Here is a 107,795-nt window from a genome sequence, read left to right on the forward strand (position 1 = left end):
CTTAATTTAATGATTTTGAAGAGAAAATCTATTACAAGTCTTCTCTTGGTATTAAATCTTAAACCACAGCTACTTTTTCTAGAGACTTCGACAAGCTAACCCCTCATTGGTTGCAAAAATAGATTGAGCCCCTTTACGTCACATATTTCCTCGTAATGAATGCTAGGTAGGTTTGTATGAAAATACGTGCCAATTGAATTCCATGTTCCACAATCATCTTTCTAGATCACAACAGTCCAGTTTTTTGACTGACACTCTTCACCATGAGCCTTCTCAAAATATTTAATAACATAAGGAATACTATGAAATGTGTAATTAAACATACGCATGTTCACACTCTAGTTGTTCTGGCTGGAATGTCCAACAAATGATGAAAACAAAGTAATGCCAACATTTCATTTCAAGTCTCTATTTTTCCAACTGTGTCCCATTACCGTTACCTCAAAACAGACTGCATGACCGATATTTTGTCAAGCGCAGAATGTATTGGAACGTATGTTTCTGTACGTACGCCAACAGCTATAGGGGTAATCTATTTGTGGAAATTTCCCCCTTTATCTCGGCACTATCCAATTCTGAAATTCAAAGCTTAAGTTTCATATTGAACGTATTACGACAGTTGGCTGAAAGTAGTAACTACACATTGACTGCAGTCACAAATTCACAGAATCATAGAAACCTCTAATTTGTGTAGCTTGTTTTATGATTAATTGTGTTGCGTTGGTGGGTGATAAAGCTTGTACATGCCTTTCACTCCCTATGAAAATGGTTCCAAAGAAGTTTTGATTTAATAGGGTCACAACTGTACAGGATTATACTGTAATATTATACTGGCTTATCTCCCTTTTGCATGTATAGGCAACACCAATTTACATCCTAAAGAGTAAAATCTGTCCGAAATAGTGTGCGAGGAGTTGTGCGTCATCATTCACACAAAAGGGAGTACAAACATATGCACTTTATGATAGGTCGTTGTAAAACAACAACACCCGTCTTGATAAGTACTTGGACCATTACAAGAATGGTGAAAAACTTTTAATAAAATTTTCATACAAACATTGGACTCCATAAGAAATGAATCACACACGTATCCGTTCTAACGACAGACCCTTTCTGAGTTGAAATCATTGGAGTCTGATCTCAGCACGTGAACTCATATTTCTCCACCTTCGTGGAAGCAATGGCCTTTTGTAACAATGGGGACGATGATCTTGTGTAGCAACTGTCAGATAAGCAGATCATCACCCACTTTTGTCGTGCTATCTACCAGTACCCTGAAGAAATCTGATACCCATCAGACCAATTCCTCCCCAATGGACTCGCTTGGCGCGCATCTCCGGCAACGCTGACGAAATGCACCAAGTAATGAAATTAAATTATAAATAGGCTGTTTTTTGTTTTACTAGTTCAGTGAATAGTGATCTGAAAATAAACATTGTGCAAGCTGTATGATTCGCTAACAGCGGTTATTTGATTCACACATTGCTGAATATGCCAAAAAAATATATAAAAAATACAGCTATAACGATAGAACAACTAGAATTCTGTAAATGAACATTTTAGCAAAATGCTATGAAATATACAACATTTTAACAGCCACTTTTTCCTGTGCATGAATACATTATAAAAAGTGTAAACTAGCTGTCATCTGCATACAGCCAATTGGAAAAAGGGATATCAAAGTTTCCTCGTAATCTGGGGCAAATTAACCCTTTACATAATTGATAAATTAGTCGTAATTACAGCAACAATCGGAAAATTATGAAAATGTAAACAAAATGTAACCCCATAGTGGATGAAATTCTTAAAATGATTATAAGTGGACGATCATTTTTAATAGAACAATGTTGTGTGCCAATATTTACACATGCCGAAATTAAGTGGTAACATCGTCCTGTTAGCTTTTATCTCTAGCTTATACACAACGAATACTTTTTATGCATGTTCTCATTATAATGATTAATGAAAATTAAATAGGCTTATATACAAAGGGAAGACTTTTCACATAGACGGGGATGGGATCGGGGCGGGGCGGATAAGAGGGTGGTGACACTATTGCGTATATATCTGAGACGAAATATAAAGTGATATGCCAGCTCAGTATCAAATTGTAAATATCTGTTGATAACAGCTAATAAAATCTTTTTTTGATAAAAGACAAAGAGATTATTTGTAGTGCGATTATTATCAGGAAATAATGCTTTCTTTGAGAGAGAGAGAGAAAGACAGAGAGAGATTGTCAGGGTGCCAATATCAAGTAATATCAATGGTTATACCTTTTTAAAAAAATATTCCGCCTATGCTTCTAAATTTCGATTAATTCGGTTACAGTTCATTCATAAACCATCATTCTACGGTAGGGTGATGCACTTATTACTGACCAAACTAAAGCCTGTGAAATATTTTATGGGTACAACATTAACAATACAAGAACCAAATCAACTCGTAGACTACTCACTTTATCATACAGGCTGTTCATAGCAATCAAACACCTAAAAAAGACCCACTTCTCAAACCGAAACAATTTTCAAAATTATTAAAGACCTTGATACTAAAAATTCTACAAGCGTTAAGAACATATACCCTAGAATTTTCAGCTAACCAGTTTAAAAATCTGAAATTAGAATTCTTTTTAATACGTACATTGACAAAAGAAAATCTCCAGATCGTCTTAAAGAAGCGCAGAAAACCTCAACTTAAGGAAACATCTGATTTTGTGGATAAAGACAACAAAATGTTCATCTTATTTATAAAAGAAAATGGTATGGATGTCTAGTCACATTACAGAAACTCGTCGAGGACTAAAAGGGAGCCATGCCAGTGCCTCCAAAGTTGGTGCAATACAAACGAACCTGTCCAAGACCGTCAACAGTCTTCTGCACAACCTCATAATTGATAAAATGAAAGCCTATAACACTATTCAGAAATCGATCAAATGTTTGCATAATCGAAAATAATGCGTCAAATTGGGACCTTCATATAGTAAATGGAATATAGCCTCCAACGGAGTACCACAATGATCTATACTAGGACCACTCGTATTTAATATTGATTTTATCAAAGACATTTTAAATTTCACAAAACAAAGATCATTGTAAAATTGCGCTGATGATAACACATAAAGATTACAATACTTTAAGACCTGTTGTAGTAAGTGAAAGCATAATAATGATTGCCTGGTTTGCAAAAGCATCGTGTGTAAGGCAAAATCTTTGTTTTAGGTTTTATTTTGTTTAATTGCCAAATTGCAGGAATATCACGGGATTAAACATTAAAAGTGCAGGTGTTTAATTGACTATTGAAACGTCGTCATATATTATTAGTTTACTAGAATCAGTTTTTCATGCATCTAGCCGTAGTGAGTTTGTTTGACTCGCACTAGAAAGAGACGATTTTGTTCCGAATGCCTCTCTTGTGTTCCATCACTGCAAGAATGTGTGTGCGTTTGTATGTGTGTTTGTATGTGTGTGCTGTGTGTGCTGTGTGTGCTGGAATTTTAACTTAGCTTTAACAGTTTGACTGATATCGCTATGAAATCTGCAGTAAAGGCAGCTTATGCTGACGTCATGCACTGGAACATCATACTGCAACCATTTGGCATCATGTCACACCCAGCCACAATATCCTAACACCAGGTCGACGAGTCCTAACTCTAAATCTTAATTCTGAGCCCTAAGCGATGCAGCTGCTAGTTACATTTTTAAGGCTTTGATATGGCTCATCCGGTAGTTGTACTCCACATCCGAGGCGGACATTCTAACCACTTAATTCACCGAAACGGTCGTCACTGCAAGCAAAGAATTTCTTGCCTTTTCGTACTACGTTCTTAGCAATTTCATCCCAGTTATGCACTAAAGCCATTGTAGAAAAACGATTGCAGTCAATACATTGAGTGCGATCCAGCTATCCATGTGTAAATGTTTCTTCAGGTGGCATTTTACCACTACATTTGTATGGTTGTGGAAGTGGTGGCATCCTATCAAAGGGAGGTAACCGACTGTGTGGAACGTGATATTTGAGCCTCTAAAATCATTGTAAAGTGTCATGATTTATACTGCAAAATGTATTTCTCTGGAAACAAACGCTGCAATGTTAAATGATTTTAGTCCTCAGTTCTCATAACCAAATATCTAAGACGATAAACACCGATTAATCGTCTTTCCAAATCTAGAAGTGAATTTAGATACAGTCTTCCAGACGAAATATTTTTATGATATAATGCTACAATCATTTTATGATGAATTGTTTCTCTGTTTTTCGCATATCGTAGTCTAGTTGATGATCGACCTCCTTTTTATGCCACGGATCGAGCAACTAATAAAATTTGAAATTAATGGATGGAATGAATGGAGATCTGTGCAAAGATATAGAATAGAACAAGACAATCCCCGTATACAGAATATAATAATTTAATTAATTAGATAAACAAAATAGAATTGTACAAGATAAATTGTATGATGCACCTCTGCCAGAAAATAGTTAACTAAGTTCTAAAATGCAATTATCAGATATGTATGTACATATATACGACAAATTGCATTGCGAAATCTAAAGAGCATTAATTGTCCGGCATGTCTGTATAACCTAATCCCTTTTTGATGGTCACTCTCTAGAATCAACCTAGTACAGCTTCGGTGTCTATCAGGTTTCGTAGGACATGTCGGTCGGATTTTAACTAAGAAAGTACATTTTGAGGAAATTCAAGATGCATTAATGTAAGTATGTTATTACCATTCTTATAACCAGCTAAAGAAAACATACTTATAACCTGTCACTTGCATCTCGCAGCTGAAAGGACCCGAACTATGACCCTTATCATATAGTGTGTCTTCTATCGCTAGCCTAACATTGTATCAAAATAGTTACACGGGGAAAATTGAAAAGCAGCTGTTGTGTGGACACCCACCGAAGAAAAAAAAATTTCGTCGTCGTGGATTATTGGCTTTGAGGCTCCAGGCTTTCTACCAAAACCTTCAGTTGCATTATTTCTTGAATTTAGTATTTTGACAGACTTGTAAAATGGTACGTTTCTGATAGTCCTTGGCCTCAATATGCTTTTCTATGATATATTTTTAGACCCTAGAGTGCACTCGTCATAGTTTTAACCATTCTGTTTGCAAAAAAGATATGAATGTTCTCCTAAAGAGCTGTTAAAATGATCACAATGGTATTTTTCAGTTACTGCGTCTCTCACGTTTGTTGACATTGCGAATATCACGTTCATTCGTTTGCCTCTTTGAAAGTTTCGTTTCTGACACAGTGAACTCGTCCCCATCGTTACCTTGATCATCTATCTTTTAAAATGGATGAAACAGCTGCTTAACTTCATTCACAAACAACTTTAATCAACCAAGACCTAAAGGGTCTATTACACGCGTGTACATGGTTGGTTTACAAAGTAGTTCCTAATGCACTATCCTACCTTCAGGCACACGTGTGGTGAACGTGGTAGCAATATGAAGATGTTCAGTATCGTAAAATGCTGCACGATTCCGACAATGTAAAGTTAACTGAGACAAAGAATGAATAATTATAATGCATGGCAACGCCTGACAATGTTGCTAATACAACTGTCGAATTTTATCTACTGCTAACGATGAAAATGACAAGAGATTCGAAGACACGGAAAACGATGCAATGAAAATGGAAAAAGTTATTTTTCTTATTCTTGCAATTATTTTATTTTATTTTCTCTATGGGGAGGAAATGGATATTTTAGACGTATGTAGAGCTGGTGCTGCAAACAGTGAACTTGACCTTAAAGTACGATCTCTGCGATCGGAACCTCGTTTGGCCACTCGCGTGAAGTAGAGAAATAACCTCCAAAGTAATTGAATAAATGTGCATCAGTTTGATATGTTTGGTGTTTCGACTCCCACAGAATACACCACATATGTTACAATAGCAAAACCCGATATTGATCCGATTGCAACTTTGTATCCAACTGCCTCCATATCGGGCCTGGGAACAAACGTAGTACCGAATGCAGTTCTCACCGGCAGCGAGTTGCATTCGATGTTTCTTTCTCTACTTAACGAAAAAGGCAGAGAATATTCTCATTGACGGTTCCTGGTGTTCCCGATGGGAAAGTCGCTCGTCTATTCCCGTTAGGTCGTGAAATAACCTCGGAAGTATATGTGGGAAGTAGATGTAGATTACACATCAATTGTGTGTGTTTGCATATTCGTCTCTGGCGGAGTGCACCACATATGTTATGACAGTAAAGACCGAGAATGTTCCGATTGTGACTTTTGTCTCTTTCCGCAGCCCTATTGTTCCATGAGAATGAACATGTTAACTAGTTCAAAATAAAGTTCTCAATGGTGACAAATTTCTTTCTCGATGTGAAACGCCACGGTTGTTCGATTATAACGTTCCTTTCCATCGAGACTGATGCCCTGCTCAATTAACAATTTATTGGTCTGGAACTTATATGGATACTGTAGACATGATCAAAACAAAAACAAAAATATAAACAATATGCTCTGATGCGTCCTTAACGCATCATAACGTCCTTGGATATTCTCTATAAATTAATACTCAAACAATGTATGGCTAAAAAGTGATACGACCCCATCCAACGATTCCAAAGACACTGGTGCTTTAAACAAGTAGCTTAGATCGGTAGAACACGCAGCCAAAATATTGATGGCATTGACATACCTAATAACCTTCGGATCATATGCACTATATAATTTACCAACGCAAGAAGCTAAGCGCGTATTTACAGCGTCAGCCCGATAAAGATCGTTTTAACGTTAGCAGACATCCATTCACTAGGTGCAGGTCCGATACAGTCCGGTTTAATGTTAACTGAGCTCCATTCGCTTGTGCAGATCCAATGCTTTCCGTATTCATGTTTACCGAGATCTATTTGCTAGGTGCTGGCACGATATGGACAGTTGTTAAAATAAAAAATATCATAGCCGATTGTCAATCTGTCAAAAAACTAACTTTAATTTCTGATTGACTTTGATCTGGAACCGTGAAATTAAGATGGATCACAATTTGTATTTAATATTATCATTACAATTCGTTTAGATATGCGAAAATAAAACTTCAAATTTATTTTTTTACAGATCTGGAGTTAGTCACCATTATATTCCAAAACATTCAATACAGTTTTTAAAAGGACTACAAGACAATACTCCTTTCGCTGTTTGTCTCTTGAATCATGAGTAAGGCTCAGGTGCAAACAAAGTTGTGCGTGTGAATTTAATGTAGTAATACTGTATGTAGCAGACAATATAAAGAATATGGAAATCATGTTTTAACTAATTCATAAAATGAAATGCATTCGTATGGACGATTTTGAAATCGATGTTTCAGATAGATCCCATTGTGATGATAACAACATAATGAAAACTTCCATGCAAACCTTGTTGTATACTTATCCTTGAAATATGTTTGAACCTGACACGTTGTCATACGTACCAAGCTTAATATAAAAGGGTATAATCAAAGAGGAAATATTTTGTGTGCTGAATTATGGAAAAGATAAAGCTTTGAGAAAAGGTTGAAATCAGCTTAGAATTGCTTTCTCGATATATACATGTCTTTATTCAGGTTTTTACACCCAAAGTCAAGTTAAATGTTGAAAGAAGTCATTATATAATTGTATTTGAAATTATAGGCAATAAAACAGCTGAAGAATTTCGACTAGCTAGACTTTAAAATGATTGTCATCGCTTATAACGTTTACCAAAACCTTTTGAGCCACTGAAAGCACAACTGTTTAGTATCTTTTTCATATGGCTATATCGTCTCAAGTGCTCGGGTCCTTGGGTGGTACGCCTGTCAAGGGAATTAGACCATCCCGTTCCATTCGGCCAGAACTTAATAAGTAAATAAATGTTGAAATAATAATAATAATAATAATAATAATAATAATAATAATAATAACTTTGTTTTCTGAGAATTAATACATTTGTTTCTGAATCAAAGAATCTTACATGTTATCCTTAATTTTACAATATTATACTATTTTCAAAACTAAGGCTCAGGCCTCCGTTGGGTTTGAGGAAAGCGGTGTGGAGATCATTGTAGGGCGTTATCCAGTTGGCAAATAAAATATCGGAAAAATTAAGAAATTCCAAACAATACAAAGGATAAATAATGTCAGGTCATACACTAAAATATATCTTTGGAGATATTTAAGATTATGTTACAAATTGTAAAGGAATCCAAGCATTATGTGACCAGGTGCCTAGTTTTATATCAGACCCTGCTACAAATCGTATTGTTCATTTCTCCAAACTCAATAAAGGTCAATAAAGATATGTTTGTTATGATGCCGATGATACGAATATACAATATATTTTATTATTATTTTCATTAAAGGATCACTATTTTCAAAACTTCAAGAACTATTTATTGCCATGAACTAACTTGAACAATACTTATACAGAATCATTTTGCCCTCCGGCAAGACCTTATTCGTAGCTTTATCCTTTTGCGTCAGTTATTGCTTATATAGTGGATATGTAAATGCATCAGATACCAAAAGTATTATTTTAAAATATTCTACGATTGTGACTTTAGCTGGAATATTATTGCGACCGTAATCTCAATACGTATATGGCTTTTACAGAAAATGCTACTACACTTTGTCTATGCTAAGCATTATCTTTGAAATCCATATTACACGAATTAGGAATTTCCCTATGCTCTTGAAAATGAGGCTGATGCTTTTGCCTTTAGCTCTGAGTTCAGTAGTCCGATACTAGTATATATATATATATATATATATATATATATATATATATATATATATATATATATATATATATATATATATAAAGAGAGAGAGAGAGAGAGAGGGAGGGAGGAGGAGGAGGAAAAGGTTATCGTGTTGCACCACTAGATCGCGAGAAAGTTTTGGGCGGTTTTAGGTCCTGTACTGCTCAAGGTAATACATTTTCTACATCGTTTTCTAATAGATGAATCGGGTGTCCTGGTCAATCAAGAAATCATCCACTAGCGTAACTGTAATGTTTTCCACTGTAAAATGCTAAAGGTTATGCTTACCGTTTGTTTCTTAAAGCATGTTGGTTTTTCTTTCTTCTTTGTAGAGATACTATCAACAGAACAAATCCAATCAAGATTAGGACTCCGGTCCCGATACATATTCCAATTACCATTGTAACATTCTCTGTAAGTAATGAAAAAGAAATATCTTAAATACTGTTCAGATTTATGCACTTCTGAGCGAAAATGTTTCAGAAAATAGTTATTTAACTGAATTTGATAATCAAATTCAATGACTCGACAATGAATTTCTCCAACTGCTTGATGTCTTTTGCAAGTTAAGATAATAACAACATGGCTTGCACAATCAATATAATTAATAAATACTTTATAGAAAATGTTCCAAAATCAAATTTTAATGAAATAATTAAATAACGTCTATGGATATTTATTTACTAGCCTCTGAAGATCTTTTCATAAGCATCCATATTTCTGTTTGTAATGAATGCTTAACGTCAGTCAACATTAACTTGAACGTTTCACTGCAGTGGTATTTCAGCTGCAAACGTTTTAACCTGGCCAAACCATACCATTACATCTCAAAATAGATCAGATCCCAGATTCATGAAACTGAGACAATAAAAACGAACTCAGTCTAAAAATTAAACATTGCTGATCATCTAAAACTTTTCTCAGAATGAGGCTTGACTCATGAAAATCATGTGATTATTTATCTATTTTTGTATCACTGCATTATAACACGAACGATATTGAAAGCTCTATGTATTTCCTTTATGAATATATGAGTTTGTTTTCAGAGACTAAATACAGTGCTGAATAATTTTGTGGAAACAAATAGTGAACCTTTGCTGATAGATAAGCTCAATTTCTCAACCTGTAACTGCTTCTATACTAAAAGACCCAGCGGAAATTCATGACAAAGTTTAAAACAGAAACAAAGATCAATACCCAATCTTCTGTTTGAATGCAAAACGTCAACCTTTTGAACAAGATTTAATTAGGAACTTTGTAAACTTGTAATATGTATGTGTCTAAATGATTACGTATAAGCCTCAAATGTCATGTAGCCTACCTGACGTGTTTTTTTTCCTGCAATACAAAGATAAAGATGTATATATATATATGTATATATATATATATATATATATATATATATATATATATATATATATATATATATATATATATATATATATATATATATATATATATATATGAATACAAGTTGATAATTATTTATCATTGTACATCTATCTTTAGGTGAAGATTAAAAAATATTTGTTTTAAACATTTTTAAAGTATGCAAAGTGCATTACATAAGAATAGGATTTGGAACCATGTGTTGACAGCACTTATAATAATCCCTCTCCAAAACAGACAGACACTACATTCATAAAATGGCACACTGAATAGTAATTTTATCTTTGAGTCTTTGCCTTGCCAATAATACGCGATACCAACATGCATAAATAATACTTGAAATTATGTCCACATGTATATACAGTTGCGTAAATTCTCCATTTGTGTTTTTTACTTGTCTGTGTTTAGTAATTACGTTTGATAAGAACCAATAAGGTGCTGAGACTATAGTTAGAAAAGTGTGTGTGTGTGTGTGTGTGATAATTCTAAATGTATGATTTGGTGATTCTTAAATGTATTATTCACAACAAGTATAGACTTGGCTAAAAGATTTATGGAGGTTTTAAATAATTAATATGCATCGCCACGAAAATAAAAGTTAATATAGATCCATTTCTAAGCGACTTTGCTATGGTCTATATAATGTTAGTTTTTATATTTTTAAATACTGTTGCAACGTATAATCGTAATTACTAATTAGACATATACCAGACTTTAGTAAATCACATACAGTGACCTACCTACAACTTGGGTAATCATCTTGTACTTCACATGTGTATGAATCAGGGCAACCGCCATCCAAAGCATTGTAGATCGAACACATTTCCTGCTCTTTATTACCTTCAGCTGAAACTAATAAAATAACACATAGCATCAGTATTTTGATTCATGTCACCATTAATAGCTTTGGAAATGAAGATCTCTGAGTTTAGGATAAGTATTTTGTTTGGGCGTTAAACAGGTCTCTGCGTTAAATTCGCGTTTAAAAAAAACTAAAGATTTATGTTATTTTTTCTTTCTTACAAAGATCACTAAATATACTTTTTCGTTGAAAACTAACAGTGTCTCTTGAGAAACGTTGAAACAAATATTGGCATATTATTTACCGATCGCCACGAATATGGCTCCTTGAGTCATGTTATTATACTTGTATATGACCATTGCACGATACGTTTTCCGTTTTAGAGAGAAAGTTGATAATATCCCCGTTGCAATGAAAACTTAAACTGTAAAAATTACATTATCACTAAGATTAAAGGCAGGATGGAAATTGACAAAAAGCGGTAATAAATGACTCAATGGATCAATCTGATTAGTAAAGCAATACTGGCAGACATTTTGCTCCATCTTTGTATTGTATTTTGAAAAGAAAGCATTTTGAAAACCCTTGATGTATCTCTCTCTCTCTCTCTCTCTCTCTCTCTCTCTCTCATTTGATATAAAAAGAACTGATGTAAGTTTATATCATAACACTGCTTCCAGCTGGCGGTGAAGTCAAATCGGATTTACTATTACATATCGAGAGCTAATTGTAACTATACCGCAACGTCCTTCGCCACTGGTAATATTTTCTTACGCAAATGCATGACCTATTCAGGAGGAGGAAGACTCGGCCTTATTCTACTGCTTCCTGTGCTATGAAAGACAAAGACTGTGCTTCTGTATTGAAAAATAAAACGCTACAATCGTTACAAAAATAAAATAATATTCGACCAACATTTGTCTTTGATTTGTTTATAACATAAATTACTCAGTGCTCAGATTCGAACTCTTAAAACTTGGCAAAATTACAAGGATAATGGCAGAACCTTCCACCACTTTCAAATGATGTTGCGTTGAGAATACCCAGATGTGCTACATCTAGAATTGGAATGAAGAGTAATAAGGGGTCTTGTGTTTCAAATGTTCACGAGTAGCTTACCCAAGGTACCACCAACGTTGACCTCCTTTGCAGTCGCCTTTATTCCATCGATGATAACAGATTGTCCTATAATAAATTGTGTCACAGCATTTGTGAAGTGTTGCTTCGTTTCCTCTGTGTTCTTGAAGATTACGTCATGTTCCACAATTAAACTTCCTCTCCTAGATGGATAAATATAAAATCGAAGCTAACAAAATGGTGTATGCTTTGAGAGTTTGGTGTTATAACATAGTTAATGACTTTAGCTACAGTAAGACATTTACATTTTGCGAGGACTAGTTTTCTCAAAAGGTCTAACTCGGACATTCTGTAAATGGAGTATTTCAGCGTTATTTAATTTTAGCACATTATAGACATAAAACGTTATAGGAGTGATAAAGGGAAAATACAGGGGGTGAAGTTTTATTATGATAGTTGAGATCATAACGACGATAAATCAATAAATAACTGGCGCCTAAGACGGCGGATTGTTTGGAAAAAAAATGTCTGTTTTCGCTCCTGTCCCACTCACAAAGAAACAATCAAAAAATCAAATAACATTAATTGGCATTACAAACAAAACCGAAAAATTATATCTTAAGTACTCATTCAATGTGGTAATGTATTAAAAAATATAAATGCTTCCCGGTTGTGCTCTAGTTTCTCTCGCTAAAAAGCCATCCACCACAAGTTGAAAAATGATATTGTTCTATACAAATGCCTGAGCCTGATTTTACATTTTTTTTAGGAAAACTAGTAGAATAGATATAACGAAAATTACAGAAATTCTTTAAAGTCTGAGCTAGCTTACCGAGCACAGTTATTTTTTACTTCTCAATGTTTTAGCCATAATTCAACGTAGAAACGACTAAAACAACTTAAAACGAGGATGACTCATGGGTCAAACGATTTGTTCATGCAGCTGTAATGTTTAACTACGTCACTCGGGTGCAGTTTTTAAATGATGGCTACTAAAATGCAATCGTGGTTACAAACATTTGGAACTGTTTGCCTTGGTAGTCCTCGGTGTTTCATATAATTTATATTTTGATCTTTTCATCACAATTGTAATCTAAGGAACATTTAACCAAATGTAATTTTCTTCATCAGTAGTGCTAATAGAGAAAACATAGCAGATGTATTTTTGTTCTAACATACTGCCAGAAGGTTCTGATGGATCCGAAAGAGGCTAGGTTCTCACTAAAAGTTTGAAAACTGATTTATAAGCTACATCGCCTGAGGAAGTCACTAACGGAATTGTAATGCTTATCATGGACACACAAATGCGTTTACAAGTCTCAAGAGCCTGTAGTTTAATAGCCACTACATCAAGATTTAGTGACAACCTATTTTGGTTTTTTATCTTAAAATATGGCCCCGGGGTTAAGTGACAGGATCAAAATCCAATTAAAACAATAGTGTTATCAAAGACCTTTGATGATTTGACGTTCAGAAAAGTTGGAAAACTTAATCCAAATCTAAAATCCATCTAAAGTCCCTTGCCAATTTTGACATCCGGGTTTAAGTTTATACGTTTTTGAGTTTACAACGAATGTGACGGACGCAAAGATGAACGGACACAAAGATAATACTAATAAAATTTCTTTAATAATACTAATTATTTGTATTAGTATTGCTATTGCTGCTAATGTCTAAATCATTGTTTTAATATGCACCATTTACATATATACGACGTTGGGGTTATTGGGGTTTGTTGATTTTGACTGGGGTAATATTTTAAGTTTCTCAATAAACGCAAATGTGACGAATGACAATCTGTTGCTGTGATTGTGTACAGGCTAGGTATTCCAGCGATATGTGAAGAGACTAAAAAATAAAAGTACGTGCTACCTACATTAAAATATTTTGCTGATGGAACACGTTGATTTGAGGATAGAAAGGAGGAAAAATTGTATTGTAAGGATTAAATGGTCATGGTTGGGGAGGGGTTCGATTGTCGTAGTGTAAATTGTACTTTCGGACTTTATTTATTTTGAAAGTGATTAAGTAAAGTGTTCACTTCAATAAATACCCAATCATGATCATGTATTCCTGTAATAAGTTTCTAAATTTCGTATAATATCAAGCTCCTGGCTGTCTCGAAGTCTACATTGATATTAGGAATAATGTCTTATGCATACCTTATTGACCTAATTGTAACTGTTACTGGGCTTTTGAGAAGGTACGCTTGATAATGCGCCTCCAGCTAAAATAATAATAATAATAATAATAATAATAATCAGAACACGGTAATATAGTAAAGGCAACAAAACACTACAAATAATTTTTTAACAAAACGACAGAACACGGAAAATACTGACAAAAATAACACTCAAAATCTAACAAACACAGGAAATAATGACAATAACAAATTACAAAAAAAAAAAAAAAAAAAAAAACACGGAGAATAATGACAAGACAATACCAATAAAAAAGCGCAGACAATAATGATAGCGATAATGCAGACAATAATGATAATGATAACGCCAAATCTATATAAGCAGATATAATAATTATACAACAGCACCAACAAGCAAAACATGGAAAATAATGACAAAAACAATACCAAAACGACTAGACACCGAAAATAATCACAAGAACAACACCTAAAAGCAAACCAAAGTGACATAAACAAGGAATAGAATGACAAAACACCCCCGACACGAAAAAACACAGAAATTAATGACAAAAGCTATGCTGAAACGACAAAAGAAACAGCTATGTCAATACAGTGAAGATAATTACAATTGTTTGGTGTGTGACAAGACTAAAACCTCATTTATTATCCTAGATCTGACACAATTCAATGATTACTCGTTTTAACAAAAGCTTTTAGATTAATCACTAATAAAAGAACGAACATTTCGAAACATAAATATCGTGTCAGATTAATAATGTCATGAACTAGGTTATGTCGTAAACATGACGCCAGTATTTTAATAAATCTCTTTGAAAGATTAAAAACAATTTCAGAAAAGATTTCCATGAAAGATGATTAAAATAAAAATGTGATAATGAGCTTTATAGCTGAGACAGCTCAAATATATTTCGCCTTTCTAAAATCACATATTTTTGAATCACTGATGTCGTAAAATGGAAGATGAAAGAATTGTTTCAGACACACATACTATTGACCACATTTTACATGCAAATAAGCACACTCAAGTTCAGAACAAAATAAAAGTTGTCCGAATCTGCAATAAACCAAGAAAGAAACAAAAATTATTTGTGCACAAATGCACTCATTTCAATAACAGTTTAGCAGAACGATGCAACAGATACATCGAGATATATCGTGCTCTTCGAGTAATAAAATTGTTACTGGTCTGGTGCTCTCATAATCTCTTTGACAAATAACTATACATGATAGTACATTTTTATACTTACGGCTTCCTTCACGGTAACTGAATAGTGTTGATACATCTCCCCAACGTTTAGATCAATTGAAGTTGACAGCTCTATGTTCAATGTAATGGTACAGGCAATACGTAAAAGGCCATCTAGAAGCAAGAAATGACATATTTAAACATTGTTATGTAGACAACCTCGCAGAATATCATTTGATCTTCATAACGTCATTCCTCAAAATATTAAAGCCAGTTACAGTGGGAATGCAGTTAGAATGCAATCCAAAAATCTAATAAGAAAGCCAGCTAAGCAAACTGGCCAAGATTGATTCAGAATACGATTACAAAGCATATACTGTCCTTAATACGAATAAACAACAAATAAAGAAAACAAAAGCGACAACTTCCATTTGAAAAATTTGAGCTTGTATCAATTGTGATATAATCTATGTCTGACAATACAGTTTGCTTTATAATAAATGCATCATATGACTACTGCGTTATTTGTGTGTGTGTTAGAGTGTGTGCGTGTTTGTGTCTGTGATTTCGATTCTTAATATAGGTTTAAAACGTTTCAGTCATATCGATATGATGTCTGCAGTGTGTCAGTTTAACGTGATGTCTAGCACTGGGGCATTATTCTGGAGACATGTAGCATTACGTACACCCAGTCATATTATCCAGACTCCAGGCCTATCAGCCATAACATTATCTCTCGATGCTGAGTGCCAAGCGAGACAGCTGCTAGTACCATTTTTAAGTATTTTGTATGAATCGACTGGGGTTAAAACCCTCCGACTTACCGCAATCGCTTTAGCCACATGAGCGGTCTCTTATTTTATCTTAATATATCAGCATTTTGATTTTATATATGCAACACGAGTAGTATCTATACGTGATATTAATTCATAAAACGGAATGGTGCAACGACCTATGCATCGGAATTTATTACAAAGTCATTTCCATCAGACATTCTGATTTCTTTTGGTGACATAAAAATATTGTTCGTCATGAGATAAACACATTCTTTTATTTGTGCTCATTGTCAAATAGTTTCAATCATTTCTTCGTCAAGTCTGGCAAAAGATATAATTTATTCGCCAAGTTTCATAAATTTCATTTGAAATGACTGTTGAAAGATCTTTCAATTCTGAGGCAAAACTCGTGCAATTTGTAATATCACCCTTTGAAAAAATAATACTTACAATTTTTTTAAATAGCATATTTTTGCATTTCATTCACAAGAATATACCCATAAGGCATATAATGATGTCAGTATATGTGTTCAGACAGGTACACAAACATACATTTGCAGCTATGAATATTTGACTATGCTTACTGTTGGTAGTGACCGATGGTGTCATTGTCGATGTGGATGTTTGAGAAGACGTCGCTTCTGATGACGTAACGAGATGATCTGATGATAATGTTGTTTTTGTAAAGGTCAACTGTTTTGTGGATGCCGTCATCATCCCAGTAGTTTCAGTTGTAATTTGTTTTGTGCCATTTTCGCTAACGGCTGTCGTGGAAATGGTTGAAATACCTAATATAAGAATAAGTTGTCCATGTAATTTGTATCTCTTGCCTTATATTGTTGAAAAATATTGTGTTAGATTAGAAAAGCACAGCCCTAGACAAAGTCTTTTTTTCGAAACTTTTACTTCAGTATGTGTCATCAATACTGCTTTTGTTCTGAAACACAAGGGCTCCGCAGAAATTTCACATGTTTAACTGGACGTTATAGAATAATTTTCGTGGGAACACAGTCACATTAGTGGTTATGAATTTAAATGAAAAAATGATTAAATTATATTAAAATTAGTTTTGTGAAGGAGTGCATCTTTAAATGTAGATAGATGATGATGTATACTATGTATACTGACAATTATGGATAACATATATGATTATATGACACTTAATAGTGTGTACGAATGATTACTGTTATCAGTTGTTACGTCTATATAATCCATAATAATGATAAAAAGTTCTACTCAAGTCCAAAATAATAGAATGTTCCGACTGCTTGTCAGATCCTCGAATGTATTGATCTACTTACAGTTCTGATGTATCACAATGACATTGTCCATAACTCCTTTGAATAAATTCACAATAGTCCCAGAATAACATTTGAGTCAAAGGGGCACTTTGCAAAGCCAATAAATAATCCAAATAGACGTATCCTCTCAAAGTTTATGTAAACACAGCATTAAGTATATCCGCAGACAAAAGAACATATTATAGAAAAATCCGAAATAGGAATGAATCCGAATTAGGAATGAATTAATTGTTCAGTCGTCTCCTTATAAATACCTGCAAGAGTATATTACGACAATATGTCGCAATATACATTGCGTGACAGATATTACTACTCAATCTCATATTTTAAAATACATATTCAAGTGACATATGGCGCAGTACTCAACAACCTGAAGTTAACTAGCCAACCATAAATAACTCCATGCTCGAAAATTTGTTTATTATTAGAAACAAATCTCTTAAATTATGTAATATAGATAATGGCTTGATAAACCTTGACGATTGTGATGTATGAACCTTGGCCTTGCTTTCAAGAGGAACCGAAACATGATTACTTTCTACGGTTGCTGGAGTTAAAGAAGATGCCTGAGGATTGAACAGTGTTATTATCTTTGTTACTGTAACACATGAAGCTGTAGACGTCCATAACATTGCAGCCAACTTACCTGTAGTTGATGTTAATATTTTCTTCAAAGGCTCAGTTGAAATCTCTGTGGCTATAATCAATTTCTACTGAAACATATTTCTATTAATTTTCACAAAATACACTGTTATATTGCCACATTGGGAAGAGAATATATGATGATAAATGAGACAATTAGCTGGCTGACTATTCTACAGAAGAGGCGGCTACCATCTCCCCAGGCAACACAGAAATCGAAAATTATATGAAAACCGCTAATTCATTTAATTCAGTATTTGTATCGACCTTGACGCAAGATTATAAAGGCAATAATATCACAAGGTGATATAATGGAAATAAAAAGAACACTGCGAAATCTGCAATAGTGCAATTAAATCTGTCCAGACTGATCTCCATACGAATTACTTAGACCTATTATTCACACATTGTTCGAGATAACTCAGAGTTCTAGAAACTACTTTTTCAAAGCTAAAAGTTGTCTTTATAAATTATGCTTTCAGACGTTAGAACTTCCAGTCAGCAAAAAAGACAACAATTTCTTGTTGTTTTCGTATGATATCAATATAATACTATCGCAAGAATATCAAATATTTTTGTCGGTTTTTCTTTTGATGCGAGGTTATTCACTTCTTATCAAGCGGACACGACACTGTTGTCATAAAAATATTAATATCTATACTCTGTATCTAGGTAACAGCACTTGACTCGAGACTCTCTTCGCGAAATATTGACAATGCGTAAAATTTAAAACTATTAAATAGTTCCTTTTTAGACAGAAACAGATATAGTACGTTTTTTTGATATAATTATTTAAATGTTTATGAAAGGTTTTAAGATCTATTGAGAAAGGTGGGAAATAATCATACCTTCTGAATATTGTGTTTGTTGAACGTGCTAAACTATAATGCAAAAATGAAGGGTTTACATGAATTTGAAAGGAAAAAAGTGGGTGAGAAAAGTAATCTAATCGAATTTGCATCGGTAAAAAAATTAAAGTGGAAGAGCGACATATCTTATCTTCCAGCCGGAAGAGCCTCATGCGAGACAAATAATGTTTCTACCTCGACTGCGATTTCCTGGTCTCTGCGCGAACACCAACACAAATTATATTTATCTGAATTACCTTCTTCGCATGACACGCCTGTCCAACCATTTAAACACGTGCATGTACCATCAATTTTATCACAGCTATGTGTGTTCCACATCACGCAGGTACATTCATCACCGCAGTCTCTTCCGTAATGTTTACTATCACATTCTGAAAAAAATATCATATCATGTTCTGATGTGTTAAATTCGTTTAGAGAATGATCGACTTTATTCCTACGTATGTATGTCAAAAGTTTCAATTAATTATTATTAAGCTAAAACAGCGATTAAGCAGAAGTTTGAATTGCAGAGTACCAAAGTACCTAAAGAACCAAATCAAACGAGCAAATAAATGCAAACAGCGAAGTTCTTGTAAGATAAAATAAAAGGGTTTACAGATTGTCTCCTTTTATGGATTGATGCATTTGTCTCTGTACAACATGGTCTGGGTACAATATCTCGTCTATACATGCAGATAAGACAACGAAATTATCATTCATTGTTCTACGTTAATAAAGGCTGGTCTGATGAAGCATCATCAGGTTTCCAGTCCTTGTGTTTATTTCACTAACAGAAAAAGAAACAATTCCTGAAAACAAAAAGTGGATCGGTGATGTAAGTAACTAGTATGCTCATGACTATATCTAATTTGCCTATATGACTCCACGGGAAGTGTTGATAGATATGAAAGTAACCCAAATATATGCCTAAAGAATGGAACAAGTAATGATTGTTTAATATATCAATAATTACCTTGGCATTCGCCAGAAGCTGTTTGAAAGAATCCTGTATGACAATCGCAGGTATAGGATCCTAAATTGTTGTTGCAAGTGGAATTCAAATGACACGACAGTGGCTTCAAACATTCATTTATATCCGATTCACAAACGACCCCTTCCCAACCAGGAAAACAAAGACATTCGCCAGTATTTTTTTGACACTTTTCAGTGTTAGATACATTACACGAGCAGTTGTTATGGCAACCATCGCCGTATTGACCTTCAGGACACTCTGGAATTGCGAATACAATTTAGTATCAACATAACATTCATGATTTTTTTTTTAAAGTAAGCTAAACGCACTGTCATAAATATTTCTTCTTCATTTTACCAGTCTTCTAGATGCATTTAATTTTGTTTAGATTTGTTTATTTTTTACTTTCTCCATTATATTAATTTCATTCTGTCATTAACGGGGAATGATTTATACAACCATCGGGTAACACTCAAATTTTCAAAGTCAATACAATATTGAAAAATGTAGCTCCAAAACTATAAATGATTGAAGACATTTATAGTTTAAAAGTTAGTTTCTTTATTTTTCTTTCAATCCTTTAATAGAACATAGACATCATAATATCACGCTTGAGGGTTTTCGAGATGGGGTGAGGTGAGGCTGGGGCTGGGTAAGCTACTATTTGTGATTCAACCGTATCAATACAAATTTTACAAATATAGCATAAAGTTTTACAAAATTAAATTCAATACCCAAATTAAGATACGAAAATTACGATGTTGTATTTCCTAACAGTGCGTTGAGACACTTTGGATTTTCGTAAAGAAAAGTATGAGGAGCAGTATTTTCTTTTCTAGTTCATTGGACACAGCAACGCAAATGTTATCATATTTGCAGCTTAAATTACCTACTTCGTTTCAGACCAAATGTTTAAAACAAATTAGATACTTTTAGTTACATTCAGTGAAGCTGACCTAAAACTTGATGGAATAATACCTAATAACTCAACTTTGTTTGCGTGTGTGTGCTTCTGGCCTTCTCAGAATGTTTTGTATGGTGTCTTATGAAAGTCCTGAAGACCTGAATTGCTTTATAAATTATTTTCTTTTTGTGTTGTATCTGTTTCTGCTATTGTTTGATTTTATAATTAATAACTCCGTCAGGCACAGCAGAAGACAGCAAGGTTCTCGTCTTTTCAAAATTAGTTCGCAACGCGTGGACACCATACATGAGATGACCTGACTAAGGCAACCGGACTGAGATAAGAAAAGAAAGGTTACAAAACAGCTAGATTTCTGTTTCGTATTGGTGAGAAAATGAGTATATCATACAAAGTTAAGACCATCTGTTGTACCGAATTGAATATTGCAACTCAGTTGAATCCATTCATGGAGCCTGACTAATGTTGCAAAGAACTATTTCTATTAGTTTTATCCCTACGTCACATTAATGGCGTCATTATGAAGTCCGTCCGTGAAAGATCGTTCTCAATCAGTACATTTAGTTTTGCTGTTTGCAGACGATTTCTTTAAAGATAATTGACTTCAACGTGTCTTTATATCCTGAATATTTCACAAATAAAAGCTTGTATTACAATCTCTTTACACGAAGATATAAGGAGTTGTACCACATACAAACAGAGGTTGATTACCATACCAATGCATGTTTTTGCATCATTTGCTATCTTTCTCCCCGGACCACAACTACATATGTAATCCCCCGGACGATTTGTACATAATTCATTGCACGGATTGCTTGTGCACTCGTCAAAATCTGAAAAAGCATAAAATAAGATTTGATTAAACTACTTATCATAAAGAGATAAAGCTCTGATAGTGACGTAAATATTCAAAGATGGTAACGCATTATCAAACTGTTTTACGTTAATTGGATATTTGATGCGTTAGAAAATACGTGCGTGTCGAACCAACTCTTTTCCTTACCAACTGTTTGTTACCATATAACTAACTGTACTTATTCTTACAAGTATGGATTGGGGCATAAATATATAATTAGATCCAGAAAATCATTTCCTACCTTCACACGTTCCATTCTTGGCAAAGACGTAACCCTTATCGCAGTAACACTCTGCACTACCATTCTTTTCGACACAAAATGCTCCCTTGTTTTTGCATACTAAATCGTCTTGCGTTTGGCATAGAAAAGCAGCTGTAACGGAAGAAATAAATCGCATAAGTACTTCATTTAAAATGACCGCACACACACACACACACACACACACACACACACAACAACAACAACAACAACAAAAAACCAAAAACAATTACAAATGCAAAAGGTGAACCACGTTAAGAAAAGGTAGAATTTATTAAAAATGTAGGTCAAACCTGCTCTGGACATTGCTGATATCGGCAACGTTAATTTTCTCTTTTGTCATTCCAACTACTAAGTGATTCATAGTAACTGTGCAAAGCAGAAATGTTGTGTCATATGGATGCCGATAAATAGTCTTGAGAATTATAATTAGCTATATGAAAATACTATCGGACCACATTTAATGTCTTTGGGCTGAAAATAAATCAATGCACACTGCCAATTTTGTGCGATATATTTTTCTGGTTAAGAATATCCACAAAGCAATACATTTAAAAACAATGAATGCATGTATAATGTTACAAGAAGAAGATTGCTATAAGAATCCCAATAATTGTTTTATCACATTTGTATGTGTGTGTCTGTCACTTCTTGGTTTCACACGGTTGCTTTCTTGACGTCCTTCCCATCTTACATACGTATGTATGTATGTTTTGGTGTGTGTCTGTATTCATGTAGTTAGTTTTCTTGACAACATATTAGTACTTACGAATACATGTCCTTTTGTCAGTAATGTTCAGCTTAAATCCCTCTTCGCATGCACATCTGTAACCCCCAGGCGTGTTTTCGCAAAAATGATTGCAGTCGTTCTGACCAGCACATTCGTCGATATCTATTGTAGATAGATACATATATCTATAGACTGACAAAGGAAAAGCACTGGAGATAAAATTATTAAATTAACTTTTTGTTTTAGAAATTTTAGATACATGTTTGATTGGGTTACTTTTTAGGAAAACTATATACCCCGGGTATCTTGCTGTCTATTTATCTCTGATTTTCTTTTCAAAAATTGGTTCTCCGGGGGCCCCGAGTGGCCGAGTGGTCTAAAGCGCTATCCGTTATGGATCACTGCCATCTCACCTCTGTCTGCGTGGGTTCGAGTCTCGGATTCGGCCAATGTAGGTATGTGAGAAAGCTTGTCAGTATCTTCTCGTAGGTCGGTGGTTCTTTCCGGTTTTTGTCCGGGTTCTTCCTCCACCATTAATACTGGCCGCCATGTATAGTCTTTCGTGTGCTTAAATATGGCGTTAAACCCTACAACAACATCAACAACTAGTTATCCTATCATCACGAATCCACCCAGACTATTATAGTTTAACGTTTTTAGATAGAACATGTTTATTTTCAACAGTGAACGGTTTTAAATGCTCCTATGAGTCAAAAATAATAAAGTAGCTCAAATACGTATATGTAGTAATAACCGTGGTCCTATCACTGTAGAAAATGTTGATGACTTGACCTGGATCTCACAAACATAACCTAAGTATGGAATTAAAAATCAGGTGATCTGACTGCCCCTAAATTGAAACCGAACTTACACTTTATAAATCAAATTGCTTAAGACAATACGTATCATTAAGTGCCTTCTATGATGGTAACTTGTATACCAAAATGAACACTTATAATGATGTAGGTTCTCTATTTTTGATCCAGACAGTAAAGAAACTTAAATATAGTGCACATGATTAAACAGTAAAACTAGTCATACCACGACAGTTGATTCCATCTTGCAGGAACCCCTGTTCACACCCACACTGATAAGAGCCTTCTTTGTTGACACATATCTGAACACAATCATTCCAGAGGGGATCCATGCACTCGTTAATGTCTGCAATATAAATGAGTTCATTTAAAGTTGAATGACAACGAAATCCTTTCAAGAATCGTCCGATTTGTTAGAGTATTTAAGTCTGACCTAAAACTGTCCACTTTGTTGGTTGTCTGGATTGTTGGTTGGTACACATATGCATATAAAAACATAACAGGTTGTATTGTACCGTGGTCATTAGAGTATGGTGAATTGCCAAGAGACACACCAAAGCATTCAATACGGGCTTGTCTGGATAAAACTGGAACCCGATCCTACGGGGCTCTTAAAAATGACCGGACTTTCAAAAGAAAGTTACAAGCAAAGTTTTATCCCTTGAGCGCAGATATGGTGATAATAGTGAATTTAATACAAGCAATATTTTCATTGATGAGTATTATATTGCATTATATATGAGCCATAAGAGGGTTTGGCCTACGCATTATATGGCTCTATTTTGCTTTTACATTTTCAAGGAGCAATACAGTACCTTCACAACCATTGCTTGAGTTTGAAAAACCAGAGGCACAAGTACAGATAAAGGACCCATTCGTGTTTACGCACACAGTATTTTCTCCAGGGCATGGGCTTGGTATGGCAGTGCACTCGTTCTTATCCAATGTACACTTTTCTCCACCCCAGCCATCACTACAAACGCAGCCTTTGATTGGATCACATCTATCCGCCCCAATCCCGCAGTCACATGGAATAAAACAGTTAGGTCCATAATGATACTGGTCACATTCTAGAATAAAATATAGGAAACATGTACAACTCATGACTAAAAGCAGTTCCTCACATAAAATGTTGTCTTTGTTCTCTGGGATAGAGAAAAAGACTCTTAGCATGATAAATATATTTAAAAGTAGATTAGTATTTTGAAATTTAAGATTTGTTTTAAACACTTTGCGTGTAATGATGTTTAGTAAGGAATACTATTTTCAACGACAAATTCTCATTATTTAAGCACATTATTTTTGCAAAACACTAATATATAAGATCTTTTTGTATTTCTTTCTTTACAATGATTTTAATACGTACCAGTGCATGTCCTTCCATCATTTTCCAATCTAAATCCAATACTACACGAACATGTGTAATCGCCGTCGGTATTTAAACAGGTACTCCTTTGGGAGCAATGATTTAAACTGATGTCGACACATTCGTTCATGTCTGCAATGGAAAGAATGTCTTAATTATAATTATTTAACTTACTTTACTCCTACGTATATCAAACATATTTCTTTAAAGTTGCGCATAATAAAATCTAAATTGCTGATTTAGAATTATAATCGTTTATATTAGATACTGTATAATTTGTGCCAATTTCAGAAGCTATCGCTAGGCCAAATGAACAAATATATATACTATCGAGCGTAGCTGACAAAAACTCTTTCTAATTTGTTCTTTCATTTCGTATATTGATACGAAATCAAAGATACAAAGATAAATTAAATAGATCTTGAAATGGATAAAATAATTTGAAGTAATGAGGTTTCTTTTCATGGTACTTCTCATAATGTAATGGTTAGTCTTTGCACTTTTTCAAATTTGAACGCAAATGAGAAACGCAAACTTTAAAAAGAAACCACAAGCGTAAGTAATTGAAGAAAAAAACATACCCATGCATGTCTGTTTGTCTTCCAGTAATTCAAAACCCTGGTTACATGAGCATTTGCTTGATTTCTCCGCCCTGTTTACTATGCATATCTGCGAACAGTTCAAATTGGCAAAAGTGGAACAAGGATCTTCAACTGGAATATAAAACAGTACAGATTGTCGACCTATTATCATTTATGCAAACCACAAGCTACGTATTTCTACTACTCTAACAAAATAACTTTAAAAAACATTAATTAATAATTTAAAATGTTAATGTAAAATTATAAAACGAAACGTTTCATAGCTTATAATGTTATTGTTATAATCAGTACATACATTATTTTTTCAATACAATTTTACAGACCCAAATGCCCATCGACGGAAATGTTGACAATAAAAGTAAACACGCAGATTGTAAGATTAGATTTACATCTACATCATGTTTCTATGCATGTATGAGTAGCACTGTTGAGTTGTCTGGTCTTGGCTGTTCTTCGCAACAGCAGACGTTTGTTTGTTTTAAAAGAAACAATTTGCCCTCTGAGCTACAAGTAGGGTTTTGTAACTGATAATATTTTTGTTTTCCTTCATAGAATCTGTATATCGAAGACATAAAACAATAATTTGCACTTTTGTGGATATGATTTGCTCAGTCTTTTGACAGGGTGTGGAGTGTCTGCTTGTGGAGAATGTTGATTAGCACTGCTATAAATAGGAAAATACTCCGGTGATAACACTGGTCAACAGTGAAATCATTACTGACTTGAAAAGGCCCTAATCTGTAGTATTTTGGTGTGCCGAACACGAATATAACCGTGAAAAATTTGTATTGGCTCTCGTTTTGAAGATATTCATATACCTCATTTTCTATGTTTCACTGTGTAAATTTCTCCAGTAGGACTGCAGCAACATCCGGAATAATGATGTAACATTGCATAATACCATCATGCTCACATCATCCACAGTTGATTGCATCATTTTCTGATGTAATGCAATACTAATGCCATGCGGCTGCTGAAGTAAGTTGACGTCAGCAGTGTACTATACATGTGTAGGCCTATTATACTAATGCCAGGCGGCTGCTGAAGCTGACGTAAGCAGTGTACTATATAAAGCCCAATCAGATAGGTTCAGCATTTAAAATATTTTAGACGTTGTGCGAGACAGTTCAAGCTACTGTTACATAAAACTTATTATTTTATCCATTTACGTACAATAAAGAACAGTAATGCCTCGAAAGTGTGTTAATACCGCGGACAATTTTTGCTATATTTGTGGGGAAGTGACATTTGCCAACCAGAAGAAAAGTATCAATTCTCAAGTGAAGAAGGCATATCATCTTTACTTCGGATGCAAGGTTGGTGACCAAGACAAGCCTTGGGCTCCGCATATATGCTGTGCTACATGTACAACACAGCTTTCACAGTGGTTGAATTGCAAAAGGTCATCAATGCCGTTTGCAGTCCCAATGGTGTGGAGAGAGCCAAGCAACCACCTAAATGACTGTTACTTCTGCTTGGTTCCTCCTCTTTCCGGCGGAATAACGAAGCGAAAGAAGTCGAGAATAGTCTACCCAAACATTCCGTCTGCATTGAGACCAGTTCCACATGGTGCGGGACTTCCTATTCCAGAACCTCCAGCAGAATATTCTCTTGATTCATCTGACGAAGACAAAGGTGAGTCGACCTGTTCTTCTCCTGGTCCATCAGCATGCAGTGATCCAGATTTTCACTGTGGTGCATCATCAACCCCACACAGAATAACACAGGAAGAACTAAATGACCTGATTCGTGATTTGGACTTATCAAAGAACAAGGCAGAATTGCTAGGATCAAGACTCCAACAATGGAATCTTCTAGAAGAAGATGTCACAATTACTGCATATCGAAAGCGCCACCAGCAATTGGAGCCTTTCTTCAAAAAGGAAAGTAATCTGATATTCTGTTCCGATATTGAGGGCCTCATGAATGCTTTAAAAATCACTCATGACCCACAAGAATGGAGACTATTTGTGGACTCTTCGAAACTGAGTCTCAAGGCTGTGCTTTTGCACAATGGAAACATTCTTCCATCTATTCCAGTAGCGTATGCTGTCCACATGAAAGAGACATACGATAACTTAAGGCAGCTACTGAATTCCATTGAGTATAACAAGTACAGCTGGCACCTCTGTGGTGATTCGAAGGTAGTTGCCCTTTTAATGGGACTGCAGCAAGGATATACAAAATACATGTGTTTCTTATGCGAGTGGGATAGCCGAGCAAGGGAAATGCACTACATGAGGAAGGAATGGACTCACAGGCAGAATGTAGCCATTGGAGAGAAGAATATCCAACACCCAGCTCTGGTTGAGGCTCAGAAAATCTTGCTACCACCCCTTCACATCAAACTAGGTTTGATGAAGAACTTCGTGAAAGCCATTGACTGGACTTTGCCAGCATTCCGATACCTGCATGAAAAATTCCCTCGACTCAGCGAAGCAAAGATTAAAGAGGGAGTTTTTGTGGGTCCTCAGATTCGAGAGCTTTTCAAAGATGACCGGTTCAACAACTTGCTGGAAGGTGACGCGAAACAAGCATGGAATGCTTTTCGCCCAGTTTCTACAAACTTCCTCGGAAATGTTAGGGCAGAAAACTATAAGGAACTAGTAGAAGACATGTTGATGAAGTATAAGAAACTTGGCTGCAATATGTCTCTGAAGATTCACTTCCTTCATTCCCATTTGGATTTCTTTCCTAGCAACTGTGGTATTGTTAGTGATGAACACGGCGAACGTTTTCATCAAGATATCGCAACAATGGAACAAAGATACCAGGGAAAATGGTCCACTACAATGCTGGCTGACTACTGCTGGACACTCCTCAGAGATGCTCCCGAACAGCTGTACAAGAGACAGGCGAAGAAATCTAAGATGTAGTCAATGACTTGATTTTTTATAGGTAGGCTATTACAGTTGACCTTTTACTATTGGAATGCATTTCGTTATGTAAACATTAATTTCTTGCAGATTACAAAAAAACTAGAGCCAATTTTGCAATTTGACTGTCATATTCGTGTTCAGCACATACAAATTGATAAGAATTGACTAATTTTATTTCAGTAACATGACTTTTGTAAAAATTTGTTGTCCAGTGTAATGAAAGTATGTACAGATGTAAAGTTCTGTGTCTTCCAAGATCGAAAGAAATCAGGGCTTTTGACTTACAATCATTGTGTTAGACAGGCGAAAATCTTTCTCGTGTAGTATTTGCCCTGTAACTAAATCACACAGAAAATCTATTTCTGAACCTTAGGCGTAATGCCATTACAACTGAGGTACTAGATGGAGATAAATAAAGATATTTACAACTATTTATTTAACACTATATAGACGATACCGTTGTCTTTTCGAATAATTAAAGAGATTTGCAAAATAATCCTGACATATTCTTTGATTGCTGCCGAAACTTAAACTTATCGTTAACAGAAGCAAATTAAAAAATATAAATTTTGGGAAATCTGGAAATAGATAAAATGTGAAGTTCAGTTTAGGAATTTCAGAATATGAAATTGTCAAAAAAATAAATACGTAAGATTGATTCCAACGATGAATGGTAGATATTTATTGGGAATTAAAACTATAATTAGTCAAAGCAGGAATATCGTGTACCTATTTATGGATAGAATAGTGAATATAATTTGGCCTCCTGACTGTCAACTGTAACTTTTGACATAAGAATAGTTCCAATTCTTACATAGATAAATGAGATATAGGCTTTTGAAAAAATAGACGTTACGGAACGATTTCATTTAGACCTTTTAAAAAATATGCTACAAGTATTTTTTAAAATCCATCCCACACCCCACGTATATTCGTTATGGCGAGCTTCTTAGAACTCCTCTACTTTCATACATAACAAAGTATAATGGTTGGCTATTGGGTAAATTTCAGCTTATAACATGTATCTGAGGCTATTACAGTATTATGAAAATGATTCAGGGAGAAGCAAATGTATAGCGAGCATATATTTAAGTTTGAACGTCTTCGTTTTCCATTCGAATATTAACTGTGAATGTGCATTCAAGCTGAGTTAGGCTGCAATTACAGTGAATAACATTATATAGTCCATGGCTGATGTACACGCATTCCAAGTGGAATATAAGTTACCTCATATGTTGCATATTGCAATGTGATTTTAATGCATAATTCATCAGTGTCATTGTCAACTGAACTTGTTTGCAATGGGGTAAGAAATGACAGTCAAAATGACTCTGTACATTTAAAAGAAATGCAAAGTCAATAATCTTTCATCAACTCTGTAAGTACGATAAAGTGAAAAGACTTTTAATTTTCTTTATGGTATAATTAGCCAAACAAATCCAAACCTGATTAAAACATCAGTTTCAAATACTTTTCTTGAATCGTTTCGGTATTTTGGGTAAAAACGGATTGTTGAGGGGACCATAATTTCACAATATTATTCAGGTATACCCCTTACAAAATACAAATATAAGGTACGTATCACTGTCATATTTACAATGTATTTGATTGTCCTACTGACAAATCACAATATTCGCATGGACATTGAAACTGAAGGCACCTGTCTGCTACAAATCCATTTCTCAAATCTTCAAATTCACTTTCATTTGCAATTTCTTGCATCTTTCATGAACGCTGCTTACATCTCACTGCAGTAGCTCACAATCATATATCTGCCGGATAAATTTATTCATCCTTTCGTCATCAGCAAAAAAAGACACTAAATGGAGGTTATCCAAATATAATTAAATAAAAGCAATTTGGGTTCCAAAAATGACCCCTGAGACCCCCAAGACATGACGTCACACCATCCTAAACATTGACAATTTCCGGCAACTCTTAAATATGTCACGTAAATATGATTAACATCAGGTTAGACTGTTACCAGTAAATGCAGAAGATAGTAATCTTTGTCAATGTATTTTGTGAGACAAGGAACGAAATGCTTTGAAAATAAATCAGTATAAGATGCATCAGCTTATGACTAACTCTCAATTTTCTTTTAGATAAAATCAGTCAGCACGCTAAATTGGTTACTATAGTAACGCCTTGGCATTAATCCATTTTGTTCTACATATATTATCGTGTTTAAAAAAATCAAAATGATTATCTAAAATATTTTCCAACATTTTATAATGATTGGTAAGATTGGAACCGGTTTGTAATTTGAAACCAAATTTCTTTCAGAAGAATTCAGACTTTTAAAAGTTTCTTTTACCTGGATAACTAAATTGCCAGTACGTGTTCATAGAAGAATTTTAGTGAGATTATCAAAGCAAAGGAAAGGGTCAATTGATGGAATGCAGTCTTGTAAATCTGGTAAATAATATACAGGGTTGGAGTTCAAGATGCATTTAAATAACATATTGAGCATGTTTACAATATCTAAAAACGTTGGTTGAAATAGAAGCTCCATTTGCAACTGGTAAAAGGATTGAATCATCCTTATTTATATCAAAACTCCAAATCCATTTAGGTTTTTCTAGCGTGAAAAATATGTTAAACAAAATGTAGCAATCCTTCCTAGATGTAACACAAGCTTAACGTAAAAGACAACAAATTAGAAATACCTCTTCATGTTTCCTCATTTATGATACTATCCAGACAAAACTCTAGTTTCATGTTTCTTGTAAAAAGAATCCAAGCTACTTTCCAATAATGCATGTATGCAAAAAACAGATTTTCACCACACATTTCGTCACTATTTGATAGTAACTAAATAAACATTTAAGTTGTCGTAGAGATTGATAGCGACCAATACAACTTGCCTGGTTCACAAGTTTTTCTGTCCATTTTAAGGGCATACCCATAATAGCAACTGCATGTAAACTTGCCCGGTGTGTTTTCGCACGTGTGTTGACAGCCTGACTGACCATTAACACATTCATCTATATCTGAAAAATAAATATGACTACAACTTTACATCTGGCTGCCAGCTTGTAAATAATACATTTTTTTCTTTCTTTATGGTATCTTCATGTATTAAGATAGTTTTGGAAGGAAGAACGTTGTGCAAGGGAGGTTTCTGCCAGGATGCAATCTCCACTACGACCATTATGATTATATTTAATCGACTATTGAAAGGTAATCGTCTTGTTTCATCTGAATTGGACGATTTAATTACGTCTATTTCCTACTGCTATCCCAAAGCACTGGCAAATACCGTTCTTTCTGACGCGGTTAAATTCAAATTGGACTCAAGCCCAACAATCGTTTATCTTCAAGGAATTTAACCTCACAATATCGTAACGAAATACTAAGTACATATTTATGGAACATGTTTAAATATTCTGTAATTTACTGATAAAAGACCAAGACTAAAATTATGCATAAAATGTAAAGTCTTAATTAAATTCATTAAACTTCATTAAAATGATGAACGATGATTGTTTCAGATCACTTCCCCTTCTTCAGACTAATTTTGAATCTATATTAAACACTAAACACACACACACACAGAGACATATATATATATATATATATATATATATATATATATATATATATATATATATATATATATATATATATATATATATATATATATTTAAGGAACTATAAAGTTGTGCCCCCAATGTATGTAGTACATTGCAATATCAATCAACTATATGCTCATTTGACTACTAGAGAAGCGTATACTCGCATAATTAAACTTAGATAGACTGTACCTCTACACCTTGTGATGTTGCTGGGCTCAACTATGAAACCGGGATCGCACGTGCAATAAAATCCTCCGATTGTGTTAATACAGAGCTGTTCGCATACATTCAGCACCGGATCCATACATTCATCAACGTCTTGTAAAATGAATATAATAAAATTGCAATTCAGTAATATTATTTAGTTTAAAACATAGTTGCAATAAATATTATAGTAGTATTAGCATTACATGTACAGTGCTAATATTATAGTCGCAGCAGTGGTGGTTATGGTGGTAAAAGAAGAAATGTTAGTACTAGTAATACTAGCATTACTACTATAACAGTAGCAGCAATAGAAGTAGTAGTAACGATATTATCATTAATAATGCGGTAGTAGTAGTAGTAGTAAAGTAGTACTAGTAGCCGTAATAGTGTCAGTAGTAATATTGGCATTATTAACAATATGAATAGAATCGCAGTTAGTTCTAGAATTAAATAAATATTATAGTGGGGGGGGGGAGATTAAATATACACTGTCGAATTCACTATGTAAGGTAAGTACATTCGTATAAGGAAACTATTAACATGTCTCATTTTCTTTAAGTTTTAGCTCCTCGTATATAATGTTCTTGATACAATTATAGCATGTATACCAATCTTGAAACAGCTATAGCATTATAATACTCTCAATATAGTAATAACACATCACATAATTTTGATAAAATTATAGCATGTATAACAATCTTGAAACAGCTATAGCATTATAATACTCTCAATATAGTTATAACACATAACATAATTTTGATACAATTATAGCATGTATAACAGTCTTGAAACAGCTATAGCATTATAATACTCTCAATATAGTTATAACACATCACATAATTTTGATACAATTATAACATGTATAATACTCTTAATACGGTTATAACGTGTACAATAAATTTTACACAGTCATAATATTATAATACTCTTGATATTATGATATTCATGGTAGAGTTATAACGTGTATAACATTCTTGATACAGTTGTAACATGTACAATACTATTGATATTATAATATTCATGGTAGAGTTATAACGTGTATAACATTTTTGATACAGTTGTAACATGTACAATACTATTGATATTATAATATTCATGGTAGAGTTATAACGTGTATAACATTTTTGATACAGTTGTAACATGTACAATACTATTGATATTATAATATTCATGGTGTATAACATTTTTGATACAGTTGTAACATGTACAATACTATTGATATTATAATATTCATGATAGAGTTGTAACGTGTATAACATTTTTGATACAGTTGTAACATGTACAATACTCTTGATATTATAATATTCATGGTAGAGTTGTAACGTGTATAACATTTTTGATACAGTTGTAACATGTACAATACTATTGATATTATAATATTCATGGTAGAGTTATAACGTGTATAACATTTTTGATACAGTTGTAACATGTACAATACTCTTGATATTATAATATTCATGGTAGAGTTATAACGTGTATAACATTTTTGATACAGTTGTAACATGTACAATACTATTGATATTATAATATTCATGGTAGAGTTATAACGTGTATAACATTTTTGATACAGTTGTAACATGTACAATACTATTGATATTATAATATTCATGGTAGAGTTATAACGTGTATAACATTTTTGATACAGTTTTAACATGTACAATACTATTGATATTACAATATTCAAGGTGTATAACATTTTTGATACAGTTGTAACATGTACAATACTATTGATATTATAATATTCATGATAGAGTTGTAACGTGTATAACATTTTTGATACAGTTGTAACATGTACAATACTCTTGATATTATAATATTCATGGTAGAGTTGTAACGTGTATAACATTTTTGATACAGTTGTAACATGTACAATACTCTTGATATTATAATATTCATGGTAGAGTTGTAACGTGTATAACATTTTTGATACAGTTGTAACATGTACAATACTATTGATATTATAATATTCATGATAGAGTTATCACGTGTATAACATTTTTGATACAGTTGTAACATGTACAATACTATTGATATTATAATATTCATGATAGAGTTATAACGTGTATAACATTTTTGATACAGTTGTAACATGTACAATACTCTTGATATTATAATATTCATGGTAGAGTTGTAACGTTTAGAATTATAACGTGTATAACATTCTTGTTACAGTTATAACAGGTACAATACTCTTGATAGTATAGCAAGTATACTAATCTTGATACAATTACAGCATTAGAATAGTCTTGATACAGTACTGATTTAGCTCACAGAACATTTTGAGGATTCCATTTTAAATTTAAGGAATTCCTCAAATGTTTTAATGCGAAATGTTTGTATCTGTTTAATTTTAAAACTTATAATTAAGTGTTATACGTATGTCATTTATAGCGTGTGTTGGCATTTGCCAGTGATCATGTTTTGTGCATATTTAACTTGTATTCTAATGTGACGTATTTAGGCTCGAATAAGCAGTCACACAAGAAAGAGTGAAAACAACAAGCTTTAAAAAAAATTACCAAATTATTTATTTCCCTGGAAAAATACTGTAAAAATGAAACAATAAGAACTTACGGTTTTAAGAATCAAACCCAAAAATAATCCAAGAATAATCCACGAATACAATTTTAGAAGTCCTAATAATGAAATGTTTTAATGAATTCAAATTCGAATCCCGACGAAGAATCAAAGATGGAAGGCGATGACGTATGCTGTATCCTGCATATTGTGGTTGTATAAGTTCCTTGTACAAATGCAAGAAATAACACTCCGGTGTTGGAAATCCGAATAAAAGTTTTAATAAATGTCTTTGTTCAAGAATTCTGTAAGAGCTCACATATATTTCCAGGAACAAAACAATTAATTCTTTTGAATGCAAATAATTTGAATAGATATAAAAATAACTCCAAACTAACACAACAAAATAAGCACCCTTACGTCCCAGTGTTCAGAAGCCCGACTGAGATATCTCTCTTCTCTCTCTAAGCGTCACTATTAAAGCTAAGCAATTAGCAATTTCAGAAATGCTTGAAATGAGACATAGAGGATCACGTGATCATGTTTACATGTAGCTCCAGTATGCCCTTGATAAAAACCAACCATTTTATTCCCAGAAGAAAATTTTAAAAAGTTATTTACTTCACTAAAAGCTATTTACAAGTCGAAGGTCACGCATCCAACACAGCCTCGATCTCAGCCTTATTATTCCCACGATAAAAATAAGTATAAAAAAACAGAACTTGTTCAGGTGACTGTTACTAATTTTGAATTAAGGTCGGGAACTAGGTCAGCTTTATATGTTTACAAATGAATCAGTCAAGGTCAAACTATTTTCTGAAGAAGAAAATCCAAATCACGTAAACAAGATTATATTATAATAGCATGTAAATTTTTTAATCTGAAAAACAAACAATAAAATTTAAATAAATATGAATTAAATCAGATATAAGTAACAGTATTTTGTGCCCGACCTTTATCCATAACTGAGGGTATGTGTTGCTCCTACCTGACTATGTTTTGTTATCTTCTAAACAATATGTTACATCGCTGTTACTAGGCAATGATTTCAGATTACATTGTAGTGGTATTATTATTTGGAGGTAAAAATTATTACCTGAGATTGAATTCAGGACATTAGTATTCCTTAAGAAACTATGATCCACCTGCTCTTTCAGAGGTAGCTTGCTAACATTTAAGGAAACAGACTTGAACTTTGTTTAATTTGTTTTATTGCAACCCCTATTAGGATGAAAGAGAATTTTCATAAAAATGATTATTGCGACATTTGTAAGGTGCAGAGGTATACAAATTTCTTTGCATCAGAATTACTCATTCCTATCTTAACAACTGTCTTTAGAGGAATCTGTGTTCAGTTTTCATTTGAGAGGATTTATTTGACTTTGGATTAAATTAATGTTTTGGAAATCATTGTCAATTCATTCGAGGACATTTTCAATACTATCATTGTTATACTTCAAGACCGTTGGCACATTAGCTCATTCGATGTTATTGGCATATCAGCACATTCAAGACTGTAATTCATTTGAAGCAGCGTTGGAATTCATTCAGAACACTCTATACTTTTATGCTTGTGGTAGAACTTCTAGGACTATTTGGGATATAATTCACAATGCTGTAAGTTCCTCTTAAATTTCACTTTGTATTCTAAGGAATTACATTATTTGTTTAATATTAGCAAACTTGCTGGTTTTCGCTCTTTTTCTGTTACTTAGTTTAAAATCATATAGTCATAATATTATATATCCTTTCTAACATCCCTACCTCCGAGATAAATAATGTTATTTGTAAAGTATTATTAGCATAATAATATAATATATAATGTTTTGGAGATATTTGAGAAATGTTTTGAAGGCATCTTAAAATTGTCTTCCTAGATTTTAATATTTTATATTTTTTATATTTTAGTGGGTTGGTAACTATCGATCTTTTATTTTTGTTTAAGTCTAACCTTATCTCTAAGGATATTTTCTGAATTTGTGGAACTTCTCAACCTTATTGGACGCAAAAAGATCTTTGAAACTAACAAAAGTATAAATATTGTCTGAATTATTATAAGCAAATAAAATCTCAATTTGTGAGAAATTAGTAAAACCGAGGTCAAGATCTTAAGTTCCAGTATGTTTTATGTCGAAAGTAATTATTTAACGGTAATACGAGTTCTTCTGGTTATAAAGATATGATATGGCTAAGTTAGGCGTTTATTATTATTAGTATTATTGGTAGTAGTAGTAGTAGTAGTAGCTGTAGCATTTATATTCTCTTTAATTTAAAGTTCCTTGCTTGGCAATTTTATTGAAATTTGTCAGATAGAATTAAACATTTGTGATGTTTCTAATACCTCAGTCTTTGGTTATTATTTGATTTACATTTTCTGACCTCGTCAGATTTAATTACTATTAAACGCTAGACACATATAGTTGGCATTGCGAACAAGCCTGACTACATATTTAATTGCATGCTTTACTACGGTTCAAGCTCACCTATGCATGTGTTGTTTTCATTTACAGAGAATCCATCGACACAGTGGCATGCGTACGAACCGTTAGTATTCACGCATGTTTTGTAGGTATCTCCGCAGATGTTTGGATCACTGCATTCATCGACGTCATCTTCGCATGTCTGACCTGTCCAGCCCTTTCTACAGATGCAGCCCCTTACAGGATCACAGCGGTCAGCTCCACGGCCACATTCACATACCTGACTGCAGTTTTCGCCATACGTTAACGGATCGCATGCTAAATTGGATGAGTAATTAAAAATTAAAATTCTATTATCATTTTGTGTTTAATTGTTATGAGAAAGTTTAAACGATTCACTATAGGATTGAAGTAATTACAATTTAACCTCGGGAGGGGTGGGTGGGATGGAGATAGGTATATAACAATATCATGACAAACTAAAGAACAAAAATATAAATGTATGACTTGAAAGAAAAGCCCAGCTTCAATACGTCCATACAAATGTTAAAATGGTCGATGTCTTATATACATTAAAAGCCATTCCAATTCTTCGGTTGATAAATCTATGTTTTTCTTAGTTTAAACGGGACTAGATAGAACGTTTTTACAGATACATCTATGTTTTCCAGTAAGCTACGTATAGTCTGTACTCTTACGGAACGTTCACAAAAATTCTACACTGATTCATAAATGCAGCTAAATACATATGGCATGTAATTTTTTTCCTTGTAACATTATGTTTCAGACAATTCAAACATTTCATACCTGTATTTTAAAAATAATATAATAAAATGTTTCACATGATATTATGGGATGCTTCAAGACTCTGGTAGAAACTTTACTCCGCATTGCTTACATTTGCATGCTATTTTATCCCCGTCTAGCTGAAACCCTGGATAGCATGTACATTGGAAGCTGCCGAACGTGTTAGTGCATCTCTGCTGACACGAATTTTGTGAGCATTCGTCGTCATCTGTAAGTGTAACGTTAGGGTTAGACGAGATGATCAGCATACGTCTAAGAGGAACACAACTACAGAGTTTACAAGCATGTACATTGAATGTCGCTACTAGCCTACCACTATATAAGAACATAGTGTTATAACATTCAGCGACTCTGAATGAAATGACAAGGTACAGCACATAAGCCATCCCTGTATTAAAAGGCGACCCTCGAAGCAATTTATTTAATGTATCTGGGTTTGGAAAGAGACTGTAACCTATATACACTCTGTCGCTACTGTGTAAGGTACACATACAATACTGTCAATCGGAACCAGTAAAAATATTTTACACGTGAACATCTGGTTCATAAGTCACAAAACTCTCTGAGCGCAAAATTTAAACCAGACCTTAAAAAGCGCTATGTTTAATTTACCTCGATTACGCAAGTTGTTTTATTTTTGTTTTCAAATCAGACGTAAAACTGCAAAATTAAAGCTAAATCTCTCAGGTTTATGTCATGGTTTAAATTTTGCAGACCATTCGATAACTCAGAAGACTGTCGACAATAAACTCGACTTTAGAGAACTTAAAGATAACAAATAGGCTAATTCTAGAGCTTGATTCAGTTTTCTCACCGCATAGTTTTATAACTACTTGAACTTCACAGACAAGGCAGAGGACCAGTTAAGTTACTTAAAACAATTCCGTACATCAAATAGATGTTATTAAATTTAGAACATACGTTGAATTTTATGATTCATAGTAAATATGAATTCATATTCCAAGTAATAAACACAGTTATATGTATCTAAAAGGAAAAGTTGTCAAGTGTCATTTTTTTGGCAACTGTATCACCTTCACAAGACCGTCTATCCGGAGATAAGTGAAATCCGACTTTACAGAAACAGGTTGCATTGCCGTTTTCACCTACAGTACAACCAGCAGTAAAACTGCAGTTCATACGAGAGCATGCATCCACAGGAACACCTGAACAAAGGAAATATTCGAATACTATTAAGTATGTTAATGTTTTCTTATACTAGTTTCGCCACTACTTATATTCGATAAAACGCTGTAACTCGCATGCAAAGTTTTAACAAATGACAAAATAATAGCGTCCCCTACGAACTGGTATCTTTTCAGGAAGGATTTGTAATTTGGGAATATATTTTGTGCTTAAATCACCTTGATACTCTCTGTATCTTCTTCGAATCTAGATTTATTATTTTTTCTTATTATTATGACACTCGAAATTGATAAGCCCCAGCCACTTCGCCCACAAACAAACGTGCTTCTAAACATATGTACACATACAAAATCTTGATTTACATCTCGTATGATTGTAGAAAAATAATGATTAGATGCATAAAGGGTATGGCAAAATTCACTTTAGGTAAATATCTTACGAGTGTCTTTTGAATGAATATATATATATATATATATATATATATATATATATATATATATATATATATATATATATATATATATATATATATATATTGGAGAAAGAATATTAGTATAGTATGTAAGCGTTTCAGTAATATACCACGAGATGTATACATTTGAAACGAGACTTGCCGAGTTTAATTTTGATGAAAAATTTATAGAATCATTGATACAGCGTACATACAGTACGTTTTATTTTATTTATGTCACATACAAAATACATATGTTTGCCCTTTGAACGGAGCTAAGATTTACTACATGCAACTGTGTATTGATCGAGTGAATGAACTCCTCACATTCCAGAGTGTGTCCGCTACAAAATGTAGTTCTATGCCTTTTGTGGCTATTCACAATCACCTTTGCATATTGATAATTTGATTGTTTTCCTTTTTTAGTTTCTATGTTTCTTCATATTGATTAAATCAATATAATACATACTTATGATTTAATTATGAAAGATGGTTTTAATGATAAAAGTAGAGCACTACAAATATATGGTTAGCTACGCCATTCAGATGAACGGTGGCATTCACGCACCGGCGCATGGACATTTTTTTGGAATAGTGGTAATAAAAATATTTTTATATATTTACAATTGTTCTAAGTCATTATTCTGCTTTAGTAACAGTACCACCGAACTTATATTTCTCTCTCTCTCTCTCTCTCTCTCTCTCTCTCTCTCTCTCTCTCTCTCTCTCTCTCGTCGATTTGACTTTACAATTGTCTCATCTATTGGTCGGTTTGACTTAACTTTTACCGTCATTCGTAAGTCCAGAGACAACGTGGGAAGAGAAATGAAAATTCTCTACCCTCGTCATTTCTCTAGATTTTAGCCTGTATCTTGCTACGTCGGTCAAGAGAGAGAGAGAGAGAGAGAGAGAGAGAGAGAGAGAGGGAGAGAGACCTTTGGACATTTTCATACTCAGTTAATAATAACTGATTTATAGAACATTATGGTTTATTTAAGAAACAACAACAAAAAATCATTAATTACCGAGAAATTTACCCTGTAATGTCGACATGGTTTGCAACATTGTATCAGTGATTACTTAAACACTGTAGATAAATCACAAGGAAACTGCCCACATACTATTATGGCAAACCGCATTCTCGTAAGTTATTTGGTGTAATTTCAATTTTAAGGTTTTAATCCAGCCTTAATTCCTTTTCTCTCTCACTGCGTAATTTGTCCGTTATGTATAAGAGGGGAGGGGGGACACAAAGCAGAAAGAATTGTGATGAAAATGTGTCCCATATTAAATTCATCTAGAAAACGGGGATTATTAATATTTCTATCGTTTATTTCATACGTCACTAATGATTAATCTGTGGAAATGTATCATTGATCTAGAATCAACTGCAGGCGGTCGCAAGAATGTTTATATATCCGGATCACAATTTGATATACCAATAGTATTGATATATCAAATTGATTTATTACAACTCTTTAAATGCGATGTTATGTTTAATGTATGTGGTATAAATATATAATTGTGTGTGTGTGTGTGTGTGTGCTGATATACTATTATATGTCTCTAATTTACAAGTGGATCAATATTAAGATATTATCTGAGCTTGCTTTCTCTGTGCTCAGCATTGTTATCTATATTTGATTTAATTTATATTTGATTTGATTTAATTGTTTCTTTTGTTAGTTTGGTTTTTGGTTTATTCCATTACATGCCATTGTAATGTAATTTTTGTTACTGGATTTGATATTTTCCAGAAATTTAGTTCAGTTTTTCGAAAAGCTAATATTAGAACTTTGTATCTAAAGATGACCGAGTTCCTGACTTTAATTCATGATATTAAGTAAACAACTTTTTTCTTTATTTTAAATTCTTTCTTAGTCTGGGATTCATAGAGTGAAATAGAGGCTGTACCATGAGTACGTGACTTTAGACATGTAAATAGCTTCTACGTCATTCTAGAAACATGTAGCAATTATTTCGAAATTCTGGTTTTACAGGAAGATTTTACGCAGTAGCCAGATTTAATAGTGTTGTTTTGTGAAATCATTTCAGTTGGGCTTTAGACAATTAAACGTCAAGGTGTCTTTGTGACTGGTTTGAGTTAAATTTTAATTTTTCTTCAAACTATTTGGATTCGAAGAGATTATTTTCCCCTGGAAATACATGTGCTAGGAATTAATTCTTGGACAAAGATAGCTATTGAAGTTTACAGAATTCAAACACAGGAATATTATTTTCTGTGGTTCAGCAAAGAACTGTTGACACTTCAGTACTATACTGACTACAGTATGCGTTATCACCTTCCATTTTAGATTTTCTTTGAGACTCGAACTCAAATTCATTAGAAAAATGTATTACTAGGACTTCTAATTTTTAATTGAATAATGTCCAGCTTTTGCGAGCAGAGAGAGCACGTAACGGAATTCTTAAAAGTGAATAAGCGCAGATGTCGAAATTATTAGTATGTTTAAGTCTAAACCCCGCGCAAAGATAATGTATGATAATACAATGAATGACTTTAAAATATATTCAGTTGCATGTAGTTACTATTGCGCTATCTTACCTTTAATGCATTGTTTGGTAGAATTATCATATTGATAACCGGAGAAGCATCTGCAAGAATATCCCCCATTTGTGTTGGTACAAATTTGTTCGCAGTCACTCTTTGATTCTTCACATTCATCGATATCTGAATAAAACAAATAAAGAAAATAAAAAAAAATTCTGAGGAAGTTTGTAAACCGAGAAATCAATTTCCCTTTCAAAATACATCCAAAGCAGAAATACTAGCAATGTTCATCAGCTAATCCAGGTATGTGCAACTCGGTGCTGGCTGGATAAGTTATTTATAAAACCACACCCTTTTGAAGTTTGAAGTTTGCACGTGCCTGATTTAATCGGATATGTGAGAAAGCTTGCTGGTAGCTTCTCGTGGGTCGGAGGTTCTTTCTGGGGTTTTCCCGGGTTCTTCCTCCACCATTAATACTGGCCGCCATGTATAGCCTATCTTGTGCTAAAAAATGGCGTTAAACCCTATAACAACAGTAACAACAACAGCCTGATTTAATACCACACTTTATGGTCTAGTCGTAACTAATTCAACAAATTCAGCACTATAAGTTAACATATTTTCATGGACATACATTGTATAGTTTTGCTAAATTTAAAATTCATCGGTACTCAAACTCGTGAGTTGGAGAATTGGTCCTCCTTTTTCCAAAGAAGGATGATAGTTTGCTATGTCCTCATTTTAGAGAAACCACGAAATCCACAACAATTGGTACCCGATCACAATTAGCGAATTAAGAGTGATAAGTGATTTTGGAAAACAAATTTAATGCTAATAATGTCTGTTTCCAATTTTATTTGAAAATACGTTTTTGTTTGTTTGTTTTGGTGGTTTTTTGTGGGTTTAAAAAAAAAAGCTGTGTTTGTCCTAATTGTTTCATGCTCTTATTTTCTACTCGTTCAAATATATTATAAACATATTTCATCCTATAACTATATGTTACTTCCAAGTATGTGTTTCTCAGAAATTCTATCTTTCATTCCCTTTCGCTGATTCCTTTTATACGTATTGCCTCAAGGAAACCACGTCTATAATTGTAATATTCCTCTCAATTAACTGCATCGCACCTTCCTTTCTTCGCCTTGGAAACGTCTTATGAAATGTAATTACATATTTACACAAGGACAATACATACCGTAATGTCTGCAAGCATTTATTTAGATTTCGAAAGGAAATTCCAATGGATTAAAGTTACTTTCGAAATTTCCTAGCAACATTTGAAAACAGAAAACTACTTAATATCGTTCTCCTTATATGATTAATTACTAAGTACTTTAATTATGTCAATTACTTAAAAACATTTGCGCACGAAATTCAAACACTTCAATATCTGAAATAATATACATGGTGCACATTAAACAAGTCTGAACCGGCCTGATCGTATAGTAATAACAAGTTAAATGCATCAGACTATTTAAATCTATTTTTTCAAAACTCTTTATCCGATTTCTTGCACATTGACATGGGATCTGAATTCAAATAAGTATTAGTCAATGTATCTAATTAAGACCAAAATTGCCACAGAAAACGCGATGAGAAACTGAATTTAAAATCACATGATTTAGTATAAATCAAAGGGAACAATTTCTATCTTATTCCAAAAATAAGTAATGCTGGAGAAACATATACAAATGACATTCATTAACTAATATGCTGACAAGATAACGACTGTTATCAAGAAACTATGGCTTATTATCCCACACAAAAAATCCAGGTGGACTCACCTTTGCACGTCTTGCCGTCTCCGTTCAAACGGAAGGTCGACATACAAGAACATGAAAAACTACCTTCAGTGTTTAGACAGATCTGTGCACATCCATCTCTCGCTTCCAAACACTCGTCTACATCTAAAATAAGAATTGTTATGCTCTCTCTTGAAAACACATTAAATTTCATCATGAACAAATTATGCAGTACGGCTCTAAAGTGCTATGAACAAATTACACGGCATGTCATCAGATAACAAGAGCCATGATGCCTAGACAATTTTCTTTAAGTTTCGAATGTAAATGTTTGTTCTTCATAATCCGCTAAGTAAATATCGCAAATCGCATTACGTAAAATATGTATTTATCAATTATAATAGACACCTATTTTCAAGCCAATATCTAGATTATATGCTAAAAATTAGGTCCGGAATGGTTTGTTAAAATCAACCGTATCATAACAAATATTATATAACAATTCGATGATCTAGGCTATTTATGTATGATAGTTGATAAATTCCCTTACCCACACATTTTCCATCATCGTTGCTTCGGTATCCAACTGGACAACTGGAACAATTGTAGCCCACACCAAGCAGCTTGTGCAGAGAAGGAGGATTATCCGTGCAGTTTCTCAAAGATGAACATGGAGACGAGGCACAACCGTCCAGGTCTTCTTCACAATTAGGGCCTGAGGTGGTACACATGTAACAATAAGTGTCATCGATCTATAACAATTAGGGCCTGAGGTGGTATACATGTAACAATAAGTGTCATCGATCTATAACAATTAGGGCCTGAGGTGGTATACATGTAACAATAAGTGTCATCGATCTATAACAATTAGGGCCTGAGGTGGTATACATGTAACAATAAGTGTCATCGATCTATAATTTCATAGAAAGGTAATATATTTACGTTTTAATACGTGCTTTTGTTCCAGAAAGCAAACGAGTTTTAAACAAACCCGATCAATCGATGAAGCACGCCCATATCAAATTTGTGTGCAAAAGAAATTAAAATATGTTGTCATTACGTATCACCAATGCATATATTATGACCACACGAAAAAAAACAAGAATCAGAACAATTCGTGATTATTGTTTTGAAAAGGTCTTATTATATGTGTTTTTCTGTGTAAACTGCAAGAAAACCATACTGCCTCGTGTTTAAAAGCAAGATAACCCTGAACGTATTCATGCAGTAAATGCAATTTATTATTTAACCAAACACTTCATTTGGGGAGATAACTGGTAATAATACTGTGTCTTATGAGGAACTTTTTTTAATCCTGTGAATAGTCATATTTTTCTAAGTTTTATTTCAAGTTATTGGGTATCCGGTTTCAATACGAATTTTATTTCACTACTATTATTATGTGTGCTTCACCTGACCAATACATGTTGCAGACGCATCTTGCGTATTTAAATTTAGCCGTTGTTCGGTTGTCGATACTGTATGAGGTGTAATCGCAGTCGCCGCTATTGTTGCATCCAGAACAAAACACGATTGTTGGTTCAATTTGATTCGATAGTACGCCTTTGTCGTCCTCTGCAATGATGCTAAAAAGGGTGAAATAATTAGGACTTGCAGACAAAAGAATGATGCTCCATCCTCAGACTCAGAATAATAAGTAATTGGTAAAAACATGCAGATAAAAGTACAGCAAAATTACAACGCACAACTTTCTGCCCACATTACTACTTTGCTTTTTATTGCGCATAAACTATCATCCAAGGCAATATAAGATACTTCAGGAAAAAAGCTTTTTTATCATCTTGTGGGTTTTTTTAATAGGTCGAAAAATTTTTTTGAACTTCCTAGAAGCTGATTAAATCGGTGTGAAAGATATACCTTATTTCTATGGTGGAATCGGAAGTTGTCGAAAATGTTACAACTGCTTCACAATGATCATTTAACTGAAGTGTGGCTCCAACGTTGTTTTTAATAAAACGATACCCAATGATCCCATCATCTACGCCCTCTACAGAAAAGCTTACGACTGTGTTCATATGTACTTCTACAACATTTGGTCCTTCTATGTGCGGAATCACATTTTCTGCAAGTACATGTAGAAGTTGAGTTTAGTGCTTATGTAATAGACATGCAACAATCCACTAATTTGATCGCTGATTTGAGAAACATTTCAACGTACAGACAAAAAGGACATCCGATGTCTTTTAGTAGCTTTCAAAGAACAACAAAAATCCTTTTCATGATACTGAATGATATTAAATCAAAGTTCCCATAAAGGAATAACAGTTTTTTTAAAAAGAGTTTAGTTAATACTAGACCTGCATTGCCCACATATATCAGGATAATCTATATATAGATGTTGAAAAAGAATAGTAATTACAAGTTTATAAACAGAGGAGTTTATAACTTGTTCGCTAAAACATAATATGTAAATATGATAGACAGATTTCTTTTTAAAAACGTACTCTTAGTAACAAATCTTGACAAACCTATTTGAAGCCGTGTCTCTTGTGTTTCAGCTGATATGCGATGAGTTTCTTTCGCAACATCATCGTTTCCGGTAAACACGAGGTCAAATATACATTCCTGATTTTGTTCCCCACATACAAGAGTTGCATTTCGTACCTCTTTTGGGTCAGCTTCGTCAAGAAATTTGGGGATATAGTCTGGATGAGCAAAATCTGTGTGAGTTTTTCCAGTTGGATAGCGAAATATTGTATTTGTTCCATCGACAGCCCCTGGAAAAAGAGTGTTTGTCTCTAAAAATGTCGTTATGGATGATTTTGTTAATTTACGTTCATTCTATACTATGAAAGGCGCTTCAAACGGCCGAAATTTTATGACTGCTGGACCATGTTTCTTATCAAACAGGAATGAAATTTCGATCGAGCCACTGCTTTATTCAACTTGCAGTCCTGCGAAGATCTGACGCGCTACGTCACAAATTCATTCATTCATTCAGTTAACTATCTATAGAAATCGATACAATGTAAATTCGAGAAAATTGTTCAGTTTTAATTTTCGAACGAAATGATCTTTGACTAATATTTCAAATCGTATGAGACCACCACCTTTTGCTCTTTGGGTTGTACGTAGAATGGAGCTATTAAGGCCTCTTTCAAATTCTCCATTATCTCCGTTAACATTCAAGTATCAATGCTTTTAAGGTCCCCTAAACCGCCCAGCAATGACAAACTATATATGGAGTCATAAACTACGTGTTCTCTGGTTAGGAAAAATTATATACCAAGCACATGCTCTCTGTACGTGTAAATTAAGATCTTCATTCGTTAGAGTTACACATAACATCGAATAATTTGGATAATGAGGCAAATATTATCAAATATTTGATGATTCTTTTCATAATACTGAGTAACGTATAGTGCCGCATTCATTCATTTTAGGTGAAGGTAATGAAATAAAAGTGGGGAAAATAAACTCTTTTACTAAGGATTTGTTTTGGAAATTCTCCGTATATACATAGAGGGCCAAAGTAATGCATGTTGTAACCTAGTTGTAGCTAGTATCTTAAAATATCCTAATCATGTCAATTATATATGCATCAATCCGTTTCGGAAACGATTCAATTTGGAATACGTAAAACATGGCTTACAGCTCTGACCAAACTGGAAAATCTCTCTTTCCCGTATGTTGTCATTTAGCATTGTTCCATTGGAACAGATAAACTCATTGGTACGGCTGCCATCGAAGTTCCCTAGAAGTCCCCTAGTTTGTCCTTGAAATAGTGTCGGGATAACGACGGATACAGTGAGCATTTTAACTCCCATAGAGACTGACATGGAGATGCCTATGAAAAGAGATATATAATTACAAGACTAATATTACGAGGATTACTTCAAAACAAAATACTCTGTCGTCAGCTACAAAGATATACCTGTTAACCAGGAAAATTCAGCACAGAATAAGGGGTTAAAACATTTTTGTTAACAATATATCGCAAAGATTTTGCATTATTATAAAACAAGGCCATAAAAGCTTTTTAACCCTATTTTAATTTTTTTTCCACCACTACTTATTACAAAAAGTATTTATTGCCAGATCAAGTTATATTGAACAAGTTATTATTATTATTATTATTATTATTATTATTATTATTATTCCAATATTTGTTCGGTTCCTCTGGATCATACTCGCACATGATGTGAAGTATATTCGTGTTTTGAAAGGTCCAAGTGCAGCTAAAAACGTTTGGAAAACATCTCTAGTTTGGAGCTAAGCTATGTCCGCACCAATCCCAAATCTGAAAGCATCGATGGATTTAGCGTTGACTAGGCTGGATTTCAGTGAGTTCCATAAGCAGATTTCTGATAGGAAGAAGTAGTCTTTATTTGCGTTAAACTCTGGTGAAGTGGACGTGATATCTGCATGAATATCTTCTAGTGCAAGCTGTTGGATGGATATATTGCTGCGGGGATGTCAACTAGCTGGTGTAAAATCCGATACATTATAACAGCTTTTGCTTGTTATCGTCGGACTTGACGCTCTTCCCATCCCAATGCGGATAATCGTCAATAGTAAACCGTGCCGCCGTACGTTGTACTGCTTCAAATTTAGTAATGTTTGATTTTGGTATACGCTTACTCTAAAAACGGATGTACCAAGGATTTGTTGCACATTGACTTTACTTGTTCGGAGCCTGTGGACATATTGCTCCGAATGAAGACTGTGGTGTTGTTAGCATTCTTTGCAACAGAGACAATGTGGCTGTTCCATGATTAGGTGCTATCGATGGTGACTCCAAAGAATTTGACCTAGTATTCTTGACCATGGATGGAATATATGGCTGCGACGGTCCATCTCTTATTTTCTAATTCTGATGACCTCTCACTTGTAAGGATTGAACCCAATTGGCCATTCGTTTTCCCATAAAGCTTGGAATAGGAACGTTTGGTCTGTAAATATTGAAGATGTTATGTCTTTCAAGAATCCTGACGAAATCTGGTCAGGAAATGTTGCTTTATGTGGGATAAAGTCTTGGCAGATTTTAGGTACCCTTTTTCATGATTTTGGATGGCAAGAGATTCAAGGAAAGCATTGTTAAAATCGTACATAAGTTACAATAATATGACCGAAACTGAGAAAAAAATATAAACCCTGCTCAATATCCGAGATGTCAATGAATTAGGATTTCAAATGGAACTTTTCTGTAATTCTAATGAAATTTTAATTTCGTGGTTGCCGACTGACCAACTACATACATAGTCTAAGTTAGTCAAGGAATAAAACTTCTAACAATACGGATGAAGTGTTTGTTTTAATAAAGTTCCTATTTACAAATCATATCTGGTTGACATACAAACTCTAGATTAATTACAATGTGCAAACATATGTAAAGACGGATTGATGGACTTTGGTTTGTTTTCTTTTCCCTTCACCTAAATGACAAGAATAGGGATTATTTTCATATATATATAAAATTAATTGCAAAACAAGCACTATAAATCAAATCAAAGTTATGAAATGTTATACCTGAAGCAAATACTGCGATGAACGCCTTCTTTTCATTGTCTCGGAAGAAAGATACGTTTTCGGTATCAACGCTAAAAGATGTTTCGTTTGCGAAGGAGATAGTATAGTCATCAAAATTGTTACTTGATCCGGTCTTCGCAAAAACTGAAAAACCTGTAACATAAAATACAGCAATATGTTACAAATGATGTTTTGACTTTTATAATTAAAGCAGCAGTTCTGAGAATGAATGAGAATGGAGAAAGTTTGGTAAATATTTCGATTAAGAAAAAAGAAACAATCTTTTCTTTGTTGTACTTTCTTATATAAAAGTTATCTCCCTTATGGCACAATTAAGTGTCATCGCTTACGATGCTGTCATGATCTTCAAGAGGTGGGACGTTTCTGGCTTACCCCAGTGGCAGTGTTACGCTGCTTTTTATTCATTCAATAATCGGTTGTCAGTGCAAAATGCTTCAACCTCCATTACAGTCTGTCCTGAATTATATCTATTTACTCCAGGTCTTCTTTTGCTTTCATCTCTGATTCAACATCGCAACCTACATTTGGGTCTTTCAATTTTTCCTTTCTCCAGCTGGAGCTAGTCTCTTTAGGAATGATTGCTGTTTATCGTCAATCCCATTTTGTCCACACATCCAACGCTAATTTGTGATTGTTACATTTAGGTTATTCATTCCAGTTCTCTCGCAGACCCCTTTGGTTTACACTTTATGTGGTCACCTCGCCGTCTTGATCTTACGTAGGCATTTTCCATTAAAATCCTTCAACTTTAAATATTATACAGAGGTGTTGTTCTTTCATTCTACAAAGATAATTTGCATGATTTCCAGACGATGTATATATTACCAAATGAAGCGGAAGCGTTTCTTATTCTGATTTTTACCCTGTTCATGATGCCTTCATTTTTCAAAAAATAGGGCTAACAAGGTAACCGATGTAGTTTCCGTTCGATGCGATTTTCCTATTGTTGCTTTAATTGATGACCATTAGTTTAGTTTCTTTTCTTTTCTAGTAAGTTCAACTGCAACTTCTTCTAAGCTTAGGTTACTGGTTTTCATTTGCAAATATATTCTTGTGCGCATAAAGTTAGACGGATATCTTTGGCATAATCGTATGGTTTTACTCACTTGCGTCCATTGCATCATTCATAATTTCAGTTTTAACTCCTCACTAACAAAAAGGGATTCCGTTGGCATATAATCGTCTCATGACCGTGATGTTTTGTAATCATTTTGCCAGTTTCCTATTAATCCTGAGATTATCAATTTGATTCTGGTTATTTTCAAAGGATGAAGTCTATGGTACTTAGTAATATATTTGTCTTTTAATGTTATCCATCTTAGTTACTGATTATCTTCAAATGTCTGCTAACAATTTTCAATTCCCGATCCTCGTCCCAACTGATTTTTACCAATAACAGGCTCATCTACAATGTTGTCCTGTGCTGCAATTGCATTCAGGTCAAGAGATCGCGGTTTTGAAACCTTAGAATTTTTTTTGTTTAGTTCTGTTTTGAACTTTAATTGGAAGCAGAATGTTAATTTTGAGTACTACGCTTTATTTTCCTTCTCTTCTTCTTAATTTGAATACTGTTACTGTCAAAACAACCAAATCGATGAGCTTTTCACATTTAGCAGAATGACCTTGACATATATTTATGTTTTGGTGATCTTTGATATTTGCTTTTTGAACGAAGAGCCAGTCTTAAGCCTTCGACGACGGAGTTCAAATGCTGAGTAACTACCAGCGTCTTGCATCCCTGTGTTTATACGTATGCATCAAGCTATGTTTAAATTCACGTATTTTCAAGAGGGAAATTGAACAACATTCTTCATTTTCACAATAACGTCTTGAATCCTTAAGTTTACCTATGTACAGTATAAAGTTTTTTTCTTTGTATTATCGTTAAGCACACACATTTCGTTATTCGAACTATCAGAACAGAACATACAATTCTAAATACGACTGGTTAAAACTTTTCCCTTTCATTGTAGGGGATATGCTGCAATAACTATACAAAGCAAATTTAACCTGTTTTTGAGCTGTTCAGTTCCACCTGCACTTGAGCACCCCGGTCATCCTTGGCGGAGAATGCTGAAAATATCGTGGCATCGCTCACGTTGCCATCTGCCTTTTCGGCTCGAGATGTTCTCGCCTGAAGAATGAATGAAGTATTATCCGAGTCCAGGTCAAGAAGAATGTACTCTCCATAGCCGTTGAAGGTGTATGTACGTCCATCTAGTGTCTGAATATGCGGATCTCCCCAGAAATTTCCTGGAAGTGAAGGTTTATCTTTGTCAAATGTACGAAACAGTTTGAAATGTTCCCTTGTTTGTATTTGCACTTCACTCACACTTTTCTAGTGGTAAATGAATCACAAATATGTTCTTGGTTTCTACTGTATTATACTGCATTTTCTTCGATAGTGTAATTTTATTTGAAATTTTGAAATTATTTTATGCAAACGTTATTAACTCAAGTCACATGTTTCCACAAAGTACTTTGACATTTTCTCTATACGTCTGTCTATCTGTCTCTCTCTTTCCGTTTTATATGTGTTGTATTCAAAGATTGTTTTTTTTATTGAGACACCATTTATCATAGTTACAAAACATTGGTTCTCTTGAATACAATAAAACGTGGCAGACTACCCATGTTAAAAGTTCTACGTCATGTTCTGACCAAGAATAGTTATACATTTCTCATCGGAAAATAAAATTATAACGTTTTAAAATTCAAACGTTTATATTCATTCTGATCATTTCACTTCTTCCGACACCAACCCCAAGAGGAATCGGCTTAACAGCAATTTAAGATTCTGAGAGAAAATTTTAAAACTCAGCGTGTTTCGCACTACAAACTCTTTAAATGTTCTACACAATGAAAATATTAAAAAATGCTCTATTTCCTGATTATCTTACGTACGAATGTTCTCACGAGAGAGAGAGAATAAGTGGTCCGTTCGGAATAACCAAATGTAATATTTTTTCGATAAACAAGAATTAGCGCAGAATGCGGGCAAGATTAGAATGTATCCGCCTTTACCAAATTGCAGAGGGAAAGTTGTATAGCAGCTTCCTATGGGTCTTAACGCATGATACAGGTTGCAGAGGTCGCTTTTGTCGCAGCAGTTCTCCCTCATTTCCAAATCATCTCTGACATGCCAGTTTTGAAAAAACCATGGATTATAGCGGACGTAGCCCCCTGCATAAGGTCCTGATGACACGAAGTGTTGACCTATGGAATCGCTGTAGCAACATGTCTGAAATTGACAGCCATGTACATTTATTTGTAATTATTATCTGAATAAATTGTTTTGAAATATTTTCTCAACATTAATAATACAAACGTCCAACTTTGGAATTTCTAATGACAATTTAAGACTGCAAACCATACAAATTCCAAATCTGCTTCTTGTAATATAATCTGAACAGACAGTTGTCATACACTTTGGCCAATAAATAAAAGTATGTTCCTTAAAAATTCATATAATAACATTTTTTTAGTTCTTGCGAGGGCAATAAGGCATTTTCCTTCTTCAGGTACTCTTAATTGGCAATAGGTGTTTGTGTAACGTGTTCATTTATTTTTAATAATATTTATGCTAAGCAATTGATTCCAGCTAACTTCAATATTTTCTTCCTATTCAATTAATTCTTAAATAAATAACCACTGATATATAACATGTTTCTTTCGGTAGATAAAGCATCACACTAATAAATATATTTCTTTATGTTTACATTTTATTACAGGCAAAAAGAAAACGATGTACCTTTCCAGCACCTAATGGTCTAAACCACCAAGATGGACGCATGTAACTGCACTGAGCATCACCTTGCCTTAAACGTAGGTTTGTAAATCTGAGATCTCTTCGAAGAAAGTCCATAGTGCATGGGCAGTCGGGCATCTGGGACATGGATTCGTTGTATAATGCCTTCCCTGGGTTGTTTCTTGAGTACCATTTGATACAGTTGTGTCTGGGTAAATTATCTTCATTTGGACGATTGGTAAGTTCATAGAAAATTGTTCCTTTTCCGCCTTAATAAAGAAAATACCCTTAGGCAATGATAACAAGCAAATGACAACATTCGCTGAGCCACTTGCAATGATGCGGTTCTTTTACAAGCATCATTATACGCACAGAATATCCTATACTTTCTTGTCGTTTTATCATTTTACTTGTACAAGAAAATTACTATTATGATGCTAAGTAAAATACAATTTTAACCTTAATCTTTTTACAACATACAAAATAAAATACGTTTTGTTTCCGTTTGTGTTTCTTCGTTTGCACGATGTTTTGCACGAACGTTTCCGACATTAGTTTTGAAAATATTGCAATATAAATTGAGGGAAATACACCCTTTCTGCTGTTGGAATCTACACACATAAAAATATATAAGTTTAGATTTGAATACCACATGTTGAAGTTACAATGAATACGTCTAATGAAGCACAAATGTATTAGTGTAATAGAGCATGATGAACGTAATGAACATGACTGTTAATAATAATCACTCTGAATTCAATCGGTTTTGTTGGTGTCAAGTTTTGCATTATTGCAACAAAAACATAATTTTATCGGAATCTATATAATCTGGATTAGGAACCGGCTCTGTCGTTGATTCTTAAAATTCTTGTTTGAAGCAGCCACAAAATTAACGAAAACTGGTGCCCCACGAAGAATAGGTAATTCACTGTACCATATAAAAATGTTGCTCACCATTTTTTCGTAAAAGGTTTGCAATATTCCATGCAGAAGGTGTCGATGAGTAGAAGTGCTGGGTGGTCTGTCCAGATCTCATCATATAACCAATAATGACATTGTTAACGCGAAGATTCATTTCATGTTCAAAGTATATGTAGAAAACATACGTATCCAAGCCATCAGAAACAAGAACCATTTGAAATGACATGGTCTGCAACAAGAAGGAAAACGTGTTTATCGTTGTAAACTGTAACACACATCATTCGCTATTTCTAAACGAGAGTTAGAAAGTTGGTATTTCATTAAAAGATCGCAAGGAAAAGTGTTATGATATGAAAGTAATTTAAGATAGAGGTTTAATTACGCCTCGGTTGCTATCAATAATTCTTACCATCTTAGATGAAAAGAAACCAAAATTACTGGCGTGGTTAAATATATAAATGATATTGCAAGATTTTGTCACATTTCTCATCATAAACAATGTCATCTTTTTCTATAATATGTTTTATTATGTTAATCATAACCTATTCATGTTCACACTCATTACTGTATATCCCACTTTCTTAAATAGTGCAATGCAATTGAAATATCATTCCCAGAATGATTTAATATTTGTATACATTTAAACGAAGTTTATTGAGACAAAGGACAATTGTTAAGGATTTGGCGATCCAAAGAGTAATCAATTGGCAGTACCTTCTAGAAGTTTTCTGAATTATATCTCACGACTACACAAAATAAAGGATGCGTCATACCTCATTGAAACGGTTCTGGGCTGGAAACGGTGCAACTTTATGCCAGGTGACTAGCAGTAGGAATTGGGCCTCGAAGTACCTTGTGTTCGTCTTCATATCTCGAACATATGACTCAGCCTTGATAACATTTGGTCGTATTCGGAAGTCATCGTCTTTTGTAGCGTCATTTACTTGGTAGTAAACAACGCCGTCATTCCTTAGTTCAATGTCTGTGTAGTATGGCATGAGTACATCGAATTCTGGGGACATTGACATAAAACCCTTCAGGATATTTGAAGTAATGTATGGTCTTTCAATGGTGACTAGACCATTGCTGCAAACCTGTAACGATGAGGAAGAATTATTTGACGGATAATATAATCCAAACTCACAATATGGTTATGCAAATTGGGAATAAAAATGATCAAGAATAGCACATCAAAGAAATGTTTCAAACTTTCGAACTTTGGGCAAAAGTAAATGAATATATTTTCATGGTGTTAAAGTAAATATAAAGTATCACTAATACTGAGAGAAGTAAATAACTCGCTTGTCCACCGTGAAGAAACTAAGGTAAACAGCTATAAGACTGGCTTTGTTCATGACAGCTGCTGTCAATTAATAGATCTCCGTCTCAAAAAAAAGGTATTGAGAAAATATCAAACCGATTTTCGTATGAAATGGAAATGACCAATGTCGACCATTAATGGAGTAATATTCTTCTTTCTTCTTTCTCAGCATATACACACAAACTTCAAAACTTCAAACGAAAAATTTAAACGACACAAGTTTATCCAAAAGCAACAGATCACGAGCTCATCTGTTAGCGAACAATGCAGGGACAATATTATCGTATCGTATGACCCTCCTCTGTAATTACTGGTTATGAACAGATATTTTTCAGATACTGCACACGTAAACAAATGATTTCAGAACGTTCTGAAAAACGAAGATATAATGTCCAAGGATTTCAATAAAACTTGAAAGTTATTAGGTGAATGTTTATTAAATAAATGTTGTGCTTATCGGCGTCAGATAAATAGAATGTTACATTCGTGCTCGTTTCAAATACAATTTATGAAAGTTAATTAATTACTTTGTGCACTGTTCATGTCAAGCCATGGTAAGCTTAAAAAGAGTGAACTTGTTGTAAGTACTGTTGAGACAGGCTCAAAATGCAACAATCTTCCGTATCTTATTTTCTTCTAGCGAAAGAGAATTAAAAATTTCATCAACCCTCAACCCTAAAACTTGATAATAACAATGGTTTTGACGATAAATTAAAAACCAGAGAAATTGCAATGTCTCGTATGTAAATCTGCTGAAGAATACCGTCATAAATAAGATCATTTTTCTTTTAAGGCTTTACTTTGAATAGTTTTAATATATCAACGTTAATGTGCATATACTTACAAAGATTTCTCTATGAAGCGTCTTAAATAGCGGGAACATAAAGTTGTTTGTAACCTGGGAACACCCATCGTCAACATCTCTTAATAGTTTGTCACCATTGTCGGGCCCAAATAAAAACGTTTCTTCTGAAATAATAGGAAAAAATTTGAAAATAATATCTTTCGGACCGCTTTGCTATTTTTATAGTGGGAGGGGAATGGTGCGTTGTTGTTATTTCGTTATTACTGTGGATTTGCGTGGGGATTATTTAATCTCTATTGTTACCTGTGTACCTATTTACCTATATACATCATAACGTCGTATAGACTACGTTTTCAGATGACAAGAGTTACACTTATTTCAGTATCATTCACTTCCAAAATCTAAATGCTATTTTGTCTTGTAAGTTTACAAATGAAAGGACACAGCAACAAAAACGCATCAAACATAACATTATGTCCGTCTTTAATCAACGATTTTGTTTAATTTTATTGTTTATTTTTAATTTTATTGCCATCATTCATTATATACATGTGACATGTTCGTTTACTTCGGTAAGATAATGTACGTATAATTTACCATGCTAAACTTTCCTTCACGTCTGCAGTTTGCTAACTAATATTTTAAGTTGATTGGTGATCAATATTAACACATTTTACCAACAAAGTAATTCTATATAGTTAACGTTTTGTTCTGAATACGTCTGAGCTTGAAGCATCAACTAATACTGTCAGAAACGTAATGCTTTAAAGGTGGATTTGCATGTAATTGCCCTGGACAGAACTATTATAACATTGAATGTCTTACCGCTTATAGTGTCCAGTGTTTCGTGTGACAGTGGATAGAATAGAACCCCTTTAATCCCTGAAAAATGAAGAAGAAAAAAGTCGCTTAAACAAATATCATTGAATGGGGTTTACAATTAAATTAAACAATATAATTTTTCTCTCGTTTAATTTCACGAAAAATTAAGATTTTCCATAAATGCACACATACATATATTGGTATATGTATGCATTACTAAACACACACACACACACATACACACACATACATATATTCGCATATGTATACATTACTAAACACACACACATACATATATTCACATATGTATGCATTGTTAAACACACACACACATACATATATTGGCATATGCATGCATTACTAAACACATAGACATACATATAATGGCATATGTATGCATTACTAAACACAGACATGCATATATTGGCATATGTATGCATTACTAAATACAGACATACATATATTGGCATATGTATGCATAACTAAACACACACATACATATATTGGCATATGTATGCATTACTAAGCACACACACATACATATATTGGCATATGTATGCATTACTAAACACACACACACACACATGTAAATCTCACTGCTCAAACCGTTCGCGTATGTTTATGGTGTATTTATATACATGCATATTATCTGAGTTGTTGGCATTTTGAAAAGGTCAGATTTCAAAACAATTACGTTTTTGAAGGTGATGAATACGTGTAGTCTGTCTTCAAAGTCGTAGTTTGACCCTACGTTTGTCAAAATGTATGGGGGAAAAACCCCAGTAAACACTAAAATTGACTGTCATGACTGCAATCATAGAGGGAAAGTAGAACATTATAACTGTTTATTTATATTTTAGCATTCCTACTCTTGAGTTATTTACTAGTTTTGTACCTTCAGCTAATAATTAGATGATTAATATTGGGAAAGTAATAATCGGACCTTACCAAAGTATCCCTATAAAGAGTCTAAACCAACGTGTTCGGGCACATAAATAATTGCAATGCGATTTATATGGATTGTTTGTGAATAGATTGATTTTTACACGAGTTTATATGTCTTCAATTAAAAGAATTATTGTGTCATTATGATTTACTCAAGCAGACTATTTTTATCTCATTATTGAGCGTGATAATGAAGTTTGTCATCATCGGATGCAGCAGTCTTCTCAGCATCATGAAAAAATTATATCACCATCAAAGCAATTTCTTAATCATCTAAACGTCAAATGATAATGCTATATATAACATCATCAACACATTGAGAGAGAGAGAGAGAGAGAGAGAGAGAGAGAGGCGATGTCCAGATCTTATTCGCCACAGCTGAAGACATGAAGTATTTGAATAATGCCGTGTATCGGATGGAAAACCCTCACATGCAGCGATTATTTTTTTAATAACTGCTTGATCAAATTCTCTGAGTAAAACGAGCTTCTGTTAATGGTTCTCTTCACAAACATGTCATCTGATGTAAACGTATCGTATCAATATGAATGTATCTACACGTATCAATATCAATGTATCTACACGTATCGATATTAATGTATCTACACGTATCGATAGTAATGTATCTACACGTATCGATATTAATGTATCTACGCGTATCGATAGTAATGTATCTACACGGATATTACCTAAAGGATAAATAATAAGTCACAACATGTACATACAAACAGACAGACAAAGTGACAGATAGTAGATTCGAGAGGTCACTCGAAAATGGTCTAAAGGAAATCGAGTTAGAGCAGAAAGTCAATTTCATTGCATTTTTTTAAAAATTAACCATGATTTCAAAAAGATCTACCAACTTAAACAGCAAGAATAACAGAGAGGAGGAGGGAACGAATAGAGAAAGATTAAAGTAGGTGCTAAACAAGTAGAAAATAGCATCATGCCAATAGAATATGAAAAAGGTATGTATTTTACTATTAGTTAATAGTCAACTAAACATAAAATTCACCGAATCCTGCCATCTGACATCCCATTGAGAGAGAGAGAGAGAGAGACAGACAGAGACAGAGAGAGAGAGAGACAGAGAAGAGAGAGTCCACTACAGCACAAAATATAAAGAAGGGTCAGATTTGACGTTCTAGTGACTCCACCCGACCCAATCTCTCCGTGACATAGCTATTTTGCCCCATATTATTCATTCATTTTAGCAATGAATCTAATTCAAATTTTCGAAACATTATCAATCAGTTATCAAACGTTCCCTGTTAATTGCTGTTCAAAAATTGGGGCTGTTAAACAACGCTCCGAGTCCGATGGCTTCGTGTACTATAAAGATACGTTTACCGAACAAAATTTGAGATAATAAATTTTCATTTGTCAATTTATCAAGCTTCCGGTCTTAATTGCTTGGTGGGTTACAAATTGAACTATTAAATTCTATGTTCTATGACATTTGGCTTCGTGTAATACAAATGACACCTAAAAACACAGATAATAAATATACTAGACTCTTTTGAAATGTTTTTTCTTTCTTCTTAAAATATATGATCAATAAAAAGACTAATTATTTTAATTTGCTATAAGGTTATTACTATTGTACCAAAGCTTGGTGTGTCTTTGGGTGAAGACAATTATTAAGAAACACATATATTGTCCTTTTCATCGCGATTCCGGCAAGATTTTGACAAGAATGTCCGTGCTAAACATAAACATTAGATAAACTCATACTGAAAATGAAACTGGATGTCAGAGGTAGTCAGCTGCTTGAATTGGAATATATTTACATATGAAACCAATGTTGCAAAACCAAAACCAAGTTTATTGGTGCCATCATCCAATGTTGTTTATATTGTGCAGATTTCCAGTAGAATACTAGTGGGGAGAGGCGGGCGCCAAACGTCAAACCCCTTTGTGTCTTCATCGCCTCCCCGGGCGCCATTTACCCTTAGTACGCCACCGCACAGTTTCTCCAGAGATGTCACAAACTTGCGCTTGCATACATTGCTGTTTACAACAAATCGTTTGCCAGTTCTACGTAGAGGTCCCATTTTTTATACAACTAAATTGCCTAATCTAGTGAATAAATGATTGTGAAGTCTTCTTCGCGCACGTGAAATGTTTAAGACGTTAAAATTATCGATTGTAACGTCTAGCCTTCGGGTCTACTTGACTTGTCCAAACTGCTGGACAATTGCTTTTTCCTTCCTTACACTTATGAGGCTGAAAATCAGACCTGTATGCTCAAATTATCTGAAAAAAAATCTCAAGCTCGAAGTCAAAGTCTCACAAATTTGACTCTCTGTAATATACGCCTGAACGTGTATTACCTCCCCTGGGATTAATTATGCTACTGCCACAATGCTGTAGATTGGAGAAAAAAAATCCCACATGGAGTAGATCTAGATTAAATTTGCTGCTACTTTTTTTCAAGCCTTGCCAAAGGAATCATCAAACGTTTGACCAATCCCAAGTAAGGTTACTTTTATAACAGCAGTTTTGGTTGGCTGATCATTAAATTCAAACTTAGGTTAAAAAGATGTATGATTTTCAGGCCTGAATCTATCATGTTCGGAGTTGGCTACTCGTCATACGGGAACCAAATATGTATCTTAAAAATATCAAATAAAACATTCAAAGGACGAGATTCATTACCTTTGGTTTCGACGTATTGATCGATTTTTAAAGCGTTCTTCATGAAGGAGAGAGGATGTTGATTATATTCTTTGGATTGGAAAATATAGCCGATAAACACATCATATGTCCCATTAAATCTCATTTTGCCAGGAAAATATTTGTATACTGCATAGGTGTGAACTCCATCTGATACTAGCACCAACTGGAAGCTGGTCGTCTGAATACAGAGGTAATTATCAATTATTTGCAATAAATAACAGCAAGAACGTACATTTATTTAAAGAAGCAACTAACTATAAAACAAAATTGCATACAAAAGTGAGCATGATCGTATATGCTGCCATAATTATTTGAAATTGAACTAAAAGCGTTCATGCAAGTTATTTCTCTGCATCTCACAAAGACACAGTGATCACATTCAAGAGGGCTCTCAAAACTCACTTATTTTCGACCGCAAGAACAAACTTAAAGACTTAATAATGTTTCCTACCTTAAATATTCTCAGCATGCTTTTTTTACATAATGTTTTCTAATTTCATGGTGTTTGTTTTTGTAATCATATCATTATCTGTTTTTTATCTTATAGGTGTTGTCTCATGTTGTAAAGCGCTTAGAGCTTCTAAAGATCAGCGCTATACAAAGTCCTCATTACTATTATTTACACACGATCTAAGTCATTATCATTAATCTTCCTTTAATAAACATTACTACCGACCATAGACTTTTTTTTTAATGCTATACTCTAACTTACAGTCTTTATGATATTTTTGTAACCACATTGCAAGAATTTCCCCTACAGTGAAAAATCGTAATGAACAGCCAACGATATTTATACGCACTGGCAACGATACAAATGGCGGAAGCAGAAGCCGCAAAAATATTCGTCAATCGATTTCGTTGTTTTCTTTATATAATGACTATGCTACTGATAATGGAATAACTGTAACACGAACTATCTAGAGATATAACATGTAGCAATTACATTCCGTAATAATGTATTATTTGAAGTTTTATATTTTCTGAGAATATTTTAACAACAGTTGCCAGCTTCAATACTTGCCATGAAAGAGCATATTCCAAGAAGTTCTCAAAATTTGGATTAATTGGGTTTCTTTTGGCTATTATTTCAATACAACGCATAGCACAACGACAGTGCTCCAACGCGGATACGACGAATCGGTAATTATTCAAACTGTTTGACGCGCTGTTGTGTTTGACATTTGATTTTTAGGTACAAATGAATTATTTTGTCAAGCAATGTATTATTAAAGGTATATCTAATGTGAAAGGATTAAGCAGACGTTATTTCGAAAATGCGAATCATGTGACGTACGGCCCAAAACCCTGAAGCTACGTTCCAACATAGATGTATATATTTGGACAGGGATGCTGTACTATTAAAAGCGAAATATGTAAATGTGCTTTTGAAAGTACAACATCAGAAAAAAGCATATGCATGTAGAATGGAACCTAGCTTGTGTATTTGGGGCTTGCGCCTGCCATGCTATTTCTTATTCTCGCACGCATATACATGTAGAATGGATGCTAGCTTTTATATTTGAGGCTTGCGCCTGGCATGATATTTCTTATACTCGCACTATCACCAACTTAATCAACCTTATTTAAACACGCTTTTGAAAAGCATGTTGTGTTTATGGGCCAAACCTAAACGGGGAGCATGACAGTATATTTCATTTGTGATGTTATTTTATTATCATTTTCTGAGAGAGAGAGAGAGAGAGAGAGAGGCATCTTACCCTGTTCGAAATCCATCCACCTGCATCTCCATAGTGCTGGCCCTTGTCCCACGTAACGATTAGCAAAGTCTGAATGGTGAATAACGACTTCCCTGTCAATCGCCTTATCAAATCTTCTGCTGTTTTGACATTGTTCACGTTCCTATCGGTTCCAATTTGGCCATTGGTGTATACATGGTAATAAGCAGCACCGGTTCCGTATCTAAAGTCTATATCTGCATGATACGGTGCTAGTAAGGACAGCCCCTCCCTTGCTGTTAAAACCGATGGGGTATAAGCCGTATAACTGCCACTGAATGAAACTACCCCGTTTGTACAAACCTATTATGACAGTTAAAAGATAAACAGCATGTGATTAGCAACAACATAGCAAAAGAAAATATATATTAACGGCAAATAGTGCTGCGCTAAAACTCTTGTCTTGTTTGGATCGCAAACAATATATTCGCTCTTAATAAAATAAGCTCCAAATATTGAACTCTTTCAAATATTTCAAATAGTCGAATAGAACTATGTCCGAGGATAATGATAATTTGTACAGTTGTATAACCATTACTTACGTAAATATCCTTGTAACTGGTTCCAAATATCGGTATTGGCGTAATTGAAAGAAATATACAGTAATCGTCATAACTGCCAATCACCAAGTCTCCGTATTGTGTGCCATATTCAAAATTATATTCTGAAATAAAAAGGAACAAATGTCAAAGCATTAAACGAAGCTTGTGTCTAAAGTTTATTGATAATTTCGCTTTAAAATCAATCGATGTTTCCTAATATCATGCAATGTGCATGCGTTTGTCGAAGACTGAATGTATTTAAATAAAAGTAATTTGCTCCATCAATCTATAATCCGAGAATTAAAACAAATATCATAGTTCCACATATATTTCAAGATATAATTTTTACTATTAGATATTTTTGACATATTTCAAAATGTGTTACATTATAGTTTGCAAACATGGTAGGTGCATTGTTCCATTCTGGAAGAATTAATAGTAAACGAAGACTATTAATATAAACAGTAACTAATTTTTATTCACGCATTCGCTAAAGTTTATGTCCACAAAGGAGCGGAGCACAGAGAGCAACAATAAGATTTCAGTAACCTAATTTTGATATTCAAACTAAAATTTCTAAATTTACGTAATAGTATGATTATACGAGTACACAAAATCTGAAATGCCTCATTATCTCTTCATCTGACCAACTGGACATTGTATGACCCAAATAAGTATAACTGTTGACTTATGAAAAAGAATGACCGTTGACAATTACAGAGGGAGGAGATGTTAATTTCAAAGAAGATGACTGAAAAACCATGCATGCCAAATTTTGTATAGTATATATGATATCATTAACACATGCGTAATATTCACATATCTTAAATAATTTTCTTAATCTTGGGATATAAGGGGTTATCAATGGCATATCATTAGTAAAACTAAAATTGTTAAGAAGGAACTCATTTTGTGTCAATATCCCCGCGTAATACTGAAACAATCTGCGTTAAATCATCTATTTATTTATTATATATGCTCATATTTACCCCTGTTAACTTTACATTTTCAGAATCTTTCAGTATTTTACGATACTGAACACCTTCATATTGCACGCAAGTGTACGTCACGTGTGCCTACAATTGTTTCGTCCCTTAGGAACTACTTTGTGTTGTAAACAAAAAATGGAAGCAGACGGCAGCACCTTTGATTTCATGTACTTGTCTGTGGATGAAGTAAACCAACTGTTTGAGCCATTTTCAAATGCATCAATCGACGTTGCAAAATATAAGAAAATAAAAAGATTTTTAACGCATATGCATCGTGCTAAAAACGCACAGAAGTAGATAATCAGAATTTAACTGGATTGACAGAAAAACTAAATCCCACCACTCCTGACCAACTGTGAACTTTATTCAATGGCGTAGGCATTCATAATATGACTTTAAATTTCAATTTTAGATAGTGCAAAATAGGATTTCTTTTTAAATGAGTGACTGAGTGCGGGATAAGCTATGACGTTCAAAGGTTGCTGTGAATTGCTATGTGCGCATGAATACTGTTATTGTGTATTGATCAATCTACGGCTGTGAATTTAGTATGGAATAAAGCATAAATTCAATTACGTTGTCTCTTGTAACGTATTTTATTATTAAGCCTTAGGTATTAAGGAAATGAGCATATAATTAAAAGGTTACTGCATTTGTATGGGAAAATATGAACTCATTTTATTAATGAAAAATACAGAAGGTTTTAGAAAAATTTGTTCATAGTTACCCATGCAATTGCAGAACCCTATGAATTTTAAATAACAAAGGCATAATAATCCCCTTCTCCATGCCTCACCCTGTTGGTTAAATGAAAGGAATCGGATACTGCACTTCCCCAAGGCAAAACAGCTTGCCATTCCAGTTAACTAGGATATGAACAATGTCGACGCGTATTTGATTGCAGAGCAACTGTTTAAATAGTATCCAATAGTTGAAGCTATCAATGCTTCACAAGCCGTCAACAAAAGATGCAAACGAAGGGTAGCCATGCTCTAGGTAGTAGTTTACAGTTTCTTTAAGGGCATAGAGTCATAAGACTGTCGGATACCAAAATGATTATCAGAAACTGTGATTTCACATCGCAAAGATTTAAAATCTAGATTATCATGAAATCGTCTAGAGAAAAAAAGTAATCCGATTCCAATTTTGTATAATTTGTAGTTGCTCAAGAGGATCATGCTGAATAGAGTGGACGCGATAACAGTATTTAGTCCTGAAATTTAGTCTTACCATCTGACTCGAATAATCCCATGTATATGTGTGTGTATGCATGTATGTGTGTGTGAGTGTGTGATTTGGATTTTTAACGTAGCTCTTACAAATTTTCAGTCATATCGCTACTATGTCTGCAGTGTGGCAGTTTATACTGATGTCTAGTACAGGGGCATCATGCCGCAAGGTGTGGCATCATGCCAAACTCAGTCACATTATTCTGACACCAGGCCGACCAGTCCTAACACTAATTTCTTAATGCTGAACGCCTAGCCGGAATGTTGATATTACCATTTTTATAAGTCTGGGGTATAACTCTCTGCTGGGATTCAAACCAGCGAACTCCAGCATCTGACAGTCTAATAACTTATGCCAGAGGAGTGGTCGAAGTATTCCGAAATTCTCAAGAACAATATAAAATGTGTCATATCTAGCAAAAGAACTGAAACTTTGTGCAATGTTTGAAAATGGTGATACCTCCAGTAATAAGCTGCCTGGTAGTAGTGGCAACGACCAGTGGAGACACACTATTACTTCCTTGAGTGCTACGAGAAGGCGCTTGCATAGTGGTTTGTCCTTGAAGAGGTGCTGATGACGTACTGCTGGCGATTTGTGTAGATACAGACCGTGGAATCATGGTGCTTGCGGAAGCAGTGCTAGTAGGAGCGATTGTTGTATTATCTCTATCAACAATGTCTGCTGAACGCGTTGTTCTGTATGATGAATTCGCCTGGTTCATGCAACTGGATTGATGACCGTCGATACCAAGGATGCATGCTCGCTGACATGTCGCTGTGGTAGGTTTTACTGCAAAACAAAGTTTGTCCCAAGCGGGAGGCGAATAATCATTATTGAATTTTTCATAGGAGTTTGTCGCCTAAAGTCCAAAAGAATGAAATCAATCTTTTGTGCTGATTTTAATTTCCTAAACCTAAACGTAAACTAGCGTTGAATAAACTCAGACTCGACGATAATTCGTTTAGTAATGATTCTTATTTTGCGACCTGAAGATAATAGTGCTCGACAAACCCAACTGACAGTATACTTTAGTGTTATTTTAATGCAAGCAATTTTATGTCATATCCGATCTGCAGTTCTCTAATTTTACCCATTGGATTTAATTTTTGGTTGCAAAATAGAGGCGATAAACCTGGAATAATTAATTATGGATTTTTTTTCCTCTGAGATAAAAGGCAAATTCTCGTGCTTAAAATGTAAGACAATGACAGTTATTCGTCATTGACATGCTTGTAGAATGTGCCCGAATTGGCAAGTTACACCACCAGCACGTATATTTTTCTCACATAAAACACGTGACTAGCAATCTCCTTTCTTCTATCCGTGACCCGAATTTTCAGTCTTTCATTGCTATACAGACGGAAACAGAACAGCCTAACACCCAAAATTCATAGACTGTTTTGTTCTAATGAAACTTTAAAACATCTTTTTAATTTAGAAAAAAATACTATAAAATAAAAACAACACAAGAACTTTATAACACTCTAGATTTTACTCAAAATTTATGATTCAAATTCATTTCTTACAATGAAAAATAATCAATTGATTAAAATAGAGCAAAATATGTTAAAAATAAATTAGCCACTCCTACTTAAACCAACGCTGAATAAACTCAGACTCGACGATAATTCGTTTAGCAATCATACTTGTTTTTGTCAAGAGGTTGACATAAAAAGCTAAACGTCATTTATATAACCAACCAACAAGTGGACTGACAAACAGATAAATACATAGATAAATATATATGTGCATAAATACCTGCCAGTGCTACAAACACTGCATAAGTGATGCCAAATATTGTTGTTAGACTCATCATAATCTTAGTGTCTTCTTTCTGTAATATTAAATTTTGTATGTAATAATCATACTTCATTTTCTTATTGATATTTTTTTAAACAACAATATGGCATGGCAAAGAAATGTTTCGAATTTTCGGAAGCACAAACGACTCATTCAGAATAAATTTAATGGGTCGAAAATTGTAGATGATGGGGAAAGGAATGGGTTTTTTTTCTGAGAAAGGTCTAGTCCTGCTTTCATAAAACACGCTTAAACTCTCCCCCCAAACGGAACATCTGTTCCTTGAGATTTTGCTTTCTTGAGAAATTTGTTCACGTGGCTATCGTAAAACTCGGCTATCTTGTGTCTGCTTATCTAAATTTGTGAATTTTTTAACCATTCCATCTGTCAACACTTCTTTGGTTGTAATTAACATATCTGGATATCGAGAGGGGAGAGGACATTACAAACACATGATACAGATTTCATCTGGTAAGAGCATACATTTTATATGCCGTAAGTTATCAGAAAATTGGAATTCTCTTAAAAGTGCCCCAGAGTAACAACTGTATTAAAAATGTCTCTAAAAATGAGAAGAATGAATATAAAATAAGTCAATGATTGTTGGAGTTGATGGCACGAAAAAGTAGAAAACGAAGAGGAAGAATAAAAAAGACTATGTTAGCGGAGAAGAAGAGAATGAGTCAGGAAAGAATGAGGAATGAATAGAGAGATGGTTCTAGATAACCAAGGAAGCTTAGTAGAAGTTGTGCTAAAAGTGATGGGGTTGTGCAATGCTGAATAATTCGCCTAGATTACCCGTTAGTGTTTGATTATTGAGACATACTAATATGATGGCATTCGATTGCATTTTCTTTCGTAAATATTTCCCCGGACCCTAATCTTTCCCGTATTAACTTTGATGGTTCATCAGAGAACACCTTTCTAAACACTGTGCCACGAATTTGTTTTCTGCGAAAGAACCAAATAGTTTTCATGGAACAAAATAAAGCAGAAAGCACATTCTCTCTCTCTCTCTCTCTCTCTCTCGTTGCGTACGGTATCTCTTCGCTTGACACTAATTTGAAATTCTGTTTGTTAAAAAAAGATTTGGCTTTAGCTGATACAAAATTTGGTCTGATATTCAGAATATTCGATATGTGATCATGAAAGTGAGTAGTCTGTTTGGATTCAGGAGAGAGAAGAATGTCCTAGGCATTTGTTTTTGTATCTTCGATCGTGTTTTCCTCTCTATTAATTACCTTCAAATGCAAGAATTGCAGGCATTTTATTTAACAATTTACACGTACAAAAGAAACATTGTTTTAAAAATAAATCAATTTTTTCGTCACTGAATTGGTCAGCATTCATATGATACTAGGAAGCAATACGGCTCACAATAACATTATGATGAAGTCAATTTTTAGTGGGGGTGATTACATTGAAGGGTTTTACTACCATAGTATGATCATTTTAATTAGTATTTCTTAGAAGGAGGGAAAACTCCTCGTTGTTTACCTTTCAAAGAGTATGTAAGGTTTTTGTGTAAGCGGAACAGCGGACAGGAATAACAGGGTGGGAGTGAGTAGGAAGATGAGGATTTCGAGAAAAGGGCAGCGAAACGTAAGTAAATAGACGCAACGACGTTATCAAGGAAACCTCGAATCAAAGTGGAAACTATTAATCGATAACGAACACTCCACTTCCAGTTACAGCTTGTTTATTCAGGGTTTTTTAAGGTAACCATGTAAATTTCACGTAAATTTTAAGTACACTGGTATTACGAACAAATGAAGACGGGAATCTGAAGTGCCCATTTGTGTGAGGAACTTGTATAAATGTGTCATTTTGAAATTCTCCTTTCCCCTCCCTCTGTCTGTATATATATATATATGTATATATATATATATATATATATATATATATATATATATATATATATATATATATATATATATATATATACGCAATTTGATTTACATTTCGCAAAACAGACTGCATATTGTATCATAAAGCTGAATATACACAGTAATATACATGTGTTATTATACTTTATAAGATGAATTCTCATTTACAGCCATCAATACCACTTCATCAGCCTCGTCTAGCTGATTGAAAATGTTGTCAGCAGAGTTAAATCTTGACACTTTGGATCCAGCACTGTCATATAGACACTTATATTTTAAATCTCAGGAATTATTTTGGTGAGACTAACTTCATTTCGAAATATTTGGAGAGAACACGCCGAAGCAGACGACAACACTGTATTGTCCTCGTCATGGATATCAAAATTTAGACTGTGTGACGGCAGGCTCAAATCAAAAGCCTCAAATCTGAGTTGAGATTTTAGCACGTAAAAGCCGATAGAAGCAAATCTAAAAAGCTGAGGCGGTATCTGAGTATAAAAAAATCAGACATTCGAGAATGACTTTGAGAACGCTTTATAAAAGTGGGACCTCAAAAGGCAGAACATTCGGAAGTTGTGACTGTTTGGACTGAAAATAAAATAGATGATAATACTTTCAGGGGCATATTAAAAATCAAAGTAATAGAACTGTTATAATGAAGAGTCCTTTGGAATAGTGGCACAATACTGGTGAAAACACCATGCGAATAGAATGATTCTTTCAGTAGAAACAATAATAAGAAAATTTTAAGTTGGTCATCAAGCCACCTATAGTTGATGTACAAATCAACTCCATTTTCACGTTGAACACACCTAATTATCATAAAGGAGTTGTTTTTTTAGGAATATTGCCATGCCAATATGGCTATCTGTTCCAGAGGACTAACAAGATTTTCAAGATGGTGGCGATGGAAATAAATAACCAAAACCTTAACACAGATTTTCTAAGACTATTACTTTGACCCCAAAGTCAAAGGAGAAAATCTAGAGTCGCAGAATGCGTTTTCTTGTCTTCATAGTCAGTTATCACAAGAATGAGGAAAAGCAAACAAGTGGTTTAGAAAATATAAGCAGATTATAAAAGTTGAACCAAACCCTAAATCATATTTTAAAACACTGTGACCTTAACCCAAGTTCAAAGGAACAAGCATATATGTCATCGAACGAATTATCTAACTTTCATAATAATTCATCTCATATATGAACAAAAATCCATCGAGGGGATTAAGAAATATGAGCCAATGAGAAATCTTCAACCAAAACCTAAACTTTTCTATGAAAGTAACCTTGACCCCGTCATCAAAGGGATGGCAGCTCGTGCCACAGAACACGTTTATTTTCTTAGCTTCATAATGATTAATGCCAAGTATGACGGGATTTTATAAGGAGGTGAAGTAAATATTGCAAATGGAGAACTTTACACAAAGTTGTAGAGCAAATTTGCCCACTGAGATTAGCTTCAAGATGAATGGTGCGAGAAAAGATTTTGTAGAATGCATCGTCTTAGCTTCATGACGATTCAAGCGAATTGCGATGCGATCAAAGGGTTTAAGCAATATATGGAAATAAACAACTTTAACCGAAATCTTAACAAACCATTAGAGACCACGTCGCTGTCAGACTAGCTTATTCTGACTTCCACTAACGTGGACTTGATGAAAATGACTTCAGTAAAAACGTACATATGCATTAAATTTTCAATATTTTGAACAATTCCCTCGCGCTGTAACACTTGGATATTATGAAGAATAACAACATCTAAAAGGCATTTATCTAATAACTTAGTCACTTCACACAGTATAAATTCAATTGTACGTACCAATACATCCTTATTCATGCCGTTACATACTGAAGTGATTTTACACTACGACAGGTTTGAAACTAGACAATTATCTACCAGTCTAGGAAGATAACGGTCAGGTCCCCAATCTGTCTCTCTGTTTCATTGTATACAACTGTTACCAGCCCACGCTGGGAGATAAAAGGTCATGTCCTGCACGTACTACCTTTTTGTTGTGGTGTTCTTGTTCTGCATCGGTCTAAAGTTTTTTTTTTTTAGTTTACAGGTATAATAAATTAGGTCCCGCATTGTTTCCTTTTTCGTTGCTCAAATATTTATTTAGGCCAATGTATATTTACATTCTAGTCATTATAATCAACTCTTCACGGCAGGTCGAAACATGGACCACCTATCTAACATTGTAGCATAATCATGCCATTATTATTATCCCCCGTAATATTTTAAGAGATAAATACAGTGAAAATATATATATATATATATATATATATATATATATATATATATATATATATATATATATATATATATATATATGTATGTATATGTATATATATATATATATATATATATATATATATATATATATATATATATATATATGTATATATATATATCACCTCAAAAGAAATTCACTTTTATGCTAGTACATACTGACAAGAGACATATGTCATGTCGATTAGTAGATGTGAACGAATAAAACCTTATTGTAGCCGAATACCATGGATAATGTCAATGGAAAAATTATAGGTACAATCTATGAACGTTTGGCAGAGTGAATGTTCATGATGGAAAGGGGTTTATTTCTTAAAACCATTTTATTAGTTCAACAACATATCTGTACAAGAATCCCCCTATGCCGTGAGTATATGCTTCTCGAGTCGGCATATTACTATAGCATTGACTACCATCAACGGTAAAGATTGTTGGGATTTCGTTGTTATTTGTGTCAGTATCCTCAAAGAACATGTTTTCTTTCGGCATTCAGCTGCCCTTAAATCCAACATCTTTGCTAGCCAAGGTGCCGATGTGCCAACATTATTTAAATCTTAGTGGACCGATCAGATAACACTGGACAACAAATTTTTACAAAAGTCATGTTACTGAAATAAAATTAGTCAATTCTTATCAATTTTTATGTGCTGAACACGAATATGACAGTCAAATTGCAAAATTGGCTCTAGTTTTTTTGTAATCTGCAAGAAATTAATGTTTACATAACGAAATGCATTCCAATAGTAAAAGGTCAACTGTAATAGCCTACCTATAAAAAATCAAGTCATTGACTACATCTTAGATTTCTTCGCCTGTCTCTTGTACAGCTGTTCGGGAGCATCTCTGAGGAGTGTCCAGCAGTAGTCAGCCAGCATTGTAGTGGACCATTTTCCCTGGTATCTTTGTTCCATTGTTGCGATATCTTGATGAAAACGTTCGCCGTGTTCATCACTAACAATACCACAGTTGCTAGGAAAGAAATCCAAATGGGAATGAAGGAAGTGAATCTTTAGAGACATATTGCAGCCAAGTTTCTTATACTTCATCAACATGTCTTCTACTAGTTCCTTATAGTTTTCTGCCCTAACATTTCCGAGGAAGTTTGTAGAAACTAGGCGAAAAGCATTCCATGCTTGTTTCGCGTCACCTTCCAGCAAGTTGTTGAACCGGTCATCTTTGAAAAGCTCTCGAATCTGAGGACCCACAAAAACTCCCTCTTTAATCTTTGCTTCGCTGAGTCGAGGGAATTTTTCATGCAGGTATCGGAATGCTGGCAAAGTCCGGTCAATGGCTTTCACGAAATTCTTCATCAAACCTAGTTTGATGTGAAGGGGTGGTAGCAAGATTTTCTGAGCCTCAACCAGAGCTGGGTGTTGGATATTCTTCTCTCCAATGGCTACATTCTGCCTGTGAGTCCATTCCTTCCTCATGTAGTGCATTTCCCTTGCTCGGCTATCCCACTCGCATAAGAAACACATGTATTTTGTATATCCTTGCTGCAGTCCCATTAAAAGGGCAACTACCTTCAAATCACCACAGAGGTGCCAGCTGTACTTGTTATACTCAATGGAATTCAGTAGCTGCCTTAAGTTATCGTATGTCTCTTTCATGTGGACAGCATACGCTACTGGAATAGATGGAAGAATGTTTCCATTGTGCAAAAGCACAGCCTTGAGACTCAGTTTCGAAGAGTCCACAAATAGTCTCCATTCTTGTGGGTCATGAGTGATTTTTAAAGCATTCATGAGGCCCTCAATATCGGAACAGAATATCAGATTACTTTCCTTTCTGAAGAAAGGCTCCAATTGCTGGTGGCGCTTTCGATATGCAGTAATTGTGACATCTTCTTCTAGAAGATTCCATTGTTGGAGTCTTGATCCTAGCAATTCTGCCTTGTTCTTTGATAAGTCCAAATCACGAATCAGGTCATTTAGTTCTTCCTGTGTTATTCTGTGTGGGGTTGATGATGCACCACAGTGAAAATCTGGATCACTGCATGCTGATGGACCAGGAGAAGAACAGGTCGACTCACCTTTGTCTTCGTCAGATGAATCAAGAGAATATTCTGCTGGAGGTTCTGGAATAGGAAGTCCCTCACCATGTGGAACTGGTCTCAATGCAGACGGAATGTTTGGGTAGACTATTCTCGACTTCTTTCGCTTCGTTATTCCGCCGGAAAGAGGAGGAACCAAGCAGAAGTAACAGTCATTTAGGTGGTTGCTTGGCTCTCTCCACACCATTGGGACTGCAAACGGCATTGATGACCTTTTGCAATTCAACCACTGTGAAAGCTGTGTTGTACATGTAGCACAGCATATATGCGGAGCCCAAGGCTTGTCTTGGTCACCAACCTTGCATCCGAAGTAAAGATGATATGCCTTCTTCACTTGAGAATTGATACTTTTCTTCTGGTTGGCAAATGTCACTTCCCCACAAATATAGCAAAAATTGTCCGCGGTATTAACACACTTTCGAGGCATTACTGTTCTTTATTGTACGTAAATGGATAAAATAATAAGTTTTATGTAACAGTAGCTTGAACTGTCTCGCACAACGTCTAAAATATTTTAAATGCTGAACCTATCTGATTGGGCTTTATATAGTACACTGCTTACGTCAGCTTCAGCAGCCGCCTGGCATTAGTATAATAGGCCTACACATGTATAGTACACTGCTGACGTCAACTTACTTCAGCAGCCGCATGGCATTAGTATTGCATTGCATCAGAAAATGATGCAATCAACTGTGGATGATGTGAGCATGATGGTATTATGCAATGTTACATCATTATTCCGGATGTTGCTGCAGTCCTACTGGAGAAATTTACACAGTGAAACATAGAAAATGAGGTATATGAATATCTTCAAAACGAGAGCCAATACAAATTTTTCACGGTTATATTCGTGTTCGGCACACCAAAATACTACAGATTAGGGCCTTTTCAAGTCAGTAATGATTTCACTGTTGACCAGTGTAATTCAATGCTTCTAGTCTGTGAATTTCATTGGATGCGGCGTCAAGCCACCGCATTCAATCAAAATCAAGTTGTACACATTTGAACACTGTTCCTACATGATCGATACAAGGTGAGCAAACAACTGGAATGTACTGATAAATAAGCAATTTTCCACTGCCGGTACGTATTTGTAGAAATACATCCTTTGCCTCAAATATATATGCAATGGCTTCTGTCTGGTACGTACTCTTACTTTCGATGTTAAACTTACAAAGCATCGTTTTGATGTCAGTTTCTTCCTCTATTTTCGGCCGATGTACAAAGTAACAATGCTCCGCTGTTATATTCTTTTGGTAAGTTGGGATTACATACTACGGGAGACAACTAATGAAATCAAATAATTGTCGCTATGACAAAACACTCAAATATCTGATCGATCCACCAAGTTATAGACAGGGATAACACATCGGAACCTTGGCTAACGAGGATGTAAATCCAGATGTTATTATAGCGCTTATAAAGGAAACCTTTTCTGGTTGTTGTCATTCTTGCTATAGTGTAAAAATACGTACTACTTCGTATTGCAAATCTTTCACGTCTACGAAAAACAGATTGAGTCGCAATGACAATTTTCAGAACCCCAATCAGTTTTGAGAAGTTCCCTAGAGTGACCTTTAGTGGAACAAAGTTTTATATCTGAAAAGTTAGTTCAATTTTAATACTTCTGACCTTTACCTTTGTGTTAATTGTGTTGACTATCAAAAATTGCACCGCAAAACTACTTTTTCCCTAATGTTCCTATTTTATGGATTTCGGGCATTCTATCAACCACGAATTTAAAGACACATGGAACGTTAATTTTTATGTGGAAAAAATAAGGTTGCGTTTTCAAATCCAACATATTGGCATTGAACAAAAATTTATTTGTTTTCAAACCAAAACAAAATGAAACCTATGTAAACAAACTAGTTCAGATGATTTTGAACGTTTTTCGAATTAACAGAATTCAAACCAGCTACTTTATTTTTCAGATGATGACACCATGGGTCTCTGCCTGTATATAAAAAAGGTGGCTAATTGGTTTATATTAGCGATGGCCTTGTGATATTAAAGTCGCATCATCGAACACTGCGCGCATCAAAACCGTGCATCACTATCCTTTACCTAGCAGAGTGAGAGTCATTCTTGCAAACAACTTTATTTATCTTTGCTATATAATAAAAGTTGCCTTCACCATATTAACACTCAGAGCCTATAGCACGTCTTATTTAACAGAAATCCTGTAAAAATCCTGTTCCGTACACAAGATAGTACAAGTGGAATTTTCTATCACGGTCATTACCGGAACGGCTTCCGTCACTTCTGACTACATTTAAGTAGTGGTCATGGATACAAGGATCGATTTTTTTCTGGAGAATATTTAATTTAAATAAGAATCCAACATTACTATTGGAATAAGATATCATGTTTTTCATTAAATTTGATTATTATTTCGGGTATAGACATTATAGAGTGATTTTGTCTGTGCATTTTAAAGATGGTAACGAGTTGTAACTAGCAAGAAATAGTCCTTGCTCAACTCTCGACGAGACATTCTTGTTGCCATGCGCATCACATCAACGTAGGTGAATGCTTTATTCGCAATTGTTGATTCCTGCAATATTCATGTCGAATTTATTTTACATTTAATTTGTTCGCTAGTAATTCAAGATAGGGCAAGTTCGTACGATATATGGAGACATGTTTCTAACAAGTAAGATACATCCGTATGGCTACCTTCCTTGACAACATGTCAACAGAGTAGGAACAAATGACCACACAACCAGTGAGCAATATAATAACAATGGCCACTAGGTGGTGCTCAAGATTTACTGTCCGGTTGAAAATATTGTTACCCGCAAGGGGTTTCACGCCCAGCGAATCAAACACCCGCGAGAACTTGGCTTGATAGTTCGTGTTTTTTCCCTATTTCCAATGACCTCAATACAAAAGTCGTTGTCAACTGAAAACTTTTTAACCGCGCAAAAAGTACATTAACTTTCTCTGATCACACAATGATCCCACATTGTGGAGCTCTAATTTCACACGTGTGTGGTTTTTCTCCTGTTTCACGTTTGTATGACGTTTTAGAAACCTTTGAGAGTCGAACATTAATACTTCGCCATTTAGTACAAAACATGGCCCAAACACCTAATACAGAGAATTATTTCTATCTCAAATTACTAAACTCGTATATCTAAAAATACCCATAGAATTCCCTAAGAAAAAAGGGAGGCTCCAATTTACGAAACGAATCCATGCTGCCATATAGCTTCGTGAAAACTACGTTATCGCGTCTGCTGGTAGAAACTGGCTAATTACTCGGGTTGAGAAATATCTCCCCAACAACGGCTCTCCATAATTAGCAAATAATCACTGAAGTCTAACAAAGTAATAAACGGAGACGTAAATAAAAATATCACATACCATTGGTTTATTACGGTAGTTTATAACAATATGCGTAAGGCCTGCGAAGAACAGTATCTTGAAATCTCTGTGGAACTATGATATATATATTTTAGTTGTCAGATTAATCAAAGAGGGAACAAACGTCTTGTATAACTGTGTTCCTAATAATGAGAGTAGCGTTCGGTATTTTATGTTTGTCTCCCTATATTTACATTACACCTATGTTTTTTGTTTATATGTTAATTTAGATAAATGTAATTGTATATACGGACTATGAGTCTGAAACATAGAATTCCTCTCTTACTTTATCGACCCGACCCTGAAAGATCATACAATGATGTGTACATCGCTCCTTCACTCAGACATTTATAAAACAACACTCAAAATACTTTTTGCGCCTACGAGAGGAATGCCGATAAGAGAAGCATGTATTTCAATGGCTATTCATTTACCGAAATATAATTCTTTGAAAGAGATAATATCATAAATAATTGCTAAACAAAGTGGAAAGCAAAAACATTGATGATGTAATTTACTGCATCGATGGTTTTCTCTGGTTCAGCTTTATGAGAGGGTTTAACTGATGATCTCTAATATCTTGTATCCGTTTCTTCTTCTTCTTCATCATCATCATCATCTTATTATTATTAGTAGTAGTAGTAGAAGTAGTAGCAGTAGTAGTAGTGGTAGTATTGGGAGGGGGAATTTGCAACGATTTTTAATCGAAGTAAATTCATACCAAAATATTAGTTGGTAAAATTAGAGGGGAAACCCCGCTTTGATTCGAATTGGTTAGAATTGGTATGAAGATGGTGATTTCAAATTACGTGTTTATCCACTAAATACTTTTGCTATACACTTATTTACAATAAATTTAGAACGATTATCGAAAATATATGACGATATTTATGTTTGGATTGAAACAATGAAATTAAGGACATATATTTTTAAAAAAAAACTTAAGTCAACCAACCTGTTTCAGACATGCCCTCTGTTCTGTCAGTACCTTTGCTGTATAAGTGTATTTAATCAGGAAGTCATCGGCTTTAATACCAAGTTTAAATCACATGTTGGAATGAGAGATAAGTTTTCAACAAATGGTTGTTGTATGCAAATACGATTACGTTGAATGTTAAATCAGGACTATTACCTATATATCAAAAGTCACGTGCACTTGGAATAATTGAATTGAAACATATTTTATTGCCAGATCATATATACAAAATAAAGGGATTTGACACCCGTTCTGGCAGCTTATAATGTTCCTTCCCAGATATTTCATAAACACTTACTATGAACTGAGCAGACGCCAGAAAACAAATTAACATAACAGACGATGATTTCGTAATATAGTAACTCTATGGTACAGTAAATAAGTGGAAATAGATATAGTTAGATATCATACATACATACATACATACATGCATGCATGCATGCACGCACGCACGCACATACATGCATACATGCATACATACAGACATACATACATACATATATATGCGTGTCCAGATACATACAGTCATCTACGCAGTCATGGTTCTAGTTATCAGGTGATAAAGGAAATATTATTGTACATTTTTGCAGATACAGCATGTATCGTATGGCGAAAACGATTTAATGAAGACAACATAAATTTAAATAGTGGCTGAAAAGGGTGATTGCCCTAGGGTATTTTGTTGTTAACGTTTAATATTTTCACATTCAGATTCTAGCTGAAAAGTCAACAAAATAAACTAGGTTTGCAGCTAGAAAACACTAACATTATTTACCTGTACAACTGCTGAGGACAAACACAGAAAAGGTACAATTTTATTAAAACTCATAAGTATTAATTATATCATTAATACGTAAATAATAAGGCGATATATAAATAAATGTTGTGAGGAGCGGTTGAATCTGATGATGAAGATTAGTTTTCTTTGCAAACATTGCAATTCTGTTTCCATGTTTAGATCAGTGGGTACTGCTAATAGTTGCCAAATGTCGCCTGGAAATGTCATAAAATATGCATTCAAAGAAATCATGATTGGCGTTAACTTTTCTTTACAGCATTGCATTTCAGAGAGACATTCAGTGATTTGCAAGAATTGGACAGTTGAGACTGTGTTTCAGCTAACGCAACACAGGAATTAAATTATAGTGAAGTACTTCGTTTACAATCGGGTCCTGTAGAGTGTGAGGGTCATGCCTACGGTTTACCTTAAGTCGACGAATTAGTAATTGTCAACAGGTCCATTAACGTTAGCCATGCTTCTTGCTTTATGATGTGTACTCAGGGTTTCAGTAGTTGGGGTTTCCTGCCATGCAATGTGTACTAGTGGTTTCCATCCTAGTGGTTTCCTGCCTTGTAAATTGTACTCAGGGTTTTCGTACTCGGGGTTTCCTGCCTTGCAATCATCTCCTTTTACTACGACATTGGGCTATGCGGAACAAGAAGTTAAATGTTTACGATATTTGATTTAAATTATACCCTGGTTCTTGTCAACCGAATAATCTCAATTGCCAAATTTACGATTTACCTGTCTACCGTAACCTTAGTATTTACTTCAACTCACCTGAACGTTTAGGGAAGAAAGATCTCGACAACAAGACCACCTCTGTGATAGTTACTGCGTTTTAAGACTTTAAAAAAAAGACATTACGGCTTCATTCCACTAAACATGTCAACACCACCAAATGTAGTCAATATTATTTTTAAACCCAAAACCCGAGCCTCACAAAAATAAAGGAAGTCAATTAGGACTCTCTACATTGAATATGTTGACAGTACAGTCATTTTAGAAATGTATGACCTATTGCAGCATGTTCGACATATTAGATGTGTGTGTGTGTGTGTGTGTGTGTGTACTCGTGTGTTGGCGTATGTGGTACATAATATTGCAGTTGTAGACGTGTTTTTACAATAATATGAAACCTAGGGACAATTACACCTTATGTTAACACAACACTATCTACATATTTCAAACCAAACAGGACTATTAAAATCAATACAATGGACTACCAGTAAGTAAAAGTGGTGTGGGGTGAGGATGGAGAGAGATTAAAGTTAATTCTAGTATTATTTAAATTCTTCATTTATCACATCCAACTTGACTTTTGTGGAACATAAATGATATCACGTATATGAACTTGCTTCACGGATACTTAATCTTAGAGCAGAACACCATATGCTTGATAACCTGGAGAGATACAAATCCTGGGGAAAGTCCCAGCTGGATGAAACTAAAACTTCCTTGTTGCAAACTATGTAAATGCACTCAATAGCAGTCCCATAGCGTTGTTGTGTGTCAGAACATATACACAGTTGGAGAAACCATCCCTTGGCCCTAACGATTTAAAAATTTTCGTGTTGTTTCTAACCTCCCATTCATGTCAACAATTTTAGAAAAGCTGTCCTATCCAACTTGCATCTCGTCTAAATTTAAATAATCTTCTTAGCAATTTACAGCCCACATATCGCGCTTGCCACAGTCCCGAAACAGTCCTTCTGAAAGTAGTTAAATACCTTCAATCTGCTTTGGATAATGGATTCATTCCAGTATTCACCCTCCTTGTGTTATCTGCAGCTTTTGACAGAATAAGCCATGAGATATTACATCACCATCTCCAGAATGTATTTGGCATCCTTTTTAGAATGTGGATGTTCTTTATTATTAGTCTTTGAGGAAATACTGACTTAACTTTTACCCGTACCATATCTATTGCCCACTCGCCATTTAACTTTTACCCGTACCATATATATTGCCCACTCGCCATATACCTCTCTTACCTTTCATGAATTGTATCCGTGGTTAGTGAAAAGGTTTGGTTCAATAGGACGTGATCTATATTTTTATGTTAAAATTCTTGAAACGTATCTTTTCAAATTATCCAAAATAAAGCTCATAAAATAGGGCAAACATGTGCTGAAATATCTTTGATGTCAAATAATAAATAAGGACCCTATAGCAGGAATGTAATCTGAAGGAGCTATGGAGAGACTACAAGTCAATCATATCTTTAATGAATGGATATTGAATTCTGATTGGTTTATTCAGTACGTGACGTCGACGATAAATTATCTATATAATAACTGGTGAGCGCCACCTATACAGGTTGGGATAGCGTCTGAGAGACAATGATCATATACGTACACAGGTGGACATAGAACACAATTAATTTTACTATATGTGCTCTACATTTGTTTGTCAGTACTGACCTTTCCACTGTGTGACGATCAATGCACATCATATGTTAATCTAAATTACCTTCAAAGATGACTTCAAGGTGAAGTTCTTCTCAAAGGTTGACCTGCCCTTTTTTGAGACGCTGGACTGTCAACATAGCAGCATGTAAACAGAACACAGATTTCACTTCCGGATCATCGCCAAGGCCTTATTACTCACTGTGCACTGTCGCTTAAATACACACAGACAACAACACCCCTAAGCTCATATTATCAAGAATAAACAGTTACCTTTAAATCACTACCAAAAATGCATAAATAAAACTCTTCTATCACCACCAAAATGAGAGAGGAAAAAATGTTCTAAAAATAGACTAGAACTACATTCGTGGGTACTGAACTAGAAGTATTAATTGAAACCCGATTCCTGACAAGCTCCATGTTTTACGCCAATTTTAGTCAAACTTTTATATTTGCATGCTATACCTATTTCAACTTTATAAATTAAGTCTTTTTGAATTTCCTTGCAAACAAAACATGTGACACCTGTCAGAAAGTATGTATTGCTGGTGTTCCACAGGGTGCAAGTTCTGGTCCAAATGCTCTTGAGAAACCAAAACTAAATTTGCTACAGCTTCCTTAATTATATAAATTTTTCAATGCAGTAAACACCTAATTGTGATACAAGATAAACCCTGTCTGAAAATATGTTTGAAAATTACAAATATTGATAAATTAAATTTTAATGGCAAATTAAATAAACATTTAAATTTTTAAAACTTAATTTTATTGAAAACTTAAATTTTCATACAAGTTTTAAAACACAGTAAGACAAATTTTAGACAGAAAAGTTGACTAATGAATGGTATTTAAAACAAATGGTAGATTGGGTCTGTACAACTGATAACATTTTTCCCAGGGGTAGTGAAGCAACATAGCTCATAGTGATTTTGACAGCAAACCGTAATATGCCTGTCCAGATGCATATAGGTGTACACACTAAAGAAACAATGACAGGTGCTATGTTCCACATTTATTGTATCAGGTACTTAGGCAGTTGTTTCCAAAACTAATAGCACATTAAGATTTAAAGTTCTGATGGGACCACTACCATGTTTTATAGCACAAATGCATTCCATTTGAATGTCGATAACTATAAAAGGTGACAATGGGATAGGAAAATAGTTTCTAGGGAGGCTCTACCTTACTGAAAAATGGTGCTGATCTCTCTTGTGAAGACCTAAGCCATGACTTTGAGGTGCTATATATCAGTGTGGTGATATGAACTAATCTTGGTCACTTATGGCAGTACACTGCACATGCCCTTATGAAACCTTGCTATCACCACCGGACTACTGAAGAGCTTCCAAGCTGATCCAACTCTAACACTTTGTTCCAGATGCCAGGCTAGACCTGAAAAGATACAACATGTTTCACTTAATTCTAGAAAACAGTAAGATCTATGTAAATTAAGTTAAAATGTGTTAGATATGGTGATTTCAAAATAACATTAAGGTTGCAAGCATGGGGGAAAATATTAAACTTGACAGATGACACTCAGAAATGTGAAGCAATGGCCATGTATTAAAGTGATAAGTCCATCCTAAAAATATATGAGGTTTCTAGAAGCATATTTAGCCATTTACAAGTTAAATAACTAATCAGGCGGACTATGTAGCATAAAGTTTAAGACAATGTTGGGGCGGTAAGGTTTGATCATTGGTACAAACATTAGTGCATACCAGTATACAGGAAAGTCAAGTGACAATGTACCAAATTAGAATATATTACTATAAGCAATCTTATTTATGAGGGAAATAACAATTTTGGATATTGCAAGTGAATACAGCCAAACATGGTCACACAGATCAACTATAGGTACCAATAAATCCTATATCATCAACTAAATGTGAAATTCTGATCCCCAAAACTCGTAAACAAGGATGCAAATTTGCATATGTGGGACATATACAATGTACTTGTTAAGATCAGATGCGCAAACATCATTCAAATGATCTGTTTGAACATTTGTAGTGTATTTTTAAGAGTGTTGGTTACCAATTATTAAGCTCATTGATTCAATGGAATCAGATATCAGCTAATGCTTCAATACAGCACTCTGTCAAAGTACTAAATTGAAATATGTTACCATACATAGGCATATTCATGATGAAAATAACATTTTGGGATAATTTCAGTGCACACAGCCAGAAATGAGCCTTACAGATTCACTATAGGTATGATGTCAGCCTATATGATGTACTGAATGTGAACTTTTGATCCCAAACATTCTAAAATGGATGGATATTTGTTCATGTGGGATATGTAACCATGTTAAGATCAGTTGTACAAAGTTAAATTCAAATAATCTGTTTGAATATTTCTTATGTAATCTTTAGAGAGTCAGTTAACAAATATTATTAGTAATTAATAATGCATAAACAAGATGGATCATTAGAATTCCCATAATATCATATAGGCCACAATGCCACACTACACCAATCAATATCTTAACCAAACTGAACAATAAAATGGAAAGCATTTTGTGTTCAACTTACATCATTTTGCTGTTTTCTTATATCCAAGGGTAAATATACCTGGGGAAAGCATATTTTATCCCTTTGACCTGTATTTCATTCTCAGACAGTTTAAAATGATTTAGTAGAGAATCTGAGTTTGTTCTATTATAAAGTTTTCATCGCTGTCCTCTCACTAAATACCTTATAACTATGTTTATAAACAATTACTGAAGGCTATACAAGCAGATGTGTGTTACTCAGGAAGTGACCCCATCATAAACACATAAATTAACTGCTTGGACCCCTAACAAATAGTCTGAATGGCCAATACAAATTATAATTTTGTCTTCGTGTATTTTAAATGAAGGTCTCATTTTGACTTACAAAGATATTTTCTCTGACAAAATGTGACAAGTATCCAACATTGGAGCTTGTATATGGTGTAGGAATATATACATGCTGACAACATTTAATATCATTCCAAAAAATGTTATATATGTGCATTTTAGGGGAGATTTTAATAAAATTTTAAAATAAAAATTAATTTTTTACTTTTAATTTCGTTCTTATATTTTCAAAGTCAATATACATGACATATTCAAAATTTCATGTGTCTATCGTTAATAATAACGATTTTATACTAATTTATACTAAAATACTGCCCTGAGAGGATATAGAACACAATTAATTTTACTATATGTTCTCTACATTTGTTTCTCAGTACTGACCTTTCCATTGTGTGACAATCAATGCAAATCATATGTTAATCTAAAATACCTTCAAAGATGACTTCACAGTGAAGTTCTTGTTAAAGGTTGACCTGCTCTTTTTTGAGACGCTGGACTGTCAATATAGCAGCATGTAAACAGAACACAGATTTCACTTCCGGATCATCACCAAGGCCTTATTACTCACTGTGCACTGTCGCCGAAATACACACAGACAACACCCTGAGCTCATATTATCAAGAATAAACAGTTATCGTTAAATCCCTACCAAAAATGCATAAATAAAACTCTTCTATCACCACCAAAATGAGAGAGGAAAAAATTGTTCTAAAAATAGACTAGAACTACATTCGTGGGTACTGAATTTGAATTATTAATTGTAACCCGATTCCAGTTTGGGATAGCGTTTGAGAGACAATGATCTTATACGTATGGGGGCGCTCACCAGTTATTACGTACTTTGAGAGAGTGACGTGTGTAAGGTGAAGTTGTTTTGCATTTAAAACATGCACACTGGAGAGAATCTTGGCATATCTATATGCTACATTAATGTAATATGGATGATATTTCTTTAGATATTGTACTTTTGGAAATTGTGCATGATCTAAGCACACTGCTAACTAAAATGACTGCTCACTTGTGCTAAAAAAATCAGCCTGAATTAGTCTAAAGCACACTATCCATAGCAGCTATTAAAATAGGGAAAATACATTTTGCCAGACTATACAATACCAGCTTCAGGGAGTGCAATGAATGAATTGCCAAATGTATAAAATGTATAAAAAAAAGTTATTGGCTCTTTTTTATACAATTTACCTTTGAAGTTCAGTGAGTGACGTCCACGATAAATTATGTATATAATAACTGGTGAGCGCCCACTACACAGATTGGGATTGCGTCTGAGAGACTATGATCATATGCGTACACAGTTTGGGATAGCGTCTGAGAGCAAGAATCAGGACAACAGTATTGCATGCATGTAGTTTTTTCGAATTTTACAGCTCCTCTTTCGGTAGTACAGATTGCAACAGTATCAGTCTGCTGTCCGCTTCCTCGTAGCTTCGTTGTACGTGATAGAAATACAAATATCTTCTCTGAATGTCACGACTGCATCTTCCGCTTAGTCTGTGAAATGATTGACAATTTTTTGACTAGATAAACTGTAAGGCTATCCATGGTCAACGTGTGCGAAAACAATTTGTGCCGAGACATATTAAATTTCATTTAGAATCATAATTCAAGGAAGCCATCGGTGCAGTCTAACATCTTATTTCCGGTCTTGTAACACTTTTCATCCCACCTTACATCAAAACCTGTCATTCGGTTTCCCAACGTTTTCACATATTAGTTTGCATAGACCATCTCAAATTCATAATTCCTAATCGATTCCTTTAAATCAATGTGTGTGTGTGTGTGTGTGTGTGTGTGTGTGATTTGGATTTTTAACGTAGCTATAACAATTTGTCAGTGATATCGCTACGATGTCTGCAGTGCCGCAGTATATAGTGATGTCTAGCACTGGGGCATCATACCGCAGACATGTAGCATAATGTCCCACCAGGTCACATTATCATGACAACAGGCCGACTAGTCCTAACAATAACGTCTTAATTCTGAGTGCCTGGCGATGCAGCTGTTAGCAATCTTTTTTTAAAATAAGTCTTTGGTATGACTCGGCCGGGGTTGGAACCTGTGATCTTCCGCATCCGATGCGGACGCTCTAACCACTAGGCCACCGGAACAGTGAAATCAGTTTCTAATCATATAGCTAAGAAACCGACTAATCATTATTCAGTCCTCATTTACACACCATCCTGTGATTTATTTTGTGTTAAACGTGTTTATGGACATCTTTACAGACGTTCAGATTATCCTTAATATTCGGTGACCATATCGTCGCACCATCAGAAATGATCCTCTCTGACACTAAAGACACGTATTTTTCCCCCGTCAAGTTTCATGACAAGGCCATAGACGACCTTCTCTGGCATCATGGTATTAGTAATTATAATCATCACATAATCACTTAATTTGGATGGATTTGTATCATATGTGATCACTGCTTTCAATTTCTTCGCTATATTTTAATGGTGTCTCGAAATAATTGGATAACTATCATGATATATATTTTGTTTTTCTTGCATAGAAAACCCAGCTCACTCGTACGCTTGTTCAGACAGTCGCACTAGAAATGGAACATTCGAGAAAAATCTGGTGCCTGTCCCGGAATGTAAAAAGTAATGTCACAGAAACGAATAAAATCTTTCATTAAACCGGTTAAAGTATTCTATACAATGATTTACTCCATTTGCACAAAATGCAGCATCTGATTTATTTAAGACAAAATTACCGTTTCCAACCTTTTGTAGGAGGGGCGTTCATGCATAATGGTGTTTATCTAAACATTTTTCAAGACATATACATGAAGGTCTCATGTATCATCAATTATTTCCCTGATGACTGAAAGGAAGCATAAGGACATTATCACGTAGTAGAATATTGTCACAAACAGTTGGATGTTCTCGTTTTGCATTTAGCTTTTCCATATTGTTCTTGGTTTCCAGTTTAGATATCAATGTTTTCTCGCGCTTGCCATAGTTTCTGCGTCAGTTTGTTAAATGGTTGATAGTAGTGAAAGGGGTGAGATTAGCGTCAATGGGAATTAGTATTAAAAACACCCCCTGGGCGAGATTAGCGTCAATGGAAATTTAACATTAACCACCCTGGGCGAGATTAGCGTCAATGGAAATTTAACATGGGCAAAAAACCCTGGGTAAGATTAGCGTCAATGGAATTTAACATTGGAGAAAGGAAAAAAAAGGAAATATTGAGATTAGCGTCAAAGGCATTCGAACAATGGAAAAAAAATAAATATCGATTCTAGGGACAAAGGCAATTGAACATGGGGAATAGAGTTTGGGTCTGTCTAGGGACAAGGGGAATTGAACATGGGAATAGAGTGTGGGTTTGTCTAGGGACAAAGGGGAATTGAACATGTTAGAAAAAAAACTACTTTAGGGACAAGGGGAATTGAACATGGGATTTTTTTTTTTTTTTTAAAATTTTTATAAAGGGGTAGGCAATCGAAAGGCTATCTCTTTTCGAGAAATATGGCTGGCCCTGAAAAGGGCCTTTGGTTTCTTCTTCTTCTTCTGCTTCTAATTTCTTCTTTTTCTCCACCAACTTCTTATTTTCTCACCTACACTCTTTTTCTTCTTTTTTTTTCTCCTCCTCTTCTTTCTTCTCTTCCTCCTCCTCTTCTTTCTTCCTCTTCTCATTTTCTTCTTCTTTTTCAATTTTTTCATTCCATTTTCTTATTCTTATCCTTTCCTCTTCATCCTCCTTCTCCTCCTTTATTTCCTTCATCAGACCACTTATCATGTCCTTTGCTTTTCTTAAGTTGTTAATCTCCAATTTTACTCTATGCGGACTATAAGAATAGTGGTCTTCATTGAGTCGTACTAGCATTTGTTCTATCATGCCCAAATTGTCAAGGACGTCTTGCAATGTTTGAAATTTATCGAGGTGGTTCGAAGCCATCTTCTCTGTAGAATGGTTTGAACGACGAATACTGTGGATTCTTATACGAAAAGCGTGGACGTGAAGGAAAACATCCCCCTAAAACATAAAATTGATATTACCTAGATGATGACCTAACATCGTGCGGACGTGAAAGAAAACATCCCCTACTTTTCTCATTTCATGTAATATACTATCCACATAAGTGAAGCAACAATAAACTAACCCCAAATCTACTATTTACACACGCAAATCATTAAAACAAACCCAAATCTACTATCCACACAATCGTACGTGAGCTGTTACAAAACCCAAACTATACTCTCCACATACGCTAAGAAACAATAAACAAAATCCATAATCTACTATCCACACAATCCTACGTGAGCGGTTACAAAACCCAAACTATACTCTCCACATACGCTAAGAAACAATAAAGAAACCCATAATCTACCATTCACACAAACTTACGTGAGCAGTTACAAACACAAACACACAAACACATACACTCGCACTATAAAAAAAGAGTTAGTGTTTATATTCACACTACTCTACCTACACACACACACACACACACACACACACACACACATTGGCAAATGGATGGTTATTTCTTTTCTAGAGTATTGGGTAGCCCTGAAAAGGGCTGTTTTTTTTTGGAACTTCATGGACACCTGGTTAATGGTGGCACCTTCCAGGCCTGGCGCCACATACACATCTTGTTCCCCAGTTGCTTTTTACTTTTTTGGGGGAGAGAGCAGAGGCAGGATATGTGGCTTCAGAATCCCAATGTTCGGTTTCTGGGATTCTGAAATTTCTTCTTCTTTTCTCCTTTTCCTCCTCCTCTTGTTTGTATCTTCTCTCCTCTTCTTTGTATCTTCTTTCCTCCTCTTCTTTGTATCTTCTCTCCTCCTCTTCTTTATTTCTTCTTTCCTCCTCCTCTCTCATCCTTCCTTCTTCCACAATGGCCTCCGCGGCCAGTTCGTTCAACAGGCGCCTGGCATATTCCAGATGCACATGAAGTTCCAACAGTTTCGCCAGTCTCGTGTTCATTCTGGTGTTGATCAATCAACAAGGGTAGCTGGACTGCCGAACGAGTTTCAATTTATACTAAAACTGCGGACGTGAAGGAAAACATCCCCCTAAAAAACATAAAATTGATCTTACCTAGATCATGACCAAAAAACAACGCGCGGACCTAAAATAAACACTCACTCACTTTTTTTATACTACCCATTCCTATTCTAAAAATTTTTTTCATTAATCACTCCAATATACTTTTCACATACGCAAAGCAATCCAATCAAACCCCCCCCCCCAAATCTACTCTCCCCACACCTCAAACAGACAAAAACAACATGATCTTAATCTACTATCCACACCAACGTACGTGAGGTGTTACAAACACATACCCTCCCACTATAAAAAAGAATTAGTGTTTATATTCACACTACTCTACCTACACACATTGGCAAATTGATGGTTATTTCTTTTCTAGAGTATTGGGTAGCCCTGAAAAGGGCTGTTGTTTTTGTTTTTTTTTTTTTTTTTTTTTTTTTTTTTTTTTTTTGGTTTGCTATGGCAATCTTTTAGTTTTTAAGAATGCGATGTCCTCTGAGGATAGACTTTCTGGCGATAGGTCTGCTTCTTCGGAAAGAGAAGAACTCTTTGGTGTCGATACCACAATCGACAAAGCCTCTCTCAGGTTCAGGTTCCTGCTGATGTTGCTGCTGCTGTTGTTGTTGTTGTTGCTGCTGTCTCTGAAGTCTGTACTTCTCTGTCCATTCTTCTTTCTCCCTGTTCACTTCTTCTCTGAAGAGTTCTTCTATCAAGTCTTCAGTGACTTTTAGCATTCTCACATTCTCTATCTCTTCTGGCTTCGGTATCAGACTGTGTCTGACCCTATGCAAATTCACGTAGGCTTCGTTTAGCTTAGCTAGTTTGGAGCACATCTTCCTAGGAGGATGAGTCGACAATGGATGGTTAGACTGGAAACAACCCGGTTCTTAAAGTCAAGGCGCGGACGTGAAGGAAAACATTCCCCACACGGTTTTCGAGCCGCAACGTTCAATGAGTGTCATGAGAGGGATAGTAAGAAGTCAAAGAGCATAAATCAACATTCTTATAGCCAAACAAACCACAAAGGCATTTTTTTTCAAAACACAACATTTTTTATTCAAAATCACTTAACATTAACCAACAACTCTAACATTTTTTAACAATAATCCAACAATATAACATCAAACATTTTTTCAAATGACAAACATTTTTTTCAATTTACACTCTACTTTAAACAGGGTTGGTAACGTTGTGAATGAAATTGTGATTTCCACTGTTGCAAGTCATTGAGTTATGGATGGACACTACGTTTCCTAGCTGAAGACAACAAAATAAGCATACTAGTCACAAAATCAACGATTTACTTTCTCATCGTTTCTAGAAAAACCATGATCAAAATAAGTCACTAAATGTTCTTTTGCTGATAATAAGTGATCAATTTCGATCTCGACTTTCTCTTTGAATTTGTCAAAGAGGGCTTTGATGTAATGGATTTCTTGAGTCGTTAATGGAGGACAGAAATGTTCACGCAAGTCTTTATACCACCAACGTAACATCTTTTTTAAACAGACTCCAAGCTTCGTCCAGATATTCTTTGAATTTTTCTTCTTGACTGATGTTTTGACATTCATAGTAATCATGCTTCATCCATATCGTAACTGTATCTGCCAGATATGTAGCACAGTCGGAGACCAATTATTGTTCTTGTTCTGGACATCTCGACTTGATCATGATGTCCTTTTCGTCTTTGTCTTGGGATTCTCCTTTCACGGTCTCCTCACATTTCATGTCTAAAGTTTCTCCACTAGGCAAAGAGGGATAACAGTCTTCCATGGCTTCTAATAGTCTAGAATGACTTCTCTCAAACTGTTGATTTCTATGGTATTGTCGAATTCTGCATACAGGAGGACGTTCACTGTGTGATCTGGAGGTGGATTTGCAAACTGAAGTTCCACACGAATCTGGCCCGATTTTATAGGGTGGAAATGTCCCTCGTCGCTGCCTTGGTCTGGATTGAAATCAAAACCCCACAAAGCATAGCATCCTGCATAATCGTCGTACGAAATACCGTGACTGGTGTTGGTTCCTAACTGTCCCGTGGCTTCGTACAGGGACAAGTACGATCTCAAATAATTCTTTGCGACACCAAAGTTGGGCTCAAAGGGTCGGGTACACAAGGTCTTGCCGTCGCGACTGACTTCGATCTTGGACACATTGTAATGTTGAAACTCAAAAGGATTTTGATCGTGGGTTCCGTTGAAGGCTGAATTCCTGACGATACCAATAATCAAACGCTTGGGTAACTCTCCTTGGAACAGATGATCTTCGATCATAGATCGCTGTCGAGCGGGAATGGTGAACGTTTTCACTTCTACGCGTCGTATCGGATACTTGGCGGTCGTTCTGCTCAACGTCTGACTGACGTCGTTTCCCACTTTAGGTAACACTTCCACACGACGCACGTAAAGTCGGGCTTCTTGAATGATAGTTTTGTATTCGTTGGCATGGGCCATCAAATGGAAAGCGGCACTGCTACGATTCAGTCTTAGACGGATATCCACCCCGTTCAGCAAATACTTTTCTTGTAACCACATGTCCAAATGCAAACGATCCATCAGTTCTAAACTTCGCCCTTGCAGAATTTTCTTACGACGGTCGTTAAACCCCACATTGTGAGGATTGTCATCTTCTGTCAGGACTGTGTCGCTAAACGTGCCTACACCTGCCGTGTCAGGTTTCCATACCACGCAAGCATCCAGATGAGTATTCTTGGCTTCGTTTCCGTACGTCAAGAGATTTTCCAAGTAGGCACGATATGGGTAAGTATCCATGCTGCTGCTGACCAGTTTGTTATTCAAGTACAAGTCCACTGAGCTGAACAAGGAACGCATGAAATTGTTGACAGGAGCTGCTCTAGCATCGCCTCCTGGATTGGTGTTGTCCGTTTTGATCACTTTCACTTTCAAATACAGGTAACTGCTATTCAGATCGATGTAATCTTCGGGTTGTCCTTTGATTTCAAACTCGATGGGAGCGGAATCCGTCAAAGAGGAGACGGGATGAAATTCCACCCATTGGGATTCTTGCATCGTCATCATGGTAGAGGGCATGGCAAAGAGATCCAGTTCCGACTTGGAACAAGCACAAGACTCTCGGTGCATCATTTTGTTCTGTGTCTCAATAATCGAAAACGTCTAAGTCTCGAACGGTTCTTCTTTTCTTTGTCTTTCTCGCTTTAGACGTGTGAAGTCTGGTGAAAGGGTGTTTTCTTCGTCGTCTCTTTCTGCCTTGTCCTTGCTGAATGCTTGACTCGGTAGCGTGCAGGGCATTTATAGGTGTTTCGCGTCGGTCCAAAAGGTCTTTGCCCGTTTTCAGCAAGACATTTTTGCCTGCCCTCATGAAGGCTTCTTTAGGGTTTTGTTTGTCGATGATGACATTTTGGAGAAATTCTTTGCCTTGCGTCAGTGCCGCATCTTTCAAGGCGTGCAATCCGCGTGTCACCATCGGTTTCAACACCGGGGCCACCGAACGAAAGGCCAATTTTAACATATCTCCTAAACCGTGTCCTCGCTGTCGAGCAACCCCTCGGTACACTGGATACATGACTTACGAGTCGTGAGAGAACCGTTTTCGAAAATGGAGTTTCACCGTGACTTTTCCTTTGGTGAATGGAATATTTTGTCCCAAATCTCTTTTTATAGCAATGTTGACCGTGTCCAAATACGACTTGCTGACAGGCAAATAGTGAGGATGGACAAATTCGCGGTGAACGTGATAAGTGTTTCCACCTTCCTCGTCAGTGACCGTGGCAGAATCCACTTTGAAAGGAATGACACGCAGTAACGGTGCGGAGGTGTGTCCCACCACGTTGTACTCCACCACATCGGAGTACACAAACATCAAATTCAGTCCTTGGTTCAGTTCTACCGGGGCACGAAATAACTTGCTAAAAGACTCGTTGTCGTAAACGATAGGTAATTCGTTTTTCTTGAGCATGGCCATTCTCATGTCCATGTCTCCGCCCAACATGTCAAACAATTCAGGACAAAATAAAATGGACAGGATTTTACTCCCGTCAAATTTCATCAAGAAGCGACGAGCTGCTTTGTGGTATTCCATGGTGACACTTTTTTTGACACTCTCCAAAGCTTTCAGAAACACGACATTAAATCTGGAGGTTATGGTGCTCACCAAATGTTGACCACTAAAATAATAGCCTGGAGGAATGAACAAGTGATAGGTGGTGTACTTTTGATTTTTTGTGCCAGGGGTTTTCTTGTCATATTTGCCATAGGTATCCAAGTACTGTTGCAATTGTTCGTCATGAACTTCTACATCAAAAAAATTTTGATTGGGAAGGACATTGAGGACTTGGGTCGGGTGAATGATTTCTACTAAAGCCACTTCCCAATGGGCTTCGTGATCTAAGGGGATGGTCTGAGGTAATTTGGCAGTGTAACAGCACAACGTGTTCTTGGGAAACACCTCCATGGAACTGTCACTGGGTAAGGTTAAGTAAAACTGGTTTTGGTGACTCATAATTCCAGAGTTCTGTGGCTGTCCGAGGGGTTACTGGACGTCAGAGGCGTGTCTCCGCCCAAAATGGGGTTCTGGTTGTGGTTGTTGTTTGAGTGGTGACTGGCACTGGTACTGGACACAAGGTTCCTGTGGTTCCCGTTCGAAGAGAATTTCAGGGAGGGATTAGGAAGCAGGTAACCAATGCAACTGCTCAATAAAATGGTCCACAATTGTTTGTCTCCTTGTTGCAAACTCAAATTGGCAATGGCTGCCCCGATGACACAATACACCACGAAGATTTGGCAGAAAAAGACGATTTGCGTTTTAGGCACTCGTTCTCCGCACCACACCCACAAGGGTTGTTTTTGTAAATCTTGCAGAGAAGAACTGGGTGAAGGAGTGGTCGACGTAGCTGCGTCTGTGTGAAAGGGCATGATGGTCACTTCTTTTTATAGTCGATGACTTGCGAAGCGTCGATCCAAGAATCAAAACTGGGTGGATATCCTTTCCAACGTACTTTGACTTCTTTGACACGTCGTTTGCCCACTTTACGGGTTCTGCGTTCGAGAATGCGTTCGATGTCGTACACGTCGTCTTCTTTTTTGGTGACACGTTATAACTCGGGCAAATAAAACGTTCCTTTGAGCACTTCTCCGTTCATGTCTTCCAATTTATAGACGGCAGGATGACGGCCATGCACTCGTCCAGTGACGCGAAACAATTCGGTCGTCCAGTTAGGTAAGTAACCTTTGTCGAAAGTGCGTTTGGTTTTGCCAATGCGCACCCAATCTCCTACGGTCAACTCTCCAGTTTTCTTGGGGACAGCCCTCGTCGGGGACGTACCAAACAGGCGCTCAAACACCAACACTTCGTTGTCGGGAGTCACTTCTTGCGGGGCACGTCCGATGTTTCGATGGTAAGATTGGTTGTACGCTTGCACCAGGTGCGGTAAGATGTCGATTTACTTCAGAGTGTGGTGATGCGTAAAATATTTCCACATGCGTTCTTTCAAGGTGCGTTGAAAACGTTCTACGATGCTGGCTTTGGTTTCGGGATTCTCGGTGGTAAAAAAATGAATGTCACGTTTCTTTAATTCTTTTTGGAAAGCTTGGTTCAGAAATTCGGTACTTTTGTCCGTTTGCCATCGAAGAGGGTGACGACCACTTTGTTTCAACACTCGTTGCAGGGCTCGCACTAACTCGCTGCTCGATTTGGAAGTCAAGGGCACGAACCAGGCAAATTTGGAAAAGACGTCGATGACACAAAACAAATATTTGTAGCCACGATTGTAGCTGGCCAAATGAGAGACATCGGCTAAATCGGCTTGCCATTGATGATCGATGCCTTCCACTCGGGTGCGACTTCTGGCAAATTTGCGTCGAATGGGTTTGTGTAAAGTGTAGGTAACTTGTTCTTGTAGCCATCGTTGCACTTGAGGTAAACGGAGACTTTTCAATCGAGTTTTGGCAGCACGATACAATTTTTGAACTCCTGCGTAACCTGCAGGATGAGAGGGATCGTAGTAAATGCTAGCTAAGACTTTTTCCATTTTTTTGTGTTTGTGTGTTAATAAGACACCCACTCTTGGAGGATGCTACTCTTTTTCTCTTGGGGTACTTTCTTGGATTGCAATGCTTTGTGTGTGCGACCGGCAATAGGTGTTGAAGAGGAGGATGTCTGAGCGGGGGATATCGGTTCTTGTTTCACTTCTGTCTTCACTTCTGTCTTCACTTTCTTTTTCTCTTGTGATGAAGAAGGGGTGGCCATCAACTTTTTAATCCATCCAATTCTGGAGGTAGGTGGTGTTGTTAACTTGCGTACTTTTTCTGGTGGAGTTTGAAACCCTTCTTCTTCTTCTTCTCCTTTTTCTGTCTTGGTCACTGGTAGTGGTGGTACTGGTACTGGTACTGGTGATGGTGCTGGACTTTTCATCAAGGTCTCAAAATCTTTCAGAGTGGGTAGAGCTGTTTCGTCTAAAGCTTTCTGGTGAAAGAGTTGCAGTCGTTGCAAGAGTTGACCGTACTTTTGCGATTTTTCTGTTTCGGACAAATCTTGGCGATCCATCAAGGACTGCAATTCGTGTTGCAACTGGGACATCTCGCTCAAATGGGGATTGGGAGGTAAATGCTGGGTGCGTTGTTCTTGCCACTGATGGTATTCCATCCATCGTTTGTAAGGCACTAAAGCTAGTTTTCGTCCTTCCATGGGGTTGTCAGGGGTCAATTCTGAGATCTTGGGACTTCCGAGGGCCTTTTTATCTTGTTCCCACCAGTCCTCCCAACATGGTTCCCAAGACTCCTTTCAGTAAGGGACCTAACCAGAGGGGTAAAATGCCTCCACGTTGGACCAACATCTTCTTCTTTTGACGAATGGGAATTTTCTTTTGAACCATTTGGCGAAGAACGTGACGATGTTTACCTAAGCATTGTTTCTGGTGTTTGGACAAAGGGATCGTGCCTTTCAAGACGTTCAAACAGCATTCGCACACGGTATCGATGACCTCTTTGGAGGCTGATTGAATGAGCTTTCTTCGTAGGGGTGGAGAAGCTTTGGACAGGACAGATAACATGTCCCCATGTTTAACTAAACGAGGAGGCAGACCTTTTCTTTTCTTTCCTTGGGGCTGTTTAGCAGAGGGAAGTTTTCTGGAGGGTGACATCTTTGAGTCTTCAGCACCAAAAACACTGATACCCCTACTTGGTCACAGACCTTTTTTATACTGGAACGCGTCGCCACTGATTGTCTTTACGTCGTATCAGTTTGAGGACAGGCATGACACGTCGTGCAGGGGTACGTAACGGACTAAATCGAGCCAGTTCTTGCTTGGACAAATCCAGTAAACTTTGTAACATGCCCGATCTTTCTTGGACTTTGATTTTGGGAGAAGGTACTTTGTGAGCAGCAGCCACTGCCACTAAATTGGAGGGTCCTGCCACTGGGGAAGTTCTTCTTGGGGTCATCAACGGAGATGTTCTTGGTGTGATCAACGTCTCCAAGTACTCTTCAGTTCTTGGTGTCATCAACGGAGAAGTGGATGAACTTGAGGATGCCGAAGACACAGTCGCCGCCGTGGCAGGTCGTGGTTTGCGAGTGTAAAGTTGCGTCCTGGCCGATGTGCCTCTCTTGCGACTAGTTTTCTTCTGTGGACTTTTCTTTTTCTGGGGGCTTCTTTTCTTTTTCCGGGGTGGCGTCTGGTAAGAGGAGGGTCCCGCCACTGGAGAAGTTCTCCTTGGGGACCTGGTCTTTTTCTTCTTCTTGGAGCTTCGTTTGACTTTTTTCTTAGGGAGAAGTTTGGGGGCATTAGGATCCCATCTTAAGAGAGAGCGAATGATGACCCCTCCTAGAGTACCGCTTCCTCCAGGTTTCAAAATGATTTGTTTTTTGGTTTGAGTGTCGATGCGGGGATCGGCCAGTTGGGTCAAAGCGACTTTGTTTCGATCAAAAAAGCGTTTGGTTTGATGAGGAATCTGAATGATTCCTTGGAGTAATTGACGTGCCGTCACCGTGAACCATCGTAAGACTTCTTTGAGACTAACTTCTAAGACACGAACTCGTGTTTGTGATTTTTTTTCTCGACTGATGCCATACAAGGCACGAATCAATTTGACGGGAAGATGCGACTGAAGGGACGTCATTTTCGCACTGTGTGAGACAGACGAAAAAGGGTCTGAGGTTTTTATAGATTTTTTTATGGGGAGTGAAATGAAGTCGAGGACGGAGACGTGTACAGGACAGGCCCTCCGTCTTGGCACCAGTGGTGAAACAAGTGGGTACGAAATCGCAAATCCTCGGGAGTCGTAGGTTTCAAATCGACGAGTAAATAGGCGTGTGGCGTTTGAGTGGCATCGTCGTACGCCTGAGTCAGCCAAGGCGTTCCTAACTGTTTGGCTAAGACTTGCACTTGCGATTTATCTCGAGGGCTTTTAAACAAGACCACGTAATGCGCATTGAGACTGATGGTGCGATGGGCTTTACTTTGTTGAAACAAATTTTGGGTGATGTAAACGACACTGGCATTACGGTGATGCCCTTTGCGCGTGAACCACAGTTTAATTTCTTCTTCGTCTTCTCCTAACATGTCGTCGAAAATGACCAAATGGGTTTGACGGGAGTCAGAGACGATGCCGTCGTCTTCTTTAGGAATGCCTTCCACAAACACGATGGAATCGCCTTGACTTTCTCGCAAGAGGCTGTACGCCGATTGCCGCCCTTTGTAACACCACACGATCCGTTGAGGTGGCCGATCGATCAAATGATGTTTATGTTCGATCAAACGTTTGACGAATTCGGTTTTGCCTGAACCACTAGGTCCAGCAATGAGCATGTTAAAGGGATGGCGAAGATACAAAGCCTCCCAACTGGCACGATCTAAGTGTTCGCGATGACTTTGACAGTAGAGGAAGAGGGAGCAGAGACAGCAGAGGTAGCCATAGTGTGAGAAATGTCACTTGTGACACGAAAACAAACAAGACAAGAGTTTATATACTTTTTTTCAGAACACGTTTATTGAATGTTTCAAACATGAATACGAAAGACAAAAATACATAAAAGCCAAAGGCTTAAGTATAAGGATAAAAGGCACATGATAACCATTAACGTGGAATAAACACAAGTGTCTGTACAACATGTTTTGGGTAATGTTCTAACCAGTTCTATAGTAGGGGGTAAGGTCACACAAGTGTCCTCCCGAAAGGGTCTTTCAGGCCTGTCCACGACTGTCCCGTCCTGGGTGACGGGTTCTTCTGGCACCGTCACTAACACAGGTTGAAAAGTCGCAAGGCTCACAATCGCATTCCACTTCAGAAGCCCCACACTTGAATTGTGCCTGTCTAAACTTGTTTTTAGTTTCTCTGAAAGTATTCATCTTGTTCGCTCGGTCTTGATAGTCACAATGAACTATCGATCTTGCCTAGGGTTCCTTTTTATATACAGACGAATACCGACGTGTCCATATGGTAAGGTGAAATGATTGGGAAGTCGCACTCGCTTCTGGTACACGATTTGATAGACTTTTACCAAGGGTCGACTGACGATGTGGTGAGTGGGTAAACGTACAATTTTGTACGGTTGATAGGTGGTCACTTTAAAGTTTGCATCCTCTCCCGATTGCAAGGCTTCTTTCAATACCCCAAAGTTCACCACACGACTGGTACGATAATTCAGAGTCAATCCTTTCACTTTACACGTCGTGTGCAATTCTCCTTGTGGGTCCCGGTATTCGTAGCCGTAATTTTTGGGACCACCACTGACGAAACTTAGAATCTTGTCGTCGGGATGTTTGTCTGTCCAGGCTCCTAAACGGTCTCCTTCGATGTCAGGGTGCTGTTGACTCGGGTGATGGATGTAAATGCAACTGTCCGTGTCAAAGTACAGGACACGTTCCCCTAACAGTTCTAAAGCTTCGTACAATTTTAAGCGAGCATGAGCTGTCACGTAAGCCGCAATGATGACATTTCCAAAGGGGTCATCTTGTACAAAGTCCAGATCTTCTTCGTAATTGACCAAGATCAAATCCTCTCGAACGACGTCCACGTGTTTCATATATTTGGTTTTGTCGTGAATCATCTGAAAGTAGCAGTAAGGTTCTGTCAAATATTCCGTCTTGGGTAAACACGGTCGTTGTGCCATTTTACCCCACAAGCAATTTAACATCACTTTGGCAAACGACCGCCTGCCTTCGTTTATCTCGATGTGGTCTAAAGAGATGCCTTCCTGTTCATAGTATTTCTCTTTGAATGTCTTTTCGTCTTCGGAAGTGTGACACCAGGAAGGAAAGCCGCTGGCTTCTTGTTTCAGTTTCAAAAAGGCATCCACGTAGTCGGCGAAAATGCCTTTCTGCGTGGGGTCACCCTTGTGGTATTGTTGTGTCTTGGGAAAGTGGCAAATTTCGTACACTTCTAACAGTTGGTATCCCATGTCCAGAGCTTTGAACAACTCTACGCTGACCCAGGTTCCCGTCAAGGCCCGTTCTTCCTGGGTGTGCTGACAAGGTTGGTCTTGGTTGCACGTTTCGGCACAAGTACGGCACAATGGAAACATCAGTTTGCCTTGACAATGGTGAGGTAAGACGGGATTGTATAGGTTCGTGGGAGGCAAAACTTTACACTTGATCAAGCCTTCGTATTGTCGAATGTTTTTCAGGTCGATGTGTTCCGTGAACAATTGTGGGTGCCCTGCAGGAAAGGAACAATATTTGCACACGTATGGATACAGCGAACACACGTCCAAGTATTTGATTTCTTCTCCTTTCTCTTCGTCGGCTTGGTACAGCAAACAGGTGGCATTGGTCCTTCCTCCGTACAAACTATCCCTCGGGTTTAGGGGGTCGATCAGCTTGTAACTTTCCACGGCACGTTTAAACTCGGGATCGGTTTTCATACGGTGATCGTACTCGTGTTCCCACATTTCCACCACTTGGTATCCTTGCAGTTCTAACTTTAGGCGTCGCTGACAAGTGTCCTGGTACAAGTCTTCCATGGTTCGTTGTAAAAACTGATTTTTAGTGCTACGATCAGGGTAACAGACGGGACATCCGTGAAATAAGCAACCGTTAAACTCGTACACGATCTTGGGGTTTTCTAAGTCCCAGCCATCGACCGAATACGTTCCGATGGCCTTTTCGCCTCCTCCGTTGCGGGCATGCTGAATCCATTTGTCTTCCTTGTCACACAAGTAATGTAACCAACGTAGGGCTTTGACCGAGTATTGACGTTTGACATAGTGGGTCGTTTGAGGACTGATGACAGCCACGGTGTTTTGAGGCATGAATCGTTGTCGATACACTAAGGAACACGCTTTGGCAATGGTGCAAGCTTCTTTCAAAGGATCGACCCCTCCGTGTTCCATGAACAGTTCTCGAAATTTTCCACAGAAACGCCGTAAAATGTACACGTCGGAACGACAATACTTTAGCATTTCTTCCTGAAAGTCGAAAGGGTCGGAGGCGTGAGTCTGGTACCAAGCGTAGAAAGCGTCTCGTTGTTTGGTACGCATGTTGTCGGGGTCGTAATAGTGAGCCTCAGGCAAATGGGGTAGAACGGCGTGTTGATTGGCTTCCGTATTGAAAAAGTGTGGAAAGTACCCTTTAGCCATTTCTGTCATTCCAAACGTTTTAGGCATTCGACTCAAAGGCATGGCCAAATAGCTCATCGAATCTTTAAACTGCACTTGTCCCACTTGCATGAAAATGATTTTGGCTCCGTTCAAAGTGACTTTAGGACGTTCGGTGCCTTGTTCCGTATAGTATCTGAGAAGAAACTGTCCATCGTATCCGGAGAAATTGTGAGCCATCACTGTGGCATGACGATGACAATCTCCGTAACGTTCGATGTCCTCTTGGCTCCACGTCTTGTCGATGGGATCTAAGACCCATTGGGCAAAATCGTCTAACGTGTTCGGTCCTCGAAAGATTTTTTCACGCCCTCCGGGAATCTTGCTGCAGTGAGGGCAATGACTGAAGATAGGTTCTTGAATGCACTTCTCGCACGCTCGATGAGCCACGCAGAAATTAGGAATGTGAATGCCAGTCTCTTGCATGCATTCGAAATCGAAAAAGATGAAATTGCCTTTCTTCTTGTGACCGTCCTCTTTCTCTAGTGGGGGTTGGTATTTTTGCACGTAGCATTCGTGTTTCAAGTCCACGATGTGGTGACAAATGTGACATTTTTTCTTTCCTGAACATACGTGTGCCTTGGCATTATTGGTACGTAGGCCTTGTCGACACGTAGGGCACAATCTCAGCAGTTGACAAGCACATTTCTGCTGTGAACCTTGCGTCTTCAGATGTTGTTGGTAACAGGCAGGGCTGACAAACGTGCGCAGACAAGCAGGACAATGTACTCTTTCTTGTCCTTCGCTCAGACAGGGTGGAGAGGCCAAACATCCTGGGCATTTCCATCCGCAATGTTTGTGTTGCTCTCGATTGTTATAGCCATAGTCACATTTCTCACAGTAATAACTGTATCCCAGGAATCCAGTGATAGTGGTAATGGTATCGAAATGGTCATCGTGATAATAGACATGAATGTATTTTCCGTCCTTAAAGTCTTTCCCTCGAAACAACAGAGGCCCACGCACTTCTTGAGGGTGCACTTTCAAGGTGTAGCGTGGAGCTAGGACATCTTGCAATTTTTGCATTTCAGGAATGCCACAGGGTGTGTCTTTGGACAGGCCAGCTTGTTTCAACAGGAGTTCTGCTTCGTTTCGTTGTTTGGCTCGGTCCGATTGTTGAATAGTTTTCCAGGTTCTTTTCCATTCTGCCGTGTCGTTCTTGTTGGCATAGGTTCGTCCCACCACGATGGCTCGGGCTAAGCACATCTGGTCTTGAGGGTTGTTAATTTGGACGAGACTCTTTTTGGTGCTGCGAAGGTCGTTCACCAATAACACCTTATTGCGTTGTCCGGTCCCTTGAGGAGGAGAGACGTGGGCCATTTTCAGTGTGGCTTTACCATCGGTGATGTCAAACTGGTCATTAGATTGTTGTACGTGTTGAATCTTGTCCATGACTTTGGAAGGGGTTAGTTCTGCGGGTCTGCTAAACTCGATCCAAACAGGGGATTTCAAGCTGTCGTGTTTTATGGATAGTGTCAAGCGATCGTCTTCTTTGGGTTGACATTGTCGCTTGAGTGCGGTGAGCAAAGAATCCCACATCTCGGTGATAAACCCTTCTGCTTTCTCCAATGGTACGTCGGACTTGAAATCTTTAAACTTCACTGTGTAGGTGTAAGCCTTGGTTCTAAATTTTCTTGAGGAGCGCTTTTCCGTCTCTCGAATGGAATAGTACTTTTCAGGGTTAACTAAGGGTGGTGAACTTTGTTTAGAGGGTTCGGATTCTGGTTCACTCATGTCCTCTTCAAAATCACTGGCATGAATTTGTGCCAAGACTTCAGCTCTGGTACGAGGCGATAGATCACGTTTCTGCCTCTTACTTTCTTCTTCTTCTTTCTTCTCGAATGAATAGGATCGTTTCATCTTGAGTGCAAAACGTCAAATGACTCAAGTTTAACACCATAGACTAATTTATAGTCATGACAAACCAGCGTATATAAAAAGGGTATGTGTCTTGTCCTTTCACTATTCATTTCACTCTCAAACCGAGCACAACGATGGAAGAGACTACCCAGATGGAACGTTTCATCAGAGCTTTGCGAGGGGTCATTAGAAAATTCTCTTCAGACCAGCCGACGGACTTCTCTCCTTCCTTTCGAGATAAAAGTCAAGATACTTGCTATATCTGTCAGAAGAAAGGGCATTGGTCTTCAGAGTGTCCAGACCGTCAAAAAAGAACAAATACCGGGGCTAGAAAAGACAAAAGTCAAGATACCTGTTATTATTGTCAAGAAAAAGGACATTGGTCTCCAGATTGCCCAAAAAAGAAACAAGAGGAGTCGGAAGAAAAGAGGGATTCTTCAGAACAAGAGAGAGATTCTTCAGAGGAAGAAAGCAGCCAGGTGAAGAAAAAGAAACAGGAGAAGAAAAGAAGAAGGGAAGAAAGTGAGGAGGAAGAGGAGGAAAAGACTGTGACGGTGAAGAAATTAAAAAAAAAGAGAGAGTAAAAAAAGAAACAGAAGAAGTAGAAGTAAATGTAATTTATAAAGTGTTCTGTTGTGAATTGTGAATTGGATTGTAACTATGGAGAAAAGAATACATTAATTATATAAGGTAAGTGTCTTTGAGTTTTGATTTTAAAATAAGAAGCTACACTCACGCACTCATACACAGACATGTACTATAAGGGTAAAATGGTTTTTTTGTGTTGATTTTTGAGTTATTGGCAAATTGAAAGGCTATCTCTTTTCGAGAGAAGTGGGTGGCCCTGAAAAGGGCCTTTTTTTGGTGTAGGGGTGAGTTTAAGCAATCAACTTTAACTGCCTTAAGCCTTTGCCACGGCCGAGACCTACTTCTGATGATGATGATTGGGTTGAAATCACTAAGGGTGGTACGATAGGCTTAGTCACAGGGTTGGCGTGTTTAGCTCGGGAAGGTCGTATTCTCTTCGGTCGTGATAAAGAAGTCTGATACATTTGTTTCAGACTTCTTAACTCCGCTAAAATGTCCAACAGTACCGTAGCCGTTTGATTTTCACCCTCTTGTTTCTTTGCTGCTACTTCTTCTTGTTGTTTTTTTCTTACCTCTTCTTGTTGCTGTTGCTGTTGCTGTAGGAGAAAAGCTTGTTCCGCTTCCTTTTGTCGTTGCATAAATTTCTCCAATTCTTCTTTCTGTCTCTGTCTAAAATTCTCCACTTGCGGTAATGAAGAATGAGACGAAGGTTCCGGAACAAATTCTTGCGAGGTAAGAAAATCCACAAAATCCCAATGTACCTCTTCTGAAAGTAAGTCCTGGTTCCCTTGGGCGGTCTCCACTGCTGGTTCACCCCAATGGATCGTTTTCTGAGTTTCCGTCATGTTGAATCACTGTCGCATAGATTCACAGCACACAGGCGCTAGCGAATCTATATAGACCACATGACGTCACAGACTGCTCTCTTCGGATTGGATGCGGATTGACTGAATTTTTTAACGCGTGTTCGGATTGGTGAATGAACTCAATCCGTTTCAATCCTTCCTCTACCTATAAATAAGCGCAGTTCACTGCATTGATTCACCTGTTCTCGTCGCCTCACGATGTGGACCACAGTTGAATCATCCACCCTTGTGTCTTCCATGATGTTTAGGACGGACATGCTCATGTATGTCCGGTCCAAGTGGACTGTTGTTGATAGGACAGATACTAGTCTATGGATGAGAAGAGTTTACATAGAAAGACAAGGATGCCTCAAGAGGGTACTTGTGTATGGACCTGCAGTTAGAAGGAGTTTAAGAAGAAGAAGATGTGACAGATGCCGTCTATGTTAATATTAATATTAACATAAACCCAAAGGCCCTTTTCAGGGCCAGCCATATTTCTCGAAAAGAGAATGACTTTTCAATTGCCTACCCTTTTATAAAAAATTTAAAAAAAAAAAAAATCCCATGTTCAATTCCCCTTGTCCCTAAAATAGTTTTTTTTTTCTAACATGTTCAATTCCCCTTTGTCCCTAGACAAACCCACACTTTATTCCCATGTTCAATTCCCCTTGTCCCTAGACAGACCCAAACTCTATTCCCCATGTTCAATTGCCTTTGTCACTAGAATCGATATTTATTTTTTTTCCATTGTTCGAATTCCTTTGACGCTAATCTCAATATTTCCTTTTTTTCCTTTCTCCAATGTTAAATTCCATTGACGCTAATCTTACCCAGGGTTTTTTGCCCATGTTAAATTTCCATTGACGCTAATCTCGCCCAGGGTGGTTAATGTTAAATTTCCATTGACGCTAATCTCGCCCAGGGGGTGTTTTTAATGCTAATTCCCATTGACGCTAATCTCACCCCTTTCACTACTGTTGATCGACTCTTCTTGCCGCGTATATACATACATACACCATAGTTTTCATGCAGGTTTTCATCATTATGTCAAACAATGTTTGTTAAACGATCAATCACACCCCTTTGCATATGACTGTCATATAATGTTTGTCTTGGGGCTGTTGGATAATAGCCCTCTGCGTCAATCCATGCTTCAGCTATACCACTCTATTCAATGAAATACTCAATACATTTCTTGACTTTATGCCGCTCGCTGATTCCATGGACCTAAATACGATTACCCTTGTCCCTGGACTCTTTGCTATAGCTTCGTGTTAAACACTAAAACAGTTTAAATTTTAGGCCGCGTTACACCCGTATAAAAAGCTGAGCTATATTTTTTAGCTCAGTTTGCAATGTACGCTATTCGTGAAATGAAGCAGATTTCAGGAGATTTGTTACGATATTCGTAATGTGTCTGGGTTTGGCAAATTAGAGTTGTATGCAGATCATGTGGGGATATGGCCTCAACACATTTAAAGACGTGCCGAATCTTGTAACGTTGGATATATTTAATAACAACCATGGCATATCATGGTTTCATATGCATACAAATGTGTTGTAGAGACGTCAACGTTGGTCGTATAGATCTCACAGATTGGGCATCATGGTTGTATACTGTTTGGCATATGACAAGGCAGTAATTATTTACGGGTTTTGGAACTTAAGAGACACATTTATCTTCAACTGTTACATCTGGTTCTATAACACGTAGACGCGATTTCAAGTCTGGTCTTTTTAACCGAAAAATGGCCAATGTTATAGCATGCAATATATACTGACATCTAGAATATCTTCGTCGAAATTGGAATTGTCTACATCGAAAATTACAATTTGTTGTAGACACGAACTGGTGGTAAACATATACATTCTACCAACATCCTTTTCATAACTACTATGGTAAGTTGTGTTTTCAGTTTGTTGAAGTTTACAACTGTAGCACACATATACATACAAATGACCTATCAGTTGTGTGCTCCTAGTCAGCTGATGAACACCGATTCCTCAGTTAACTGATTTGGCAATTGGCAACTTGTCTCTAGATGATTCTTCCGATTTTGAGCCTATGTTTGACCCGTTTTCCTTGAGTTAGTCACCTCCATGTCAGAAATAGGTTGTCTTCCGTCAACCAACTAGTATGTTTCAAAATGGAACTCTTGTATTAAATTACTGTTTTTCTCTCCAATGGATGTGTGTGCGTGTTTACTGGTCAAGCACTTTCCTTTAAATATTAATTATATATTAATGGACGCTATTTTTATAATTATATGCAGGTACTTTTAATTGATATTTCGTTGAATAGAACAAATACCGTATACTGCCGTGTTTTTTGATTACCTTGTCCAGTGTAAGTGTTATGCTCTTTGTTATATATGTTTGTTGATATAAATGACAATATATTAATTGAATAGAACTAAACTGAATTATTTTCTCATATTGTATCGTCGATCTTTTGATTCATTCGTCTTTTTACAAAAGGATAGAATATAAATATCCTTAATACAAGATGATTTTACATATAATTGTCATTTCCATTTAGCAATCGTATGACCACTGATAAATTAAATCACTGCTCGATTCTACATTGCAGGGGCTTAATAGGTTTGTACCTAAGGATATGACTGTAATAAATACTTTTCCAAGATGAATGGTGTAAGCGGGTGTCACGCTACCCACGGTCCATTTTCTAGAAACCTTACACAAAGTCCCCTCTTCTTGCAAGAGGTGTGGATTGGCGGATTGTACCCTCCTTCAAGGTGTCCGCTTAATTTGGTTTTCGTTATCTAGAGGTTGACAACCTCGATATTATTGCCCGGTTCGAGTAAATATAAATATAAGTGGTGAAACTTATAGGTGGAATGGATAGAGATCGGAGCAGATATATAGAACAAACCAACACGAACCCCGTACATGTAAACAAGCAATTTAATCAATTACATAAAACAACTGTGAGAATTCATTACATCAGGAATATACTCTGCTTTTAGATATAAAACTTTCACCGAATTACAAAGGCACAAATATATTCAAATAAAGTAGCCGATCTGTTTTACTGATAGATTTAGTTCATCATAGGATCGAGTGAACAATCGAAGTCAATGCCTTGTACGATTGCATAACCTGTTTCTTCGTTCACTCCACTTCCACTGTAGCTGTTCCTTCGACTTCCGTCGGTCTTGCCTCTTTCGGTCCTCACTCTGTGCTTAGCACGTAGATTCACAGATACCTGGATCTCAGGATAAGTACATCTCACTATAAATCTCAGAGATAGTCTCAGAATACGTCTCAGAACTAATACGTCGCACCATACGTAGCAGAGATAATACGTCCCAGGAGCTATTTTCTCCCTTTTAAAAAAATATATAAAAAGAGACAACCTAAATTTCATGTTGTTTATTAATACAGGGGCTTGAATTATCCCCCTCTCATTATCAGATCTTACTATCAGTGCTAAACAGATGCTAAGGCTGTCAGTTGGCTCCACATGTCCTATAATGACCCTAGTTAGTTTAATGGCTAATGCATCACGCATTAACATCTCACATTAACACCACACGAGGCATAACAGTTCCGAGCCAATCTCAATTTACACAAGTGAATAAATGAGATACATTACTTGGCTTACTACATCATTTCAGTCAATACACACTCTCCCTTAATGGTACGTGAAATTCTTCTAAATTCGGTGAATTCACAAGGATTCTCGTAACTCATATTAACTAATGTAATACATGAAATTCTTAGAACCTAATTATTATGCAAACAAGACTACAAATTCAAACAATTCGTCAAACTTATCTAAAGAAGATTAATGTACGACTTCCTATACATAAACTCAACACAGCTATACTTCATAAAGCAAATTGATATGCAAAGTAAGTAAATAAATTCAGTAAAGCATTATATATGGCATCAACAAATTACATGGAATTGTCACAACTACCTTTGCTTTCAACGTTCCTCGCTTCTACCGCCAAATTTGTTCGTCAATTTCCTTCGACAACAGTCCTCTTGGACAAAGTTTTACGAGAGAATTTCTCCCTAATTTCTCTCGGCGTTTTCTTTACGCTTGTTTTCTCTTGCAGAAAAGGTTAGACTGATTAAAATTTTCAATGTGGAGATATTAAAACTAGGAAATTTAGTGTGGGAAACACGTTACTTGTTTAGCGTAACCAATCAGGATTAAGTATATTTGCCGCCTTTTTCCAGAGGCACCAAATCTGGGGTCAATTTAACTTTCTACGTTGCGACTACGGGGTTAATGGAAATTCTCAATTTGTGACAGTTTTACCATGAAATCAGAGTTTACCGTGTCCCTAATAGTCAGTCTGGCTGATGTATAAACAAATGCTTAATTAAGAATAAAATTCTCCCCTCAAAAAAGACATTACCGATCATGGCAGTATGGCGATTTAATACGCGCATGTCCCCATAAATCTAATTAACTGTTCTCTGGTCTCAAACTAATGTGTTCTTCATAGATCGCCAGAAATTTGCCCCTTCACAACTGGCTTAGCACTGAGGTCCTCTCTCTCATGTAAAAA

General features: G+C 35.9%; 1 protein-coding gene across 3 annotated transcripts; it reads right to left on the reverse strand.

The window, feature by feature from the left end:
* Positions 1-4,393: 4,393 nt before the first annotated feature.
* Positions 4,394-81,894, reverse strand: LOC149792815 (uncharacterized). 3 transcript variants are annotated; one of them, XM_089971269.1, is made up of 44 exons: positions 81,706-81,894; positions 80,585-80,734; positions 66,714-66,789; positions 65,415-65,744; positions 62,737-62,858; positions 62,177-62,497; positions 60,438-60,636; positions 56,838-56,894; positions 56,052-56,176; positions 54,660-54,980; positions 53,920-54,115; positions 52,969-53,234; positions 52,242-52,458; positions 51,228-51,470; positions 49,197-49,349; positions 47,320-47,514; positions 46,196-46,444; positions 45,585-45,789; positions 45,120-45,292; positions 44,257-44,421; positions 43,749-43,871; positions 42,019-42,144; positions 38,890-39,021; positions 37,947-38,063; positions 37,112-37,366; positions 32,094-32,222; positions 31,194-31,319; positions 25,427-25,558; positions 24,846-24,977; positions 24,295-24,549; positions 23,706-23,825; positions 22,704-22,826; positions 21,917-22,048; positions 21,536-21,652; positions 19,898-20,155; positions 19,179-19,313; positions 16,715-16,918; positions 15,416-15,528; positions 14,170-14,234; positions 12,050-12,210; positions 10,869-10,980; positions 10,061-10,077; positions 9,028-9,151; positions 4,394-7,835 (listed from the first exon to the last, which is right to left on the reverse strand). In XM_089971269.1, exons 3-44 carry the CDS (start codon positions 66,769-66,771, stop codon positions 7,766-7,768), a joined length of 6,873 nt encoding a protein of 2,290 aa, XP_089827395.1. In that variant the 5' UTR covers positions 66,772-66,789; positions 80,585-80,734; positions 81,706-81,894; the 3' UTR covers positions 4,394-7,765. The 3 variants fall into 3 exon arrangements, with proteins under 3 accessions (XP_089827395.1, XP_089827394.1, XP_089827393.1); XM_089971268.1 differs by lacking the exons at positions 80,585-80,734; positions 81,706-81,894 and adding an exon at positions 77,311-77,403; XM_089971267.1 differs by lacking the exons at positions 80,585-80,734; positions 81,706-81,894 and adding an exon at positions 70,460-70,526.
* Positions 81,895-107,795: the final 25,901 nt, after the last annotated feature.

Source organism: Sinohyriopsis cumingii, chromosome 9 (genome assembly GCF_028554795.1).
Source record: "Sinohyriopsis cumingii isolate HCF-2022 chromosome 9, ASM2855479v2, whole genome shotgun sequence".
Classification (NCBI taxonomy): domain Eukaryota; kingdom Metazoa; phylum Mollusca; class Bivalvia; order Unionida; family Unionidae; genus Sinohyriopsis; species Sinohyriopsis cumingii.

Excerpts from the sequence above, each read along its gene's own strand:
- LOC149792815 (XM_089971267.1), bottom strand. Across the intron at positions 56,177-56,837 it reads AACACTGGACACTATAAGCG|AAGAAACGTTTTTATTTGGG; the intron begins GTAAGACATTCA and ends CTATTATTTCAG. Across the intron at positions 22,827-23,705 it reads AGATGGAATCAACTGTCGTG|ATATCGACGAATGTGCTGGT; the intron begins GTATGACTAGTT and ends TATCTACAATAG.